A 107942-nucleotide genomic window follows, 5' to 3' on the forward strand; every position below is an offset into this window, starting at 1 on the left:
AGGCGCAGCCGGCACTGCGCCCTTTGGAAGAGGCGCAGCAGTTGCTGTGTCTGTTCCAAGGGTGAGTTCTGGCTGTGAAGCCGGAACTGCAAACCGTTAATGTTATTTGTTAATTTAAGGGATTGATTACGATATTAGACTCGGATGAAAGTGATTAATGAATTATTTACATATGAATATGTCATAAAACAGTAGAACATGGATGAGACGGAATTAAACGGATTAATTATGTGAAGGGTCGATGTTAATGAATGAACAAACTAACAAACGATTAACTGATTAAACTAAACATGACGAATTGATGACGAATTAGTGATGAACAATAAATAAACAGATGCAAATATATCAACAACGAATCCCAGAAACTCAATATGAACGAATTGAACCTCTAAAATCCGGAACTTGAATTTAATGACGAAAACCCGCAAATATGAATTATAAGGGATTTAAGTCGGACTTGAGGACTAATTAAGCATGAATGATGAATTATATACAACATACATATGATTTATAAAACTATTGTGATGAGGAATTAAAGAAAATAACAAAAGGAACAATTTTGGTATGAATTACAGAGGACGGAGGAAGAAGAAAAGAAGCAGGAACTGCGGCAGCCTCACGAAGAGGCGCAGCAGGTGCTGCGCTCCTTCGAAGAGGCGCGGCGATTCTTTGCGTCTTTTCTCGACGTCTGTCTACTGGAAATCCGCAAAAACAGGTTTTAAAGACGGTTTTAGAAATCGATTTTAATGGTGTTTCCGACATAAACCTTACAATTGTTATACAATAATTAAAATACAATAAATAAAAGGAATATACACCCTCAGACTTACATGTTGACGGAACGAGAAGAACTAAGAAGATCGATTAGTGATGCTCGACGCGAATGCAAGGAAAGAGTGCCCTCGTAAGAGGAAAACGATTGATTAATTAGATTGATTGAGTGTAGTGGTCAAATTGGTCGGTCATGCAACGGAGAGGCTGGTACCCGGAAAGATCCGAGCTTACGTGGTCGGAAGTCCAAGCACGTAGGCGCCAATTAGTAAGAACGAAGTCTAGAATGCAAAGGGAGAAGAGAAGGGCGGACACTCGCGTGAGAAATATGAGGAACGAAAGCTCCTATTTATACTAATCACGTGAAGGAATAGGGTTTCGGAGACTCTTTGGAAGTGAATCTCGGAAAGATATGAAAAAGATACGTAAATCATGCAAAGAAGGGCCGGGAAGAGCGCAGCGCCCATGCGTCTCTTGGAAGAGGCGCAGCACCTGCTGCGTCTATTCCCAGGAGGTTTCCTCCTGCTTAAGAAAGATTTCCGTGTTTAAGTTATGGTAGGACGGATTTAATTCGATTATCTTTTGAATATTACGGGATATTGTTTGCCAAAAGATAAAATTTGATAAATATGGAATAGAAATATCCGGAACATTCCGAACATTCGACTCGGGATTTAACAAATTATCGAGAAAATGGAGACGGTTTTTGACCGGACTCAAATGCACTCTAATTACTGCCAAAACGACCGTATCGGCACGTAGATGACAACTAAGAGGTTGACATTAATATTTGAGCAATCACTTGACGATAATCTTACGAACTGTCACAAATCGTTCCGCGAATCAAACATGCGGCCCAATCATCACCGGGTGGTTTGCGAGGGTGCGAAACGAGGTGTCTCTGAGCCCCCACTTTGACCGAGGCTTGGACAAGGCGAAAGTCAAAGTATAGCCATCAGGTCAATCGAAGATTACAACCTGACGACTATGGCGACGCGAGGCGGCTCAAGGGGTCTGAGCCAAGGACCTGTCGTCGGGAACATTTTAGAGTCTGTCGACTATCGGGGAGGGTCGTTTAAAGTCCATTAGACTACGTAAGGAAGCTCGCCACCATAAGAAGAGATCATACCGAGACTTAATCGAACTTCGCGGGGAATAAGAGATATTGAAAACAAAGCAGGACGTCGGTAGAAAACTGGGGGAATCTGCTGCGTCGGTCTCAAGCGAACTCGGGTTGGGGAACATACCGACGACTAGGAACATCTTGATCGTCGTAGGGAAACCCTCGAATGAGCGATCTTGCAAAATACTACTGCTACTGGGTAAAATGATTGAGCAATATCACAAAATCTTTGCGCGGATAAAATGAATTTGGACAATACTACGAAATCTTTGTCGCCTTTGGATAAAACGCGGGCCGGAACGAAAGGAAATCGTCGAAACGGACCAAAGTGATAAAATGTCATCGAGGAAGAGGCGCACCAAAGATGGGCCCACGAATAACGAACTCATAACGGATTTTTGAAAATCCATATGGAGGGAAACAAAGGAAGAGGCGCAGCAAGAGCTGCGTCTCTTGGAAGAGGCGCAGCACCTGCTGCGTCTTTCCCAATTCAATGAATTCGCGTAAAAACGCGAAATCAGAAGAGATTTATTTCATTATTTCGAAACATAAATTACTCCATTCTCTCTCAAATCTTCACCAATTTCGTCGAGGTTGGATTCAAAAGCTTGCTTAAAATATGACTAATCGAGGTATGTGCTTTAATCTTGCATTAATCTTCCACATTTGTCGAATTTTGAGCCGCGAACATTAGGGTTTTCGACCCTTTTGATCGAAAATTTGGGGCTTTTCCCCCAAATGGATTTGTCATGCCAAATTGATACTAGAAATGAGTAGTAGGCAATGTTAGGAACATAACCATGTATTTACTTCGAATTTTCACCAAGTTTTGAGCCCTTGAGCGAATTTTGAGACGGTTTCACAGCTAGATCATAAATTACTTCGAAAATGGCCCTAGGATTGCCCATTGGTGATGAAATTTGATATTCGGGACCCTTGGATGATGGGTACACTCTCCACCATCTTGGAATTTTGGTTTGTGACAACTTTTTCAGGACACTTTTTAGGGCATAATCGCCGTTATAGCGAAATGCTGCCGAATTTTCGACTCGAACTCGGAACTAGGTCTTGACTTGGACTTGACTTGACCCTATTCATCACATGAGTGATTGATTTGGTGGGAATATGGCCAAGGATGGCCAGAAAGGGGCGATTTCCGGGCCTTGAAGGCTCGAAATACTACTTAACAAAGGCTTGCCATCATGTGATGCGGCCTGGATTTGCTTTAATCGTTGCAGGTGACGATGCTTCCACTTCCGGGAGAGATCCCATGGATGTAGATGCCGCTGTTGTTGAGGAGGCTTTGGAGCAGGCCTTCACCGCCGCGGTGATGGGCTGCTGCAGAGGAGGTTCCCGAGGAGGAGGCCGGCGATGAGGAGGAGATTCCGAGACGGGCCCATCTCGGACGAGGAGGTCGCCAGTGAGAGGTGCTCTGCGTGGGCCGAGACACAGGAGAGTAGGCACCTTGTGTGGGCTGCAGAGGGTCACTTGTCCTACGGGACGGTGAAGAGCTTGGTAAATAGGAATTCCCTAACTCATTACCTATCCTTTTCTATTTTTGTTCAAATCTCTTTTAAATTTATTTCAAAACTAAAGATAGCTTTGTTTCAAATCATAATAGGAGGCCGGGAACATCCGGTCGTTCTCGGGGTATACGACGGTGATGGAGCATTACGAGCGGTACGTCGGAGGAGGAGAGGGCCATGATTGAGCGTGGAGCGTTTGGTCCTCTGGTTCGGTCCGGAGGGATATCGTGAAGAGGAAGTTGCGGGCCAACCTTAGCCTGGTCCGCGCTTTCTTGGATCGATTCTGGGACACGACTTCCACGTTTCACCTGCCTTTTGGTGAGGTGGGGGTCACCTTGGAGGACTACGGCATGATTTCTGGTCTGCCGTGTGGGACTGAGGAGATGACGTGGCCGGAGACTGGCATGAGGGCGGATTCGGCCGAGGCGAGGAGGTTGATCGGCTGGAACCTGTCGCCGAAGGCTGTTGCGGTGCCGGGTTTGGTACCCAGTACCTATGTTCGAGATTACTTTGCGGGGAAGACCCCGACATCGGTGGTGATCGATGGGAGGGAGACGACTCCTCCTCCTTGTACAGAGCGAGCGAGGGCTCGTCGTGGCTTTGGTGGTTCTTGTCTTCGATTTACCTCGGAGACAAGGGTGAGAGGTCTGTCGACAAAGCTTCTTCCCTTTCTTTCGACTGAGTTCCCTAGGGCGCTGGGACCGGGTCACTTTCTTTGGTTTGCGGTCCTCATCCGCTTCATGAGGGCCATGGTTCGTCCGGAGTTGATGGAGAAGGGGACTGCTCCTGGCGCTGTCGGACACAGGCTCTTGTTGGAGGTATGAACCTTCCTTTAGATCAACGTAAATTCCTTTCTTTTATCAAAGATCGAAAGATCGTCATTGACTATTCTGTTTTATAGGCGTGGGTGTACTCCTACTTTCCGGGCCTCGCGCCCAAGAGGACGGAGCCGTTGGAGAGGGCCTATCCCGTGGTGAGGGATTGGGTCATGTGTCGGACGAAGAGCAAGCGTTCTTCTCACAACGTCTACCGGCGGGATGTGAACGCCCTTCAGCTGAGCGGCGTGAGTATCCCACTTGTATTCATTCATATTTTTGTCCTTTGCTTTAAATTGATCATAGGAATGACCTTTGCCTTCATATTGTTGCAGTGGGTGCCCAGACCTTGGGCGGAGTATCTTTGGAGCGCCTCCTTTTGTTCTTTGAGGTGCTTCGACCTAGGAGCTCGAGTCGGCTCTTTGTTGTGGACGTCGATGGGTCTGTGTGGTATCCGGGCGAGCGTTTGGCTCGTCGGTGCTTTCGGGCGCGTTGACGGTTCCCGTCGATCCTCCTAGGACGATGTTTAGGAGCCTTCGAGGCCGAGAGGGAGGCGGACTTGGCCGGTGTCGGTGGTGACGACCTTCTTCTCCCCGACGAGGATTACTCGGCGTTCCTTTACGGGAGGTTGGCGTATTGGCCGGTAGTGGTGAGTATCTTTTGTTTTCTTGTCGGATTTTGATTTTCGAGAATTGCGACGAAAGATCATCGATTAACGAGGGCCATTTGTCTTTGCAGGAGGTTGAGGCGGCGGGCATCGAGCCCCCGTGAGTACCCCGAGACCCTTGAGTACACCGACGCTCTCGGGAGGACGACGATCTCCGAGTTACGTGACTTTGACGTAGCTGTGACGGATGCTGGCCTAGATGACTGGCAGCATCTGATTCGGAGGGTGAGCTCCCATTTTGCATAGTTTTCGTGTAAGAACACATTTGATTGAATTTGTTTAACTTACTGAGAATTCTTTTGAAATGCAGGTCGCACCATCTCGGTTCGTGGCACTATGGAGGGTGGCCAACCGGCTACGAGCTACGGCCATTGAGGCACTCGTCGGCGGTCGAGGTCGTCAGGTATGAACCTTTATACCCATTTTTCGATCTCCCTTTGATTTCCAGTTTTGATTGAGTTGATTGACAGGAGCCAATTCGTTGCTGTTTGCAGGGTGACCACGAGTCGGGACGGGAGTTGGCCCAGGCTCGGGAGGAGACGGCTCGCCTGTCGAGGGAGCTCGAGTTTCGGGATGCCGAGATCGCCGCTCTTATGGCGAGGTTGCCGAGCCGGAGGGCGCCAGCAGAGCTTGTGTAGTTTTGTACATCTGATTTTGAAACATTTTTGGACTTGGTTTGGGGCGCGAGCCCCCAGTTTACTTGGTCTTTTTGACTTGTTCGGGGCGCAAGCCCCAGTTTGCTTGTACATTTGTACCTTGTTCGGGGCGCAAGCCCCCAGTTTGCTTGTACATTTGCTTTTTGTTGCATATATGACGGCCTGAGTGCCTTTCTTTCTTTGGGTTGTCTTTGTTTGTACTGCGCAGTTAGTTCTTGAACAGGTTTGGTAGACAACGGTTTACGCCGTCATGCTGCCGAAATTTACATAGAAAAAATCACGCAACACATACATTTTATATACGCATAAGGCCTTTAATTAGTGCAAAATGAGACTCAAAAGGACCAAAATGCAAAAAATTTGTCAGAAATGACCGGACGGTAGGGAGGGCTACCCCCTAAAAAAAAAGAAAAAGAGAAATCTATAAGTTAGAAAGTGGAGAAATGAAAATATTGAAATTTTATTAAAATGAAAATAAAGAATAAATTATGTCAAAAAAAGAAATGATTTAAAGTGTGCTGAAATGGCGGAAGTGTCGATGTCGCCTCGAAATGCGTGCCCGCGAATTTAGGAAACCGAAGCATGGTAAATTTCTCGGATTTACCAAAATAAAATCCCGTAGGAATAGGAAATTATTCGTTATAGAATTAGGAAAGATCCAAACACGGAAATCACGAAGTGAGTCGGGAAGAGGCGCGACATGAGTGCGTCCCTTTGAAGAGGCGCGGCGGTGCGCGCCTGTTCCCAAGCGAGGCGATTACGGCGGATTTTTGGAAACAAAGAATTGGTATAAATAGAAACGTCGACGAAGCTTTAAATTATATAATTCTTCCGTCTCTTCTTCGTCGCCTCTCATAAAATTCTCAAAACAAATTCTCAAGAGAAAATTATCATCATGAATACTTTGGAGATCCGCTTGAAGGAATGGACCAATGAATTTTCGAACACGGAGAAGCATGATATGGGTGCTTATAACCTTGGGTCTTTGTTGAGTTTGAAACTCATTAAGGTTGTAAAACCGTTCTTGGATGCTTGCCTTGATTATTGGGATCCAAATTACCATGTTTTTGCGTTCCCAGGAGGTGATATTTGTCCTTTTCCGGAGGAAATTGCTGCTATTGGCGGGTGGGACCCTGAACATTTACCTGCCATCCCTTCTACTGCTCAAGGGTATAAGAGCAAGTTTAGAGATTTGCTTGGGTGACCCGGACTCGAGGTGGATCGTCTTGTTACTTCGAAAGGCGTGCGGATGTTGGATTTTATAGAGCGATTCATCAACAGGGCCGACCCTACTGTCTCTTATGTTGCTAGAAGGAGAGCATTTGGCTTCTGTTTGCTTCATGTATATGTCTTTCAGGGACATGTTGACGAAGAACTGCGAGGTGATCCCCGTCTATTGGGTCTTGTTGAGCAAATGGAGTCACGCAGAGCCCACTTGTCTATGCTTAGGGAGATTATCTTGGGCTTGGATAATAGGAAATCCAACCACGATCTTCCATTTTTGGGGAGTCCCGTCATGCTACAGGTAAAAGACACCTTCTTCTTTTTGGTTTTTTTTTTTTTTTTTTTTTTTTTTTTTTTTTTTTTTGTTTTTTTTTTTTTTTTTTTTTTTTTTTTTTTTTTTGCGGGTGTCTAATACTTTTTGGTAGGTTTGGCTTATGGAACAGCTCCGATTGCTCGAGCCCCCTGTTCATGCACTTTCCTATCATGCCCGTATGATTTCGATGAGGACGAGGTTGTACATGGTGGATTTCACTCGGGTCTGTGACTATTGGAAGAACAAGCTGAAGACTGATGATGGCCCTTTGATCAGGTGGGTTGTACCGTGGTGGCACCTCAAGTCTGTCACCGGAGTGTCTTCTTTGGATCCTACTAGGTCCGTGCGCATTCCTGGATTGGAGTTTATGGTATGCATCTTTCCTGAGAGGTTGATGAGGCAAGTCGGGTTGAAGCGGATGATCCCTAGGCTTGACACTCATCCATGATCGCTATAGCGTTGACTACCGAGAGCCGAAGAGAGTGGGCTATGAAATGGGCCCAAAGAAACATGTGGTTCCTGAGTTTCTCCGCCAATGCTTTGTGGGTGTCGGATTCCTATCTGAGGTGGAGAAAGGCTGCAACTTCGGAAGAGCGCGAAAGACTGAGGAAGCGCGAGCCCGTTGACTACAAAGTGCGCGAGGGAGAGAAAGAGAAAGAGAAGCATCTGAATGAAGGAGAAGAAGAAGCCGGCTTTCAAGTCATTCATCCTTCGAAGAAATCGAAGACTACTCCTGTCGCAGAGATGGTGATTGGCAAGAACGGAAGAGTCAGGCCTCGAGAAAGACCGTTGGTGATTAGGTCTGAAGTGGTGCAAGAGCGCCCGGCTCGAGGTCGTGACAAGAAATATGACAAGAACGACAAGGGCAAGGGAAAGATGGAGGAATAGCCCAAGTCTTATTATTATTATTTGATTATTATTATTATTGTTGTAATGAAAAGGAGGGATTTTTAGAATCCTAGCCTATCTATTTTTATTATTTGTCGTACTATTTTTATTAGAAAATGGATGAATGAAATAAAAAGGTTAAATGGTTATGAAACCGTTGGTATTTTCTATTATTATCCTTGTCGAATTTCAAATGCAATGCAAATGTCCTTCTATTTACATTTTAAATATGACGGTGGGTTGAATCCCGTGAAGGATTGCCTACGTATTCACTTAAAAAAGCGAAATCAAACCCTTGCGCGTAGTTCGAGTAAATGTAAAAGAATAATTGTTCGAAGCAAGAGCTTGTAATGAACATAGAAAATAAGCATGAGCTTTTGCTTACTCTGGAGGTGCGAATTTAGTTTGTTTGATGATATGAGGATGACAAGTTTGCCAAGATGCAAGAGCATAGTGACATTCGAATAGGCCAGGGGCCGTTTATTTAGTGCCACAAGAGCGACACGTGGGTTTACGCGAGGCGCGTTTCTGTTCTATCCTAGGCATAGTATCGTTTCAGTTGGTCGAGATTTGTGGGGTTTGAGAACTCATTCCCATCTAGGTCTGTGATTCTAACCACACCCCCTGGGAGAATTGATTTGACTAGATATGGTCCGGCCCAGTTAGGTTTGAATTTTCCCCTTGGGTCGACAGGTAAAAGAGCTCTAACCGATTTGAGTACTAAGTCTCCTTCTTTGATGTTTCTTGGCCTAACTCTTTTGTTGAAAGCTCGTTTGATACGTGCTTGATATGTTTGGACATTATGTAAGGCACGTAGCCTACGCTCATCCAGGAGGATGAGTTCTTCGTATCTGTCTTTCTTCCAATCGGCTTCCGGGATTTGACTCTCGAGGAGGATGCGCAGAGATGGTATTTCTAGCTCAACTGGTTGTACGGCTTCCATGCCGTAGGTCAAATAGAAAGGAGTAGCCCCAGTGGGCGTCCTGACGGATGTTCGATACCCCCACAAAGCGAAGGGTATTTTGCTCGGCCAATCCCTATAATTGTCAGTCATTTTCTTGAGGATCGTGACGACATTTTTGTTAGCCGCTTCTACCGCGCCGTTAGTCTGTGGTCTATAGGGCGAGGAGTGATGATGCTTGATCTTGTACTTGGCTAGCAATTGTTCGGTTTCGGCTTGGAAGTGGGACCCATTATCGCTAATGATTTCATGTGGGCAACCATATCGACAGATGATGTTGTTTTGTATGAACTTTGCCACATGTTTAGCCGTAAGAGCGGTGTAGGAAGCCGCTTCTACCCACTTGGTGAAGTAGTCAATTGCTACTAGGATGAAACAGTGACCTCCTGTTCCGGCTGGGGTTATTTTCCCAATTATGTCAATTCCCCATGCGGAGAATGGCCAAGGAGATGTCATCGTATAGAGCAACGAAGGAGGGACATGTTGTACGTTCCCGAAGATTTGACAGTTGTGGCAATGCCTCACATATTTGATGCAATCGGATTCCATTGTGGTCCAATAGTACCCTAGACGTGTGATTTTCTTTGCCATCATAGGTCCGCTCATGTGAGGACCGCATTCTCCATCGTGGACTTCTTCCATTACCTTTCGTGCCTGTGAATGATCAAGGCAACGTAGGACTACACCAAGAGGTGTTCTTTTGTACAATTCTCCTTGCATTAGGATGTATTGGGAAGCTAGTAGGCGTATAGCTCGTTGTCCCCTTTTGTCCATATTCGGTGGATAGGTACCATTAAGCTTGAAATTCAGGATTGCTTGGAACCAGGGTTCTTGTGCGATTTCTTCTTCATCGGTAATTTGGTGGACATACGCTGCTCTCCGACCGTCGTTCGATACACAAAGGCATTTCCATCATGTAATCTGGCATATTTATCAAAGATGCAAGCTTCGCAAGAGCGTCCGCAAATTGATTTTCTTCTCGAGGTAGGTGTAAGTAGGTTACATGATCAAAGAATTGAGCCACTTGGTCTATCCTAGCCTGATAGGGTGCTAGGCTTTCACTTCGGATTTTCCAGGATCCTGTAACTTGGTTGATGATCAGTGACGAATCCCCGTGCACTCGTAGGTTTTTGATGCCTAAGCTTACTGCCGCTTGTAGTCCAATGAGACAAGCTTCATACTCTGCAGCGTTGTTTGTCACCTCGAAGTCGAGTTTGACAGCGATCGGTGTATGCTCACCTTCAGGAGAAATGAGCAACACTCCTATCCCAAACCCTCTTAGGTTTGATGCTCCATCAAAGTATAGATCCCAAGAGTCTACATCAGTTTGAAGTATATCCTCGTCGGGAAATGACCAAGTATCTATGGTTTGTGCGTCGTTGATGGGATTTTCTGCGAAGAATTCGGCGACGGCACGACCCTTTATAACTTTCAGTGGCACATATTTGAGGTCAAATTCTGAGAGCATCATGGTCCATCTTGCCAGACGTCCGTTGAGAACGGGTTTCTCGAAGAGGTATTTGACTGGATCCATTTTGGAGAATATCTTGACAGAGTAGCTTAGCATGTAGTGACGTAGCTTCTTTGTTGCCCACACAAGAGCGAGGCATGTCTTTTCGAGTTGTGAGTATTTGCACTCGTATTCCAAGAACTTCTTACTTAGGTAGTAAATAGCTCTTTCTTCACTTCCTACGGTTTGAGCTAGCATAGCACCCATGGCAGTTTCAGTTACTGTGAGATACAAACCAAGAGGTTGATCTTGTTGTGGTGGCATGAGCACTGGTGGTTTAGCCAATATCTCCTTGATTCTGTCGAACGCCTTTTGACAGTCATCATCCCACATGGTGTGGTCTGTTTTCTTGAGTTTCTTGAAGATAGGCTCGCAAATCATCGTAAGTTTCGATATGAATCGACTTATGTATTGCACTTTTCCCAGGAATCCTCTGACTTCTTTTTCTGTTTGAGGTTGTGGCATTTCGATCAGAGCTTTGATTTTGGAAGGATCTATTTCTATGCCTCGTTGGCTAACGACGTATCCTAGGAGTTTGCCAGACGTTACCCCAAATGTGCATTTTTGAGGATTGAGTCTCATGTTGTACTTCCGTAGCCTTGCGAAGAACTTGCGAAGGTTCGCGATATGTCCCTCTCTTTCCTTGGATTTGACGATCATGTCATCCACATATACCTCGACTTCTTTATGCATCATGTCATGTAGGAGTGTAGTCGCGGTGCGTTGGTATGTAGCTCCGGCGTTGATCAATCCGAACGGCATTACTGTATAGCAATAGGTTCCCCATTGGGTGACGAACGCGGTCTTATGCATGTCTTCCATGGCCATTTTGATTTGATTGTAACCCGCATATCCATCCATGAAGGATAGTAATGCGTGGTCTGCAGTATTGTCTACCAATATGTCAATGTGAGGTAGAGGGAAGTCGTCTTTTGGGCTTGCTTTGTTCAAATCCCTAAAGTCAACACAAACTCGGATTCTCCCATCCTTTTTGGGTACGGGTACTATGTTAGCTACCCAGTCAGAATACTCGGAAACTTTGATGAACCCGGCTTTGAATTGCTTGTCAACTTCTTCCTTAATCTTTAGAGCCCACTCTGTTCTCATTCGTCGAAGCTTTTGTTTCACAGGTTTGAAACCTGGCTTAATCGGAATCCTATGTTCGGCGATATCCCTGTCGATCCCTGGCATGTCTTTGTAGGACCAAGCGAAAACGTCTTTGAATTCATTTAGGAGGTCTACGAAGTCGGCCCGTTCGGTAGAGCTCAAGGTAGTCCCTATCCTAAGTTCTTTGGGTTCTAGTTCAGTTCCTACATTGATGGGTTCGGTGTCCTCAATTACGGGTCCCCCCTCCCCTTCTTGCAGTATTTCTCTGGCTACGTAGGGAAATATTTCGGTCAAGTCTGGGTTTTGGTCATCCTCAGTATCATCATAAACAGAATTGCACTCAAGATAACGCGAAGAGTAAGCAGAACCTGATTTATTCATATTAAGATTTGAGTAAAGTTGAAACAAATGAGCCAACTGATCGATGGATAGTGGCGGCAAAGGGACGATGGTGGGGCATTTCCCGAACTACTGTGACTACTTGAAAATAAGCTAGGAGAAACGAGGGGAGTGGGGATGACGACGGGAGTAGACTCTCTAATGACTCCTCTGACTCGACTCGACTCCGACTCCGACTCGATTCGAACTCGTCGTCTTCTTGGTTCTTCTTTGAACATCTCTCCTTCTCCAAAGTGATCTTGAAGAGTCTTCCTTGATTGTTGGTCCATTTGATTGATTTCCTCCACCCTTTCTGCTGCTTTGTGTCGATTTCCGTGATCAAGGCGGTGGGGTTGAAGCGATCGTCTTGAAGTATCGTAGTAATGATCTCATCCTGCGCGGCCCTAACAAATCGGTCCTCCCCAAATAGGAGGCTAACAGCTTGTTCGTCTAAGCAAGGTGCTTGACGGGTTTTGACGGTAGGAACCGTTTCTGGAGGGATGAAGTAGCAATCGTGAAAGATCTCGATTCCGGCCAACTTCTTCTCGAGGTAATGCCAAGGTTCGGGAAATCCATGAAAGAGTTCCGAACTTCCTTCTTGAACGAAGTATCCATTCAAGGTAGGGAGATATGGCCTCATTTGGACTCCTACATACTTGCGGTTTTGGACTTGGGCGAGCATTTCGAGAACTTATTCTGTTGTGGGTTTGTATCCTAGTCCAAGTGGTATTCTTGATGAGTTGCCTTTCTTGTATGGCGCGAAGGTGTTCTTCCGAACTGGGTTCAAAGGCATTCCAGGGAAGTATCCCTGGTTTTTGAGTATGTGGTTGACCACCAAGTTAGAGTAAGGATTATAGTACAAGGGTGCCAACTCACTTTCTATGACATTTACACTTTGGAAGCCCCCAAGTTCGTATATGGGATCCGCAAGGACTTGATTGTTTGATTGCTTCTCGATTATGGCCTTGATGGGTGACGAAGTAATCGTCACAACCTTGCCATTTAGTGGGATCTTGATCTTTTGATGAAGGGTGGATGTTACTGCTTTGGAAGCATGAATCCAAGGCCTTCCCAGAAGTATGTTGAATGAAGCTTCAATGTCCACTATTTGGAAGTTGACCTTTCGTTCGATTGGTCCCGTTGCTATGGTTAGGTTAGCAAGTCCTACCACTTTTCGTCGTGTACCGTCATATGCACGTACACCTTGATTTGTAAGGGTCCAGTCCGACTCTTTCATGCCTAGTTTGTATGCCGTTTTGAGGGGTATGACGTTGACCGCGGAGCCATCGTCTACCAAGGTCATTGGCACATTCTTCTTTAGACAGATGACGGTGATGTATAGAGCAAGGTTGTGACTGGTGCCAAAAGGTGGCAAGTCTTCGTCTGAAAAAGTAATAGGATTACTTAGCTTCGGTGATTCTTGGAAGACCAAGTTGACTACATCTTCGGGAGTAGAGTTATGTGCCACATTCAATTTGGCCAAAGCTTGCAGTAAAGCTTGGCGGTGTGGAAATGAGCTTGCCACTAGTTGCCGGTGAAAGATCGGCCTTGGTTCTTTGTAATTGCTTGAGCAAATGATCAGTGGGGTCATCTTCGTTGTCATTTGGTGTGATGACGTTGGTTGGACCGTTTTGAGTAGTGCTTTGGTATGGACGACCCGAGCGAGTTAGGTGATCCACATCTTGGTCTTCGCCATTTTGGACTATTTCCTTGACTAAGGATTTTTCAATGAGATATTCGTCTTCATCGTCATCGGCCCAAACCCCATTGATTGCGGCTAGTTCCCTCATCCTCATGATGTCACTTTCTAGTTGTATGATTTGATCGACTAGCTTGTCGACCATGGTGACTACTTCTTGCATAGTGGCATTTTGAGGGAAGGTCAATGGTACACGCTTTTTAGGTGTTGCATTGGGATTGCGCAAGGTTGTTACCATGTTTTCTAGTTCCCACACTTGTCTATCTACACTCCTTGCCCATGCGATGAAGTCGGAAATGGTAGGGGAGATGGTAGAGTAGAGTCTTTCTTTCTCAATTGCATGAATTTCATTTTCGGTGGGAGAAATGAGATGTGAGCAATCTAAGGTAGATTCATCACTTGTAATCACTAGAACTCCAAGAGGATTCTGAGTGTTGTTGGGCTTACCTCCTGGTGGTATTGGAAGTCGACCGTCTTCAATCATATCCTGAAGTACGTGTTTCAACTTGTAGCATTTTTCTGTGTCGTGCCCCTTGCCCCTATGGTATTCACAGTAGGAATTTTCGTCCCAGAATTTGGATTTCCTTTCGGGTTCGGGAGTAGGTCCAATGGGTTGGAGTTTGCCTTGCTTCACTAGCCTTTTTAGAGCATTGGAGTATGTATCCCCAAGGTTTGTGAACTTCCTTGGTGGGCTAGTTTTCTTGGATGGCTCGAGAAGGTTAACTTCGTCGGTCTTGCTAGTAGAGCCGTATGAACGACTTGTGGACCCTTGGTATCCTCGACCTACCGTTTTGGACAAGAGTCCTTTGCGGATGTCATCTTCAATTCGTGTCCCTAAGACGGTTAAGTCTTTGAAAGTCTTTATGTTTTGATATCTCAAATGGTTGGCATATATGGGCTTCAGATTATCCACGAACTTTTCCACAAGAGTGGCCTCATCCGGGCGTTCTACTAGTTGAGTACTAGTCTTCCTCCACCTACTTAGAAAGTCGGTGAATCCTTCCTTGTCATTCTGGATAAGAACCTCTAGAGTGCGCATATTGACTTGGATCTCGGCATTATCCGCGTATTGTTTTGAGAACTCGATGGCGGCGTCTTCCCAAGTAGCGACCTTTTTGTGATCTAAAGTGTAGAACCATTGCTTTGGGATGGTGTCGAGAGATGAAGGAAAGATCCTTAAGAACATCTCGGGTTTGATGCCTTTGATAGACATGTAATCCTTGAAGGCACGGATGTGGTTCAAAGGGTTCTCATGTCCTTTAAACTTAGGGATATTCGTCATGCTAAAGTTAGTGGGCAATTTGGAATTGACGGCTTCATACTTACGATTGTTCTCCCTGTAAATGTCGTCCCCCTTAAGGTACATCAATTGCTCCTCTAGGTATTGGAGTCTTTTCTCAGCTGCGGTTGTCCCTATGATTGGATTCTCATCCTTAGACTCGTCGTCGGAAAATTGTAGTACTTCACCTTTAATGGGAGGCAACCTTCCCTCTACGTCAAAGATACGGCCTTCGATGAGCTCGAGGCGGTCATAGGTTTGGTTTTGGGTAACTTGCATTTGGGCTAGCGCGGCTAGGATTCGATCATTACTTTCTTGAATTTGCTGGAGGTTCGTATCATCACTTGATCCGGGCATCTTGGAAACTGGATAAGAGATCGGCGACGAATCAAAACACGATCGAACTTTCCATCACACTTGCTAAAAGAGGAAAAATTTTGACTCGTGAAGTGGGTGTGTGCCACTTGTGTTGAGTGAGTTTTGAAGAAAGACAAGGTCTTTGAAAATGTGTGTCCTAGTCAACTGTAGTGTAGTTGTAGGAGTGGACTTGAAGTGAGGTTTGAAATGGGCTTGTGGCCCGAATTTTGACACGACAAACGGACAGAGTTTTGACCGGATTTTGTACTAATTAAAGGCCCTATTTCGAAATTCTTGATTGAAATTTGGGTTTTGATTTTTTTTTTTTTGAAAATTCGTCATGATTTGTTTTGAAATGGTGATCACGTAAGGTTTACATATTTATACAGGCATTATAACGGGATGCTGAGTGCTTTTAGAAGGGTTTTGGTTTAAAGGGTGGGTTGCCATACCGAACCATCAAACCCGAAGTCTGTGGAGAGGCTCGTGCCAAACAAGAGTAAGGCCGATTCCTAGTCCATTTCCTCAAGTAGTGAAGGCCCTTGATACAAACAAGAGTAAGCATCATGGTATGGATGACGTCAATCGCTATCCATCCTTAGGCCCAAATAAGAATTAGGACCGTTTAGACGGGACGATTGGTCGAATGGGTTGGGTTGGGCCTAGGAAGGCCGAATTAAACGGTCTAGGAAGACCGAGTTATGAAAACCGACAATTGTCTTGTACAAACTTATTCCCTAACCTTGTTCAAGTTTCACCCTTGGCTACACGTAAGTGTATTATCCCCAGCGGAGTCGCCAAACTGTGGACAGCGGGCCGCCCACGGGGGCGCTTGGATGAAGGGGCTCGAAAACAAGCGTTTGCATTTCGTATGGAGTCGCCACCAATTTTTATGGGAAATTGGAACCGTTCGAATACCTCGTGTCATGTCAAGACACAAAGTAGTGACATGAACACTAAGCAATCGTTACCCTTAGCATTCTATGTCTAGAATGACTCTCGTGGATGCCAATGAACACGGGTGCTCACGGAGATCTGGAGTAAGGGGTGAGGGTACGTATTAGGAAGCTCTTTTGATCGAACACCTAATCCCGCCCGCCTCGATAGCGGCCTCTACTAATGATTAGGGAAGTTATTCGTACTCGATATATCGTCGGCTATATGCATGCAATGCAACATCCATAGATTAATCCTAACATATGAGAATTTAACTAAGTCGGTTGACATGTAATTAGCATACAATTGGGTCGAAGTTGGATTTAAGGTGGATTTACATGCGAGAAACATACAAACAATAAAAGAAATACAATAAATATAAGCTACAATAATAAAAATTACATTAATTACATTGGAATAGGCGATTTATGTCAAAAATACCTTTAAAACGGATATTTGAGAAAACGAATAAAAGAATAAAATTACGGACAGGAATTAGTGTGATAATACAGATATTAGTTAATTAATTACGTCATCTAAACAAACTAGGTCAAGGCAGAAAAGGAATTCAGGGACAGAATTCACCCTGGAACAGGCGCAGCAGGCACTGCGCCCTTTGGAAGAGGCGCAGCGATTCTTTGCGTCTGTTCCAAGGGTGAGTTCTGGCGTGAAGCGAACGCAAAACCGTTAATGTTATTTGTTAATTTAAGGGATTGATTACGATATTAGACTCGGATGAAAGTGATTAATGAATTATTTACATATGAATATGTCATAAAACAGTAGAACATGGATGAGACGGAATTAAACGGATTAATTATGTGAAGGGTCGATGTTAATGAATGAACAAACTAACAAACGATTAACTGATTAAACTAAACATGACGAATTGATGACGAATTAGTGATGAACAATAAATAAACAGATGCAAATATATCAACAACGAATCCCAGAAACTCAATATGAACGAATTGAACCTCTAAAATCCGGAACTTGAATTTAATGACGAAAACCCGCAAATATGAATTATAAGGGATTTAAGTCGGACTTGAGGACTAATTAAGCATGAATGATGAATTATATACAACATACATATGATTTATAAAACTATTGTGATGAGGAATTAAAGAAAATAACAAAAGGAACAATTTTGGTATGAATTACGAGGACGGAGGAAGAAGAAAAAAGAAGCGAGAATCTGCGCGGCCTCACGAAGAGGCGCAGCAGTGCTGCGCTCCTTCGAAGAGGCGCAGCGATTCTTTGCGTCTTTTCTCGACGTCATCTCACGGAAATCCGCAAAAAACAGGTTTTAAAGACGGTTTTAGAAATCGATTTTAATGGTGTTTCCGACATAAACCTTACAATTGTTATACAATAATTAAAATACAATAAATAAAAGGAATATACACCCTCAGACTTACATGTTGACGGAACGAGAAGAACTAAGAAGATCGATTAGTGATGCTCGACGCGAATGCAAGGAAAGAGTGCCCTCGTAAGAGGAAAACGATTGATTAATTAGATTGATTGAGTGTAGTGGTCAAATTGGTCGGTCATGCAACGGAGAGGCTGGTACCCGGAAAGATCCGAGCTTACGTGGTCGGAAGTCCAAGCACGTAGGCGCCAATTAGTAAGAACGAAGTCTAGAATGCAAAGGGAGAAGAGAAGGGCGGACACTCGCGTGAGAAATATGAGGAACGAAAGCTCCTATTTATACTAATCACGTGAAGGAATAGGGTTTCGGAGACTCTTTGGAAGTGAATCTCGGAAAGATATGAAAAAGATACGTAAATCATGCAAAGAAGGGCCCGGGAAGAGGCGCAGCACCTGCTGCGTCTATTCCCAGGAGGTTTCCTCCTGCTGAAGAAAGATTTCCGTGTTTAAGTTATGGTAGGACGGATTTAATTCGATTATCTTTTGAATATTACGGGATATTGTTTGCCAAAAGATAAAATTTGATAAATATGGAATAGAAATATCCGGAACATTCCAGAACATTCTGACTCGGGATTTAACAAATATCGAAAATGGAGACGGTTTTTGACCCGGACTCCGAATGCACTCTAATTACTGCCAAAACGACCGTATCGGCACGTAGATGACAACTAAGAGGTTGACATTAATATTTGAGCAATCACTTGACGATAATCTTACGAACTGTCACAAATCGTTCCGCGAATCAAACATGCGGCCCAATCATCACCGGGTGGTTTGCGAGGGGTGCAGAAACGAGGTGTCTACACTTTATTTCTTTTTTACTTGATTATCTATGTACTCTTTATTTTGCCATCATTTGCTAAATTACGTATATCGACAATCATTGTCAGAGATAATAAGTTAGAGACCTATTACTGATACGGAAATGGCTAGGTCCGTAGCAACTACGATGACTGGACTTGAGCTTGCAACAATACGTTTATTTGGTGTCGTTGCTTGAGTCCGACTAGCATAGTTTATTAAGCTATTTCATTTTGCTAATCAAAGGGTGGAGGGAATTAATACCCTATTTAGTTAACTGTGTTATTTATTATTATTGTAGAATTAATGATTGTAGTTAGAAGTTAATTTAGCTAGTTTAATACCCATAAATTAGCTAGTTATTATAGGAAGTAAGAGGACCTTTCACTTGTCTTTTGTAGGCTATTTAAGCCAATTGAATGAATGAAGAAGGCATCCAAGTTTCACGAAAGAAATTCACAAAAAAGTTACTTGCAATATATTGTCGAGAGCAATTCTAGTATTTTCGAGCTATCGTCTAGGCGTGTTTCTAGCATAGTTCTGAGTTCGAGTCAATAGGTCTTGGCTTGGTCTCATAATTTGTCGAGCTATAGGTCTAGTTTGTCAAATATATACTTTGTTCTTTACTTCCGCTGTTAAATTCGTATCATAAGTGGTATCAGAGCTTCGGCTCTTGATTTTCCATAATCGAGACGGTCCTAGACGTGTCAAAGCCAATTTTTAGTTGAATTTCCGATTGCGATTGGAGTTCAAAGGTTAAACTTGAACAGGTAGTTCGAGGGTTAATCGGTTTTAAATCTCGGGAACAAGTTTCTAGTAATTTGTTATTCAAGGCGCGACGGAGACAAAAAAAAATTACAAAAAAAAAAGTTATTGTTCACAGCCGTGTTACTGTTCATCCGTGAGAAAAAAAAATTGGTCCCAAACGGTCTTAAGGTGTGTCTAAGTCAAGATGTTGGTTGAATTTCCGGTTGCGATTGGAATTCAAAGGTTAAACTCGAGCGAGGTAGTTTGAGGGTTGATCGACTTTTGATAACCCATATCATAGGTTCAAGAATCGGGACGATTCTTTTTCAAGAAAGGGCGGATGATGCGATCCAAGTTAGTAACTCGGAGTTGGTTGATGAGCTGGTTGTGAACACTCACGGTGATTGTCTGATTGTGGCTCGTGGTTTTCAGCCTATGGGCTTCTATTATCCTTCCTATGTGAATTTGCTAAGTATGGTGCATGAGAGCTGATTGTGGCACGCATTCCAAGGGAAGGACGGTCCAAGCTTCACGTTTTTATTAGGAATTTCAGATTATTGTTGTTAAAATAAAATCTAAGCTTATTTAATATTTGTCTTGATACATTGAACTTGTAGCATTAATGGTTGTAATCAAGTGAAGAGTGATTGCTCAACTCTTCACATTTTGGCTGCTCATTACGGTTCTTTGGAGGCTATATAAAGCCTTGAAGCTTATGAATAAAATCAGACCAGAAATTTAGAAAAACTTGTTTTCAGTTGAAAATGGCTGCGGCCAATCCTTTGTTTTTATTCAACGCGTTTGAGTAAATTCACGATCATTCTCAATAGGTCTTGAGTTTGGTCCCCATTGTTATTGTTATAGGTCTAACAATAGCAAATATCCCATTGGTTCGATTTATTCACATAATTCGAAACAAATATCTTTTATTTCTTGTTTCATTTACATATAAAAAAAACACATAAACATTACTTTTTATCAATTTCGACAATCAGACAGACATCAGCACTGTTCGATTCAATAAATTCTGCTTCCGCATTCACATCATATAAACTCCGCTGCCCAATTCGTATCATAAGTGGTATCAGAGCCTCGGCTCTTGATTTCCATTAATCGAGACGATTCTAGGGTCTTGATTTAACAGTTATCATATTATCAAAAAAAAAAAAATTAAAAAAAAAAAAGTACTATTCACGGGTACTGTTCTTCCGGAAAAAAAAAGGAGTGTTTAAACATTTTCAATCACACAAAAGGTTTATTCTTTTATGAAGAAATTCAAGAGGAGGCTGATTATTTCTTGAATCTGGATTTACCTCCTTTCTTTGATGATTATGATGAATCGTTATTGTATAAGGGTGAGAAACATTCTGATTACGACATCGATTCTTCCATAGATTTCAATTGTTCCCCAAAATTTGACAATTTTGGAGATAAGGAAGGGATTTATATTCTTGATTGTGAAGTTATAAAGTCTATGAAGATTGACGAAGGTGGTTATCAAAGAGGGGAGCAACAAGAAATTGTTTATGAAGAATTGTCGTTGGAGTTCATCTTAGCATATGGAACAATTAAAAGAAAAGTTAAGCCAGTGTTGTTGAAGGGTAATTATAAATCTCCATTGGAGTCATATATAGATGAGTTCTTGTAGGCACGAGTTGAGTAGGCACAAGCGGATTTGGCACGAGTGGAGGCTGAAACTTGTAGGAATAAGACGCAAGAATGCATCAATGTTAGTAATATTCATTTTTGATTCAGGCGGACTTCTACTATAAGAATTGAGGTCAATTCTCTTCTAAGGGAGAGGGGATGATACGGAAATGGCTAGGTCCGTAGCAACTACGATGACTGGACTTGTGCTTGCAACAATACGTTTATTTGGTGTCGTTGCTTGAGTCCGACGAGCATAGTTTATTAAGCTATTTCATTTTGCTAATCAAAGGGTGGAGGGAATTAATACCCTATTTAGTTAATTGTGTTATTTATTATTATTGTAGAATTAATGGTTGTAGTTAGAAGTTAATTTAGCTAGTTTAATACCCATAAATTAGCTAGTTATTATAGGAAGGTAAGAGGACCTTTCACTTGTCTTTTGTAGGCTATTTAAACCAATTGAATGAATGAAGAAGGCATCCAAGTTTCACGAAAGAAATTCACAAAAAAGTTACTTGCATTTGTCGAGAGCAATTCTAGTATTTTCGATCTATCGTCTAGGCGTGTTTCTAGCATAGTTCTGAGTTCGAGTCAATAGGTCTTGGCTTGGTCTCATAATTTGTCGAGCTATAGGTCTAGCTTGTCAAATATATCCTTTGTTCTTTACTTCCGCTGTTAAATTCGTATCAATTACGAGAACTTTATTTTTGTTCATTAACAAATACTCCCTCCATTCAACTACAAATGGTATGTTTCTCTTTTGTACACTATTCACAAGTAAGAAAAATCTCCTCATTTCCTCTTAATATAAAAGATAAAAATATATTCATGTCTGATCTTGTTTTATTCGTCTTTAGGACTACATTAAAAATTACAATTTTTTACAATTTTTAAAACAGTGTAGCTAAAGATATTTACGACGTAAAACGTGCGTTGGCAAACGTGAAAAAAGAAATGTATCATTTAGAGTTGAATGGAGGGAGTATAATAATAAGAAGAAGAAAAAACTACCACAACAACAATAATAACATTAGTTGTGACAAAAACACTAACAAAGGTAACAATAATTGTGACAAATTAATATAAATCGTGACAAAATTTTAATATTATTGTAAATGTAAATATATTGTGTAACCGGACAATTAATATACATATACTCAAAAACAAATAAAATTTGAGGTAATAAGCTCAAAAACTATACATATATGGTCAAAAACAAAAAGGTTGGAGGTACTACATCCGATGTATATGCCTTTTTCTCGAAGCATGACTTATGAGTGTCTTGCATTGACGGTGACACTTTGATTACAGTCACCAAGTGCAATGTATTGTTAATAGCATCAAAACAAATTTAAAGGAGTTGTACCATGAAAGATACCAAACTCCATAGGTGAGAGAAGACTAGGGATCTCAAGAAGAACCAGAGGACCATACGTTATTATAAATCCAAAATACAATATCACCAAATGTCTTTAACGTAACCTACATTCAAGATTCAAAATATACTAATCAATCACCAACTTAAACAGAAAAAAAAATGCACATACCAATTAGTTTTTATAAATAATACGGAGTATACCTCTTCAGAAACATGAAATTTTGATATAATGTGTTCTTTAATTGAAATGAGTCCCAAAACCAATTCAGCAGAATGCTCATCACTACCAAGAGTTTTAAAACTCGCAGCCACAATACCGATCACTTTACCCTCCTCGTTCATTAATGAAGCTCTTAAGACCCCACCTATCACACCCCTCATATTAATCAACAACATCCCTTTGTGATCTGGGTGTGACCCCTCTGACAAGGGATACGGGTAACATACCGTGCCAATATATAAAGGAAACCAAAAAGTATGCAACAGGCATTCCAGCTATTTTTGTTCCCTTGCTAACTCATCATCTACTTCCAACATCTCAGAATTTTGTTCCCTTGCTAACTCATCATCTACTTCCAACATCTCAGAATACCCCTTCGTGAAATAAAACCCGGTGCTCACACACAACACTCGTTCCCCAACATTCGCATCACTCGCTGAACAACTAAGGGTACTAAACCCTGGACAAGTTCCAATTCTTAGCACACCAAAATCAAAATCCTTACACCTATACACAAGCTTGGCATCACGAGGTACGAAATCAAAACCAAACAATTTGATATCATAATCATCTAAAATATCCACTTTCTCAAACACATGTGCGCAAGTAAGCCAAAAGGTAGAAACTGAATCCCGAAATATAAGAAATGTTGTACCATGAATTGTATTATCAGAAGTCTCTACAAGCAATTTACCAACACCCTTATAAATACTCTCATAAACTTTACCATAAGGTGTATCGAGACTTGCACTAAGTCTCCTTTCAAATGAATCACGAAAAGAAGCGTTGTCATGAAAAAAACATTAACGTAAGGGTTAATACTAAGAAATCAGTAATTAATTGTAAAATTGCTAGCATAGTTCTGAGTTCGAGTCAATAGGTCTTGGCTTGGTCTCATAATTTGTCGAGCTATAGGTCTAGCTTGTCAAATATATCCTTTGTTCTTTACTTCCGCTGTTAAATTCGTATCAATTACGAGAACTTTATTTTTGTTCATTAAAAAATACTCCCTCCATTCAACTTCAAATGGTATGTTTCTCTTTTGTACACTATTCACAAGTAAGAAAAATCTCCTCATTTCCTCTTAATATAAAAGATAAAAATATATTCATGTCTGATCTTGTTTTATTCGTCTTTAGGACTACATTAAAAATTACAATTTTTTACAATTTTTAAAACAGTGTAGCTAAAGATATTTACGACGTAAAACGTGCGTTGGTAAACGTGAAAAAAGAAATGTATCATTTGGAGTTGAATGTAGGGAGTATAATAATAAGAAGAAGAAAAAACTACCACAACAACAATAATAACATTAGTTGTGAGAAAAACACTAACAAACGTAACAATAATTGTGACAAATTAATATAAATCGTGACAAAATTTTAATATTATTGTGGCAAAGCCAAACCAAATACATAGATTACGGTACATATCTAACACAATGAACTTCAAAACAGTATACTACCATTAATTATTGGTATAAAGTGTCGAAAAAAAATACGTAGCTCCTTAATTAGTTTGTAAGAATAATAATAGCGATAATTCATTTCTTTTTAGTTGTATCATTTGTATATGCTTCTCACACCCAAAAAAAAATCATTTGTATATGCTACTACAATTTCAAGGTGCTTTGCAGACTTGCTTATCTAAAAAATACTCCAAATTATATATTAACATATCGGTTGGTAGGGTCAATTCTTATACTTATGAACAATATTCAATACTGGACTCTCTGTAATCGCTCGAAAAAAAGCTTTCTTTACTAACTATCCGACACACAATTGCATCGACAATTTTGTTACCAAGCAAGAGCTGTTTGTGAAGTTACGACTTGATTAAAGCAAATACTTCCTGCAAAATAAAAAAAAAAAAAGTTATCAATAACACACCAATAAATGTATAAGCAACCTCTCGAAGTTTGTCAATTATTACTCCGTACTTTCATAATTTTTAATGAATTTTTTCTCAACAATATATACAACGACAAAATAATCACAGATTTAATATACTCCGTAATAGGAGTATATTAACGAATGAAGTACAACACATTTGTACAATGTATTTGTTGATCAATCAAATAATACGTAGTAACTAATAACTATCATCATCTTAAATTACCTCGGTGACGTACACAACAACTTATATGGTTGAGTTTGCGCACACGTTCTACACATACATTAAAAATTGGTTGTTAATATACCTTTTAGAACGTCAAAACATTAACAAAACCCTATAAAATTACCTTTGTGAGAGATTCAAGCTTTCTCCGTGCCATGATACCTATAAATGAATAAAAATAGGATGTTAAGTAAACATCAAAATCTTATCTATATTAATACAAAAGACAATACTCAATCCTCAGCGCGCCACATCATTAATACATTTTTTTTTTTTTTGGAAATTCATGTTATGGTGGGACCCGTGAGTGTGCAATGTATTTATTTCTTCAGATTTTCGTATTTTCAAACATGCGATAAATTCCGTCTTACAACAAATTCTATGAAATAATATTATGAAAAAAATTTATGAATTAATATTATGAAATAATTTTATACATTCCGTGTAAATAAAATTAAGGAATATTCTATATGGTACCCCTCAATTTTTCGAGTTTCTACATGATACCCCTACATTTTTTAAAACATACATGATACTTCTAATTGTTGTCATTATCACTAAGTGTACTCCTAAACTTTATTTTCCGTCAATTAAACTCAGTTTTAGGCATTAAGTGATTACTTGGACGCATAACCAAGCTTGTCATTTATCATCCCATGACATAAGGACTCTATTAGGCTCAATATCGATCTTTGGACGTGATAATTTGGGAAGGAATCAATAAACTTTCCGTCAAAATTTTTTTAGCCCATATATATCAATAAATATTAGGATCGAGATGGATATTGAGCCTAATAGAGTCTTTATGTCATGGGATAATAAATGATAAGTTTGGTTACGCGTCCAAGTCATTACATAACGCCTAAAACTGAGTTTAATTGATGGAAAATAAAGTTTAGGGGTATACTTAGTGATAATGACAATAATTAAGGGTACCATGTATGTTTTAAAAAGTGTAAGGGTACCATGTAAATATTCGAAAAATTGAGAGGTAACATGTAGAATATCCGCAGAATGAATTATAAATGCGAGTAAATGAAATTGAATTACATAATTTTTAAAACAAAATTACATAATAATAAAATTACATAATTTCAAGAAGGAATAACATTTATATACGGGATCGAACATAAAACGCAAATGAATTACATACATATGTTAAAGTTGATTATATTAGATTATATTTCTTTTATCCGGATGTAAAGTTTTTTATGTATGCAATTTTTATCTACAAGAGTAGATTACGTTATTTCCTTATAAACCAGTGTATGTGAACACGTGTTTGTAACAAATTTAAACATAAATTATGTAGATCGTAGATTTAGACCAACTAGATAAGTACAATAGAAATGCAAAAACAAATATACATACAAAAACATTAATACTGGCCCAAATACATACCCGTGCAATTTTGCACGGGTTTAAAACTAGTTTAGATAAAAAGAGATCGACCCTTAAAATAACAAAATAATACATGCACGAAGTATTGTACTTAAACATTCACATATGTGAGAAAACTAAAGACAAATAAAGATAAAAATACTGGTGGTTGAAAATCAAATTAATATACTCCCTCCTATTCTAAATAACTCTCCCTATTTCCTTTTTCGTCAATTCACAATACTCTCCCTATTTCCTTATTTGTCAAACTTTTATATTTATTTTAATCACCTCACCCCACAACAATACCCCACAATACTCATACTTTATCTTATTTTAATCATCTTACCCCACAACAATACTTATTTTAATCACCTTAGTACCTTACCCCACAACAATACTTATTTTAATCACACAATACCTTCCCTCTCTCCAATCTCCTACCCCATTACAATACTTTACCATATAATACTCTCCTCCCTTAATTCCCGTGTCCTCTATGAAAGGGGAGGGTTATTAAGAATAGGAGGGAGTATATACTCGGCGTGAGTTATTTTGATGCAAATCAAATTGTTACCAAAGTCCTATTATTTGTGCAATTAGTCTTGCTGAAGACGGGTCGGAGCAAGTGACGGATAATGCCACTCACAAAACGGATATGGGGGACAAGGTGGGGGCACCCCCATGTGCTTCCCTCTCTCCTCTATTTGGGTCATTTGTGAGGAAAAATGGTATCCGTCACTCCAAAGTGACGAATACGTACCGTCACAAATGAGATTTTGTGTTATTTGTGTACTACTAAATCCTATTTATTAAACAAACAACCACAGAGCTGATGTGTCAGCCTGTGGTTGAAAGTTGACTATTCAAAGGATATATTTAGCAGGACCCACACTCTTGACTAGGGATGGCAATGGGTAGGATCTGGGTAGGGTCCGCCTAGACCCGGACCCGACCCGAGATTTTTCCTTTGGACCCGTACCCGACCCAGACCCGTAAGGGTCCAAAATTTGAGGACCCATACCCGGACCCTATGGGTAAGAGTAGGGTCTGGGTCTACCCGCGGGTCCGAGTTTCAGCCACTTTAGTAACAAGATTAACAGCTATGGGGTCTATAATATTAAAAAAAAAAAAATCATACTACTTTAACATTATGAGTTTATTAATCTGCCGTTAATGGTGGTTGTCGGTCGCCGGCTATTAGAGAGCTGGTAGCCAGTAGCCTATCACAGTGCTGTGGTGGTGGTTTTCTTGTGTCAGTGGTGGAGTGGTGGTATTGTCAGAAGAGTTTGGTTGTATCACTTTATGGGATGAGTGAAGAGAAAGAGACTTTAATTGGGTTTCTACACCAGTATGAATTCAAAAAAGTTGTAATTTTAATTTTTTTTCTTTAATAAAGGGTCTAAAGGTCGGGTATGGGTCTCATAACTTAGACCCGGACCCGGACCCGAAATATTTTCTTAAGACCCATACCCGACCCATACCCATTGGGTCTGAAAAAATGAGACCCATACCCGACCCGTTAGGGTCCGACCCTCAGGGTCTGGGTCGGGTCCCCGACCCACTGCCATCCCTACTCTTGACCCACGTTTATTGAATGAATTAATTACCTGGATGCAATGCATCATTGCTGGAAATACAAATCCCACTTTTTATGTGGCCTTATCGTCTAATGTCATTAACTAAGATCCAATGTCATCTATGTTAATTTATATGATTAATTTCTTAAACAATTAGTCCTTCAAATCAAGGAGACACTATCTTATTGGTCCAAATAGACAATTTGTGTAACTTAACTAATACAGAGTAATTAACATAATAAATGCACGAGAAAAAATGTGAAAATATGGTGTTTAATAGGAGTAATAAATAATCAAGTGAAATACCGCAGAAATTTAAAAACCCAAAAATTATAAAGAAAATAGCCATAATAATTTAAAAGCTTTTAAAGTAATTAATACTCATAAGAAAATAGCCAAAAATTTAATTTACACTATAAATTAATATAAGACGTTTAACGTTTAATTTACTCGACTTACACTAAAAGAATAATATCTCAACAGATAAAGAAGTTTTATCAGAAAAAAGATTCAATTAACAGTATAATAACTATGAGCACAAGTTAAACAATTGCTCATGTTGTCAAATAATTAAAAACGAAAATACATACTGGAAAAATCTCAGAAATGGTGAGAAACCCAGAATCAATTGAAAAGCGGCAAAAGAAACATAGATTTTTTCATAAAATCGACGAAAATAGCCAAAAACTTGACGCACCATCATTCAACCTTAAATCAACCTAGAAATTTAAATCTTTATGTCAAGATAGACAGAATGAAATAATTTACTCGATTTATACAAAAAAAAATAGCATCACGATTCACAACAGATCCAGATGTTTAATCAAACCACATATCCAATTATGACTTTAATTATTATTGAAAATAACAGGTGCAAGGTTCACTATAATTTTTACGAGACCAATATAAATAATTATATGTAATCAAAATAATTAAAAATGAAAAATTAAATGGAAAAATCGTGGAAAATAGTGAACTCAAAATAATTAAAGTTCATTATCCAAATGCATGATGAAAATTAATAAAAAAAAACAGCTAAAGAAATCGAAATCGGAAATTAATCAAATAATTAGAGTTCATTTTCAAAACGAAATTAAAAATTTAATCGAGAATCAGAAATCAATATCAACATGCATGATGGCTTTGAGAACAAATGTAAAGTATTTTCAATAGTATATCCAATTATCAACAACATCCAGTGATCTATTGATGATTTTCGTAGTTTTAGATGAGACAAAATAAGAGGATGAGCGAGAAGTAAAAAAACGTGCAAAAAGTAAGAAAATAAGGTGATCGGAAATTGTGGAAATTGAGGGTTGATACGGTAATTTTAAGGCGAGAAACGGAGAGATGAGAGACGATTAAGCCAAGTTTGAGAGGTCAAGTGAGAGTGACAGTGATGCGAGTTTAGGGTTTACACAATATATAGTGATGTATTTATATATGTGACTGGTTAGTAGGGTTTTAATGAAAGATTATTATGGGCCATTGTTAATTGTTTTCGGATTGGGCCCAGTTTTGATAACGAGGAGTTCTTACTATAGTGTTGGGATTTTGGGCCATCTACAATGCCCTCTCAAAAATATTTTGTTTATCTACTATATTTGACTCATTTTAATTTTTATTCATCTGCTATATTTGACCCGTTTTAAAATTGAGATAAATACTTTCGTTTTAAATGAGAATTGTGTCATAAAAAAATTGTCGAAATTTTAGTTATTTCATGTGATTAATCCAAATTATGTCTACCCTTCTCATATTAATCCATACTTAAGTTTAACTGAGAAAAATCCGAACTTTCGCATCATTTATGTAACACCCCCATACTCCAAGTGCCTTACCAGGACCACCCAGGTATAAGGATGTTACCATCTCGGTTACCCGAGGCAATGATAATCATAAGACAATAAAGAAACATATTTAAATAGTAAATATAATTTAAGTGATTACATATCTCAAACCAAAACTGTCAAGGGAATTACAAAGTACTCAACCCGTCTACTGATAAAACTATCAAGCTACTAGACATCGTCTGACACAGCGGAAGACTTCTAACTGCAACGTGATGACTCATCCCAGCTATCCCGTACGCATCATATCATACCTGCTCAATAACTGCTCACCACCCCGAATGGATCACCACGTTTTTAAAACATTTAAACGGGGTCGATTATTTACACAAGTTATATATCAACAAGATAAACAACCAACCCACTCAAGCAATCATACACAATCGGGCACTCTACTCCATCTCCGTCACCGATCGTCCACCGGACCAGCCACGCCAGGGGGGGACCGCAGCCGTTCCCACCTAAGCCCCGCTCATCATACCGAGCGATAACCCTGTCCCATTAATGTGCACATCCCCTTCCGTGGCGGGTTCCACGAAGGGCGAAACTAGGGCGTGAAGCCACTCCCGCAAGTGACTCCACTTAGCCGAGAACGCATCTCGAGAACCACAGACAAACAATCACAATCACAATATCAACAACCGTCTGAACCAATCAACAATGTATAAGCACAACCGTCTCAATCAATCAATCACACTAATTACAAAGACAATCACCACACATTATGTAAGTAATCGAGTAGGAAACCCTACCTGGAATAAAGAACACAATCGACGGTCTCAACAAATTTGTATCAAAATTCCTCTCCTACGAATCCTCCTCCTAACATATAATCATGCAATTGCTACCAATCAAGAAACATAACAAAAACCCCCAATCCCAAAATTAGGGTTTAACGAAACTTAACAAAATACTATAAAATTGGTATGTAGATCTTACCCTCGACGCAAGGATCACAAAGGTATAAAGAAAGATAAAATCCGACCTTCCAAGCTCCGGGATTTGCCAACAATGCGATTGATGCGAAGAACGTAGTTTGTTTTCTCTTTTGAAAGCAATTAGGTTTATAAAAGTGTTTAAAGAAAGTGACGGAAGTAATTATATACCAAATCGCACTATTAACAAAACCCGACAATTCATCACCCCGTAAACCGGCTACTCGATCGAGTAGCCGAGGTACTCGATCGAGTGCTTGGCTACTCTATCGAGTACCCAAGGCTACTCGATAGAGTACCCTGCTACTCTATCGAGTACCTAAGGCTACTCGATAGAGTACCCTACAGGTCAGAAACTATTTAAAAAAAACAAAACACCCTTACTCGACAGAGTACCCAGAGGCTCATAAAACCGTAGTATTACAGTCTTCCCTCCTTAAAACGAACTTCGTCCCCGAAGTTCAACCCATACATAAAAACAAACATACTAACTCGGTTAAGACGCAACAAAGCTACCAAGAACTCAAAACAACACCCCAACTTATAAAACATGAAACCATGAACTCTTATCACAAACTCCACCAACTATTCCTACCTCCACATATCGCTCACGATGTCGTATCAACTACATCATAAACTCTCCCAACACTAACTTCATACACTACCAACTACCATCCACTAACGCTGCTAGCTCCATAATATATCATCCACTACCAAATCCAATATCAAGACACTCATAGACATTAAACGGAATGTTACATTCTACCACCCTTAAAAGGAACTTCGTCCTCGAAGTTTACTCACACTCATAACCTCATCATTCAACTGTCAACATTAGTGAAATATTCTCACACTCCTAAACATCACGCTACTACAAGCACGGCCATGGCCTTTTTAACAACATCAACCACAATATATACAACTCTACTTCGAATTATACTACGACATGCACAATCATCAAATTCTCTTTTATCGCATCCTACTCCTCTTGAGATAAATGTTACGTCCTCGTAACTCACTAATACTATATCCTTAGTTATATCTTCTCATTATTTTCATCACCATCACATGTCATAGATAACCGCCTATAAACCCAACACTCACCATTCCTATATCCAAGGCTCCCATACATAAACATTTCTCATACCTCAACTCATCCGGCATACCACCTAACCTATACCATAAAACTCGTAACAAAATCACCATACCAACTCTTCATTATTACTGCAAAACAACATACCTCTCTATGTAAGGCACTTATCTCCCAGAAGCATAACTCACGATCCACACTCGTTATGTACACGCACACTAGATCCTCAAGTTCTTTCTTCCATTACCGCAAAACTCATACACAACTTAACATGACACTAATTCCCAATACCCTACACTCATTGTCTCAACAAAAGATTATGAACCACCTGCCGCTTTCAGATCGTTACAACACATGTTCCACGAATCACTTGCCATGACTATGACTACCGATGCCTCATCTTAAAACAACTATGTCCCATCAACAGAATATCACTATATCATGACAACAACGAAAACATATACAACTCTCTTTCATATCATATTCTACTCTCATACCCAAGCTGAAACTGGTAAAAAACATTAACAAACAAAACAACAGTCTACATGTTCAACCAAAACTCACAAGGGATAGCAGCAAACAAAACAACAATCTATGTTTAACTGGTATGTACTTTCGAAAACTCGCATCATAATCATCTCGCCTACTCCACCACAACCGGTGACGGCATCGCAACACCGCCACCAACAGCCACACCGCAGTGCGAAAATACCCGCATCACAACACTAGGTACCGTTCCCGGATCATCACCCGAGGCACCACAACTACACCGATAGACATCACAACAGACACAATCCTATAAACACTGACCCAACATAACTTCTCGGGCAAGAAAAACTTACTCAAATCCACTTTACTAAATCACAATGCAACATGTTATATGAATTAAACAGATAATAATCTCATGAACATCATCCTTACCATTTCACGGAATAAACAAGTATCATCCATACACATAAAATTTAAACTATCCATGCCAGATCAATCACATTATTACCTTTTGAACCTCATTCCATTAGTATACCGTACCCAACATAAATTACAAAACAATCATATAACAACTTTATAATTACCACACCATACCACTTCTTGTGAGGTCAGAACCTCACACAAACATTTACACGTATCATAGACCCGTAATCACATCCACCTAGTCAATCCTGATCACGTAAGTTACCACTCAACAAAGGTTACCTGTCGCCCGAGCTTAACTCATATGCCCCTCATAACATATTCTCCCATTCGCATATCCATCATCCCTTGCCAAATGTAACCGTACTATTAATACTCAACTACTAACAACCGCCTCATATAACCACATCTTACACTCTCTCACAACCATACATATCAACCTGGTCTCTACAAAATCAACCGCTTCAGAATTGTTACCTTTCTAATATACCATCACCCTTAACCACTAGTCACAAACCATAACACTACCACTGTCCGGACATCAAATCCTTACACTCATCTCTAAATATCACGATTTCTTTCCTATCTTTGGTTAACATCCCAAATAACGAACATCAAATCCATCAACAAAATTACTTCAACATTCTTCCCAATACCATTCTTAACTGTAACCTCATCTAAATCTCCACCAAAATCTCATATCATGCAGATATTCTACCAACTTCTTACTTTCCTGAATTCCTCAAAACTCAAGACTAATCATGTTGTCCCAAAACTCCTCTATAACCATTAACTAACGTCCTCATGATTGGTAGCACACATCTCGACGACTCCTTACCTCTATATCACATAACTCCGGTCAACATTTTCTTAGTTTTATTCCCCTCATTCTTTTCCTTTACATCTACAAAATCAATTAACCATTCAACTCCTTATCACTTCTACCTAACTCTTTAGTGTTCCGGTTACATTCTCACTGCTCCAAAACTCACATCTAATTATTTCATATCGATATCATCTCACTCTTTCTTACCACAAATATTCTCTTATTATGTCATCAATCACCCTTGCCACTAATCCATCCATAGAATCAACGTTCTTGTTCAACAATTACATCTCTGGAAATCAAAATTCCTTTCATACCGCTAATTGCCCAAGGAAATCACACAGTAGTTTCATCTCTTAATAAACCAAATCTCCCAAACTCATTCACTGTCTACAAATCCACCTCGCGACATGTCTCCACAAAGTTCACTATATACTACTCTTCTCAACCCTTTTAAAACGAACTTTCACTATGTATATTCTTAACCCACACGACTCCTAACCATCCCCCTCCATGATTCTTTACACATCTCAAGATGCCACCATTTGCGTCCCTCATTTCAATATTTTCATTCTCACGTTCCATAAACTCACATCATCTCTTGCCCACATTTAATTACTTTTGCATTACTCGACGTACAAACATATCGCTCATCTCATCTCACAAAACATGCTCTATGTCTCAATAAACCATAACGATCTTTCTTTTCTTTTTCCACTATCTATCACAACCACGTATAACTCATGTCCTCCCACCGAACTCATACTCACCACAAAGCCACTCACTACACCACAAGATTGGGTAACTTACGCGTCAAGACCAACGTACATGTAAAACAATGCATAAAGAAGCAAAGTAACAACTTTGAATCAAACATAATATGCAACGAATTCAAAAGATAAGCATGACCCAAAACAGGGGTCACTAGATCGAGTACAGGACACTCGATCGAGTAAGTGACTTACTCGATCGAGTAGGTGAAGATCAGAAGCACGTAAAACAAATTACCAGGGCTACTCGATCGAGTAACTAACGTACTCGATCGAGTCCCCCCTACTCGATCGAGTACCAAGGCTACTCGATCGAGTACCTACACATTTCTCAGCACTGTCCAGTTTTCGTAAAACAGTCATAACTCACTCATTTCTTGGTCATTTTGGGCGTGTGACCTATCGTTAGAATCGTAAAAGGACAAGCTATCACCACCAATTGAAATCACATTAAAATAATTTATGCATCTCAAGTTATAAAAGTTTAAAGACAACCTCCCTATAATCGAAAACACAACTACTTGATTTTACTTCCCAACAACTTAAACGACAACATGGTAAACAAAAACAACTCGATGCTCATAAAACCAGTATCCCTAACCACATGTTACTAACTTCAAAAGCCAAGCAACAAATAACTCGATGCACATATATCATTCAACTCACCAATCACATATTACCCACATGTTTTTATTATATAACTTTACGTAAACAAAATCACAAGTATATGACATCAAGTATCATATTCACATGTTACTAGCATAACAACCTTATAAAATCTCTTCCATCATACAACATGCGTTATAAAAAAAAATATCATGTTATCATGCAACAATTATCATCTTTTCCACCAATTATTCATGCTCTTACTCAAACTTTCAGCTATATAAACTCGTACAACACTACCAACAACATATATGTATACATAACTCTATGTATAACTCCAATCAAACACATTTTCTTTCCGTATTTCTATAATGCCATATCGTAAAACAACTATCATGCTTTCAATCAATAACTTACGAAATCACATCATCACCATCTTTTCTACACATTCCCCATTCTCAACATACATACATCCACTGATTCATGCCACACATCACTACATAGGTACACAATACACAAGGTAAACACATAGCGATCCCGACTCATATCCCATAGTGACCGGTTCAAAATTGTAGGGCGAGTTCGCGACTTTAGGACGTCTCCCAAGTCTTTGCATTAGCTCCTACAACTTTTACCCCAGGTTCATTTTATTTGACTCCCTATGTTTATTGGGTTCATTGGTTACAGGTTTCAGGATCGTCGCTCTGATACCATTTGTAACACCCCCATACTCCAAGTGCCTTACCAGGACCACCCAGGTATAAGGATGTTACCATCTCGGTTACCCGAGGCAATGATAATCATAAGACAATAAAGAAACATATTTAAATAGTAAATATAATTTAAGTGATTACATATCTCAAACCAAAACTGTCAAGGGAATTACAAAGTACTCAACCCGTCTCTTCGATAAAACTATCAAGCTACTAGACATCGTCGACACAAAGAAGACTTCTAACCGCAACGTGATGACTCATCCCACTATCCCGTACGCATCATATCATACCGCTCAATAATCGCTCACCACCCCGAATGGATCACCACAGCTTTTAAAACATTTAAACGGGTCGAAGACTATTTACACAAGTTATATATCAACAAGATCAAGAACCAACCCACTCAAGCAATCATACACAATCGTGCACTCCACTCCATCTCCGTCACCGATCCCACCGGACCCGCCACGCCAGCTGGGGGACCGCAGCCGTTCCCACCTAAGCCCCGCTCATCATACCGAGCGATAACCCCCCCCATTAATGTGCACATCCCCTTCCGTGGCGGGTTCCACGAAGGGCGAAACTAGGGCGTGAAGCCACTCCCGCAAGTGACTCCACTTAGCCGAGAACGCATCTCGAGAACCACAGACAAACAATCACAATCACAATATCAACAACCGTCTGAACCAATCAACAATGTATAAGCACAACCGTCTGAATCAATCAATCACACTAATTACAGCACAATCACCACACATTATGTAAGTAATACTGAGTAGGGAAACCCCACCTGGAACAGCAACACAATCAGACGGTCTCAACAGCTGTATCAAAATTCCTCTCCTACGAATCCTCCTCCTATTATATAATCATGCAATTGCTACCAATCAAGAAACATAACAAAAACCCCCAATCCCAAAATTAGGGTTTAACGAAACTTAACAAAACACTATAAAATTGGTATGTAGATCTTACCCTCGACGCAAGGATCACAAAGGTATAAAGAAAGATAAAATCCGACCTTCCAAGCTCCGGGATTTGCCAACAATGCGATTGATGCGAAGAACGTAGTTTGTTTTCTCTTTTGAAAGCAATTAGGTTTATAAAAGTGTTTAAAGAAAGTGACGGAAGTAATTATATACCAAATCACACTATTAACAAAACCCGACAATTCATCACCCCGTAAACCGGCTACTCGATCGAGTAGCTGAGGTACTCGATCGAGTGCCGGCTACTCTATCGAGTACCTAAGGCTACTCGATAGAGTACCCTACAGGTCAGAAACTATTTTAAAAAAAACAAAACACCCTTACTCGACAGAATAAGGCCTACTCGATAGAGTACCCAGAGGCTCATAAAACCGTAGTATTACAATTTATCTTTCATTGAACTGGCCTAATTTTGACCTGTTATAACCGGTAAACTAATAGGTCATAAGCAGCCCATTTTTTGTGTTCCTAGATAACTTTCCCCATCTTCTTTATCCTCCATCATTCTTCTCTTCTTCTTCTTCTTCTTCTTCTTCTTCTTCTTCTTCTTCTTCTTCTTCTTCCATTATTCCATTCTTACTTCATTTTCATTTCTTCTTCTTCTTCCTTATTAATTTGCATTCTCCATTATTATATTCCCTAACAAAGAAGGAAGAAGGAAGAACTCTCTCTCCGTCCAAAAACATAAAATCTAAATCAATTTCCCCCAAATCGTTTTCCAATCGATTTTCAGTTTCCCTCTAATTAACCACACAATAATGACCATCGGTCTACCAATCGTTGGTTGGCGCAGTGGTAGCATGGGGCTGCGCTTGGTAGGGAGGTCTGCGGATCGATCCCCCACAACTGCGATTGGGAGGGGTTTAAATACCGTAATCCTTGGACACGCCCCGAAATCCGGATTAGTCGGCCCAATGTGGTTCGGATTACCGGATGGTTTAGACCAAAAACAATGACCATCGGTCTTCGGAAGGCAAACATGCAACTACCACAAAAGTAAATCGCGTATTATAGGTACGAAATCTTCCATTCAACATAACAAGCGAAGAAGTGTACCATATTTTCGGAAAAGCCGTTGTCGATCATTTGCCGGGTTTAAATGTCGCTAATCTGTATCTAATTGTGTTGTATTACCAGCCTACTAAGATGAATAAGTTGATTAAAGGAAGATGAATAAGAAGTTGCATAAGGTGTTTCAACGATTGATGACGATAATTGATTGATTAACTGAAATCTTTTATGTAATAATTTGGTAATTTGGGATTTAATTGATATTTGTTCTGAGTACTGTAATGTTATATTGATGAATTGGGTGGTTTTGATCTTGCTAATAATTTTAGAATTTTGATTTGAACGAAATTCTGGGAGTTTGATATAAAGGCCAATAGTTATAATCCAAATCACACGTATTATCATGTCATTCTCAAATTTTCCCTATTCTTGCGATTTTTTTTATCTGCTCTAAATTATTTCTGACTCATCCAGTGTTATACTTTGATTACTTTCTAGAGAATGAGCAATATGCAGAATATCTGGAATTGCAATTTGCAAGTCTAGATTTCAAAATTCATACTATTTGAAAATAAAACTCATGTTAGCAAACGCTACCTTAAGGAGAGGAGAAGGAAGTAACATGGGAATAATATTTGATGTCACACTCTCAACTAATAATTTCGGCCCTCTCTCTCTCTAATCTACCCTCTCTCTAAAAATAAATCAAAACCCTAACTTATCGCCTTGAGCCGCCGCCTCCCCTAGCCACACACTTCCCCTTGATCTCTTCCCACCCTTCGCCGGAGTTAGGCTCTCTCCTTGGCCTAACTCCGGCGATCGCCCTTGCCTCACGTTTGATTGCCGTCTGATAGTTTCGATCTCTCTCCTCCTCTTGACGGCCGATGGCTCTGTGTCGGTTGTCTGTCGGCGGCGACGGTCTTCCTCCCCGTTGATCCGATTTTGGCCGTTCTTCCGTTCCCTGTCCTGTCGTCGTTGTTTTGCTTCCAACCCCTTTGCCCCTTCCCCTGGTGTTCTTTCCGGTATGGCCTCTGTCTGTCGGTCCCGTCCCTCCGTCCCCTTGTCCTGTCACCGTCGGTCCTGTTTTCCAACCCAGAGGTGATCCCCCCATTCCCCCCACCTTTGGGTTGGCTTGCTTGTTTTTGTTAGTCCGTCTGTTTCGATGGGTATAGCCCATCCGTTTGCTCTGTCTTCTGTGGTTGTTTTAAGGGTCAGATATGGTGATCCCCCCATTCCCCCCACCTATCGATCCCTTATCCCTTTCCTCTTGTGGCTGTCAGGTTTTTCTGTTTTGATTTTTTGTTAGTGTGGCGGTGGTCCTGGGAGGTGTCGTTCGTTTGGTGAAACGGGTATCGTTTCTGTGTCTTGTCCGGTGTTTGGGGTGGTTGTTTGCTTTCCGATGGTCCTGGGGGGTGCGTGTTGTTTCTCGGCCTCTTTTGGTTTCTCTTTAGGTTTGGTTTGTTTTGGGCCGTTTCTGCCATGTTTGTTTTTTATGATTTGGCCGTCCTTTTTGTTATCGGAGCGAGATCGAGGCTGTCTGGGTTTCCTTGTGCTGGTTTTGTGGCGGGGTGGGTTGGGTGATGTCGGGGTTTTGGAAGTGTCGTTGGTTGGATCGGATGTGGTGGTTACCCCTTCTAATTAATGATTCACTTTTCTTGCTGTTTTTTCCTATTTTGTTCAATAATTACCTCCCTTTGTTTATGGGTGTCCTGTCCCGTAATCAGTATCGAGGCTTTTAGTAGTAAGAAGAGGTTTGGGTTCGACAGAAAATGTCGTCTTATGGGCTCTTTTGATTCAGAGATGGTTTTGGTTTGGGGGTTGTTCAAGTGGTTCTCCTTATTGCCAGCTCTTCACTTACTCGATTTTCTGGACTATGAGTCCTATGGTCAATGGGTTCAATTTCTAAGGTGTAGGAGAGTGATCTCCGCCGATGGCAGACTTCGTCGTCTTGCTCATCACCTTTACTTTCTTCATTCTTTTCGTAAGAGTGGAAGTACACCTTGTCATTGCCGCTCTGCGACTCGTACGCATCAATGGTTTCCGGAAGTCAAGTGTGCTTTTGAAGCTGGTTCGGGTGTTCATGGCCAATCCTCCGTCCTTTTCCGTCCCTCCAGCGATCTAGTTTATCTTAATGCTGTTGTTTTAGGTTTAAATAATGTTTATGTAACCATTAGGTATGGCTTTGTGGTGCTAGATTTAGTTGTCGGATTTCTGGTGCTACTTAGTCGAGTAGCTTACTTTGTAACATTGTAAGTTATTCTCCTTATGCTGTCAAAAAAAAAAAAAAAAAGGAGAGGAGAAGGCAGTAATTATGTTTGCTTCGAATAAAGAGAGGGGAACCGGTTACACAGGTAGCCCTTCTAATGGTGCAATGTAAGATAAATGATGCGGAAGTTCGGATTTTTCTCAGTTAAACTTAAGTATGGATTAATATGAGAAGGGTAGACATAGTTTGGATTATTCATATGAAATAACCCTAATTTTTAATACATAACGTTATTTACGATGTGTTTTATATTTTAGTAAAATTTAAGAAGGATATAGTATTATCCTTTATTTTTTAGGTATTATATATTTATAAGGTAGCATCACGGGTTTGAATATTTAAGTTTTTGACTGAATCATTCTAAACGTGTACGAGCCAGAGTTTTAAATTTTTTCCTATTTCACTATTTATTAGATAATAATACTCTTTCTCATCCATCATATATGTTCTTTACATTTGCTTTCGATGCGAATTTTTACAACCTCACATACATGTAACTTTTAAGAGTGCTTATATTGTAATAAATATACATATTAGCCCAAGAAAAGGAAATGTAAAATTTCGATTGAATATACCGAAAAAAGAAAAATGTAAATAAACTAATGACTGCGAGAGAATATGTACTAAACGAAAAATGGGTTAAAATTGCAATTTTAAACGTGCACGGGTTAAAATCTTCATGTTATCCGTGCATAAGTCCTTCAACCGTCTAAGAGTTGGACTGAATGAAAATTAGTTTTGACAATTGCACGGGCTTCCAACTTAATAACAAAATAGTTTTAATAATCGCACGGGCTTGCAACATTTTACAAACTTTGCGTTATTTTTAATCCGAATAATTTTGACTCATATATAAGTAGGGTTTGTATGAAGCCACCTTATTAATAAAACAAAGAATAAACTTAACAATACGACATATCGAACTACAATAACTACTCAACCAACTGACCCTAGTGCATCATTTAAGCTGATTGCAAATGAAATTTATGATTCAAATCTAACTTAAATATGTCTTATTTAAAAAATTTTGACAAAAAGTGGAAATTTTTTATTACTTTATTTTAAAACTTTATTTCTAAAGATAATTAACTTTAAAAGGAGATAACTAATTAATATATAAATATTATCTGAACCGTAGTTGAGAATATTTCATGATGCATTAGGGTCAGTTGGTAATTGCTTAACCAAAATTAGTTAAATATTCAGCTCTATGTCGCTATTTCAAGAGTCACAAGCAAAAAGGAATTGAAGATTCTGATTTGCGATAATGATAAACACGTGTCCAATAGAACAAATAACGTAGTGTATAAAGAAGTTTTTGAGAAACTATAGTTCAATTAACTTATGATTATACCCCCTAAAAGCTTTTTGTTGTACTTATTTCTTTCCAATTTGTCTACTTTTGTTAAGTCTTATAATTTTGAGACTTTTTTTTATGTATTTCTAAAATTCCAAAATTAATACTACCATGAAAGAGCATTCCCTATTAACAACCTTACTTCTCAACCCTAAACGACAACCCCGTGTAATTTGCACGGGCATAAAACTAGTACCTTGAACAAAGGAGACTTGCAAGGAAAGCACCAAGACTCCTTGTATGACTGACTATGTGCAGTAGTCACTATCTTTTAGACTTTCTTTAACGTATTTGAACCATGTTAAAACAAACTTTTTAATCCTTATCTATATTTATTTAATTGCTAAATTAGAAATTAGGTAGTTTTAAAAACGTGGAGTCTCTAAAATCAATCGAAAAAAGCTTCCTTTAATAATATAGATAGATAGATAGATAGATATTGATTATTATTATTATTATTATTATTATTATTATTAGTGAGGGGGAATTTTAATCAAACGTAAATAAACGATTGAGACGGAGTGAGTAGTTGCTTTTAATGGTACATGTGTTGGCTACGAGCTTTGTTGGTGCCGGGTGTGGGTCGGAGGACTCTGATGTAGTCTTTTTTTTTTAACTTTCACTCTATGTGGTCGGTCCTGACTGTAGTGTTGCTATGAACTAAATGCATGCAGACACTCAAGGAATTTTCACTTAAAAGGTGCTCTGCAAATCAGCACCCCAAAAGTGATGAGGACACCCCAAAACAGATCCATTCTCATCAACTAGCAACTTTTCTTAATCATGTAAACTAAGATCATTAAAATTTCCGGTATCTTAGGATGATGGAGCACGTGCTGCTGGCTTTATTTTAACTCGATCTAGTCTTGCTATTGCTAAGAGGATGAGAGCCCATATACTATCTCGGATTCCCATCAATTTCTTGCAAAATTGTTTTATCTCAATAGAAGTTGCGTTACAATAATAATAATATTAATAATAATTATTATTATAGTAATAAAGAAACATATTTTTTTTAGGATTAACATGTTTGGCCCTGTTACGGTCCTCAATAGTAAAAAAAAAACTTTATAAAATAGTTATTATTGACTTCACAACGAATGTGAGGGCTCACGTTATGGTCCTCAATAGTCCATCCATTCATTTTCTCCCTTTATGAGGGACAATTATTTCTCATTAGGTCTCGTGAGAGAGGTCTCCCACTAAATTAGAGTGAGAGACATAACATGAGAAATAGAAATTAAGTAACTTTCTCCCTTCATCAGGTGAGAAGTCTCTCAATAACGCTATTGAGAGATCGTATCTCTAAAGTTTTTGTAATTATTTTTTGCAACCATTAGAGCTTCCTTGTGGACTATGCTGCGGCGACAATAAGGTTGTCGAATGTCGATGATGCTAATCCGGTGAAGCCATATTTTTTACAAATTATAGAGGTAGAATGTGAGATGGCCCATTTTTATTAGGAAACTATACATTTGATTATAACAAATGAGATCTTTTTATACAATGAGACCGTTTCTCATTGCAATATAAATTGGGTTAAAGTATAGTTTGGATTAATGTGAGAACACATTGGTTCCATACCAATTTTAATGCAGCATTAGTTTTTTTTCTAAATTTTGCAAGTATTTACTCTATCTTTGCCATTTTATGAAAATTTGAAAATTTCGATCATGCTTCAGTTCAACATAAATAGGAGAAATTAAATTCAAACCGATCCTAGAAAATTAAGATAAAAATGGGATAGAGAAAGTACCATTTTTATCCTAATTTTCTAGGACCGGGTTTGAATTTAATTTCTCCTATTTATGTTGAACTGAAGCATGATCGAAATTTTCGGTAAATTATAATTTACTGCTAACAAATTTTCATAAAATTGGGTGTAAACTAAACAGCGTCCCTTTTGCCTCAACATGACGTATTTCACTATTTTTTACTCGGTATTATTTACTACGAGTATTTCCTTTGGATATTTTTTTCCGGAATTCATCTTTATCATGTAATTTTCCAATTGTAGGTGTAGGTTTCAATTATCTGTGATGATCCCAAAGAGTTTGTTGAATACTCTATTGTCCATCAAAAGAAATGCTGATTAAGCTACGTAGGACTACTAATTGTTTTCAAGTGATATTAAATTATTACCCTTTAAGACGTTGTAGAATACTGAAGCTCAATTACATATACTCTAGGTAACTAAAATCGTTTATATAAAATGTTGCACAGTCACTTAAAAAAATTTATCTTATTTATATATTTTATCTATATATGTCCGTGCAATTTTGCACGAGTTTTAAACTAGTATTAGAATACCAAAGTTTAGCAAGAAAGAGACGGTTAAGATTGAAATTCGGGTGTAAAACAGATTGTTTCGAATAAAAATTTTATACTGAATTTTTGATTAAGATGTTGGAGGTTTTAGAGATATTATAAAGTCCATACTTTTGGAAACTCGTATTAATATATTTTTTGACCGTGATCCGTCTAACAAAATTTAACATATTAACAAGCAGTTCCAAGACTATACAACTGGATGTACAATGTTATTGTACATCCAATGGTATTTTAGTCCTTTTTCAAATACTTTTAGAAAAAAAAATAACGTAATCAAATTTTCAATCCAATCCCCCTTCTCTCATCTACTGCTTCTATATTTTTCTTTTTTCTAACTACTCTCTATCTTCTCTATCATTCAGTTAATGAATCATATTCTCCCTTAAATTATTATAATTAATTGACTATGCGGAACAAATCATAGGACATAACGGGTGAGAAAGAAATTTTCCAAAATTATAATGCATGAAAATAGTTGAAGCTCGTATTCTTTTTACATTAGCTCGTATTCTTATCTTTATAGCTCGTATTCTTATGTGCTCGTATTTTAAAGCTCTTGATCTTTTTAAGCTCGTATTCTTTTTACATTAGCTCGTATTCTTATCTTAATAGCTCGTATCCTTATGTGCTCCTATTTTTAAGTTCGTGATTCTTTTAAGCTCGTATTCTTTTTACATTCGCTCGTATTCTTATCTTAATAGCTCGTATTCTTATATGCTCGTATTTTTTAGTTTGTATTCTTCTAATAATAGTTCGTATGATTGATATAGAAATTTACCTCAAAGTATTGTTAGATCTATTTTTCCGTCTTGATGATGATATAAATTGCTTCTCGTTCACCAAAATATTGTTAGATGCGTTTTTCTTCTTGATTATGATGCTAATTGCTTCCCTTTCATCATATTAGAATCAGAATTATTGAAAAGAGAGATTTGTCGACTGCGTTTGATAGAAATTTAGAGAAAAGAAAGAGAAGGGTTTGTCGACTGGAGAACAGAATTAGGGAAAAAGGAGTTGGGTAGAATTTTTCTTTTATTGGGCCTAAATTGTTTAATATGTAATATATATGGGTCTGTTGTACAATGCTACTGTACAACAAGTTGTAGGATCTTATTTGTGATTAACAAGGCTTGAAACTTGATCCCTATTGAATTTAATGTAGAACGTAATAAAATAACAAAAAGATAGGAATATTACTACAATGTAAGGCTTAAAATAAATCTTTCTTTAAAGAGTTCTAATCGACGAAGAATTTGGTACAAGTGTGATTGTCATGTGTGAAACCGATAATTGAGCCCTTACCTTGCTTAATCATGAGACTAGTATAGATCCCCGTGTTCCAGTACGGTATTTTTTAGTTTTGTTTTATAAATAGACATTCTTATTAAATTAATTGCATAAATTAACCGTACCTTTAATGTTATAATGTACTAATTAATATAATCTTAATAAGAGGTAGAAAATGAAAGTTTACTAGTTTTAAACCCGTGCAAATTGTACGGATTTGCTATTTCAAAATTTGTAATTATTAAAGCACTTATTTAATCATGTTTAACCATAAAATATTGATAATACATATTTTCTTAAAATATTGCACAAGATTTGCTATTTCAAAATTTGTAATTTTCAAATCACTTTTATATTTTATTATATTTGTAATTTAAGGGAAAAGGGTGAAAAAAATAATGGAGTAATAATTTGGGGTCATTTTAGTGAGTTTTGTATGAGGGTGATTGTTTATCTAAGCAATCCATTACTCACATACATGGGTAATGTATTACTCCCCCTCTCCCATGGGCCATGGGTAACTATTACTGGAGTAATCTATTACTATATAATTCTATATTGAATAAATATGAATTCATTTTATTATTAATGCACTAATTACACATTTAACAAACCCGAAAATAGATTACCCGAAGTAATAATTCTCTTAACATTCCAAACTTACAAATAAGGAACATATTATTTCCTGGACTATAGATTATGAATATCCCTTTCTAATTTTTAATTTTAAATTTTCAATGTATGAAAATGAAATCATGAAAATATTGGTTGAGTCCGGTCTAGACTCTACCGTTACGAGTCTTATCACTTTATGACGTTGTATTGTTACCTATAAGGAATACAATATAATATTAATTTAGATATTCACTCGCACCGAAAAAAAAAAAAAAAAGTCATAGTTAATTAGTTACCATATTTCGTCAAATATATATATCTTTCCATATTCCAGTTATATTAGGTTTCCAATTATCGTACTCTTTTAATTGCTATATATAAGCATCCCTGGTTATCACCAAAAATATTCAACCCGTTTTCGCCATCCCCGTACTCGAGATGAGTCGTAGGAGGAGTTGGTGCACCAGCTGTGCGCGGACGACTACTGTTGAAACTAATGACTTGTACACATGTTGCACCAGCTGTGGGAAAGTTGTTGCCGAAAATATTTACACAGAGGAAGTACAATTCAGGAAGAATGCTGCAGGGCAGATGCAGAAGGATAGTCGTTCTGTGAGGATTGAATCGGAGAATTCGGGTTCTCGTGAAAGAACACTAAATAAAGCCAAAGAATTCATTCTAGAAATGATTCAGAACATGGGAATTGGTGACGGAGAATTTCTAGCTATCCCTTCTGTTCGATTTTATGAAATAGCAGTCGAGAAAGACTTTCTGCGTGGCCGTAGAGCTGAGCAGGTTGCAGCAGCGTGTCTGTATATCGCTTGTCGGGAAAAAAACAGACCATTCCTTCTTATTGAATTTTCCGAGTATTTGAGAATTAATGTTTATGTTCTGGGTGCTGTTTTTTTACAGCTCTGCAAAGTATTGCATCTGCAAGAACATGCTATTGTTCGGAAACTTGTCGATCCAAGTCTTTTTATTCACAGGTTCGCGCATGGTTTGTTGGGAGAAAGAAACCACGAGATTGAGAAGACTGCGTTGCGTATAATGACTAGTATGAAACGAGATTGGATGCAGACTGGGAGAAAGCCTAGTGGTTTGTGCGGTGCAGCATTGTATATTTCTGCTATCTCGTATGGTCATAAGATTCCGAAGACTGATGTTATTAAGGTTGTACATATATGTGAAGCAACATTGAATAAACGGTTAATTGAGTTTGAAGAAACCGAGTCTGGAAGCCTTACGATTGAGGAATTCAACCAGAAAGCCGAGGAGATTGCTTTCGTTAAGGGTAAGTTGTCGAAAGAAGGTGAATTGCTTTGTGAACATAAGAATAAGAACGACATTTCTCATTTCGCGCATGGATTATGTGAAAATTGTTATATTGAGTTTATAAAAATATCAGGTGGTCTTGATGGTGGATCGGACCCTCCAGCTTTCCAGCGTGCTGAGAGACAGAGGTTAGCCAAGGCACGCGCAGAGGCAAATGCTGATAAGAATTCTCTATTGGATGTAACAAGGACGAATAGTTTAGAAGGCATTTCTGAAACGGAAGTTGATGATGAATCGGATAATTTGTCTGATATTGATGATGAAGAGGTTAATGGTTACTTGCATAATAAAGAAGAGACGGAGTACAAGAAGACGATATGGGAGAAGGTAAATTGGGAGTATTTAGAGGAACAAGCGCAAAAAGCGGCTGCAGGTCTTCTGAATGTTCCGAAACCAAAAAAGGAACGTCAGAAAAAGAAAACTGATGGAATTGCGCGGACTGCTGCAGAAGCTGCTCATCAAATGTTGAGCAAAAAGAGAGTTAGTTCAAAACTTAACCATGACAGATTAAAGGAACTGTTCGATGAGCCTGTAGTTTCTGATAGCCCTAAGAGGTTTCGCACAGAAAGTTTTCCGGAGAAGAAAATTCAAGGAGAGGATGACGAGGATAATGAAGACGATTATGAGAGGAATACATATGAGGAATACCAAGATGATACATACGATTATAATGAAGACGAGTATGAAGAGTTTGATGATGGGCTGTTCTGACAGTCGCGCAGTAGTTCTGTGTGCCGAGGTATACAATCGTAGAAGAATATTGTACGCTATTTTTGTAGACAAATTAAATGTGGTCGGAGAATTAATAACTCCGTCGTATAATTTCTTTGATTTGGATAGTTGTCGAGTTGATGAGAAGAGTATCGAGTTGTTTTTTTTTGGGACACGAGTTGCGAGTACATTGTTAATATACCAACTCTTGTGATTTTCATTGCAAAATCGGAGCGAAAAAGCTGAAAAATAATACTTACTGATGTTTTGGGGGAGACCGGCAATTTGTAAAACGGATCTTTTTATGATCAATTTTTCATTTAAATGGGTTCTGATAGTCGTATAAATGGATCCGTTTTACACAAATTTCGCGTAAGGCAACATTTCAAGAGAACAATTGAATATAAATAATCTCCGAATTAAGTTAAGCTATTAAACTTGAAGCGAATGCGTTCCGGAAGCCAACCCTTGTCACCGCAAATGACACCGGTGTCCCGTCATTGTATATAACTTAACAGCTAGAGGAGATAAGGCCAGTCGCAATTCACCGCCGTTCTGCATCCATAGCATTATTAATTATATCACTTATTTCAAGATTGTGTTTTATCAAAATTAAAGCAACTACAGGCTGTACCAATCGTTGGTTGGCGCAGTGGTAGCATGGGGCTGCGCTTGGTAGAGAGGTCTGCGGATCGATCTCCCACAACTGCGATTGGGAGGGGTTTAAATACCATAATCCTTGGACACGCCTCGAAATTCGGATTAGTCGGCCCAATGTGGTTCGGATTACCGGATGGTTTAGACCAAAAAAAAGTAACTACAGGCTGTAGGTCCAGAAAATGCAATAATAATGCCCAAAAATAGCATACCTCCTCTACGTTTTTTTTGGATGTGTATTGGTTTTATTAAGATGTGTGTTGGTCTACCGCCTTTTTGAATCTGCACAAAACAAGTTTGTCAAAACACAATTTAATCAAATGTACGAAAGAATACGAGTAGTTTTACTATCACAAGTAAATCGCTCAGAACCAGTGGCGGAGTCGGGATTTCAACTTAGGGAGCGAAAAATTTTAGAGTGGGGGAGATGGGTAATTATATGTTAGAATATAAAACGAATCAAGGAACTTCAACCATCAGCTTAAGCTTTTGGTTGAGATGGTTTCTTGACATTATATAAGGTATGTCCGGATTTCGAAAAATTTAGCTAAAATTTACGAAATTCCCATCCACTACTAAATTGTACGAAAAACAACGGTAGTAGACTAAAGAGAGCACATACAATATTTCCCCATCCGCTACCCGTCATCGTCTTGTGCCAGCGGAAACCAGTACGCTCTTCAGCCATTATCCTGCGCTGATAAGCAAAGAAACTTTTTAAGAGTACTAGATTCCATGCATTTCGTAAATCTATATATAGAACTAAGAAGCAAAGACGGCTGGCTAATCACACCAAATTAAGAAATCGAGTTATACATATATATCAGCAGCAATAAAAGATGTGGAAAACCAGAAGTATCAGAGAATGAAGACAGCACATACAATAAGAGCCTCTTTGAATTCCAATTGTCTGTCAATCGTATCCTTTCCGGCTTGACTGAATGCAGCCTCCTTAACACTTTTGTTGTACTCCTTTAAAAGCCACCTTTCAAGATAAGATTTCTTGTGTGTCTGCGTCCACCAAGTTGAAATCAGCAGCGTAATTATGAGCGTAGAGATTGGCATTCAAAATCAGACTCTACAGACATGACAAAATCAACCGCTGCATCCAGTGGCGGAGCCAGGATTTCCCGTTAAAGGGGGCAAACGTGAAATTTCATAAAAATTTGAAATTTCTTCGAAAATTTAACTAAAAACTTAGGATCTTTTACCTTCTACCAGAGGATAATTTACGACTTTCATGTCAATCAATGCTTGATTTGACTTTGATTAAAGAATCATCACCCTAATAACGTTACTACAGTAGACAATGGTAACTCGGCTTTTCAGATAACTAATGAAACTTACAGTAAAAAAAATACAGCTGTAAATCTACTCAAAGACTATCAGAGAGCAAATAGAGCACATACAGCAGCAGGGACAGTGCCAGGGTTCGATTGACGGTTCATATTCTTCCTAATTTGGTTGAATGCAGTGTCCTTGTCACTTTCGCGCTGCTGATTTGTACAGAACCTTTTAAGCGAAGATTCTATGCGTGTCTGCATGCATCGAGTTCATATCAACACCACAATTACGACCCTGAGACTGACAGTTAAAATAGAGAACACCAGCATACCCCCAACCATATGGAAAAAAAAAACAAAAAAGGAGACTATCAGAAAGCGAAGAGAGCACATACAGCAGCAGAGACAGGGCGAGTGTTCGATTGGCCGTTCATCTTCTTCTCCGTTTGGTTGAATGCAGTGTCCTCATCACTTTTCCGATGCTGATTTGTAGAGCACCTTTTAAGTGAAGATTCCATGCGTTTCTGCACGCATTTAGTTCATATCAACACCACGGTTAGGAGTTAGGACCGCATAGACTGACAGTTAAAATAGAGAACATCAGAGTACTCTGACCCACACGGCAAGCCGGCACCAACCCAGCTCATAGCCAATGCTTGTAACATTAAAAGCAACTACTCCCTCCGTCTCAATTATTTGTTTACCTTTGATCGAAATACCCCTCACAGATAATTATGAGCGTAGAGATTGGCATTCAAAATAGACTCTACAGACATGACAAAATCAACAGCTGCCTCTTCCCCACCCTTCCAAAACACTAGATCTAGGACTGGTATCGTACATTCCCAATAACCACTGTCCAAACACCACTCGCTCCTCGCAGTATCGTACAAAGTTTATCCCACATCAAGATAAATTATACGGAGTAGTATCTTTTGATAGATGAACCATCTCAACCAAAACCTTAAGGTGATGGTTGAGGCCCAACTATTATAAATATTCCTATTACGCTCCCTCACTCAAATGCCCGTTGGGCTTGAAGAGTGGTTAGTTGTGCACCGGCTCCCCCATACCGTGCTGGGTTTCCACTTCGAGTTTTTGAAGAGTTTTGAGGTTGCCAGGATTTGAACCCGTGACCTTTGGACACTGGCTCTAATACCATGATAGATGAACCATCTCAACCAAAACCTTAAGGTGATGGTTGAGGCCCAACTATTATAAATATTCCTATTAAACCTTCCACCAGAGGATAGTTTACGACTTTCATGTCAATCAATGCTTGATTTGACTTTGATTAAAGAATCATCACCCTAATAACGTCACTACAGTAGACAATGTTAACTCGGCTTTTCAGATAACTAATGAAACTTGCAGTAAAAAAAATACAGCTGTAAATCCACTCAAAGAGTTTCTAAGTCCCACGTTTTTCCACGCAGAAAGATTGGTGTACAAAATCCAGGCAAAAAACCAAACAATCGAGCTTTAATGACCGGTTCCTAACGGGATGAGTGTGTTCAGTCATTTTGGAGGCCCCATGGGTTATTCGGTCCACGCCATACGTAAAAAAAGACTATCAGAGAGCAAATAGAGCACATACAGCAGCAGGGACAGTGCCAGGGTTCAATTGGCCGTTCATCTTCTTCTCCGTTTGGTTGAATGCAGTGTCCTTATCACTTTCGTGATGCTGATTTGTAGAGCGCCTTTTAAGTGGAGATTCTATGCGTGTCTGCGTGCATCGAGTTCATATCAACACCACAATTACGACCCCTGAGACTGACAGTTAAAATAGAGAACACCAGCATACCCCCATGTAGGGTAATATCCGTATAAAACCCATAAATTAAAGGATTATAACGTAAATTTAACATGTGAAATATGGTCATAAACGAAATAGAACAATGAAACGATAAAGATAAAGAATCAACCTCGGGTCCTTTGATGCACGGCGTAAAGAACAGAAATCAACAGAGATTCCCTCCTAATTGTTGCACCCAAGACCGTCCGAGAAATGCCCTTGTGCTAGAACGTGTTCTCCGATTGCCTTGCAATATTGGGAGAACGTGATGTGAGTTTTTCTCGAGATGTGAGATCTCGGTTTCAGAGAAAACTTAATCTCCAAAACCCTAGTTTTTCTGTAAATGAAAATCGCTAGGTCAAAAGGAGAGGGAGCCTCTCCTTTTGTTGCCTCGGTCCGCGGGTCATGAGAGGAGGGAGTGGGCTTTCCACTTTCTCCTCATTTAACTCGTGATCCGATTGAACCGACCCCACTCGCTAAAATGTATATGACGCGGTTTTTTTATTATAAATCGTCATCGGTTATCGGCTATTAAAACATCAACTAATAACACGGGTTAGTTGAAGTATTAATACATGTCCGACAAAGACGATATTGTATAATTTATTCAATATACATTAACTAAATATAATCGTTTATATTTAATTTTACGAATTAACTGGTTAATTCGCCTTAGCCCATTATTATTTAATCCGTATTAAATAACATATCTCAACATCACATTTTGACTAAATATTAGTCAAATAACTCAGACTAACTGGTTAGTCAAAATTGGCATCTACATGACTGTATTTACATACTGTCACGTCTCTCAAACGTATCCTATAGGTGTGACTTTTAGGGACCAGTTGATCACCGCCATCTGTATGACAATAACGTCAAACTTATCTAGCAAGCCAACCGTTATTGATAAACGTGGATCAACTGATAATAATACCAAAAGTATGCCCTTTGATCCTTTTAGAGATTTGTAAGTCCTTGCACTAACTGTTAAGGACACCAACCCCAACAAGCTCCCACTTGTCCGTACAAGTGTATGTGCAATGACGTTATCCGCACTAACTGGAGGACACAAGCTCCAACAAACTCCCACTTGTCCGTACAAGTGTATGTGCGATAACCGATTCTCATAATCATTTAAAATTTCTCCCACTCAATGTAAAACAATTTGCAGATCCGGATCCGCAAAGGTCGTATTTTACAATCGATCTGGATCAAGAGTGGTTTCCCCGACTAGAGAGTAACTTAACTGATAAAACGAATCCGTATCCGAGCATGGCCATGCATTTCGATTCTGACTCCTCGAGTGGCCCCGAGAAATATCGAGTACCGATAAAGGTGAATATTTCCTTCAACTCGAACTCCTTCCGATCTAAGCACGCATGACATGACCCGAAAAAATCTACTTGGCCCCCTGTTACGGATGACCGTGAGAAAGAAACCAAAGTCACCCAAAATCCGCCTTAGTCTCAAGAGACAGTCGATAGTCAAAAGAATCGACTCTTAGGATCACCATGGAGGTCCTATCCACGACCGGCACCGAATGTTATAAAACATTTAGGACTCCACGTCGATGTCACAATTGTGTCCTACGAGATATCCGTATAAATCGCCTCTGTGATTGGTCACCAACCAACCGGTTGACTTATGGCTCGTTGAACCCACCATCAACCAACGTCACAAAATAATTGCCAGAGTTATCAGCTCATGTGGGCAATTAAGGACTGAAAAATATAATGTTCGTTCAGTTCACTTTGTGGTGTTCAAAAATTGTCGTACAATTCCACATGAAAAACAAAATATATAAATATCAAAACGATGATGTCGTATAGAGTACAAACGAGAATGAATCTAATCCATAAAAGAGTACTACAACTTAGGAACACGTTTAGTTCCCATGGAATTAACATGCCCTTCATGTTTATCTTGTCGTAATGCTTTAGTGAGAGGATCTGCTATGTTATCATCTGTAGCAATCTTTTCTATCACTACTTCCTTTTGCTCCACGTAATCTCGGATTAGATGAGCTTTCCGTTGTACATGTCTAGACTTGTTGCTAGACTTTGGCTCCTTAGCTTGGAAGATGGCACCACTATTGTCGCAATAGATGGTGATCGGGTCATTCGAACTAGGCACAACAGATAGCCCATGTAAGAATTGACGCATCCATATCGCTTCCTTTGTAGCTTCAGGACGCGCATAGTACTCGGACTCAGTCGTAGAATCTGTTGTAACAGTTTGTTTCGAACTCTTCCAGCTGACTGCAGCGCCATTAAGAGTAAAAACGAATCCAGACTGAGATTTCGAGTCATCACGATCCGTTTGGAAGCTAGCATCTGCGTAACCGGTTGCGCATAGCTTTTGATCGCCTCCATAAGTCAATGCCCAATCTTTAGTCCTCCGTAGGTACTTAAGAATGTTCTTGACACTAGCCAATGTGATTCACCTGGATCTTTGTTGGAATCGACTTGTCATACTCAATGCATATGCCACGTCCGGACGTGTGCATATCATGGCATACATGATTGATCCTATAGCCGAAGCATAAGGAATCCGTGTCATGCGCTCTTTCTCTTCCGTGTCTCTCGGTGCCCGAGATTTGCTCAAATGCACCCCCTGGAGCCATAGGAAGAAACCCCTTCTTGGAGTTAGTCATGCTGAATCTCTCTAGGACTTTGTCTATGTAAGACTCTGATCGAGAGATAACATCCGTCGTGATCTATCTCGATAGATACGGATGCCTAGAATTCTTTGTGCCTCTCCCAGATCTTTCATCCGGAAATGGTTTTTCAACCATACTTTCACCGAAGTTAAGAGAGGTATGTCATTCCCAATCAGGAGTATGTCGTCAACATACAATATTAGGAAAACAATCTTGCTCCCACTCGACTTGATATATAAACATGGTTCCTCGACCGATCGAGTAAATCCATTTTCTTTAATCACTTGGTCGAAGCGATGATTCCAACTCCGAGATGCTTGCTTAAGTCCATAAATGGAACGCTTAAGTTTGCATACTTTCTTAGGATGTTGTGGATCGATGAAACCTTCGGGTTGTACCATGTACAACTCTTCCTCTAAAAAGCCGTTTAAGAAGGCGGTTTTCACATCCATTTGCCAAATTTCATAGTCATGAAACGCGGCGATCGCTAAGATAATCCGAATGGAACGCAGCATGACTACGGGTGCAAAAATTTCATCGTAGTGCAAACCTGGCACTTGGTGAAACCTTTAGCAACTAGTCGTGCTTTATAGATATCTTGTTGACCTTCCACAGAATGCTTTATCTTGTAAAGACATTTGCATTGAAGGGGACGAACCTTAGCAGGTAAGTCAACAAGATCCCATACGTTGTTCTCATACATAGAGTCCATCTCGGATTGCATGGCCTCAAGCCATAGCTTTGAGTCGGAACTAGTCATGGCACCTTTATAGGTTGCGGGTTCACTACTCGTTAAGAGTAGAACGTCATCTATGTCATGTTCCTCGACCATACCAATGTATCTGTCTGGAGGAATAGAGACTCTTCCCGACCTCCTAGGTTCCTCAGGAATATTCACCGCAGCCGGGATTGAAGGAATTGGTTCCTCCAATGGTTGCTCGGTATTTGGTTCTGGAATCTCCGACAGGTCGAAGGTTCTATCACTCTTTGCATTTTCGAGAAATTCCTTCTCTAAGAATGTCGCACTAGCCGCAACAAAAACACGTTGTTCGGTTGGCGAATAGAAGTAATGACCAAGTGTTCCTTTAGGATAACCTATAAAGTATGTCTTGACCGATCGCGGGCCGAGCTTATCCTCGTGTCTCCACTTGACATAAGCCTCGCAGCCCCAAACCCGTATAAAGGACAAGTTAGGGACCGTTCCCTTCCATAGTTCATATGGAGTCTTGTCAACAGCTTTAGACGGACTTCGGTTAAGTATTAGAGCGTGACAAAAGAGCATAACCCCACAATGAGTCAGGCAACACGGTGTGACTCATCATGGATCGAACCATATCAAGTAGTGTTCGATTTCTCCGTTCGGACACACCATTCAATTGTGGTGTTCCAGTGGAGTTAACGTAGGGCAATCCACCCGAAGTCTTTAAGGTGTTGATCAAACTCGTGAGAAAGATACTCGCCACCACGATCCGAACGCAGTGTTTTAATCTTCCTACCTAATAGGTTCTCGCACCCTATTCTCGGTATTCCTTGAATTTCTCAAAGGATTCACTTTTGTGCTTCATTAAGTAGACATATCCATATCTACTTAAATCGTCCGTGAAAGTGATGAAATACCTATAGCCTTCTCGTGCGGTGATTGACATAGGTCCACATACATCCGTGTGTATGAGTCCTAATAGGTCAGCAGCGCGCATTCCAACACCTTTGAAGGAAATTCGAGTCATCTTACCGATGAGACATGATTCACACGTGCCAAATGATTGAAAATCAAAGGCCGAGATAGCTCCATGTTTAATGAGTCATTTTTACGCGTTTCTCATTAATGTGTCCCATACGACGATGCCATAGATACGTCTGATCTTTGTCACCAACCTTTAACCTTTTATTCATTACGTGTAATATTTCGGTTGTCGATCTAAAACATAAATTCCATTCATGGAGACTGCCTTGCCATAAATCATATCGTGTAATGAGAAAATGCAAGTATTATTCTCTATTACAAATGAAAAACCAAGTTTGTCAAGTGCAGAAACTGAAATAATGTTTTTCGAAAGACTGGGTACATAATAGCAGTTATATAAAAATAACTCAAATCCGCTAGGAAGATGGATCACATATGTTCCCCTTGAGACGGCAGCCACTCGTGCTCCATTCCCAACACGCAGGTCAACCTCACCCTTTACGAGAGGCTCGAGATTTCGGAGGCCCTGCACATGATTACACAGATGAGAACCACAACCAGTATCAAGTACCCAAGTTCCGTAACTTGCGTGGTTAATCTCAATCATATGAATAAAAGTAGAAGAAGAAGACATACCAACAGGTTTAACGCGACCTGCTTTTATGTCCTCATGATAAACAGGACATGTGCGCCTCCAATGCCCGATCTTGTGGCGGTGATGGCATTCCATGTTTTCGGTCTTGCTCTTTGTCGCGCCCGATGAGGTGCTCGACTCACCAGGCCCACTCTTACCTGAACCCGACTTCTTGAACTTCGCCTTACCTACTGCTAGGTTTGCCCGAGCTTTGCCCTTACCCTTTCCCTTGTTTGTCACAACGAGAACATCCTTTTCATGCTCCCACCGAACTTCATGTCCTTCTCGGTGCATACGAGGAGGGAGTGCAGTTCATGGGGAGTTTTCTTCAAATCATTCACATAGTAATTCGCTCTAAATTGCGAATAACCATCGTGGAGTGAGTGAAGTATGCGGTCGATCACAATGTTCTCGCCGATCTTACAATCAAAGGTTTCCGACTTCTCGACATTCTCAATCATGCGAGAATGTGTGGGCTAACTGGTTGGCCCTTTTTCGAGTCTCGCATCAAAGAAGCGAGTGGTATGCTCATAGGTCACGATTCTCGGTGCTTTCGAGAATTCCTTGGTGAGCGTGGTGAAAATCTTGTTCGCACCATGGGCTATGAAGCGTTTCCGCAAATTGGGTTCCATTGCAAAAATGAGTACGTTTTTAATCGCACCCGCTTCCATACCGAAATCATTAAACTTGGTGATTTCAGCAGCTCTAGCCGTGGGACCTGGGTTTGCCGGGATGGGCTCAAATAGATATTTGAGCTTCCGTCGGCGGCGGCATTCCGTAATGCCGCCTCCCGATCCGCGAAGTTTGATCCATCATTCTTGATCGAGTAGACTGATTCATCCGATTCATGAAGATCCGAAGCCAGGACTCACGGTCCAATGTGGCACTTGGCATTGGGTTATCGAGAACCACCATTTGATATTAGCAGTTTAAAAGTTCGTGATCTACACTGAAAAGGAAAGAAAAACAAAAACGAAATAAGCAACTCATCGAGGTGATTTAAGTCTATTTAAAAATTCGTTTTAACGTGTAGACTCTCGCACTTGCATAATTGATCTCCCTCAAGAATGATACAAGTGATCCCAAGACTCAATTTTCGTAAATTGATAAGCCAACTGTTTAGCTAATTCTTCCGTAAGAACTCTTGGTCGATAGATTTCCGTAAATCCTATCTATAGTCCACCATGATCACAGGATCGTCGAGTGACCATAGTGTTGAGATAAAATAGGTCAATCGGTTCCAACTTACCCGACGTAGAAGGGGTCATATTATGCCTACCGACGAAGAAGGGACTCATTGGAGTTTGACCTATAAAGACCGTTCTCAATTTTTGTTTATACGAGGAAGATCCCATCAACTAAATTATAATTCATATTAAGTGAACGAATAACTAGCGTCTGCGTGAATGAATTAATTTGGATGATGGCTTAAAAATCGTGTGACATGAGAATGTCAATGAAAACTAACTCGTGACCTATATATGTGTCAGTTTTCATGCAATAATTAGGTGGTTTGGTTTTTAGGCGGAAAATGATGCATACTATCGTTACTGTAAAATAAAAATTGAATGCAATACGTAAATAAAAATTCCTAGTGTGGCCTATCCTAGTAAAATAAAACATAAAACAACTTTGGAATCCACCGTTGGACCCGACAAGCTTGTCTTGATGTTCCATCTTGATCCATGTAGCGGGAGTGAGTATCCGATCTTCATCTTTGGTCTTCTCAAAAATTACAATTTAAAATTACAAATATAAACCTATTTACATTCTAATTAAAACTGTAATTACAAGTGAAAAATCCAAAACGGAGATACGAGATCTCAAAATACAACCAAGACCGTGTTCCATCATTACGGTAACACGTTCTACTAAGGCCACACTAAGTTACAACTGTTTGCAAAATAAATAAATACGTAATAAAAGGCATTCAAAAACATTCATAATTAACGATAAATAAAATGCATCAACTAAAAACAAATTCATTCGTGACATAATTCCGTAATTATGTGAAATTTATCCAAACCACCTTTTAATGATTAAAATTCATGTGATAAAACCGCTTCTATCAATTTAATTTTAATCTAATACAGTCCGTTACTTTAAATACGCTTTAAAATAACTTAATGGTACGTGTGTGAACCGTTTCACAATCATAGCGAGTGTACAATATCCGTATAAAGTACAAATTAAGGCCAAAAGAAAATTTAAAGCAAAAGGAAAAATTTTCAAAGCTGCCAAAACAAAAATCCCTCGATCCAGGGGCATAAGTGCTCGATCGAGGAACAAAAGGGCTCGATCGACTGAACTGCAAGTCGATCGAGAGGGTTGCCAAACAGAAAGTGCTCGATCGACTAAACTGGTGGTCGATCGAGTACCTTTATCAGCAAATCAACTCGATCGAGTACGAGGACAACTCGATCGAGCAGTGGGGTTTTGAAAAAGGGGTCGATCGGGTACAACAGGGACTCGATCGAGCAAAAACAAGACAGAAATAGCACTCGATCGAGTAGAAATACGCTCGATTGAATGCAAACATGGCTGAAAATTGCAAAACCCTCGTGAAAACAGTTTGTCGAGACAAAATCAATTGCAATTTTGATCAAAAACGCATCAAATTGACAAAACTTGACATATTGTTATAATCTCTGTATAAAACAACAATATGCATAAAAACAAATCGAAAACGTAAACAAAAACAGCCGCAAAACACGTTTGGCCGCACGGTTTTCAAAGCACGAAAACGCAACAGCAAAAAAAAAATTTCAGCCGAGAGAAAAAGTTGCTGCCTCACGGTTTTCTAGGCAATCCGAGATCGTCTCAAATCGTTTTTATGAAAAATCACAATGAAAATTTACGTGGCCTCGCTCTGGTACCACTTGTAGGGTAATATCCGTATAAAACCCATAAATTGAAGGATTATAACGTAAATTTAACATGTGAAATATGGTCATAAACGAAATAGAACAATGAAACGATAAAGATAAAGAATCAACCTCGGGTCCTTTGATGCACGGCGTAAAGAACAGAAATCAACAGAGATTCCCTCCTAATTGTTGCACCCAAGACCGTCCGAGAAATGCCCTTGTGCTAGAACGTGTTCTCCGATTGCCTTGCAATATTGGGAGAACGTGATGTGAGTTTTTCTCGAGATGTGAGATCTCGGTTTCAGAGAAAACTTAATCTCCAAAACCCTAGTTTTTCTGTAAATGAAAATCGCTAGGTCAAAAGGAGAGGAAGCCTCTCCTTTTGTTGCCTCGGTCCGCGGGTCATGAGAGGAGGGAGTGGGCTTTCCACTTTCTCCTCATTTAACTCGTGATCCGATTGAACCGACCCCACTCGCTAAAATGTATATGACGCGGTTTTTTTATTATAAATCGTCATCGGTTATCGGCTATTAAAACATCAACTAATAACACGGGTTAGTTGAAGTATTAATACATGTCCGACAAAGACGATATTGTATAATTTATTCAATATACATTAACTAAATATAATCGTTTATATTTAATTTTACGAATTAACTGGTTAATTCGCCTTAGCCCATTATTATTTAATCCGTATTAAATAACATATGTCAACATCACATTTTGACTAAATATTAGTCAAATAACTCAGACTAACTGGTTAGTCAAAATTGGCATCTACATGACTGTATTTACATACTGTCACGTCTCTCAAACGTATCCTATAGGTGTGACTTTTAGGGACCAGTTGATCACCGCCATCTGTATGACAATAACGTCAAACTTATCTAGCAAGCCAACCGTTATTGATAAACGTGGATCAACTGATAATAATACCAAAAGTATGCCCTTTGATCCTTTTAGAGATTTGTAAGTCCTTGCACTAACTGTTAAGGACACCAACCCCAACACCCCAACCATATGAAAAAAAACAAAAACAAAAAAGGAGACTATCAGAAAGCGAAGAGAGCACATACAGCAGCAGAGACAGGGCGAGTGTTCGATTGGCCGTTCATCTTCTTCTCCCTTTGGTTGAATGCAGTGTCCTTATCACTTTCGCGATGCTGATTTGTAGAGCACCTTTTAAGTGAAGATTCCATGCGTTTCTGCACGCATTTACGAGTAGTTCATATCTACACCACAGTTAGGACCGCATAGACTGACAGTTAGAATAGAGAACATCAGATTACTCCGACCCACACGGCAAGCCGGCACCAACCCAGCTCGTAGCCATGCTTGTAACATTAAAAGCAAATACTCCCTCCATCTCAATCATTTGTAACATCAGAGTACTCCGGGCCACACGGCAAGCCGGCACCAACCCAGCTCGTAGTCAATGCTTGTAACATTAAAAGCAACGACTCCCTCCGTCTCAATCATTTGTTTACCTTTGATTGAAATACCCCTCACAAATAATAAATCGGTTTTTTAAATGCGTGCTCTTAGAGCACACGTTAATATACTAATTGAAGTAAGATTGTTGAGAATATATTATAAAAAATTGATGTATAAACACATTTAACATAATCAGTGAAATAATCTAGAAAAACTTTATCTAATTAGCTTATTAACATGTGTCCTTAGGCCCAAGTTAGAAAAACCGACAATAAAACGGAAAGTAAACAAATGATTAGGACAGAGGGAGTATAAAACAGCAAGCTCCGAGCACATAATTGCAAAACAATGATGGTTAAAAAAATTAATACTATCAAACTACTCATAAAAAAACCTTCCTAATATAGAAAGATAAATAAATGAATAGGACACGCTAAAATGAATATGTAAACAAATAACCGAGACGGATGGGGTATAAGTAAAAAAAACCAACACATACCCTAGTCCGAGCAGGTAACTGCGTTTTCATCGTCCTACGTTTACCTTTAGAATATGCCCAAAGACGCCTGAAAGCCTACACCATTAAATAATTACTGTATTAGTTTAAAAAAAATGAAAAAAGTATGTAAATTGAGTTACTCCCTCCGTCTCAGTCAATAGTTTACACTTGCACAGGATAGTTAATTAGTACTCTCTCCGTCCCGGTGATTACCAAGTAAAGGGGATATGACCAATTATTTGACGACAAGTGGACCAAATTGAGTGTGTATGATAAAATTACTCATCAAAGCCATTCTTAAATTAGAAAGGTAAATAATTGACTGAGACACTGGAATAGGTAAATAAATAATCGGAACGGAGGGAGCAAGAAAGGGAAAATGGAAAAACGGCATACCAAAGTCCCAAAAGGACATTGCTTCAACTTGTGCTTCTGATTCGTCATACGGAGAGATGGCGGCAACTTGAGAGAAACAGAGAGAGGTGATGATGTATTGATGATTTGATGTTAACTCGAAAAAAAAGGAAAAGACCTGCCAAACAGGTCAATTAGGTCGGATACATGTCGGATTAGTTTTGGGTTTACAAGAGTTTGGGTTAGGGTCGGTTAGATTGGGTTATTTCCAGATCAACTATTATAAAGTTCGTTATAGATAATAGATCAATGCGAAATATTTGGGATCGAGTCAATTTGAATTTGGGTCGAGTCGACCTATGATTACGTGTACCGAGGTACACTATCGTAGAAGAATAATGTACACACTATTCTTTAGACAAATTAAATGTGGTTAGAGATTTTCTTTTTTTTTTTGGTGACTAGGGAACCTGCAGCCGCTACCTTTGATGCGTACTGGGAAGGAAGGAGATAAACAGAATTAGTGAATAACCCCCTCACGCCTCAACATATATGAAACTCCGACAAAAATAATATTACTTTGTTTTTCGACATTTCTTTCCCTCGCATCCGTTGTTGGCCCCTCCTATTATCGTATCCAAACAAATCCGGAAGGTCAATTGCTATAGAGTGTGATCATACACACTAGGGCTGTTAATGAGACGAGACAGTTCGCGAGCAACTCGAACTCGGCTCGGTCAAAGCTCGGTCGAAGCTCGGCTCGTGTGAGCTCGGCTCGAGAGCTTAACGAGTCAAGCCGAGCCAACGTTGCTCGGCTCGAAACGCTCGTGAACGGCTCGAACTTGTGTAATTAGATGAGATATTACTCATATTTTATAAAAATATTTTGTCATAGTTATATATTTGTATCACACATATAAAAAATGTCTTATTAATTTTCCAATATTTGTATATAAAACTTTCGAGCCTTATTTTTGAACATATCGAGAGAAAAAAAACGACAATTCAACAATTATATATAGGCTCGAGTTTAGCTCGAGTTTGGTGGTCGAGCTCGCAAGCTTGATAACGAGCACAATTTTTTCAAGCTCGGGTAAACTCGAGATCGGCTCGAACTCGAGTATTACTTTATGAGCACAAGCCGAGCAAGGCCAAGCTCGGGCTCGGCTCGTTAACACCCCTAATACACACCAACCTTGTCATTTTCAGCCGACCGTGTGATGAAGGTATTTAACTGTTGTGGTGGTGCTCAACAAGAGAAAAAAAAATGTATATAAAAATAATAAAAGTAAAAAAGACAAACAGAACCATTTACATTGTTAAACAACAAGGTGTTACAAAAAATTACGAGCATCGTCAAAATGTTATACCGGCCTACCGCGCAATCACGCATGGTGCACTCAAATAATCTAAAACTATTCACAGATGTTGTAAATGAGAAGGGAAAAAAATAGAAGAATTCCAAAAAAAACTGGCATCTGTCGATACAACCGCCAATACAGTCTCTACGACAAAGAATTAGCATTGGCCATCTCGGGAAAACTTAACGTGAGATGGCGTAGCTCCCCCACATCTCAATGCAGTACCTACCTAAGGCTAAGAAGTTGCCTCAGAACATTGACCGGTAAGCCCTGGAAAAAAGTTGTCAGGAGACGGCCAAATTATTGGTTTCCTCTTGAGCTTGTTTTATTGCTTCTGATAATTTGGAAGGGGGCCAATACCGGAAAATTGATCTTCCAAGTATGTTTTTGATAGGTAGCGGACCCCTGCAAGTTAAACAGGGAGTTTAAAACAAAGTCTGTTGAAAAAAGCTTGCAAAAATCACATAAAATATCTCTCGAGTATCAGCCTATCAGGGCTGTCGACCAAACATCGTATTAGGTTGTCAAAATAAGACCCCAGCTTCGAAGTTTTCGATATTCAACTTTCGAAATAATTTGAAGTTGGCAATATGTTGAAAGCTATCATAGGGATAGGGTGCCTAATTTTTGAACTTATGCACACGACCCCCAAAATAACTGAGACGGTCACAATAAATAAACATGACCAAACTCAACCCATAAACAAGACAGTAGATTTGTACGACGTTGCTTCCTCTATACAACAAGGAAATACACAAATAATAAAATAACCAGAGATTTATTATTACCAATTGTGAGAGTCAAAACTGTTGTTGCGATTGTCTCCCATCACGAACACGTAACCTTCAGGAACAATCTGTTGACCAGAAGTGCAAGGAAATGTACATCAGGGCAATAAAAAATTATTTTATTCTGTCAAATGTTATATGAACAACAAACACGAGAAGCTAAGGGTCTTTCAAAATTACCACAGGATCCATCTCATAAGCTAAGGGCTCCAAGATGAATTCTTCATCTTGTACAATGCCGTTAACAAACAATTGTCCATTCTTTACCTGTTCAAGAAGAAATCCCAGACTCGTTAAAATAATGGAGAAAGGTTTAGCACAAATAAGTGTCGCTTATTTCATGTAGGTACTCACTTCTACACAGTCACCAGCCTTTGCTACAATTCTTTTGATGAATACATCCCCAGAAGTATAACCAATTTGCTAAAAAGAACAAATAAACATGTCAATAACTAGAACACCTGCATATAACGAAGAGTACTTCAAAAGTTTGATAATTACATAGTAGTAGGAAGGAAGTATTACATGTTATGTTATTATGTTCATTAAGCCAAAATATGAGAGTTAAACCCTTGCACAAATTCCTAGGTCGGATACTTCTAAACAAGTCTAAGTAACATAGATGTTGTTATGTTCGCTATTGGGTGAGTCTTTGTATTAATGATGAACAGGATGAATTACACATCCAGATACAGGGTACTTGATATATTCCAAGAAGTTTGTGTTTTATAAATGAAGAAGAATATGAAAAATAGATCTTTGTGAATTGGACCGAGCTCTTTGTGTTGCTAACACAAGGGTAAGGCTGCGTACATCCGACCCCCCCTTACCCCGCAATTTGCGGGAGCCATTGAGGCACTGGGGTAATGTTGTTGTTGTTGTGAATTGGACCGAGCATATATGATACCTGAAGAATTGGAGGTGCTTTGAAGATAACGATATCAGAAACCTCGGGTTGCCTGAATAAGTATGAGACCTGGAAAATAACACGTGATTAACTTTTATAAGCTCTGGCATGAAACGGAGAAAAAAGATAAAGGCGTGCTTTAATCAGCTGGAGTGTTGTAAGCAAACAATTTGTAAATCCACAAGACCACAACCTAACACTGCAATTTATCCACAAAAATAGAAAAACAAAAACGTATCAGTTTCATCTTACATTGTACATTAGGCTTAACACCGCTTAGCTTTGCTTACTACAAGCGGTCTGCGTGTAGTCCGTGTACCACCTAATCTTCCTAGCCATGTAACTAACGGCCTACTCAACAGCCGTGATAAAGTATCAAGAAGACAAAACATACTCCAAACCTATTAATCTTCCTAGGAATCCTAGCCATGTAAGTCTTAATCTTACAACAGAAACAATAAATTACATGGAAACGTAAAATGTACCACCAGATCTTCCTAGCGATGTAACTAAAGAACTACTGGACAGCTGTGATAAAGTATCAAGAAGACAAGAACTACTCCAACCTATTAATCTTCCTAGCCATGCAAGTCGTAAACTTACAACAAAAAGTCAAAAACAATAAATTACACGGAAATGTAAAATGTACTACCAGATCTTCCTAGCCATGTAACTAACAAACTAGACAGCAGTGATAAAGGATCAAGAAGACAAGAACTACTCCAACCTATTAATCTTCCTAGCCATGTACGTCGTAATCTTAGACCAGAAACAATAAATTACACGGAAACGTAAAATGCACTACCAGATCTTCCTAGCCATGTAACTAACGAACTAGACAGCAGTGATAAAGTATCAAAAAGACAAAAACTACTACAACCTAATAATTTTCCCAGCCATGTAAGTCTTAATCTTACAACAAAAACAATAAATTACATAGAAACATAAAATGTAACATCGTCGTCAAGTCAGGACTCAAGACTACGCCTAAAAGATTGGAACTACGTGACTGAAAGTCCAAACTCCAAACAGGATCCTTAACTACAGCATCATTCGCCCTTTCATTATCTAACTTAAAACTATATACATTCAAATCTGCCACGGACGTAATCACATAACATGACTAGTATCCCCATAATTGAACCCACTGTATGATCCAAGAGATAACACTCAATTAGAAGATCTCAAGTCAAATGTGTTACAAACATTTATACAATTTCACTAAATATTTGTTACAACTAGTCCTCCTAACTAACTAACAACAACAAAGTTAACCAATAGGAGTACTTCTTTACAAACTATGCAAATGAACATCATTACGAGTTCATTCATTTCAGTAAATGCGTTACGAGTAGTACTCCCTCCAAATATTTGTTTACGTTTGATTAAAATACTCCTCATCAAACAGAAGATCGACAAAGCTAATCCAATACTTCTATACAAACTAAGCCTAACCAACTACCTTTCTATAAGGTTGCCATACAACGATCTCCCACAAGACTACATAATTCTCTCATATGTTCTTACAATCAACTACACTTATAGATTATCATAAAACCGTCTCATATCTACCTACTACCTAATACCTTCTCAGCCAAAAGACTATATAGTTCACCTCTCATATGCTCAAAGAATCAACTACACGTATAGATTATCATAAAACCGTCTCATATATACCTTGTCTCAGCCAAAAGACTATATAGTTCTCCTCTCACATGCTCTAACAACCAACTACACATATAGATTATCATAAAACCGTCTCATATATACCTTCTCAGCCAAAAAGACTATAATTCTCCTCTCATATGCTCTAACAATCAACTACGGAGTATAAATTATTATAAAACCGTCTCATATATATATACCTTCTCAGCTAAAATACGATCACCAACGTCAAGAGTAGGCGCCATAGACGCTGAGGGAATCGACCTCGGCTCTGCCAACGACGAACGATAAAGTAAATTAACCGTAGCAGCTGTAGCAACCGCTTTCGCATCCTCCGACGAGAAATTAAACAATTTCGACATCCATCCGCCGCTCGCCATCATATTCACATTCTCCCCATTCGCCACCGCCTCCGCCACCCGCTTATTCTCAAAAACAACCTTCTCCTTCGAAACCGCAACCGCCTCCGCCACCCGCTTCTTCTCAAAAACAACATTCTTCTTTGAAACCGCAGCCGCCTCCGCCACCCGCTTCTTCTCCAACACAACATCCTTCTTCTTCGAAACCGCCACCGCCTCTGCCACACGCTGAGGTATCTGCTGCTGCTGCTGCGGCATCTTCTCCGGAACGACGTCGTTTTTAATTACTACACGGTGTCCACTCCCACCTCTATCGACATCGCTGCTACTGGATTTAAGCAATGCAGGTTCATTACATGGCATCCATTTCCACGCGTGTAAAAAGGGTACAATCGACGCGCCGCCTCGTATCGGCGATACCGACATCAATCCTGAACCTGAACCGGAACCCGAACCGAGAAGTCCGGTTGATCGAACCAAAGAGATCAAACCGGACGCAATCGGGCAACTACCACTATCGGCGATTAATTCGGCGACGGCGAGTACACCAAACGACGTCGTTTTTCGATTCGGCGGATAGTTCTGATTCGATGTCGAGGTCGAGGTCTGGTTGTTATCCGGGTTGAGAGTCGGGTACGGTTTGAAGAGAAGTTCATGGATACAACGAGAATTGGTGAGGCGTTGTTGTGCTAGGGTTGCGGAGAAATTGACGGTGTATCGGATCGCCATTGTTAGGAAGAAGAAGATGAAACCCTAGGAATTGAAGAATTCAAATTGATTTGGGGATTTGGGGATTTTTTTTTTTGTTGTTCTTCTCTCAGGTGAGAGGAGAAATGGGTGGAGAGAAGTTGGGTGAAGGTTCACACAATGTGGGAGATTTACTGACCATCGACTTTTTGTTTAACTACTTGCGAGTCCACCGAAACTTGGGGAAGACGGTTTTTTAATAAGTTATTGAAAGATCAGATTTTCGTACCCTTTATTTATATTTCGCAACCTTTTTATTGTTAACGTGAATTGTGACATAGTAATTTTATATCTATTTATATAATTATTTACATAATAAATGCACCTATTCAGGAGACCTACTCGGGCGGGTTAGAATTGGTTTCCCTTTAAAAGAATAAAGATCGTCGAAGACGATTTTACGAATCGTTATTGCGTGAGATGATCTTATACGAAGTAATTTGTAGAAAGAAAGAATCATGACGTAAAGTAGGTCGCTTATTAAAAATGGTTGGTAGAATAATGGTAGCCATAGACCTAGCTTGGGGCAAGTTACGGTTGGATCGGACCAGCGCGAGATGAGAAAGGCCATGGTTGGGCTAAACTTGAGATATTTGGGCGAAATCAGTGTGAGAAGAATTTTTTTTTTGAACGGGCTTGGTGAACTAATCTATATTTTTCAGGCCATGAACCGAACCGGACATGAACAGGCTGCATGCAAGTCAGTGGGTTGGCAAAAATGTCACCCTGCAGCACAGGCGAGTGGGGTCGAGCAAGCCATGTTAGTTAACGTTATTACGAAAAATGATATGAAATGAATGTGTTATTGTCAATAATAAAAGGATAAACTATAATTTTCTCTAGTGATCCAAAATGAGTACCAACCATAACACTCTCTATTATAACCACACAACATCTCAAATCTATTAAATTTCTTTAATTTTAGATCCTAATTTGATTAAGAACAAGTATTTTTTATTAACAAATTATGAGAATCAGTCTAATTTTCTTGTGGGATAAAGATAAATCTTAATTTGTTATTCGACTATCGAAACTTGTGTTTCTTATTATAAGAATAAAATAAATTAAGAGGGAATAAAAAGAATTGATGAAAGGGGTGTAAATAAATACTTTTTCCATTTCAATCAATGTTTAAGTAAAATACCCTATACAAAAAATATAAAAAATACATTATTAAAATTCTGGAGAGACCGTCCTCGCTAATTGAAAGTAAATAAGAAGTATTCCCTCCGTCCCGCTCAATTGCCGTCCTTTCGTTTTGGCACAAAGACCAAGGAAAGAGGAGATGACCAATAACTAAATGACAAGTCGAACAAATTGAATGAGAATGATCAAATTATTCTTCAAGTTCATTCTTAAAATAGAAAGGACAACAAATAAACGAGACACCCCAATATAAAAAAGGACAATAAATGACCGAAATAGAGGAAGTAGTAGTCAAATAAATGAGGAAACTAAACGAGTAGATGGTGTCATGGGTGACCTAACTACATATACGACTTTGCACGTTCACGGAAGCGCATACCTCACCTAATTGATCAGGTCAACTTTAATGTACGGTAATACTTCCTCCATTCAACTCCACTCTACCACTTTCTTTTTTCACGTTTGCCAACGCGTGTTTTACGCGCTAAATATCGTTAGCTACGTATTTGCAAAAAATATAAAAGTTAGATATTTTTAATGTACTCGTAAAGACGAATCAAACAAGATCCCACATGAATATATTTTCACTTACGTATCGAAAGAAAATTGAAATTGAATACTCAATCATGAATAGTGTTCAAAAATGAAATAGGTAGAGTGGAGTTGAATGGAGGTAGTACTCTATTTACCGTTGGTATTTGTCACAAGTTTTTAACTGGTTATAAATAAAACTCACATAGGTAGATAAAATAAGTCATTTGTTACTTCTTAGGCACTTTGATTTTTATCTTGTTTATCATGTGAGTGATATTTCACCCATCACAAATTATGACGGACATACGTGTCACCAGGGGCGGACCCAGATTCTAATTTTTGGTGTAGCAATATTATAGAAGTCCGTCTCATTGTAGACGGCTACTATTCGTTAAAGCTGAAGACGGATAATGACCCGCTCACAAAATGTCCACTTACATTTTGTGAGAGGGACACTATCCGTCTGCGACCTTTTGACGAATAGTGTCCGTCTACAACGAGAATTTGTGATATTATAAATAGGAAAAATTGAACACTCGATTGTTTACTAATACAAATTATCCTCTTACAATCATCTTTTATAATTGGCAACTCACGAACAAAACAACAATTCTCATATAAAACCGTTTTATAGAAGAGTTACTCCGAACAAAAAATGGGAACAATTACGACTCCTTGTGGAATAAGAGCATAAAAATTTTGAACAAAAACGACAACAATAAGACATAAAAAAATTTCTAACTTCTAATCATACTCCTTATTCCATAATACTCCCTCCATTTTTTAATATATGACGTTTTACATTTACTTATGTAAGTCTTTGACTTTAATATTTAGAGAAATATATTTGTTCAAAAATTATAAAAATGTTACTATTAAATTCCTTACGAAAAGCTCTTTCATATGAGCATACATATCATATTATTTAGTCTCATATTTAAGAGATATTGAAGAGAGAAGTGAGTGTGCAAATATGAGAAAGTCATATATAAAAAAACAGAGGGAGTAGGAAAAATATGATTAAAAAAAGAATTGTGGAGTAATATATACTTGTAAATTGTGAAATACATTAAATATTATGACAGTTTCAATGCATAATTAAGGAGTGTGTTGGATATTGTGAGAAGTCAGCCGTAAAAACCAAAGAAGAAGTAAAGTATAGGATGATTAGTAACGCAATTAATGGTGTAGCAAATTGTGGTTTTCTCTTAAAAAATTTGAGATTTGGTGTAGCATTTGCCACACCTAAGGTGACTGTGGGTCCGCCCCTGCGTGTCACAAGGAAAACTTACGGCTATCTATGTTCTTTAATTAATTTAAGCTTTTAATCCTTTTATATATTCTCTATGTTCCAAATTCACGATCATCCATTTATGTTTTACTATCAAAAAGTACTCATCATACACAAAAAATAAATAAAAATTAAACGAATATGATAGCACATACAGGTGCCAAAATGTTTTTAAAATGAATACTCCTCCCGTTTCAGTTAATAATTTACATTTACTATATTTTCCCCACACAAAATAAAATAAATGTAAACTATTCATTGAGACGGATGGGGTATGATAAAGCGCACATAGGTGCCAAAATGTTATTGTCAATTACCACTTCATTCAACACGAGAAAGCCTTATGTAAAACCGTTTTACGTGTAAAATCAATAAATCAACGGTATCATAAGTAGTTATTTCAGGAATATTTAAGCTTATTAATTACTAGTTTTATACTAATTTTTGTGTAAAATAATTTTATATACGTAATTTCTCATTTGACATGCATTTTCTTAACAAATAAGATTATCTCCAACCAGTCGCTGAGTTAGAGGAAGCCAAAGCAGGGGCGGATCCAGCCCATTGGCTAGGTGGGCTGGAGCCCAACCTGTTTTCAGAGAAACATTCTAATATCAATCAGTGTACAATGAGATCATGATTTTATACTTGGTTGAGTCATAAGAGTATGAGTAATATTATCCTTGAGTTCGTGTGTTCGAACCCTAACAGAGACAAAAATTAAATTTTAACTAGTTTTTAATTTTACTACTTTTTTATTTTCTTTGGTTTTATACTTTCCATTTATATACACCCATAATTTATATAAGCTACCATAATTTTTTTCTTCGTACTTTTATTGTCTAACACGACTTTTTTTAATTTCCTTTGCTTATGAAATTCAAATTATCTAAAAATTTCGTTGAGGTTTATAACTCTAATAGTTTATCCGTAAAATTTATATAAAGCTTAATTAGCGCATAAGTATTAAGTAGTATAATGTCGATAAAGTTTCAAAATATGTATATTAAGTGACTGAACTGAACAGAACTTATAGGATCTGAAGTGAACTTAAATTAAGTGACTTTAAGTCCAAAAGAACAGGGCCTAAGTAGGTTATGTTTTGGAAACTATGTAAAGAGAACTAAATTAGGATTGTTTCAAAAGATACAATATCCATAATCTGTATATTCCATAAAATTAGATAATCAACTAACTTAAAAAATAAATTTGATAAAAAAATTGCAGTAACATGAGCAGTAAAAGTAACAATAATATCAGCGAGAGTAGTGAAAGTAATAGTAACAACAACGTGAGTAGTGAAATTAATATTATAAAATGGGGGAGTAGTGAAAGTAACAGTAGTCACAACAAATGTAATAAAAGTAACAATAGGAACAACGGTGAAAAATTAGCTAACAATTTAATTTTAGAAATATATTTTATTTGTTTAAATATGAGTTTGATAAAAATTAACGGGAATGAATATTTTTCCGTAAATATAGCGTTGAGTAGTCATATAAACAACAATAAACAGGGGAGTAATGTATGTAATAGTATTAACATGAGATGTCGTGAAAGTAATAATATTAACCGCGGAAGTAGTGAATCTGTCTCATAATTTGTTGATAAATTTGATATTAATGGTAAACGTATGAGTTAGCAAATGACGATATATAGAGGCAACCTGGACGGAGACGGACACCAAACCTAGTATAATATATTACGGAGAACTCTAGTGATAGATATTTTACTAGAACTTTGAAGTTTTTCTTTGTTTATTTTTTTATCTTAATTAATATTTTGGCCCTGTTTGGTGAACAACATATTAAATGAAATTAGTAGATTACGGCCTAATTAGTAGGTTGACTTATCAATCTACCATTTTCATGTGTTTTGTAAACGGCGTATTCTGAAAGCATGCAGGCCGGAATCTACTATCATTGAATATGTTGCTAATAGAAGCATATTGTATAGCATATTCAGTTTATTCATGAAATCATTCTAAATTATCTTATAATCTGCTAATTACCATACAACCTTTCTTAATTCTGCTAATTTAATTTGATTCGTCATCCATATCCCACCCATTTAATTTCGGGTGGATGGATATCCACGGGGTAAGGGTGAGACTGCCATCCCTAGTCAAACCTGCTACTAAAATCTGATAACCGTAGTCAATTAACGGTAACCGTTATTATGAATCTGTTTATGTTGTTTGCCAAACAAGACCGTTAAAATTAAATGTCCAATAAAAGATAAAGTCTCTAATAATGTTAGAAATATTCAACTTTTAATGAGAGTTCTCGAAAATTAAACTTTTAATAGAAGATTAACTGTTAATCAAAGATTAAGTGGTCGGAAATAATTTGATATTATTGAACTTTTTGCATTCAAAATAATCCACCTCTTTCTCTATATATGTTTGTTATGATGATAATGATATGTTGAACACAAATTATTGTTTAAGATGAAAGTATCCGTATTAAATTTAAGATGAGTTAAATAAGTTATGCACTAAGTTATGAAAGACAAAAGACAAAAGATATTATCAAATTATTTGTCTCATTTTCTCATATGAGGTGCTATACTTCTATCTAACCGTTGTAACTTTGTAATCTCAAGACGGATACGTTAGGTGTTAAGAGAACTCATTGGCTATTGATATTGATTAATGTTACTAGGGGCGGCTGTGGCATGCAGACAAAAACATTACGGAGTAAATTAGTAAAATAAATGCCACCCAATAATCCAACGCAAATTCGTATTTCAGAAGGGTTGTTTTGCCCTCTGAAATAAGACGGATAAAATGTTTTCATTTTTTAAGATTAGAGGTGTCATTTTTTACCCTGGAAATGACGTGAAAAATAATGGTAACATGTTATCAGAAAATAACAACATTTTATTCTAAAATAATGACATATTACCCGTTTTATTTTAGACGAGAAACAGCCGTTTGAAGAAAAGCGGACTGATAATCCAAACATTATTGCAATGACTGCACAAAATTGGTCCTGCTAACGTTGCAAATGTGACGTAGTACAACACTACAACCCACCAATCAAGGCCTCAAGGGTAAGAATTTAAGCTAGTTTTTTAGTGTTTTTCTTCAGATTCTACGACTTGCATTGGTTTAATACTTAAACGGATACCTGTATTTTAAAATAGACTAGCCAAATAAAAAAAAAAAAATTGTCGATTATAAATTCACAAATCTAATTGAAGACGGATATATCTCTCAAGCTGAAAACGAATCAAGTAAAATATTTAGCAGCTTATAACGGATACCTGTCTTCAATGAAAAATTGTGTTATAAACTAGAGATGTTGAAAGCCACCAACTCTTTTAACTTTTTCTCCCCAAAAAAGATACCTCTCTCCCTAATAATCTTATCGTCCACCTCATATTGCGTAAACTATCGATGGGGTACTATGGTAATTAGGGATGGCAATGGATCGGGTTGGATCGGGTTTTGCGAGATCCAAACCCGATCCACTTACTTAATAGATCCCCGATCCATATCCAAAATTTTGAAATCCATACCCGATCCATTATACCTTTTTCAAATCCATATCCGCTCCAAATCCATACCCGATCCACTATATAATCCAAAATCTGATCCAAAACTTCCTTTGACCATATAAAAAATTCATCTAATATGGCAAATTTTAAATTTCAAGCATAATAAAGCCAAAATTTTCGAAAATAATTGAATGGATCGGGTTCCGGTATGAATGGATTGGTTTTGGATTTGGTTCGGGTTTTCCCATGATGGGTTTGGATATGGGTTTTTGAATAGTGGATCGGTTATGGGTTTTCAAAAGTTGGATTTTGATCTAACTTTTTCCTTCGGTTTGGTTCGGTTTCGGTTCGGTTTGAGCCATTATTGCCATCCCTAATGGTAATAAACCTGGTCACGGGCCGGTCCAGCCCCGAAACAAGCCGGCTCCCCGACCAAGCTCTAAATTGGTTCGTGGTATTGGGCCGGGCTGACTAATACCTAATTTTAACGGGCTTGGACAGGTCGGGCCGGGCTAATAGGGCGTGGGTCAATTGACCAGGTCTACTTAACTAGTATAAAACGGACAGTGGATCCTCCATTATTACATACACTACATGCAACAACAAAAAAGAACACAAAATAAACCATGAAATACCTTATGCACGACCCTTCAATGGTTGCAATAATATTAGCTTTTGCATGCATAATTATCGTAACCCTAAAACGTTACAAGCAAAACACAAAATGTAAACAACCCCCTAAAGCTGGAGGTTCATGGCCTATAATCGGTCACCTTCCACTTTTAGATCCTTCCAAATTGCCACACAAAGTCTTAGGCACCATGGCTGATAAATACGGTCCGATTTTTGCAATAAATCTCGGTGTACATGAAGCCGTGGTGATCAGCTCATCTGAAATGGCTAAGGAGTGTCTATTAACAAATGATAAAGCCGCGTTAGGACGTCCAAAATCCATAGCAATTGAGTTAATGTCTTATAATTATGCCATTTTCGGGTTTAGCCCTTATGGGTCGTATTGGCGTATTATGCGTAAAATAGTAGTGCTTGAGTTACTCTCGAACTATCGAGTGTCCATGCTTTCGTATGTTTGGAAATCGGAAATTAATATATTAACAAAAAAAATGTATGATACGTGGAATAAAGAAAAGAATAGTTCGGGTTATGTTACAGTCGATATGAAACAATTATTTGGTGACTTCGCATTGAAAACAATGCTTAGGATTATTGCTAGTAAACAATTGAGTGTAAACAGTGATGAATGGCTACGATTTCAAAAAGCGGTAAGGGGTTTTTTTGAGTATGTGGGAGGTTTTGTGATCGGAGACGCTCTTCCGTTTTTGAGATGGTTGGATTTGGGAGGAAAAGAGAAAGACATGAAAAGGGTTTTTAGAGATCTTGATGATATTATTGAAGGATGGCTTCAAGAACATAAGGAAAATAATAAAAATAATAATAAGCAAGATAATCAAGATTTTATGGATGTCATGCTTTCTGTTCTTGACCATGATGCTACTAAGGATTGCAACTATAGTGCTGATATCATCAACAAGTCTACTTGTCTGGTATTTCTATTTTAACTTTATTAATTATAATTATTGTGCGCGGCTGTCGTTTGGTACAACATATAAAAAAATCAGTTTATGATAAATAATGACCATTTTAATTATTATAGTATAAAATACTGATCACTTTTCATCTAAAATGATCACTTTTTAAGTGGTCGCATCGTACAATGTCTTATAATATAATTTTTGGTTTAACTCGGGTCTCTTATTGACTTTGATCTTGAGCTATATATGTTTATGATCATACTAGTTTAGAAGTTTAGAAATATTTGATATTGATGTATGTTTAAGTGTTAGATTCAGCTATACGGATCATATGAGCTAGTCTTATACTCCTTTTGTCCCGGTTGTTTGTTGTTCTTTTTCATATTGGAGGTGTCTCAATCATTTGTTGTCCTTTCTATTTTAAGAATAAATTTGATGAGCAATTTGATCATTCCCACTTAATTTGTTCCACTTGTCATTTAGTAATTGACCACTTTCTCTTTCCTTGGTCTTTGTGCCAAAACCAAAGGACAACAATTAACCGGGACGGAGGGAGTTTATATTACTCATGCTAATTTTTAACTTGAATATTTTTTTTAGGAAAACTTTAGTATTAATTAAATGGCAATTTAGGCGGTTTTACATTTATAAAACGGTAAATATTAGTTAGTGTTCTATAAAAAAATTAATAGTTTTGGTCTATATGAATTCAACCGGTAAATAGTTTAAGCTAGATAGTATTAGACTAATAAGAGTTTGTTACATATAAAACAGAATAGGAGTTAGTTAGTTACAAGTTAGTTATGAAAGAAAAGTCGGTTATGCTTCTAGTATAAATACAGACATACCATTCATTGTATTGATAACATAACAGAAATAATAATCATAATTTTGATTCATCTATTCAAGATGATCTTACTCTTTTACATGGTATCATTCGTTTAAGGTTGTTTGATCCTTCAAACGCTTCCGCAATCAAACTTCATATCAATCTTCATACTTCTCTTCACATCTTCAACTCACGTTCAATATTTCTTTCACATCTTCAAACTCATCTTCATACTCTTCTTTATATTTTCATCTCAAAATATCAAAGACTTACAATAAAAATGCCTACTTCAACTGATGATTCTTCATCATCATATGACTATTATGATGATCCACTGTTTCTATCATCGTCTGATCAACCTTTCTCTTCGTTGGTTACTCAACTGTTTAATGGACATGGGTTTCTTGGATGGAAACAAGATGTGCTTATGGCCCTAGCAGCTAAGAATAAAGCTGGCTTTCTTGATGGTTCTTGTTCCATGCCACCAGCAACAGATAAGAAGCATCAACAATGGATTAGATGCAATTTGATGGTTATGCGCTGGGTGTTGAATTCTTTGGATCCTGCAATCCGTGAAACTCTCAAATATGTTAGGACTGCCAAGCAATTATGGACAGAGATTATGGAAAGGTATGGTCAGGCCAACGCAATTGAAATCTACCAGATTAAGCAAGATCTTGATGCTGTTAAGCAGAATAATCAGTCTTTGGTCGAATATTACAGTAAACTCAAGAGTATTTGGGAAAATTTAGATTGTCTTGATCCATTACCCACCTGTAATTGTGGTAAAATGGACTTATGCACCTGTACTTTATTCAAGAGAATGCTTGAAAGAGAGCAGAATGCCAAGTTGATTCAGTTTCTCATGGGTTTAAATGGAGCCTATGATCATGTTCGTACCCAAGTGTTATCCATGGATCCCTTACCAACAATCAGTAAAACTTTGGGTTTATTACAAAAGATTGAACGCCAGAGACAGATTTCTGATCTTGGAGATGTAATCACTGATGCTAATGCTTATGCAGTGAATGGTCAGCACAAATCCAAACAATCATCATGGCAGAAGTCTAAGGATGAAGCTGGTCCTTCTAGTGCTAAGTATTGTTCATTTTGTGAAATGAAGGGGCATGATTTGGAAGAGTGTTTTATGTTCAATAAATGTCCTCACTGTCACAAGCCTGGTCATAAGGTTGAGAATTGTTATGGTCTTCATGGTTATCCAGACAAGGGGAAGGCAAAGGGAAACAATAACACCAAGAATCAGGCTGGAAAGTTTAAGAACAAGAGGAGAGCTAACAATGCTGAGCTTAAGGATTTTTCTTCTCCACTTGATGATTTTGATGATAGTGATGTTCCTTCTACATCAAATGTTGCAGCAACTCAGCAGACTTCTCTTGATTCATCTGTCATTGATGGCATTGTCTCTTCTGTGGTAGATCAGGTTATCAAAAGAATCACTGATTCTTCTCTTGCTACTGCTAATTTTGCAGGTTTGTGTCCTTCTGCTTTTGTTAATGCTGTCATTCATAAGTCTGCTTTGCATTCTTGGATTGTTGACACAGGTGCCTCTGATCATATGACTTATGATCTCTCTATTCTGCATAATGTTAAGATGGTTGTTCCTCCTGTTTTAGTAGGTTTACCTGATGGGTCATCTAAGACTGTTACAAAGATGGGTACAGTTATTTTAACTGCTGATCTTATTCTTAACAATGTTTTTTATATACCAGACTTCAAACAAAATTTGCTATCTGTAGGAAGACTAATTGATTCTGGTAATTACAATGTTATGTTCAAATCATCTGAATGTCTTTTTCAGGACCTTTCAAGTAATAAGAGTATAGCTGTTGGGAGGCAACATGGGGAGTTATACAGGATACAGCAATTGCATAGGCCAGTTTTGGTTAATAAAGTGATTAGTTTAGTCAAGAAAGCATTAATAAATAGGAATTCTTCTGTAGTTTCTCAGAATGCTAATTTGTCTTCTTGTAATTCTGTTGTTTCTAAAAAGTTGAAGCTTTTACATGTTAGATCTGGACATATGCCTCTGAAAAGATTAAAGCTTGTAATGTCTTTATCCAATAATAATGACAATCAGTTTCATTGTGAAGCATGTATTTTGGCAAAACATCATAAGATGCCCTTTCCTGTCAGCTCTTCCAGAGCAAGTGCTTGTTTTGATATGTTACATATGGATGTGTGGGGACCTTATAGGGTTCCTGCTATGACTGGTGCTACTTACTTTCTCACTTTACTTGATGACTATTCACGGAATACGTGGACTATTCTTTTTCAGAATAAGGGTCAAGTTTCAGGTCTTATTACCAATTTTATTTCTCATATTGAAACACAATTTGATGCTAGAGTAAAGATAATCAGGACTGACAATGGTTCAGAATTCTTACAAGGCACATGTGATGCACTTTTCAAGCAAAAAGGTATTAGACATCAAACTAGTATTGTAGGTAGGCCACAGCAGAATGGTAGAGTAGAAAGAAAGCATAGACATTTACTGGAAACAGCTAGGGCACTTAGATTTCATGCAAACTTGCCTATAAAATTTTGGGGAGATTGCTTATTAACTGCCACTTATTTGATCAATATGATGCCTTCACCTGTTATTCAGTGGAAGACCCCCCATGAATTGTTATTTGGCACCTTACCTTCATATGATAATTTGAAAGTGTTTGGATGTTCTTGTTATGCCACAATGCCTCCTACTTTCATAGACAAGTTTGGGGTAAGGGCAAGGAAATGTATATTTTTAGGGTATCCTTATAATCAAAAAGGCTATAAACTATATGATTTAGAAAATAGGAAAGTATTTGTGGCACGAGATGTAGTTTTCAGGGAAGATATATTTCCTTTTAAAGGAGAACAGCATTCAGAAGCCCCAGGTACTTGTCCTGTTGATCTAGTCAATCCAGCAGTTTCCACTTTGCTGGTTCATCAAAGGCATGTCGATCAACCAGTCAATGACATAGCTGCTGCACATGATCACCACAATAATGCTTCAGTTGATACCCCAACTGAAGTCCCAGAAGTCATTTCTACTGTTGCTGATCAACCAGCAGGGATTGCAACTGATCAGACAGAAGGGTCTATAGTTTCTGCACCTGAACTCAGAAAGTCTAGCAGGCCTAGGCAACCATCAGTGTTGCTCAAGGATTTTCACTGTCCACTTAAATTACCAGGGGCTACATCTCTTCATGCTGCTGTGTTAGGCAATATGGATGATTGTCATCCTCAATATATTGCTTCTTTAGCCACAATGATTAAGGAACATGAGCCTTATACCTATTCTCAAGCTAGTCAAGATGCTAGATGGGTAGAGGCCATGGGTAAAGAAATTCAAGCTTTGGAGCAGAATCATACATGGGAGTTAGTAGAGCAACCCATTGGTGTTAAACCCATTGGATCGAAATGGGTGTTTAAAATTAAATACAAATCAGATGGGACTGTGGAAAGATTTAAGGCAAGACTTGTTGCAAAGGGATATAATCAAGTAAAAGATAAGGACTACAGGCATACTTTTTCACCTGTAGCCAAGTTCACAACAGTCAGGACCCTATTAGCACTAGCAGCTGTTCAGGGTTGGTTGCTTCATCAGCTAGACATTAACAATGCCTTCCTACATGGCTACCTAGATGAAGAAGTTTTTATGAAGCCACCAGAAGGTTATACAGTGCCTAGTGGTCATGTTTGCAAGCTTAAAAGATCTTTGTATGGGCTCAAGCAAGCATCTAGGCAATGGAATAAGGAACTAACCAAGTTTTTGGTTAATCAAGGGTTCATCCAATCAAAACAGGATTATTCTTTGTTCACAAAATATAACCAGGGCACAAATCAATTTACATTAGCATTAGTCTATGTAGATGATGTATTGCTTACTGGGAATTCAGAGTCAGAAATTGCTACAGTTAAGCAAGGACTTGATAAGGCATTCTCCATTAAAGACCTTGGTTTAATGAAGTACTTTTTGGGGTTGGAGATTTCCAGAAATGAGACAGGCATAATGATCAATCAAAGAAAATATATATTGGATATTTTAACTGATCTTAAGATGCTTGATTGTCAGCCTACAAAGTTCCCAATGCAAAGGGGATTGAAGTTATCAATTGATGAAGGAGACTTGATAGAGCAACCTGATGTTTACAGGAGATTGGTTGGCAGGTTATTGTATTTAAACATGTCAAGACCAGACCTGTCTTATACCGTGCAGCATCTCAGTCAGTTCATCAGTCAACCACGCAAACCACATTATCAGGCAGCTCTTTATGCAGTAAGATACTTAAAGGGGACCATTGATACAGGTCTTTTTTATAGTGCATCATCAGATCTGCAACTGTCAGCCTACAGTGATGCAGATTGGGGACAATGTCCCTTCTCTTGCAGATCCTTAAGTGGATACTGCATTTTTTTAGGGAAGTCTCTTGTCTCATGGAAGACAAAGAAACAAGTAACTGTCAGCAAGAGTACCGCTGAATCAGAATACAGAAGTATGTCTTACACTACATCAGAAATGGTGTGGTTAGACAGTCTACTAGCTGATATGAGGGTCCAAATTCCTAAACCTATACCCTTATATTGTGATAACAAAGCTGCGGAACACATATCCAAGAATCCTGTGTTCCACGAGCGTACTAAACACCTGAATATCGACTGCCATTTCGTCAGAGATAAACAAGAAGCAGGATTTCTTCTCACCAAGCATGTGAAGTCAGGTGTTCAGATAGCTGACATAATGACAAAACCCCTGGGCTATGATCAACATAAGTTCTTTTCTATCAAGCTTGGCCTGTCCTTTAAGGAGCATCCAGCTTGAGGGGGGTGTATTAGACTAATAAGAGTTTGTTACATATAAAACAGAATAGGAGTTAGTTAGTTACAAGTTAGTTATGAAAGAAAAGTCGGTTATGCTTCTAGTATAAATACAGACATACCATTCATTGTATTGATAACATAACAGAAATAATAATCATAATTTTGATTCATCTATTCAAGATGATCTTACTCTTTTACAGATAGCAAACAAAACACTAAATATTTTTTAATCTAGGGTGTGGTAGTTAGTGAAATCGGTACACCAAAGTCAAAGGTTAGTGACTTTTTCGGTCATTAGAAGCCAAGATAATACTAAAAGCAATAGCAATGGTAGGACTTTTAAACGGAGTATTACCTTTTTTAGCAGTAATTGGATTATATATCTGATGTACTATCACTAGTTTATACTTTCTAAGCATTATAATAAAGTTTTTGAGCTTTGTTTTAAAAATTATGAGTCTTACTATAAAGTTTCTGAATTCATTTACTAAAACATTAAGCTCAAAAAAATTACAATAAAACTCAAAAACATTACATATAAAACTTACATAAATTTGAGTTTTGACGGAAAAAAAATTAAAATCTAAATTATAAACTTTATTAAGCTAAAAAAATATACACATATGCTCAAAACAAATAGAGTTTGAGGTAATAAGCTCAGAAAAAATAAAAAAAATGTTCAAAAACAAGTAAAATCTAAGGTAATACATCCAATGTATGTTCCTTTTTCTCCCTTTCCTAATGTCACATCACGTTACCCTCAAGAGTAAAAGTTTCACAAGTGTGAAACCGGTTCTCTATATTAGAGACCGGTTTTAAATATAAAAAAATTCTTATTTTGTAAATCAGTGGAAAATTATTAATTTGGATGAAATTCCTCAATTTTGCACCATTGCTATTCTCTTATAAAATCACTTTGTTTAGATGATGATCGCAGGAGGAACAGATACAAGTACAGTGTCATTAACATGGGCATTCTCATTACTGATGAACAACCCTCAAGCTTTAAAGAAGGCTAAAGATGAGCTAAGCTTAGTAGTTGGAAAAGAAAGACAAGTTTCCGAGGATGACATTCCTAAGCTCAAATACCTCCAAGCAATTGTAAAAGAGACTTTAAGACTATACCCAGCGGGTCCCTTAATGGGTCCTCGAGAATTCATCGAGGACTGCACAGTTAACGGCTACCACATCAAAAGAGGCACACAACTTATCGTAAACTTGTCAAAGATATTCACAGATCCGCAACACTGGGAAGATCCATCGGAGTTTCGACCTGAGAGGTTCTTGACTACTCACAAGGATATTGATGTAAAAGGGCAACATATTGAGTTTTTCCCGTTTGGGGCCGGCAGAAGAATATGTCCCGGAATATCGTTTGGTCTACAAGTGGTGCACTTAACCTTGGCTAGTGTGTTGCATGGATTTGAGTATGTGAACCCTAATGATACGCCAATTGATATGAACGAGAGTTTTGGATTGACAAATGTGAAGACTAATCCGGTTAATGTTCTCGTTAAACCAAGTTTATCGTCTGAATTTTATGCTAATTAATTGTGGTTGATGTTAATGTTGCTAGTTACTTGTATAATTTATGGTATGCCCCGACCCGAACAATAAAATACCTATATAATTTTACGGTACACACATAATTTATTCTGGTTATTCCATGCCTTATATAAGGCTCGTGAGCAATTACTCCGTATGATATTTGTTATTTTATCATAATTATTTCCCCAGGCAATTTTATCACGTAAGTTGCTAATTTTTTTGGATGCGTAATTCGCCAATCAATTTGGTTCATAACTCAGCTAGTCATTTACCTATTTCCTTAATCATAATCGAAGATTTTTCAAACAAGAACACATAGTTTTCTCTCTTTTATTTTTTCCTTGTGCCCCACTAGTCTTTGACTATATGGACATAGATGGATGTAAAAGACTCGTGTGATGGATGTAAAAACAATAATTGTTTTTGTGTGGATCTAAAACTATTCAAAGAATAAGAATATTCTATTAGTGTGTCGTGGATTTTCGCCCACCGGTAAAAATGAGGAACTATATTTTTAAATATCGAAAAACAACTTTTGATACTATCTTAATTCGATACTAGTTTAGATCTCGTGCAATATATGCACGTTATTTATAAAATTTTACTTTTTAGTGTACTCCGTATTATTTATTAATTTTAAATTGACAATTCAATTATTTTTTATGTTTCTCATCACTTTATTTTGATTTGAGCAATAAAAATTAAAATTGTAAAAAGTCATAAAATGGGTATTTTAATGAAAGTTATTTTTACGGAAAATTAATGATGTATTTTTATAATATTTTTACTATTAACATTTTTTTGTGCAACTTCTATCATTAAAAGTCAATGAAATTTCATCGTACAATTATTTTAAAAAAAAAGTATACAGTTTTTATATCATATAATAATGGAGATAAATTTATGTAGAATGTGAAATAATATAGAATGTTTTAAATATTAAATTTATTATATTCTAAAAATACTACGCTTTATTTTAGGAAATATGATTTAGGCGGGAAAATGAGAGTTTCACCTATTCTTTTAGTAAATAGAGGATTATATATAGAGTAATATATACTCCGTATATTCTTTGGATTGGTTAGTGTTGTAACAGATGGGAGAAAGATAAATAAAGAACGATAAACAAATCAACACACATAAATTTACGTGGCTCACTAAGTGTGTGTTATCTACGTCGTCCACATGGCAGAAGTGAAGAATGTTTTATTGCTATTGAGAAGTTTATATAGATTTCGAATTCAGATTTAAATTTTTATGATATACATAACTGATAGGGTGAGACGTAGAGAGTTTATATAATACAGAGTACTCTCTAAGTACCAATACAAAATGACCTAGAAAGACCTAAGACATAACCCTAGCCAATACAGATAATGGATAGCGAGACCCCGTCATAGTCATTCGAAACAACGACTAACAGGTTCAAGGCATAAATGCAACAAATCTTCATCTTAATAACTTGAATAATCCTCTCACAATCGGATAGATATACTAGATGCACCCCATAAATACCCCTTATTCAATAAATAAATAAAAAGATAAACAAGTGATTGCGACAAATGGAGTAATTAGCTAACATTTAAATTTTGATTCGAATGACGTTGAAACATTGTTAGAGTGCAATTCAAGTTATTTTTTTAAGAGTCCTTAATCAATTTAGATACTCGTATTTCATATTGATTTTTCAGGTCAATATTTGTCTTATTCCAAAGTCTACTCTAGCTAATTCTTCTATAAAACAGACAATAGTACGTTCTTACAAATACATTAAAAAAAAAAAAAAAAAAAAAACTTTCCTCAAAAAAACAAAAACAAAAAAACATGGAAATCCCTTCAATCGTTGCAATATTATTAGCTTTTGCATGCATAATTTACGTAACCCTAAAACATTATTACATGCAAAGCACAAAATATAAACAACCTCCTAAAGCTGGTGGTTCATGGCCTATAATCGGTCACCTTCCACTCCTAGATCCTTCCAAATTGCCACACAAAGTCTTAGGCACCATGGCTGATAAATACGGTCCGATTTTTGCAATAAATCTCGGTGTACACGAAGCTGTAGTGATTAGCTCGTCGGAAATGGCTAAGGAGTGTCTATTAACACACGATAAGGCTGTGGCATCACGTCCAAAATCCATAGCTACTGAATTAATGTCTTATAATTATGCGATTTTCGGGTTTAGCCCGTATGGATCGTATTGGCGTACTATGCGTAAAATAGTAGTGCTCGAGTTACTCTCGAATTATCGAGTGTCCATGCTTTCGTATGTTTGGAAATCGGAAATTGATACGTTAATGAAAAAAATGTATGATACGTGGAATAAAGAAAAGAATAAAAATAGTTCGGAATATGTTACAGTCGATATGAAACAATTATTCGGGAACTTTACGTATAAAACAATGATTAGGATTATTTCGGGTAAACAATTGAGTGTAAACAGTGATGAATCGCTACGATTTCAAAAAGCGATAAAGGGGTTCTTTAAGTATGTGGGAGGTTTCATAATCGGAGACGCGATTCCGTTTTTGAGATGGTTGGATTTAGGAGGAAAAGAGAAGGACATGAAAAGGGTATTTAAAGATCTTGATGATATTATTGAAGGATGGCTTCAAGAACATAAGGAAAATAATAAAAGTAATAAGCAAGATAATCAAGATTTTATGGATGTCATGCTTTCTGTACTTGACCATGATGCTACTAAGGATTGTAACTTTGATGCTGATACTATCAACAAGGCTACTTGTCTGGTATTCCCTATTTTAACTCCGTCTGTCAATAATTTATTAAGAAACCGTCTCTTAGAACTTTTCGTCTCTCAGAATTGAAGTCTCTATGTTTTAATTCGTAGGTTGTATGTGTTTGATAAAATTAGCTGAAAAGATAGCCAAAACTTGAAAAGATAATTGGACTTAAAAAGGTATTTGATTGACCAGGCTATTTACAAAATACTTATAAAAAATAGATGATTTTGGTAAAATTACGTAAAAGGATATGACAATGAATTAATATTTTAGGTAAAAAGGAAAGATGAAATAAGATTAGGTATTTTATTTCTCAAATGTTACCGGGGGTAGTATTTCATTTCAGATAGTTTATTTGATTGACCAGGCTATTTTCCATTTACAAAATACTTATAAAAAATTAAGGTAACTGAAATTTTGGTCAAATAAATTACTTTGTTCAAATAAAATATCTAAAATGACTTGCCAAGCAACAAAAAAAAATGAGGTACTACCATACTAACCAGGTAACACACTTGCACACATACACACCCAACTGCACAAGAGTTTGTGTTGGCAAAGAGGTTATGTGTAGCCACAAAATTCAAGCAAATACTCAAATCATTCCGATTATTTGTTTGTTTATTTTATTTTTAAACGTCTCATTTATTTATCACAAATCTTTCTATATTAAAAAGGTCTTTAATTTATAAGTAATTTGAGCATAAAATTGCATTATTGTCTACATGTCATCAATTAAGTAGAAGAAAAAATGAGCTACTATCATACTAATTATATTGATTTATCGAAGTTACATAACTTTGTCATTAAACAATTAAATTAATTCTACAACCGGTTATAAACTTAAAATTACAACTAGATTATGTTGTTGAGCTATTTTTTTTTTTTTTTAAAGTTAGCAAAGCTCTTTTACAAAGTTATTGATCTTATTCACATAGCTATTGGGTTAATTTTAGCTTAGTAACCTTGTAAAGGAGCTCAATAACTTTAAGCTAACTCGACATCTTTATAAAAGTGGTCTATATAAACTCCATGTGGTTGTAATTAAAGAAGGATTTGCAACATTAATTCTATAAGTATGATAATCGTGAGTTTATATTTCAATTTCTCATGACATATTTTTGTAAATTCTTCATTAATTGTCATCTTAACATGGGCTCAAAATATAAACATACTATGTGAATAAATCAAAATATAAACATATATAGCATTGATACTCCCTTGGTACCTAGGTCCCAATTGATTTTTTATATTTTTCTTCTTTAGATGTCTCATTTACTTATTTATGTTTCAAATTTTTTCATTCAATGTGCATGTTGCTTTTTGTGTAAAAATCAAACGTAAAAAATAGATCAGAACGGATGGAGAAAATAATTAACCTATCAAAACAACTTTGTTTAGGCGATGATCACAGGAGGAACTGATACAAGTCCAGTTACTTTAACATGGGCATATTCATTGTTGATGAACAACCCTCAAGCTTTAAATAAGGCTAAAGATGAGCTAAACTTATTAGTCGGAAAAGAAAGGCAAGTGTCCGAAGATGACATTCCTAAGCTCAAATACCTCCAAGCAATAGTAAAAGAGACTTTTAGACTATATCCACCGGGCCCACTAATGGGTCCTCGAGAATTCATCGAAGACTGCACAATTAACGGCTACTATATCAAAAAAGGCACGCAACTTATCGTGAACTTATCAAAGATATTCACAGATCCGAAACACTGGGAAGATCCAACAGAGTTTCGACCTGAGAGGTTCTTGACTACTCACAAGGATATTGATGTAAAAGGGCAACATTTTGAGTTGTTTCCTTTTGGGGCCGGTAGAAGAATATGTCCCGGAATATCGTTTGCTCTACAAGTGGTGCATTTAACCTTGGCTAGTGTGTTGCATGGATTTGAGTATGCGAATCCTAATGATACGCCAATTGATATGAATGAGAGTTTTGGATTGACAAATGTGAAGACTAATCCGGTTAATATTCTCATTAAACCAAGTTTATCGTCTGAATTTTATGCTAATTGATTATAGTTGATGTTGCTAGTTACGTGCAGATGTTAAATAGATGAATATGATACTTATATATAATTTTATGGTACGCTCCATTTTTTGTATAGGAAAAGTTTGTTCTTGTGTTTTTGCATTAGTGCTCCACTTTTGCATCTATATTTTTATTTTGTGTATTTTATGTATTTTTTTTTTTTTTTTGAAAGCAATGTATTTTATGTATTATATATGGAGTATGTGCTATATTTGTAAGGAACAAGAAAAAATAAAGGAAAATGAGATGATGTTATCTTGTCGTACATACACAATTTGAGTATTGCCCTAGATATAATGGTATGTTAGGTAGTATTCTCCGCGAAGCATATAACCTATTTTAAAATTTTATTATTATAATTGAAGAAAAATAATATAATTCGTATATGACTTTTAATATTTTTACTTATTAATATAAATAAATTTATTTTTTTTAGGCTTAACTTCAATGTTTTAAAATAAAATACAAACAATTTTTAACTAAAACTAATAAGTGATAATTAATTATGCATGATCAACGTTTTATAAATAAATTGTGACTGATCAAATATCATATTAATTAAAATAAAATTTATTTGTATAATGCAATAATCAGCATTAAGTTCTCAAATTATATAATTTCAAGATACTTTATGTTCCAAAATAATTAATATTTGTTCAAAATGATGTGAATATAATTTTATATAATTTTTAATTTTTAATGTATAACGTGTGATATTTATGTATCAAATATGATATTTATGTATCAAATAGTACTGGCGTACTATTTTACGCATGTTTTAGTTTTTCTTTTACGCATAGTACGCCAGTACGACCCATAAGGGCTAAACCCGAACATGGCATGATTGTAAGTCAATAATTCAGTTGCTATGGATTTTGGACGTCCGGACGCAGCTTTATCGTTTGTTAATAGACACTCCTTAGCCATTTCCGGCGAGCTAATCACCACGGCTTCATGTACACCCATATTATTGCGAAAATCGGACCATATTTATCGGTCATGGTGCCTAAGACTTTGTGTGGCAATTTAGAAGGGTGTAGGAGTGGAAGGTGACCGATTATAGGCCAACAACCTCCAGCTTTAAGAGGTGGTTTATATTTTGTGATTTGCTCGCTTGTACTCCATCCATCCTATTTTATTGTCCCCTATCTAAATTTAGGGTGGAAAATTTGTAAACCTCTAATATTGCCCTTAAATAATTTAGCTACCATTATCTTCATTTCAATGATATGTGTACCCATTACCTTTAATTCAAGGGGTACAATTGGTATTTCAACATCTTTTAGAACCCAAAGAATATAAAAAATTGAAAACAGTCTAATAGAAGCCAAAGAATAAATTTTCCTTGTAAAATTAAGGATCTCAAACTATGATAAGACAATTCAGCACATCCTCGTATCACCATCTTCATGGAGCTCCTTTTGAGGAGATCATATGTTTGATTTAATGTATGAGAGAAATTACTTACTAATGGCACCAAAGACTGCTGACGAGAAACATGTATCCATTGAAAAGACGTTCGAAACCATTAACAAATTACTCTTGCCTATGACTCTAATAGAACAAAACCCTAGGAAGAAATAGATGACAAAAACTCGGAAATAGAGGCTGAAACACAAATCTCATCCAAAGAGAGGCACCGATATATATTGATTAAATAATAACTTTCATGCTAATATTTAAGAAATGAATCATTTTTTAAGCTTATAATCGATGAATTATAGATGGCGGTCCCATGAATGATTAATGGAGGGAAAAGTGACACGACGACCTTAAAAATAGGTGGGGAAGGGAGGGGAGGGGAGGGGGAAGGGGAGAAGGGAAGGAAAAGGAAAGGGTGGAGAAATGGGATGCTTGTATTTGAATTTGAATATAATTTTTTTCAAATTTTTCTTAATTTGGAGAGATTTTGATTTGTCTTACAGGAGGGAAAGTGACCCCTCCACATGTTTCCCTCCTTTTTTCTCCTCTGTTATTTGTTATCCAAACTAAAGTTATTAGTTTCCCTCCATTTTCCTCCGTTCCCTGCCCTCCGATTTTGTCCAAAACGCACCCGAATGGAGCAACCTTGAATGGCCATTATGAGAACTATGCATACAAAAGCTATTAATATCACGTTGATATTTGAAGAGTCGTAAATAATATGGGAATCCATGGATTATTTTGTTTTTTATGTATAAGGTAAGAAAATTAGATTGATTCTTAAAAATATGATGACTTTGTTTTTTTTGTGTTGATCTTTATTTTTAATGTATGTATTGAGCGCACTACTGTTTCTTTTATAGAACTAGCTAGAGTGGACTTTGTAATAGGACAAATATTGACTCGATGAATCAATATCAACCACGTATATAAATCAGTATCTAAATGTTGACTTAAATCATATATTCTTTTCGTCTTCATAAATAGTTTACACTTACTTAATTTTATGAGAGTAATAGACAATAATATTACTCGTACATTCTTAATTTTTTTTGGTCTAAACCATCCGGTAATCCGAACCACATTGGGCCGACTAATCCGGATTTCGGGGCGTGTCCAAGGATTACGGTATTTAAACCCCTCCCAATCGCAGTTGTGGGGGATCGATCCATGACCTCCTACTGCAAAAATATTACCTACGCTACCATCGCCAACCAACGATTGGTACTCGTACATTCTTAATAAAACTACTATGAAATGATTTATTTGGCGTTTACATAAAAGCATTAAACTCAATGACACAAGTTAAATCTAACTTAATCTGACCTTAACATGACTCGGTAATTGACAAAGAACATTAGTTTTTTTGCGGGCCTAAATCAAACGAAGGGTATATCGAATGTATGCAGTCTTTTATTTTGTATAGTTTAATTAACAAAGAAAGAAATTCTTCTTATAAGTTATAACCAATAACTCCATAAGGCCATAAGTATGAAAATTACAATAAACTATCTAGATTCTTATTATTATGTGCTTCCATATATAATGTGCTAACATTGTTAAATGTTTATATGGTTATTCAAAGTTTGTTTAGTAAAAAAAAAAAAACTTATACAAAAACTCATAGCCACAAGATTCAAATACAACATTTTTTTAAATCGTAGTATTCGGAAAGACGATCGATTTAAAACTAAATCGTTATTTTCTGAATTTGTAAACACGAATTATGGCCTTTTAGAGTTTTCCGAATAAACAAATTAGGTATTTTGTGCATAAAGTCACACCTTAAGGATATTGCGTAAATTTTTCGCTGTTAAATATTTATATGATTAATTATTATTTCATTATTTTAATTAGGGTAATACCGAAATCAGCCTCATCCGTGACACATGGAGAGAAAAAATGAAGAAGATCTTGCTCCTAACAAGTGAACGAAAAACCAAAAATGTTTTAGTGTGGTGGTTAAGACAGAGGTATTGTGGACATATGTCTCAGGTTTGAATCCATTCTTCCTTCTATTGTAATGCGACTAAGTGCACGCTCCGTTAGACAAAAAAAAGTGGACGAAAAACCGCGACATTTGACTGATAGGATATTCTTTGAATAGTTTTTGGCTTTTTGCGAAGATTCACACCAAAATAAATACTTTCTCTGATCTTAGTCGTTGTTTTGTTTCTTTTTTTTTGACACAAAAATTAAGAAAATGAATTTATACTACATAAAACATCATATTCCACATAAAATTAAATTTGTACCATATAAAATATTTTTAAACAAGAAAAGAGTTAATAAAACCCGACCAATATGAAAAAAAAAAAAAAAAAAAGGAAAGAGGGAACTGTATGTCGACTAAGAGGGAGTAATTGATTGAACATCCCTCACACAAGTCACAACTACACAAGTCGTTTGAATTGTCGTTAGCAAGCCATCCATCAAAGAATTATCTACCGGCCATTTAGTCAAAGACTAGTGGGAAACTGGGAATACAAGGGGAAAAAAAGAAAAAAAAGATCCACTAAATGTCGGATTTCTATGATCCAAAATTAATCAAAGTTGTTAGCTATGATTTCTCCTAAGAATTACTCCGTAGTTAACTAATAGTGGAGCTCTAGTAATTAGGATCGTGTAGTTGTTGGTAATTATGCACTAAGTACGTGGGAGCCCATGTTTCCATAGTTATAGCTTTGGTAGTTTAGGTTGTAATGGCTATTTAAGAGCCTCGTTTACTTTGATATTAATTGAGTCAGTTTACGATAGTTTTTTCCCTATGTTTCACTCTCCTCTCTAATTTTTAGTCTATCACTAAATATTTTTTCTTTTTTGAAAAAATCTTTGATTTTATCAATGTGGTATGAAAATGGCCACAAGTTAAGGACCAAATTAACAGGCGAGTTATATAAGTTTTGTAATTGCTTAAGTTTTATTGAACTAATAAATAATGTATTTATACAAGAGTACAAAGTAGCTAACGAGATAACCTAGTCTAGAAAAATACTCCCTCCATTATATAAGTATTTTATTTATTAGGTTGGGTTATACCATAAAATTATATAAGTAACTAGCAACATTAACATCAACCTGCAACAATTAATTAACATAAAATCCAGACAATAGACTTGGTTTAATGAGAATATTTAGTGGATTACTCTTCACATTTGTCAATCCAAAGCTCTCATTCATATCAATTAGTGCATCATTAGGACTTGCATACTCAAATCCATGCAACACACTAGCCAAGGTTAAATGCACCACTTGTAGACCAAACGATATCCCGGGACATATTCTTCTACCGGCCCCAAAAGGAAACAATTCAAAATGTTGCCCTTTTACATCGATATCTTTGTGAGTAGTCAAGAATCTCTCAGGCTGAAACTCTAATGGATCTTCCCAGTTTTTCGGATTTGTGAATATCTTTGACAAGTTCACAATAAGTTGTGTGCCTCTTTTGATGTGGTAGCCGTTAACTGTGCAGTCTTCTATGAATTCTCGAGGACCCATTAGTGGAGCCGGTGGGTATAGCCTTAAAGTTTCTTTTACAATTGCTTGAAGGTATTTGAGATTAGGAATGTCATCCTCGGAAACTTGTCTTTCTTTTCCGACTACTAAGTTTAGCTCATCTTTAGCCGTTTTTAGAACTCGAGGGTTGTTCATCAACAATGAGAATGCCCATATTAATGATACTGTACTTGTATCTGTTCCTCCTGCGATCATCGTCTAAACAAAGTGATTTTGTAAGTTAAGTATTATCTTGATTTCTAATCAATGAAGAAAAATTGTCACTAATCTTTGACTTTGGTGTACTGAGCGTTGCTTTTTAATTACTAATAATGTCCTAAATTACAATATTTTAGTGTTTTTTTTTGGCTATCTCAAACTATTTATCAGTTGAATATCTTTCTTCCAAAAAGGTAGAGTTAGCCCCGTTCTTTATGACTTTATTTATTTCAGCTCAGCTCAATTCAGTTTAGTTTCAGTCAATGTGATTTTAGTTCATCTTTACACCAAATTAACACTTAGTTCAGCTTCATTCACTTGAGCTCAACTCCATTTAATTTCATTTCAGCTTAATTCCATTCAATTCAGTTCATTTCTGTTCATTATAATAGAAAATAATAGAGCCTTACACTCTGTATACAGAATTCGCTGTTTTATTTTATTTTATAAACCATTATCTAAATTTTACCCTTCTAGCCTAAATTACTCTTTTGGCAAATTAGTGTGTATTCAACATTATTGCATAAAACAATAAAATTAGCATGAGACAAGATATTTTGATATCAATATATATTAATCCTTCACAAATTTTTAATGGGTTTATAATTTTATATGTACACATGCATAAAGTTTTTTAGTTACACATATGATTTGTTGACCGAACAAATCTCATTACATGCATGTAAGTCATGTTCACCGATTTTGTGTTGCATACTTGCATGAATTTCTCACATTATATGTATAAAATAGAATTTTTTGGTTAATGAGTGTTAATTAGCAAAATAATTAGGTAATAAGGGTTCACTTGAAACTATTTGGATCTATAGTGTCCACGTCATCACTTTTTATTTTATTTTCTAATTTTTATATAAAACCGCTAAGAAACTTAGCGGCTTTACAAAATGTCATCGTCCAAATATTTGTATCTGTTTTATTTATAAAAAAAAAAAAAAAAAATTGAAGAGCAAGGCCGCTGAGAAGTTCAGCGGCTTATCACAAAGTTTCCAACAACTTTCATTAGCTACCCTACAAAATGACCGTACTGATATGATAAGCCGCTAAGATTCCTAGCGGTTTTGCCTTTTATATATAAAAAAAAACTAAGTGAAGCCGCTAAGTTTCTTAGCGGTTTCATATAAAAATTGGAAAAAAATAAAAAGTGATCACGTGGACACTATGGACCCAAATAATTTCAAATGAACACTTATTACCTAATTATTTTGCTCATTAACGCTAAATAACCAAAAAATTCTATAAAATATCATATCTCACAAGGTAGTTACTCTAACTCTTCAACTTTATAGTGTACCTGTGTTCAATACTCGATACTTGGACATAGATGTGACCGTATTAGGGTATGAGTATGAATGTATGATCCTTGGACAATACGCCTCATTTTGAGCTAAAATATACGTATTTTTCATTCAGATAACAATTTCAATTCTTTTACATATACCTATATATATATATCAGATAATACTTCTAAATGAGTCAGAGAAACATAGTTAAAAAGACTTTACCAGACAAGTAGCCTTGTTGATAGTATCAGCATCATAGTTGCAATCCTTAGTAGCATCATGGTCAAGAATTGAAAGCATGACATCCATAAAATCTTGACTTTGCTTACTTTTATTATTCTCATTATTCTCATTATTGTACCTATTTTCCTTATGTTCTTGAAGCCATCCTTCAATAATATCATCAAGATCCTTAAATACCCTTTTCATGTCCTTCTCTTTTCCTCCCAAATCTAACCATCTCAAAAACGGAAGCGCGTCTCCGATCACAAAACTTCCTACATACTCAAAGAATCGCCTAATCGCTTTTTTAAATCGTAGCGATTCCTCACTATTTACACCCAATTGTTTGCTAGAAATAATCCTAAGCATTGTTTTCAATGCGAAATCCCCAAACAATTGTTTCATATCGACTGTAACATATTCCGAACTATTCTTTTTGTCTTTCCACGTGTCATACATATTTTTCATTAACATATTAATTTCCGATTTCCAAACATAGAAAAGCATGGACACTCGATAGTTCGAGAGTAACTCGAGCAGTACTATTTTACGCATAGTACGCCAATACGATCCATAAGGGCTAAACCCGAAAATGGCATAATTATAAGACATTAACTCAATTGCTATGGATTTTGGACGTCCTGACGCGGCTTTATCATTTGTTAATAAACACTCCTTAGCCATTTCGGATGAGCTAATCACCACGGCTTCGTGTACACCGAGATTTATTGTGAAAATCGGACCGTATTTATCGGCCATGGTGCCTAAGACTTTGTGTGGCAATTTAGAAGGGTGTAGAAGTGGAAGGTGACCGATTATAGGCCATGAACCACCAGCTTTAGGAGGCTGTTTATATTTTGTGTTTTGCATGTAACGTTTTAGGGTTACGAAAATTATGCATGCAAAAGCTAATATTATTGTAACGATTGAAGGGTCGTGTATAAGGGATTTCATGGTTTATTTTTGTGGTATTATTTAAATTATTTGTTGTGTGTGTATTGAAGGATGCACTTATATGCCGGTAGTGCCCGTTTTATAGTAGGTACACTAGTGATAAGTAGCATTTTAGTTGTATTTTACCCCGCATTTATATCTTATTACGACTCGATTTTGTGTGCTTATATGATTAAATAGCTCATTTAATTTACTATTTATAATAATTAGTCGTCGTTGTTATATTCATTAATTAGTCGGATATTTATTTAATATTATTATTAATATTATTTTATTATAATAATTTGTAGGTAACACGAACTAATAAAAAGGAGATTCGATTTACAATAAATCAAGTCGGGTCAAAACAAGTCTAAAAGCTGCAAAACGCCAAAACGGATCAAGTGATAAGAGCAAATTAACCAAGTTGACAAAAAGCCATCATCATCTTCATTTACCAAGTCAACTTAGTTACTCATGCAAATGAGCTATCATCTTCATCACCATCATCATGCGTCTTTTTCCCCTGCTTCTCCATTTCACCATAACCATCCAACCTCCATTACCATCCTCCATTCAACCTTCATCACCTCCAACCTCCATTACCATCCGCATAAGCCACCATTCACCATACTACCCCATCACCATTAATCACCATCTCCATTAACAGCACCCCGACAAACACCATAACCATCATTTATCACCTTCACCATTTTTGGCCCATCACCATTGTTGTTCCCTGCCTGCAACACTTCACCACCATCATTTCCACCATACCACCACGACTTCAGTCACCATCCGTACCCGCATCATCATCAACTCGCATCATCGGGTATGAACTCGGAATCAAAGCAACAACAGAATTGAAGACGAGAATGAAGAATGTTGGCCCACTCAAATCGATGAAAACTGATGAAGCTTTGCCTTGCCGGTCAACCGGCAGCCGACTCCCTTAACCGGCAAAACACACCAATTTGTTCTCTTTTTTGTGAAGTCCTCGCTGCCGGTATAGGGACCGGCAGCCGTCTAGCCGGCACAACGCACCACAATCAACAAACTCGCATCAACTTTGTCTTCTCTACCGGTGCCCCGGCGGTCGACTGACCGGCAGAACACACATCCCACTTTTTTTCTGCTCTTTTCTCAATGGCCTCGCTGCCGGTGACACGGCCGGCGGCCGGTGGACCGGCAAAGAACCCCTGCTCGTCCTTTTTCCTTGTTTTGTCTACTTTTTGTTCAATTACTTTGGGGGATGCGTGAGTGTATCATGACTATTACTAATATTATTATTATTATTATTAGGTGTAGTGGAATTATTAGTAAAGTGGTATATAAAGACCACATTAGAATAGAACAAGGGGGGGATTACACAACTTAACACCCATTACTTTACCTTAGAAATTAGACTAGTCTCTCATTCTCTCTCAATATTGTAGAACCCTAAATATTTCCCTTTCAATATTTCTTCAATAAAATTTGTAATCATTCCTTAATTAGTTTAATTAATCTCTTGTTTATCCAAGTTCTTCATTCCATCAATTCAAGTTAAAGTATTATTGGTATAATTCTTTACTCTTATTTCTCTCTTTAATTTCAATAGTTTACATTTGCCTTCTTTTAAGTTTTGTTTAATTGTTTATGTTTGAATTCTCCTCTTTTGTTGTCTAATTGATGTTATTCTCTCTCTTTAATCTTTTCTTTGTTTTCCATTGTTGTTGTTCTCAAAGATTGAATCTTTGAGTTGCTATTGTTAAAGTTTGTGTCTTTTTGCATTAATCTCTTTCCATCTTAGATTAATTTGTCTTTCCTCATAATTTTGTTGATTAATTGCATGATTAGTAGTAGAATTTATTCTCCCACCATGTTCATGATTAAAGAATCCATCTTTATTGTCTCTTTTGTCTTAAGAAACATGATTAGTGAGTAATCTTCTACTAGGACTCGGTTTGACCCGACATAAGTAATTTCACTAATTGAATCTCATAAAGGCTAATTATTTGGGGAAATTGGTGAGGGTAGTTTAGAGGAATGACTTGACTTATGGACCGATTTTTGGGTAGTGTCGATTTATGACCCTTGTCCACCAACGAAAGTTGGTTAGGTTGTGATTTGGATACCCGGAATTCGACCATATTGCTAACCTAGGTTGAGACCGAAAGGGAGAACCGGGTAGGGCACCTCTAAATTAGCGTTTGAAATCGACCCTTGAGAGAGGGAGTGGGATGACCCGGAAAACGATGGGTACTTAATGACCTTGACCGATTTCTTGACCTCCTCGGAATTGTGCATGATTTTGGGGTTGTTGAGTGTTGAGTTAAGGATTCCGACCTTCGAACCCGAGAGGGGGGTTGGTGGGTAGTGCTAGTGTCCTACTTCGAACCCGAGAGGGGGGTCTTAGGCGAATTAGAGCCATCTCCTCCTTACTTGTCTACCCGAGTGATTAGCCTAGGGAATTAGTATGTGGAATTACGAATTGTTGTGGGAGAACCGAGTTCTAGGCCTTTTAATTATTTGAATTACAACTTTATTCCTCTCTTACTCATTTATCATCTTTTATTAATTTGCATTTTATTTTATTTAGTTTAGTTGTTTAGTTTTAAACCTCATCCAAATATTCCTGACTTAGCTAAGCATAAGAATATAGACAATTAGTAATCACCCATGCTCCCTGTGGATTCGACCTCGACTACCCTACTACATTAGTTGAGTTATTTGTTTGATCGGGGGAGTGCGACAAACCCCCCGCTAATCAAAATGGCGCCGTTGCCGGGGAGTATTGGCTTGATATTAATTGTTTCGTTCTAGTTTAGACTAAGTTATTGTTGCTTTTGCACACCTTGGTGTGCCATCTATCTTGCTAATCTATTCACTTGAGTGTGTAGTGGTTTTTAAGAATCCATTTGAAAATTCGGAAAGTGCAACAATGGTCGCGGTTCCTATGAGGGATAATTTGGCTCCGAAGAAGGTGGTGAACCCAAGTATTGTCAAACCACCTATTCAAGCCAACAACTTTGATGTGAAGGCTACTTTGTTACAACTAGTCCAAGGAAACCAATTCGGAGGGGGAGCCACCGAAAACCCCAATGAACATCTTAATGAATTCTTGGATAGTTGTGACATGTTCAAGGCAAGTGGAGTGTCGGAGGATGCCATCCGCCTTAGGCTCTTTCCTTATTCCTTGAGGGGGAGTGCTAAGGAATGGTTGAAGAGTTGTGAGCCCGATTCATTTAGAACTTGGAATGATGTCTCCAAGGCCTTCTTGAACAAGTATTTCCCACCACAAAGGACCGCAAGAATCAAGAGTGAGCTCCAAGGCTTCACCCAACATGATGATGAGACCCTTTACGAGGCATGGGGAAGGTATAAGGGACTCCAAAGGTTGTGTCCTCACCACGGGATCGGAGATGATGAGTTGATCAACAACTTTTATGAGGGGTTGAGCAATGAAATGAAAATGAACCTAGATTCCGGCTCGGGAAAGGGGGCATTAGACAAAATTGATCACAAGACGGCTAAGGAGCTTATAGAAGAGATGGCATCCCGTACTTTTCATTGGAATAATGACCGCCACAAGAGGAAAGGGAAGTCCAATGTGGAATCAACAAACAATGTGGAAGTTAAGGGATTGATAGAGGAACTCAAGCAACAAATTGCTTTGTTGAACTCAAGCAACACCTCAAGAAACTCTTCATCAAATTGGTCACAAGTGTATTGTTGTGAGATTTGTGGAGATCAAGGGCATCCACCAAATGAATGTCCTTTGATGATGGGAGAGGCAAATCGTATGGAGCAAGTGAATGGAGTGTGGGAATCAATTCCGGTTAGACAATCATTCAACAACAATCAATACCATCCCGGAATGAGAGCCCACCCAATTTTTTCCAATGGCTCACAAAATGCCCAAAACCCCACTTTCCAACAAAATCCACAATTTACACCAAATTTCCAAGCCCAAAAGCAAAATCCCACCTTTCAACCAAGACCACCATTCCAACAAACTTCTCAACCCTTTCAACAATCCACCCAACCTAAATCAAACATGGAGCTCATGATAGAGCAATTAATGAATTCTCAAACCCAATTCATCACTCATTCCAACCAAAAGCAAGAGGAGGCCACGTCTTCTATCAACCAACTATGGACACAAATGCAAGCCTCCCAAAGAGTGACGGATACTCAAATCTCTCAATTGGCTTCTCAAATAAGTCAATTTCAAGCCTCAAATGGAAAGTTTTCGGGTAAAACCGAGGAAAACCCAAAGAGCATTAATGTTATACATTTGAGGAGTGGTAGGGAGTTGGAAGACCGGGTGTTCGTAAAGAGGAAAAAGAGTCGCAAACCGGAAGTTGTGGTTGAAGCACCAAAAGTGGTTGAAGATGATCTTGTAGAGGTTGTTGTGGAGACTCCCATGGTAGTTGATGAACCCACCAAGGTTGTTGAGGAAACCAAGCAACATGTTGTGAGACCGTATGTGCCACCAATCCCTTTCCCTCAAAGGTTGGCAAGAGCAAAACTTGAGCAAAAGTATGGGAAATTCATGCACATGATAAAAGGTGTGAACATCACCATGCCTTTTATTGATGCCATCAAGGAGATACCCGCATATGGAAAATTCTTGAAGGAGTTGATTTCCAACAAAAATTCATTGGGTCCAAGCACCATGGTCAATTTATCACAAGAATGTAGTGCTATCCTATTGCACAAGATGCCACCAAAGCTTGAAGATCCGGGTAGTTTTTCCATACCATGCACAATTGGGACCGTTCATATTGAGAGAGCCTTATGTGACTTGGGGGCAAGCATTAGCCTCATGCCTCTCAATATCTTCAAGAAATTGAAGGGTTTTGAACTTTCACCTACAAGAGTATCTTTGCAACTTGCGGATAGATCGGTGAGGTATCCAATTGGCCTTGTGAAAGATGTCCCACTCAAAGTGGGTAAACTTGAATTTCCTTGTGATTTTTATGTGATGAATATCCCCGAAGATTCAAACATTCCTATCATATTAGGGCGCCCTTGCCTAGCTACGGGGGGTGTCTTGATTGATGTGAAAAATGGCAAACTATCTCTTCAAGTTGGTGATGACAAGATAGAATTCTCCTTGGAAAACTCCATGAAATCTCCTTCTATGAGTGACTCTTGTTGTAGAGTGGATTTGTTGGAAGATTGCTTGAATGAGCATAATCTTGAGCCTTCATATTTGGACCCATTTGAAGTTTGTCAAACCAAGGAGGGGGATGGAGTTAATGATGTGTTGGGAGTTGATGTGAAGGAAGATTTGGGTGAATATGATTCAAGAAAAGATGAATTTGAAGACCAAATTAATAATGAGATTGAATCATTCTTGAACTCTCCGGATTCATTTGTTCTAAGCTCTTTTGAAGGTGCACCTTGGTTGGATAACTCTTCAAGTGATTGGGAATCTCAAATTGATGCCTTGGAGGCGGCTCTCAATGGAAATAGTTCGGGTCAAAAGAAGAGTCAAGAGAATTTGGATAAAAATGATGATATCATGAACCTCAATGTTGAGAAGTTGACTCCTTCACCTCTCATTCTTCACCACTCTCCTTGTCTTGATGACCATGAGGATGTTTCCTCATTCTATGAGGTCTATGAGATTCCATCCGTCTCTTCTTCTAGCTACTACATTGAAATGGAGGATCCTAGTCACCATGAGGATGCTCGAAACAATACCGAGAGGATGAGTAAGAGGAAGAATGGGAAGAAGCGTTGGAAAAGAGGTCGGGTGCGGTTTGCTATAGCTTGGCACTCCTTGTTTCTAGTTGAAGGTTTTGATAGAGCATTTGACCGATTACTCCGTGCCTTGAGTGACATGGATCACGCTACTTGGAAATTCAAGAAACAAAATTTTGAATGAGAGGTTTGGTGGAGTCCCTTAAGAACCACCACATTGTTAGTATTCTCTTCCCTTGCTTTATTTATGTTTTGCTTGCATTTGCATTTAGTTTACTTAACCGAATAGGAGTTAATCTAAATTAGCTCTCTTTGCATTCATGTAGTGTAGTTTGCATTGTCATTTAAATTTAGCATATAGAATAATTCATGCATTACATTCATTAACCAAAAACCACTAAAAATTTGAAAAAAATCAAAAAAATCTTCAAAAAACATGTATTTTATTTCGAACTTTCCTCCACACATTTATTTCCATTTGAAATATGTAAATAAATAAGTGTGGGGAGGAAATTCCATCATTCAAAAATACCAAAAACATGTTATTTATTTTCAAATATTCAAAAAAAAAAAAATCAAAAACATGTTCTTACATTTTGGAAAATTCAAAAAAATCAACAAAAATATGTTATTTATTCTTCCTTCTCTCCCTATGTTTTGTTCCATTGAGGACAATGTAACTCTCAAGTGTGGGGAGGGAAATATCCACTTTGTGCATATTGTTTATAATTGTATATATTTGCTTGTTAATTTGAGAAAAATACAAAATGCCTAAAAATTGAAAAAAATTGAAAAATTTCAAAAATATTGCATTGTTTATATTATATATATTGCATTTGTCTTGCATTTGTCCTAACCATTTTGATAGGCAACACATGAATCATCGGAGAAGACGCTTGGTAAAATTCTTCCAATTCTTTCTCCTTTATCCTTCCTTTTCTTATGACGCTAGTGAATAATACAAATTTTCATTTATGACGGATATATCCGTCGCAAGCTTATGACGGGTCAAATATTATCCATGTAGAATGTAGATAAGACAAAAGCAGAGTGTCTAGGGAATAACAATCTGTTTTGTCTTATCTACCCACATGGGTATGTAGTACTTGACCCGTCGCAAACTTGTGATGGATATGTCTGTCACAGGAGAGATTTGCTGAGGGAATAAAGTAATATCGACTCAATAAATTAATCTGAATATTACATAAATTAATTGAATTTTTATTCGATCTGTCACAGATATTTGTTTTATTATTAAAATATTTATATTAAAGAATAAAAATATAAAAATAATAATTGGAATAGGGATAATAATGAATATCTTAAATTGCACTCGAATCTAATGAACTTTACTTTATACCATCATAATTCAGTACTTGTACTGTATATATTTACGTGGAGATATATATATAAATGGTGCAAATAATATGCAATCAAAGTAAACATATCATATCATGGACAAATAAATTTTGAAGTTTGGTTATTAAGAAAACAGTGGCAAAGTTAGAATTTGTTGTTAGGAGACATAAAAGTTTTAGGGTAATAATGAACAAGTAATATAATGTGATAAATTCTTGAAAAATTTAAAGTAATAACTAAATTTTTCAAATGTTTCATTGTTCAAAGGTATGTGAGGGTTGTAGTGAAAAGTATGTGAGGGTTGCTAGGTCGTCGCTCGGAAGCGACGCGCCATCTTTACATCTAGGGGTGGTGTCAAATAGGCAAGGGTGCGCTACATCTTCTAGACCCGGGTGTAGTGAAAAATATGCAAGGGTTGTTAGGTCGTCGCCCAAAAACGGCGCGCCACCTCGAAGTATGGGTGTGGTGTCAAATAGGTTTGGATCTAGGAAGCATGGCCAAGAGCGGGTAAAGAAATCAGGACATGACTTTAGGAAGGGTAGTAGGTTACGGTTTGGTACTTGGAATGTTGGCTCTTTGACAGGGAGATTAGCTAAGGTAGGGGAGGTTATGAAAAGGAGGAGAGTGCATATAATGTCTCTACAGAGGACAAAGTGGGTCGGAGATAAAGCAAGGGTGATAGCGCCTTGGGGTTATAAGCTTTGGTACACGGGTAAAGACAAAAGTCGTAATGGAGTGGGTATTGTCATTGATAAAGATTACATTGATGATGTGGAAGAAGTATCGAGAAAGAGTGATAGGATTATGAGTATTAAGCTTGTAGTCGGAGATGAGGTGGTGACGGTTATAAGTGCTTACGCACCTCAAGTAGGTTTGGATGCTTCTTTTCGACAAGCCTTCTGGGAAGATTTGGAAGAGGTTGTAGAACGAGTCCCTATTGGAGAGAAATTGATCATTGGTGGTGACCTCAATGGACATGTGGGTACTAGTCGAGTTGGCTTTGAGAACATTCATGGGGGTTTTGGGTTCGAGGAGAGAAATGAAGCAGGAAGTGACATATTGGATTTTGCTTTGGCATATGACTTGGGTATAATGAACACTTGGTTCGAGAAAAGACATTCTCATTTGGTGACTTATAGAAGTGGAGGTAATGCTAGTCAAATTGACTTCCTTTTGGTAAGGAATGTGTGGAGGAAAGAGTACACCGATTGCAAGGTCATACCCGGGGAAAGTGCCGCAACACAACATAGATTAGTGGTTCTTGATTTTCGAGGTAAGAGAGACTTGAGGAAGAGAAAGATAATCCGTGAGGCACGGTTCAGGTGGTGGAAGCTACAAGGGGGAAACCAACAAGCGTTTTTGGATAGGGTTGGAAGTAGCGATATTTGGTCGGATTGCGAGGAGAAAGATATTGATGCAACGTTGGATAAATTGAAGCATGTTGTAAAGGATTTGGCGAGGGAGGTGTTAGGGGAATCTAAAGGGAATAGACAATCAAGTAAGGACACATCTTGGTGGAACGATGTGGTGAGACAAGCGATAAAGACTAAACGTGAATGCTATAAGGTTCTGGGGAAATGCATGAGTAATGAGAACTTTGAAAAGTACAAGGAGGCTAGACGAGCCGCTAAAAAGGCCGTACGGGATGCGAGGGCAAAAGTTAACCAAGAAGTGTATGCCAGGTTGGACACGAGAGAAGGAGAGAAGGATATCTATAAACTGGCTCGCATAAGAGACCGAAAGACGAGAGATATTGGGAGAGTTAGGTGTGTGAAAGATATGGACGACAAGATTCTGGTTCAGGATAACGAGATAAAGGCTAGATGGAGTTCTTACTTTGATAATTTATTCAATGGACATCAGGAACAAGGTTTTGGGGATGTTGAGGTAACACCAAGCATGGTTAATCGGGAATTTGTGCGTAGAATACAAAAGAGTGAAGTTAGAAAGGCGTTAAGGAAGATGGGGTCAAAGAAAGCAGAGGGACCGGATGGTATACCCATAGAAGTTTGGAGGTGCTTCGGGGAGAAATGGATTGAATGGGTAACCATGCTCTTCAACAAGATTTGGAGGAGCAACAAGATGCCATCGGCTTGGAGGAAAAGCACTCTTGTCCCTTTTTACAAGAACAAAGGTGATGTCCAAGAGTGTTCCAATTATCGGGGAATTAAACTTATGAGTCATACAATGAAGTTATGGGAGCGGGTAATCGAGCAAAGGCTTAGGAGATATGTAAACATCTCGGAAAACCAATTTGGATTTATGCCCGGGAGATCGACTATGGATGCGATTTTTATCATGAGACAGTTGATGGAATACCATCGGGCAAGAAGAAGGATTTGCATATGGTTTTTATTGACTTGGAAAAGGCATATGATAGGGTACCAAGAGAAGTACTTTGGTGGGCTTTGGCGAGAAAAGGTGTGTCGCGAAAATATATTGACCTCATAAAGGACATGTATGAGGGGGCTAGTGCAAGTGTTCGCACTAATGTTGGGAGAACGGAAGAATTTCCTATTACCATCGGGGTGCATCAAGGTTCCGCACTTAGTCCTTTTCTCTTTGCTATAGTTATGGATGAGTTGACAAGGGATATTCAGACGACATCCCTAGGTGTATGATGTTTCTTTGGTGATATTGTGTTGATTGATGAGACAAAAGAGGGGTGGAGAGAAAGTTGGAATTGTGGAGGCGGACTTTAGAGACTCGTGGGTTCAGCCGAGCGGGAGGAAGACCGAGTATTTGAGGTGTCAATTCACTAAGGTGGCGGGGTTGAGATCGACAGAGGCGGGGAGTATTATTTTCGATGGGAATGTTGTTGAGGGTTCGGATTTCTTCAGATATCTAGGATCTATTATTCAAAAAGATGGGGAGTTAGACGGAGATGTGGCTCACAGAATTAAAGCGGGATGGTTGAAATGGAAGAGTGCTTCAGGGTTTCTATGCGATAAAGATATGCCCCAAAGATTAAAGGGAAAATTTTATCGCACGGCAATTAGACATGCCCTACTTTACGGCTCCGAGTGTTGGGCCGTGAAACATTGTCACATTCAAAAGATGAGTGTGGCGGAGATGCGCATGTTGAGGTGGATGTGCGGACATACAAGGAAAGATCGGTTAAGGAATGAGGTGATTAGGGAAAAGGTAAAAGTGACGCCAATAGAGGACAAGATGATGGAAAACCGACTAAGATGGTTTGGCCATGTGAGAAGGAGACCTATGGACGCACCAGTTAGGAGGCTGGAGACTTGGAGTACAGAAAAGGCCTCCAGAGGCAGAGGAAGACCGAGACAAACATGGTTGAGAGTGATAGAGCACGATATGAGAGTTCTGGGGCTTGAGGAGAGTAGGTGACGGAGAGGGCACAATGGAGGGAAAGGATACATGTGGATTTTTAGTATTTGATGTTTTTTTGACAGATTTAGTGTTTTTTTTATTTATTCAATTTAAAGAAATTTATTTATTTATTTTCCTCTCCTTTATTACACACTTTTTCAACAACCACTTTCTTATAGATTTTACCCGGTTCATTCCGGATCCTTAACTCTGTTTCGGTTTTAAAAATCGTTTTAATCTTTTCTCTCGATTTAAATTTTAAGTTTTTATAAAAGAAAGACGGAATTCGATTTTAAAACCCCTAAGTTCACCTTGACTTTCTATTACATTTTCATTCTCCCTTTTTGTTCTTCATCTTCCCTTTTTTTTATTCGCATTTTGAGGCGTGCGTTCACCCATGAACGGTTCGAAATGATGATTCATGTGAGCCGACCTCAAATCATTTTGGGATTAAGGCTCTGATGTTGTTGTTGTTGTTTCATTGTTCAAAGGGTGATCCGTGATCGACCATGCTACTCGACTAGGGCCCCTTAATTTCCCATCTATTGTATATTTGTAGTTGGACGTTATGAGTGTTTACTTAGAATATATGCATATTAAGTCACAATATTATCCTACTTTTTTGACTATTTACCAATTACTGTTACCTAGTTTATTGCCATTGTAGGGTCATGGACAGTAAGTTCAACGGAATAAATCATAAACACGATTTAACCTTTTTTTTTCTTATCTAAACATGTGTAGCATTAATTTAATTAATTTATTGTTGTTACAGTGCCCCCATCAGAATTAACGATAGTGTAGGCAATATGAGGTGGATTTTTGTTTTAGACCGATCTTTTCCATCTGCAATAAGGCGGAATAAATATATAACCATTCATGATAAAATGTAAATATTTTTTTAATAAAATGTTATCAATAAATTTATGTTAAAAATATAACTTTAATTATAACATTTTATTATTAAATAGTACTTTTTACTAACAAATGTTGACATTTTCTTGTACTATGTTAAGACCGTTTTGAAGAAGACTTACTCTAAGTAAGATTATTAGAGAGAGAATTAGTGGCTTTCACCATCTCTAATCTTCAATCAATCATGTTAATTTAGCTTTCACGTGTTTAGAATTTATACTATTAGGTGCCATTTCCAAATTTTAATAATGTTTTTTTTTTATGCCAAAGCCGCCACTGATTGACTATTTTTTAGAAAAATTAGATATGTTTATTAAGTGGGCTTGTAATGCAATTAGGTCACGAAATATGTATATTAATAAACGGCCTAAAAGTCGAAGCTTGGCCCAACGGCCAACACTACTTAGGGGCACCCCAAGTCCCAACTTCGTTGTTTGACATAGACATGTCAAGTTAACCCGACTCAAATGACCCAATCCGATAGGCTGACTCGAGACCTTAAAATGATCTAAAAAGTGTAATGCGAACTTAATTGACTAGATAAACCCGAAAGTGACTAGATCTAAAATAACTCGACTCGAAGTGTCCCAAGTGACCCGATAGGCCCAAAATGACCCAAACGACCATACCTGGAATAACTCGACCCCAAAAATGACCTGATAATTATTGACTTAAACTTGACCCAGATGACCCATTTACGAGTATGGAGCCTCTCTATTTCTTTTTCTCTTCATTTCCTTCCATTTCGTCTAATAGAACAATGTTAAATTATTATTCCTCTTCCAACTCATCAAACAATCAACCGGAAAGAAATGGAGAGGATCCAAATTTCCAATTAATCCAGGTATACATGCAATCGTATCATATAAATTTCGATACACATACTCTGTGTATATATAATTGGTATTTTAAAAAATCGCCATGCAAAAAAATAATGTATATTAAAACAAGTATATGAATATGATCCAATAAATGAAAAGTTGGTTATGAATATATAATATGGAATAATAAAGAGAAACTCAAATGACTCAAAATAAATCCTCATTTATTTTTTATATAATTTCCCTATTAATTAGGTTAGAACGTTATTTAGAATGTCAATTCCATAATAACATGCCTACAAAATTCAAGTTCTCAATGGGATAATAATGCAACACATGATTGGATAAGTAATTCTTCCTCAATTCCTCTCATCCACTATAAAATTTGTAAATACATCATATATATACTATGTGAACTTTATTTTAATGTCAATTCACATAATAACAAAAAAATTAAACTGAATTGAGCTAAACTGAACTGAAATAAACTTAATGGAGCGGAACTGAACTTGAATAAGAGTTAATTTGTGAAGCGATGGACCGAACTGAACTGAATAAAACTTAACTGAAGTGAAACAAGCTAAAATTAAGTAAAAAGAAAACCCGAATCTAACACCTTAAAATTCTTTGAACAAATACCATTAAGACATGTAGTAGAAAAACCGTTCATAAATTCTCATCTGTGAGTCTGTGATAACACTATTCCGTCCTAAGCTTGTGATCTCTCTCACAAAAAACAAGTGGAAGGATAGATGAAAGAGATACTCTGAGAGGTCACAAACTTATAACCGTCACAAGTAAGACCAGTGGTAGAGCTAAGGAGGGGCTAGCAGAGGCGGTCGGCCGGTCGCCCCTCGGACGGATGAAATTTTTGAAGTTTTAGGCTCTGTTTGGCACGACATTTTAAGTAGCTTATTTGATCAAAGTAGCTTATTTGACCAAAATTTCAGCTACCTGATTTTTCTGCAAGTGTTTGACAAGTAGCTTATTTGGTCAAATAAGCTACCTGAAATAAAATCCTACCTAGAGTAGCATTTGGGATTTCAGGTACCTGAAATAAATTATTTTCTATTTATTACCCTTTAAATTTATAATATTAAATAATTATCATATCCTTTTACGTCATTTTATCAAGAATCAGCTACCTTTTCAGCTAGTTTGCCACACATTTAGGCTCCGTTTGGCAAGACATTTCAGGTTCCTGTTTTGACTAAAGTAGCTTTTTTGAGAAAAATTTCAGGTAGCTTATTTTTATGGAAGTGTTTGGCAAGTAGCTTATTTGCCCAAATAAGCTATCTGAAATGAAATCTTTACATAGAGTAGCATTTCACATTTCAATCACGATTCTTGGTAATATTACTTTTTTACCCTTTCAATTTATAATATATTAAA

At 37.6% G+C, this 107942-nt stretch overlaps 7 protein-coding genes and 1 non-coding gene across 8 annotated transcripts; 3 read left to right on the forward strand and 5 right to left on the reverse strand.

The window, feature by feature from the left end:
• Positions 1-45515: 45515 nt before the first annotated feature.
• LOC141607020 (transcription factor IIIB 60 kDa subunit-like) lies at positions 45516-47222 on the forward strand. Its single transcript, XM_074426397.1, has one exon. The coding sequence runs from the start codon at positions 45521-45523 to the stop codon at positions 47123-47125; it is 1605 nt and encodes a 534-aa protein (XP_074282498.1). The 5' UTR covers positions 45516-45520; the 3' UTR covers positions 47126-47222.
• Positions 47223-47491: 269 nt separating this feature from the next.
• LOC141607021 (uncharacterized) lies at positions 47492-50805 on the reverse strand. The gene is made up of 7 exons (XM_074426398.1): positions 50663-50805; positions 49461-49589; positions 49192-49320; positions 48665-48793; positions 48405-48479; positions 47995-48064; positions 47492-47680 (listed from the first exon to the last, which is right to left on the reverse strand). The coding sequence occupies exons 1-7, from the start codon at positions 50699-50701 to the stop codon at positions 47670-47672; spliced, it is 582 nt and encodes a 193-aa protein (XP_074282499.1). The 5' UTR covers positions 50702-50805; the 3' UTR covers positions 47492-47669.
• Positions 50806-58310: 7505 nt separating this feature from the next.
• LOC141607022 (uncharacterized) lies at positions 58311-61240 on the reverse strand. The gene is made up of 4 exons (XM_074426399.1): positions 61037-61240; positions 60641-60715; positions 59784-59912; positions 58311-58952 (listed from the first exon to the last, which is right to left on the reverse strand). The coding sequence occupies exons 1-4, from the start codon at positions 61082-61084 to the stop codon at positions 58890-58892; spliced, it is 315 nt and encodes a 104-aa protein (XP_074282500.1). The 5' UTR covers positions 61085-61240; the 3' UTR covers positions 58311-58889.
• Positions 61241-62283: 1043 nt separating this feature from the next.
• Positions 62284-66995, reverse strand: LOC141604710 (thylakoidal processing peptidase 1, chloroplastic-like). The gene is made up of 6 exons (XM_074423175.1): positions 65916-66995; positions 64051-64119; positions 63498-63566; positions 63324-63410; positions 63144-63211; positions 62284-62760 (listed from the first exon to the last, which is right to left on the reverse strand). The coding sequence occupies exons 1-6, from the start codon at positions 66801-66803 to the stop codon at positions 62640-62642; spliced, it is 1302 nt and encodes a 433-aa protein (XP_074279276.1). The 5' UTR covers positions 66804-66995; the 3' UTR covers positions 62284-62639.
• A 6907-nt stretch (positions 66996-73902) lies between these two features.
• On the forward strand, positions 73903-82133 carry LOC141607023 (cytochrome P450 CYP82D47-like). Its single transcript, XM_074426400.1, has 2 exons — positions 73903-74855; positions 81421-82133. Exons 1-2 carry the CDS (start codon positions 73920-73922, stop codon positions 82045-82047), a joined length of 1563 nt encoding a protein of 520 aa, XP_074282501.1. The 5' UTR covers positions 73903-73919; the 3' UTR covers positions 82048-82133.
• A 1706-nt stretch (positions 82134-83839) lies between these two features.
• Positions 83840-87047, forward strand: LOC141607024 (cytochrome P450 CYP82D47-like). Its single transcript, XM_074426401.1, has 2 exons — positions 83840-84798; positions 86194-87047. The coding sequence occupies exons 1-2, from the start codon at positions 83869-83871 to the stop codon at positions 86818-86820; spliced, it is 1557 nt and encodes a 518-aa protein (XP_074282502.1). The 5' UTR covers positions 83840-83868; the 3' UTR covers positions 86821-87047.
• A 4277-nt stretch (positions 87048-91324) lies between these two features.
• On the reverse strand, positions 91325-94463 carry LOC141607025 (cytochrome P450 CYP82D47-like). Its single transcript, XM_074426402.1, has 2 exons — positions 93493-94463; positions 91325-91972 (listed from the first exon to the last, which is right to left on the reverse strand). Exons 1-2 carry the CDS (start codon positions 94249-94251, stop codon positions 91346-91348), a joined length of 1386 nt encoding a protein of 461 aa, XP_074282503.1. The 5' UTR covers positions 94252-94463; the 3' UTR covers positions 91325-91345.
• Positions 94464-97717: 3254 nt separating this feature from the next.
• Positions 97718-97824, reverse strand: LOC141609773 (small nucleolar RNA R71). The gene has a single exon (XR_012527684.1). It is a non-coding gene; the product is annotated as a small nucleolar RNA R71 (small nucleolar RNA).
• Between the last annotated feature and the right edge of the window lie 10118 nt (positions 97825-107942).

This window comes from Silene latifolia, chromosome 10 (genome assembly GCF_048544455.1).
Source record: "Silene latifolia isolate original U9 population chromosome 10, ASM4854445v1, whole genome shotgun sequence".
Lineage (NCBI taxonomy): Eukaryota > Viridiplantae > Streptophyta > Magnoliopsida > Caryophyllales > Caryophyllaceae > Silene > Silene latifolia.

Coding starts and splice junctions, on each gene's coding strand:
- LOC141607020 (XM_074426397.1), top strand. CDS start 45,521: ATGAGTCGTAGGAGGAGTTGGTGCACCAGCTGTGCGCGGACGACTACT.
- LOC141607021 (XM_074426398.1), bottom strand. CDS start 50,701: ATGAACGGCCAATTGAACCCTGGCACTGTCCCTGCTGCT. Junction 48,794..49,191: donor CTGGCACTGTCCCTGCTGCT/GTATGTGCTCTA, acceptor TGGTGGACGCAG/ACACACAAGAAATCTTATCT. Junction 48,480..48,664: donor AATTCAAAGAGGCTCTTATT/GTATGTGCTGTC, acceptor TTTGCTTATCAG/CGCAGGATAATGGCTGAAGA.
- LOC141607022 (XM_074426399.1), bottom strand. CDS start 61,084: ATGACGAATCAGAAGCACAAGTTGAAGCAATGTCCTTTTGGGACTTTG. Junction 60,716..61,036: donor AATGTCCTTTTGGGACTTTG/GTATGCCGTTTT, acceptor TTAATGGTGTAG/GCTTTCAGGCGTCTTTGGGC. Junction 59,913..60,640: donor AGTTACCTGCTCGGACTAGG/GTATGTGTTGGT, acceptor AAATGCGTGCAG/AAACGCATGGAATCTTCACT.
- LOC141604710 (XM_074423175.1), bottom strand. CDS start 66,803: ATGGCGATCCGATACACCGTCAATTTCTCCGCAACCCTAGCACAACAA. Junction 63,567..64,050: donor AAGCACCTCCAATTCTTCAG/GTATCATATATG, acceptor TGTTCTTTTTAG/CAAATTGGTTATACTTCTGG. Junction 62,761..63,143: donor AGTTTTGACTCTCACAATTG/GTAATAATAAAT, acceptor TTTAACTTGCAG/GGGTCCGCTACCTATCAAAA.
- LOC141607023 (XM_074426400.1), top strand. CDS start 73,920: ATGAAATACCTTATGCACGACCCTTCAATGGTTGCAATAATATTAGCT. Junction 74,856..81,420: donor TCAACAAGTCTACTTGTCTG/GTATTTCTATTT, acceptor CACTTTGTTTAG/ATGATGATCGCAGGAGGAAC.
- LOC141607024 (XM_074426401.1), top strand. CDS start 83,869: ATGGAAATCCCTTCAATCGTTGCAATATTATTAGCTTTTGCATGCATA. Junction 84,799..86,193: donor TCAACAAGGCTACTTGTCTG/GTATTCCCTATT, acceptor AACTTTGTTTAG/GCGATGATCACAGGAGGAAC.
- LOC141607025 (XM_074426402.1), bottom strand. CDS start 94,251: ATGGCCGATAAATACGGTCCGATTTTCACAATAAATCTCGGTGTACAC. Junction 91,973..93,492: donor TCAACAAGGCTACTTGTCTG/GTAAAGTCTTTT, acceptor CACTTTGTTTAG/ACGATGATCGCAGGAGGAAC.